The sequence below is a fragment of the Sarcophilus harrisii genome, chromosome 4 (assembly GCF_902635505.1).
Source record: "Sarcophilus harrisii chromosome 4, mSarHar1.11, whole genome shotgun sequence".
Lineage (NCBI taxonomy): Eukaryota > Metazoa > Chordata > Mammalia > Dasyuromorphia > Dasyuridae > Sarcophilus > Sarcophilus harrisii.
Window position 1 is genome coordinate 373,552,988 of NC_045429.1, and position 144,179 is coordinate 373,697,166.

General features: G+C 36.1%; 1 protein-coding gene across 2 annotated transcripts; it reads left to right on the forward strand.

The window, feature by feature from the left end:
• Positions 1-4,496: 4,496 nt before the first annotated feature.
• Positions 4,497-118,539, forward strand: MTR (5-methyltetrahydrofolate-homocysteine methyltransferase). Of its 2 annotated transcripts, none has more exons than XM_012547946.3 (34): positions 4,497-4,828; positions 4,930-5,077; positions 8,102-8,310; positions 9,552-9,641; positions 17,868-17,937; positions 19,329-19,421; positions 22,171-22,277; positions 27,551-27,610; positions 28,044-28,138; positions 32,128-32,228; positions 33,934-33,995; positions 35,324-35,391; positions 36,639-36,718; positions 41,891-42,003; positions 50,769-50,909; positions 55,945-56,130; positions 62,242-62,421; positions 66,410-66,526; positions 66,605-66,745; positions 70,492-70,581; positions 73,264-73,416; positions 75,673-75,780; positions 78,270-78,370; positions 83,258-83,325; positions 83,879-83,999; positions 90,891-90,972; positions 100,218-100,316; positions 101,762-101,837; positions 104,679-104,834; positions 107,220-107,416; positions 109,063-109,263; positions 113,079-113,271; positions 114,371-114,483; positions 115,749-118,537. In XM_012547946.3, the coding sequence occupies exons 2-34, from the start codon at positions 5,044-5,046 to the stop codon at positions 115,833-115,835; spliced, it is 3,792 nt and encodes a 1,263-aa protein (XP_012403400.1). In that variant the 5' UTR covers positions 4,497-4,828; positions 4,930-5,043; the 3' UTR covers positions 115,836-118,537. The 2 variants fall into 2 exon arrangements, with proteins under 2 accessions (XP_012403400.1, XP_023357824.1); XM_023502056.2 differs by having other exon boundaries at positions 4,602-4,828; positions 8,099-8,310; positions 115,749-118,539.
• Positions 118,540-144,179: the final 25,640 nt, after the last annotated feature.

Consider the following 144,179-nt stretch of genomic DNA (forward strand, 5'->3'; position numbering starts at 1 on the left):
TGACAACTTCCCTCTGGGCTATTCTTTCCAGTTAGCCTCTGGTCTGGGTTAAATGTTTTGACTGTGCAGTCTATGTATGTTTTGTGTTCTGTGTGGTCTGTTTGTTTTGTTAATTTAAGAGCTCTGTTAAGTTTAATAACAATGATAAAATTTGGGAATTGGTTATTTCAATATTGCAATAGTACTTAGTATAATTCTAAACTCCAGCTGGAGAAAACATTTGATTAGGAATTTTAGGATGATTCTAAATTTGGGAAATAATTTTACTATTGCCTTTGCATGCCAGATTTGTTCTGAGTATTCTTTTGGGCAGTTTTAAAATGCTGGGAAACAATTCTGTTGCCTATGCAGGCTAGATTTAGTTACCTTTAAGTATAAGATCTTAAAAGAACAATAGCTTGTTAAAGAAGTTCTTTTTACTTGCCTGGAAGGAGTCATGTGCCTCTAATTAGGTAAAGTATGTAGCAAAAAGGATCTGACTTTTCTGAAGGCTTCAACTCTGGAGCTTAGGAGAAGTCCATTGGGAATAATGGCCACATGGGGCCAGAGGGAGAGTAAGAAACTATGCTGTTTCATTATTGAAATATGATAGGAAAAGCAATTTTATATTGGAATTTAAAGCTGTATTATGGTTCAAAGTTTGTTCCCTATAACACTGTAAGTTACGCTTTTAGCTCTGCTGGACATGTAGGTTTATGGAATCTTCCCTCCCCACCCCCACTGCTTTCTGCTACTTTAAAGGTTTGGTGGGGTATAGATCTTTTGTCTTCAAAGGTAAAAATTAAACTCACCCCCCACTGCTCTCTGCTACTTCTATGGAGCATCTAGTTAGCCTAGAGTTCAGGTTAGTTCACCTCCCCTCCCTCCTGCCTCTTGGAGGTGGAGTGGGGGGAAGAGGGGCCACGTGGAATTCTTCCCTTCCCCCCTCCCTCTAACCTGTTCCAGACTTTTTTTTTAAAAATCAAGTTGTAGCCCCCTGATTTTGGCTAAAAGTAGCAAACTGATTTGTATAAATATAACATTATGGTAAATATATGTTTAGGATTTATCTGAAACTTTGGTTAATGGGATTTGTTATTGGAGGTAAAATTTCTTGAGTTTGTAGTTAATATCTCACTGCATTTTTTCCTCCTGTAACTGATTTTTATAATCAGAGCAATGGTCAATAAGAAACTGTTAATACAATTCAATTGCCATACCTTGCTGTTTTCAATCTGGTTATCTGCAATCATTATATCCTAAATACTTGAGCAAATAAGTATTTAATCTGGTCATCTATTTGTTACTAGATATTGTGTCTGGATATTCAAGTTTTTTTTAAGGTTTATTACTAATGAGAGGCCACATCTTGTAGCAGACCTTCTGGACCAGTCTTTCTATCTTGGACTACTCTTTGTTAGATTTTTGTTTCTAGATTTGGTCAAATTATAGATATATTGACTTGCTTTTGGGACCTACATAAAGGTTTGTCAGCACGCCCCCTCCCTGGACTGAGCATCTCCACCCATCTTTAGCAGGAAGCAGCTTTTGAGAAAACCATCCGCCCCTGATCCTGATTTAATTTGGACTGATATGGGGGAGTGGGAAAATGGTTGAATCATTAAAATTTTAACTGTATTACTATGTTTAAGACTTGGGATGGAAATTGTTAAACTTGTGTAACTATTGCTGTTATGTTTGAGGGATTTTTAGTCTGTTACATATATGTGGGATGGCTATTTGATAATTCCTTTCCATGAGAAAAAAAAAGTGGGAAATTGGGGAAATTGGTGTATTTTCTTAGGTATTTCTGCTCTCCCACCCCCATCTTACTAGTTCAGATTTAATTGGAAATCCTTTAAACAGTCCTTTTCATTTTTTTACTCCTTGCTTAAATTTACTGGACTATGATGTGCTGGTTATGATTTAACCTTGGAACCCCTTATTCTGTTGAATTGCCCTGGCAGACTCAGTTTTTGGGATTATTTTTTAGAAACGACCAGAAATCAGATACCTGTCCTGGAACTGGTAATCTCTCTGATCTGTTTCTCTACTCCTGAACCCCAGTTCCTTAATTAGTATTTCAGCGTACTTAAAAGGACTTTGCAGCAGTTTGATATCGGGTCTCTAAAAGTTCAGGGTTTGCCTGCTTTGGTCTAACTGCATAATCTGCTCAGAACTCTGATCCTTTCTGCAACCCTGTCTGTTCCTCTGATAGGGGACAGCTACTCCAAGCCTCACCTTTCTCCCCTGGAGTGGGTTGCCCCACTGAATGGGCAGCATGACTGTCTTGAGCCCTGCTACTCTGTAAGAGGAAGCTGAGTCATGCACAAATGACCACAGACCTAACTCACAGTGAACTGTTCATAGCTCCCCAACTGCAGAGGACCTAACATGACTGCAACAAGTAGCTTTGTGTATTGCTGATTAACTCTGGGGTTATCAGGGAGAGACTTGTCCTTGCCATAAGTCCTTGCATTGTTCTAGCTTTATTTTGATTTTTATTTGGTTTATTTACTTAAGATAGGATTGGTCAAAATTGTGGTGCTAAGACCTTCTAGAGGAAGGTAATTCAATGATTTAAATAGTCAGAAGAGAGAAAGAGTGTGTATAATGTTGTGCCATAGTTCTCTTTTAATGTCCTGACCCAGTTTCCCTAAATTGTTGTATTCAATTATTCTGCCTCAGGTTATAATCATTCCCTCTTAATGTTTGATGGGATAAAGGTCTTTATCCATTTTAGACATCATTAGAATATCAGGAGCCTCTCCAGTACCTCTCCTTATGTCATCCTAGGTGCCTCCCTCCATTAGGTCATCCCCATCCACGTACCTCCCCCATTATGTCATTGTTCTTGTTACCCTATAAAAGATTCTTATATCTGACATTCACTGCTGGATTCTTTGAGACGATAGTCTCACTCAGCTCTGGGACCCAACCATGGATCCATTTGGTCCCAGTAAATCTCTCCATTAGATAATTAAATTGTTCTCTAATCTCTATCCTGCCTCAGTTTCTCCGGCATTACAGTATTTGCCAACAAAACCTTAAATGATCATGAAGAGTTGGACATGAATAAACAAAAACAAAAAAATTTTGAGAATTGATTAAAGGATGTACTGGAGTGGGGAAAGTTGAGGCAGATTAATTAACAGTCTGTAGCAATAGTCCAGATTTTAGGTGATGAGGGTCAAGAGGGTAGCAGTGTCAAAGTTTAGAAGGGGGCATATAAGATAGATGTTTAAGAAGATAGAATTGACAAGACTTGTCAACAAATTGGATATGGGAGGTAGGGGCAGCTAGAATGAGGAGTCAAGGATGACACCCGATTTTGAACCTGACTGATGGGAAGGATGATGGTGCCCTGGATAGTAATAGAGAAACTAGAAAGAGGAAAGCATTTGGAAGGGAAAGATGAGTTCACTAATAGGCAGTTGGAAATGATAGCTTGACAATTAGAAGAAAGTAGATCAAGGCTAGGTAAGTAGATCTGAGAATCATCTATTTAAGAGATGATAATTCAATCAGTGAAAGTTCTGGAGAGTACCAGTAGCAATAATAGAAAGGAAGATGAGCTGCTTAGATCCCCCCAGTGAATCAACATGGAAGGAGAAGGGAAGAAGTTCCAGGACAGAATCCTTGGGGATACCCAACACTAGTGTTTGCAACCTGAATGAAGATCTAGCAAAGGAGACTCTAATGTATTATCTCCTCACATCTAAATCTTGAAATCTGTGGTTTCTTTCCTTTGGCTTAGAATATCTACCTACCTACCCCCAGCCCTGTTTCACATTCCACCTTTCATATCTTTTAATCCTCCTTAACATCCAGATTTGCCCAAGGTCTGTATCATTAATATTTTTCTCTGTCACTGTTAATCAACAGCACTAGCCCTGATTTATAGCCTTTCCCAATTTCAAACATTTGCTTTGAAAATTTAGCAACTGGCTCTCCTCCCTCAAAAACGTACCTAAGTTAAATATGTATTGTTAAATTTTAACATTAAATTAAATTAAGTAAAATTAAATTAAATGTAAAATTAAATTAAAATTTTAATTTAATGTAAATGTAAATTTAATGTAAATGTAATTTAATGTAAAATGTAATGTAAAATTTAATTTAATGTAAATTAAAATGAATTAATGTAAATTAAAATTAATTAATTAAAATTGATTAAATTTTAATAATTAAATTAAATTCAGAACAGGTTCTGAATTGGAGCCTTTCATCACTTCCAAAGTTCTAAATACTAATGACTGGCTCTTGGGAGCAAGGACGAGCGAGCTCCAGCACACCCCGCTTGAACAGGTGAACAAACAGAAAGATAAAAATAGTTTTTGTCTAATCTACAGCTGATTTGGAAAAAGGGCCCGGTCTATAAGGCGGACTCTAAACGAACTACATTTCCCAGAGATCCGAGGGGCTCCCGGCTCACTACTGATTGGTTCACAGTGAGCCAATCCGTGAGACGCTACGTCAGTCACCAATCACAGGGAAGTGGGGGCAGGCCCTTGCTCTTTCGGAGGTTGGCTTGCCTCAGGGATCCAATAGGACGGGTTGGGGGGCGTGTGTGTGATCTCCGAAGCTCCCGGGGATTTCGGTCCCGAGGATAAATCCCTAAGGTGCACGCAGACTCTGTGCCCTGGGCACTAACCTGCGCGCCCTCGGGGGTCACGCGGAGCCGCGGGCGTGGGAGGAGGAGCGGCAGCCGTTTTCTCCCTCCGGCACGTGGGACGGGAGGAGCCTGTGGCAAACGCAGCCTCGGGCCGGACCCCTCCTGCCTCTCCGCGGCCGCTTGCCCAGTTCCACCCGCTGCAGGACGTTGGCATCTTGGACAGCGCGGGGTCCGGTAAGGCTTGGGACGGGCGGGGTTTAAGGCCGAGGGTCTGGGAGCCTGGCTGCTTTGGTTTGAAAAGGGAGATTAAGCCCCTCTCGTGTCCTTTCTTCCAGAACCGTCTATGGTTTGCTGGCCCCGGCCTCTGCCTCAGTCTAGGAAAAGTCTTTGCTTCCCGTTCTCCCGCCTTTCTTCGAGTCTGTGGCCCGAGGCGCGGCGGAGCGTGCACCATGCCGCCCACTCTGGAAGAACCGCGGCCGCCGGGTAATTGAAAGGGAGCTGGGGCCCGCCTGTGTTTGTTTCTTCCCGGAGTCATAATTGCGTCACTAGGGTTTGGAACGTTCCCAGGCTGGCAGAGCGCCGCCTACAGGCAGCCTGGGAGGGCCACGGGTAGAAACTACCGATGATGATGATGATGATGATGATGATGATTTTTTTTGGGGGGGGGGTCGTGTTGTCTAGATCCTTCTTTTTTCTTTCTCACTTTCTTCCACAAATTCTGAAATATCTGAAAGCTGGTGGGAGAGAGAGTCTGTTTTAGGGAAAACTGAGATTTATTGATACGAGTACTTAGTGTGATTTATTCTAAGTTCAGAGGCAGAAGAAGGATCGTTTTAGAAAGGTTACCCGTTTGAGAGAGTCGGGGAGCCAGCCACTGAGTCTGTCGGTGGAGCCTGGGACACGTCTTGGGCATAGAGTTCAATTCGGCAGAACAGTATATGAACCTAGGCGATTCCTCAAACTCAGCATCCTCATCTGTAAAATGGGGATCATAGTATTTCTTCCAGAGTTATATTATTCCTTGCCTTGCACATTGTAGTTGCTTAATAAATTTTTGAATTGAATTGTTGTGAGGATAAAAATGAGGTAATATTGATCAAATGCTTTGCATACCTCATAATTACGTAAGTTCAGAAGAATTAGTGAGTTTGAAGCCTGTTTGAAACAGCAATAAGGCTTGTAACACCTTCCTTCCCCCCCCCCTTTTTTTTAAGTTTTTACTTTTTATCTTTTTGTTTTTTAATTAGTATTTTATTTTTTTCCTAATACAGGAAAAGAGTTTTCAACATTGACCTTTGCATGAAACACCCCATTTTAAACAACATTAAATTTAAATCTTTGTTATCCTAATGGGGTTGAGATCCCAAAATGTTAATTTCCTCCAGGGTTAGATTTCTACCTCACTTTCTCTAGTAGTCTTATGGATCCTTAGTTTGGAATAGGAATGTGTGAGTGGAGAATGAGATCCAGGGTGCTGAAGTCAACGGAATGATTTTTTTTTTTTTTTGCAGTTTGCATTAATTTTCTTTTTCTTTTCTTTTTTTTTTTTTATTATAACTTTTTGTTGATAGAACCCATGCCAGGGTAATTTTTTACAACATTATCACTTGCACTCACTTTTTTTTTTAATAGTAACTTTTTATTGACAGAATCCATGCCAGGGTAATTTATTTATTTATTTATTTATTTATTATTTTTTTTATTTTTTTGAATTTATTTATTTATTTTTTCTTAACTTTTTATTGACAGAATCCATGCCAGGGTAAATTTTTTTTTTTACATTATCCCTTGCACTCACTTCTGTTCTGATTTTTCCCTCCCACCCTCCACCCCCTCCCCTAGATGGCAAGCAGTCCTATATATGTTGAATATGTCCTAGTATATCCTAGATACAATGTATGTGTGTAGATCCAAACAGTTTTCTTGTTGCTCAGGGAGAATTGGATTCAGAAGGTAGAAATAACCCGGGAAGAAAAACAAAAATGCAAACAGTTTACATTCATTTCCCAGTGTTTTTTTCTTTGGGTGTAGCTGCTTCTGTCCATCATTGATCAATTGAAACTGAATTAGGTCTCTTTGTCAAAGAAATCAGGGTAATTTTTTTACAACATATTATCCCTTGCATTCATTTCAAAAAAATTCTTTTTTTCCTGTCCTACTCTTTGGTGACCCCATTTGGAGTTTTCTTGGCAAATATACTGGAGTGCTTTGCCATCTTTTTCTCCAGCTTATTTTATAGTGGAGGAAACTGAGGCAAACAGAATTAATTGACTTGCTCAGGTTTACACAGTAAGTGAACTGAGATCAAATTTGAATTCAGCTCTTCCTGACTTAAGGCCCTAACCACTCTTAACACCTCTGCTGCCCCATATAATTTATGTCATTACACAGAAAATAAGTTCAGGAATGAGACAGCTCAAAATTATGATAAGACAAATTCACAAAGGTAGTACATGGTTTGAGGTTTAAAATAAGTTGATTCTATTTTTAAAACATTTTAATTTTTTTTATTAATAAGCATTTATTTTTAATCACAACCCCATAAGAAAAAAGTAAAGCAACACCTTGTAACTGATCCCTAATCAACAAAATAAATTACCTATTTCCAAACCTATGAGTTGTATCCTGCTTTGATCTTCTGTAGCCTACTTATTTCTGCAAAGATCTAAGTCCTTAAGGCTTTCTTTAGGTTGTTGTCTTTAATAGTGTTATGTATATTTTTCTCTTATTGTTCTCTTACCTGCATATTTCTACTGTTTCAGTTCTTGGCCTTAATTTGACCTAGATTGAATGTAAATGGCAATTGTTGTTTTGACCTGAAATTTGAGTTTTCCCCTCCTAGATTGATTTCTATTTACTTTCTCACCCATTTGTTTACTTATTTGACTTGGTCAAAAAGGCCATTGTTTGCCTCTTTTCTTTCTCAATAAGCCTTAATTACTGAATGTGTGTTACTTCAGTCAAAGGGAGACCTGTTAAAAGAATTTAGCTTAAAAAGTTCAAGGTCTCTCACTGCATCCTGGGCCATCTCCAGGTCTGATCTATATCTGGTCACATGAATCCAGATCCAGATCCAGATCATGTATAACCTATATCAAAATTGCTTGCTGGTTTGGGGAGGGAAAGGGAAAAGTAAGAAGGGAGAAAAATATGGAACTCAAAATCCTACAAAAATGAATGTTGAGATTAGTGACAATCCACTGTGATGCACTTGGCTTTTTTCAACAATGAGGTCAAAGCAATTTCAATAAGAGTTGTAATAGAAAGAGCCATTGCATCCAGAGAGAGGACTATGGTGACTGAATGTGGATCACAGCATAGTACTTTGACTTTTTTTATTGTCATCTGTTTGCTTGTTTTTTTTTTTCTCATTGTTTTATCCTCTTTTTATCTGATTTTTCTTTTGCAGTATGATGAATATGGAAATATATTTAGAAGAATTATAAATGTTTAACCAAACAAAAAAAAATGTTTGGTTTTAATTATTCATATTTTTTTTTTAAGCAGGAAAAAGAATTCTGAAGAATGATATTGAAGCCATTTTGAAGGAGAAGATCATGGTATTGGATGGTGGTATGGGGACCATGATCCAGAGGTATACATTGTCTGAAGAGGACTTCAGAGGACAGGACTTGAAAAACCATGCCAAACCTTTGAAAGGCAACAATGATCTCTTAAGTATAACGCAGCCTGATATTATTTGCAAGATCCATAAGGTATTGTATAATACAATACAGCAAATATCTTTTAAATATTTATTCTCTTCAGAATGTTGCAAGAGAAAAAAAATGGGAGATAAAACTGTAATCCTTGCCTTTTGGAAACATTTAGTCTAATAAGCCATTAAGAACTTTTCACAGGTAGCCAGTATGTATAATATGATATATGCATTAGGGAGATAGAAATGTTATAAGATTACTAACTAGAGGATCAGGGGTGACTTTCTATAGGAAGATTCCGATGAATTGGGCTTTTAAGGATATTTAGGAATTAATAGAGAAAAGGAGAAGAGGGAGGGCATTCCAAGCAGAGGGAATAGTCTGAACCAGGACATGGAAATCTTTCTGGGTGAATTGTGTGTTCAGAGGGGCAGAGAATTGTCCATATTGACTGGAATGTAGATGGCTGGAGGAGAGTGATAAAAATACAAGTTTCATAAGTTGGGGGTGGCTCAAGATCCTGGAGGTTCTTTAGGACCTAGTAGATGAGTTTGAACTTTATTTGGGAAGCAGCAGAGAGCCATTAAAAGTTTTTGACCAGAGAACTAGCTGACTGATCAGATCTGTGTGTAGGGAAGATTATCTTGGTGTGAAAGATAAAGAGTGTGGAAGTGAGAAAAGTGAAACAAAACAGCCTGCTCTCAACTGATTGTCATGGGAAGAGAATCAAGGGATGGGTTTGATAAGATTTTGTGGAGGTAGAATTGATGGGTCATGGTTACTATAGTTTCAAGGTTCTTTGTGTTCATTCTATTATTGAATATCCTTATTATACAGAGCTGTATATCCTAAACCATGAGGGAATTACATTCATTCTTGTAATTGAAGTAATTGAAGGGGAGAAGAGGGTTACTTTTCCATGTTTTTATCACAGATCTGTGAAAAGATCCCTGCCCAAATGAAATCATGCCCAGTCATACTAGTCAAAACATTTTTTTGGGGAAAAGCCTTCTTTCATTGGCTCACTTTCTGTCCAGCCTCTTTTTGAGTATGTCTTGCTGTGTTTCTAATCCAGTTGTACCTTTATATCGTATAACAGCATTTTAAAATTTTAGTTGAGGTTCTCTACTTGTTTCTTGTTTTACCAGTTGAGTAATGAACTTTTTGAGCACAGGGACTATGTTAGTGTTTTATCGTTTGCACAGGGCCCTGGTATACAATAGTTACTCAGTAATAGTTGGTTAGAGATAGATTGATAAATGCTTGTTAACTTCCCCATTGTTGTTTCTTTTTTACAGGAGTACTTGATGGCTGGAGCAGATATTATTGAAACAAATACTTTTAGCAGCACTTGGGTTGCCCAGGCTGACTATGGCCTTGAACACTTGGTGAGAATTTTATGTTACTTTCTAGCTGAGCTGCTTACTAAGTTACGATGCTGTACTGATTGTATCTCTTCTCCTTTGGAGGATGGCAATTCATTTTCTTCTTTTTTTAAAAATGTGTATTGCTTCATAAATTTAAAAATTCTTTTGTTTTTATGTCACCTTAATTTTTATTTATTTATTTATTTTTTAAATTTTTATTTAATAGCCTTTTATTTACAGGATATATACATGGGTAACTTTACAGCATTAACAATTGCCAAACCTCTTGTTCCAATTTTTCATCTCTTATCCCCCCACCCCCTCCCCCAGATGACAGGATGACCAGTAGATGTTAAATACATTAAAATATAACTTAGATACACAATAAGTATACATGACCAAAACGTTATTTTGCTGTACAAAAAGAATCAGACTCTGAAATATTACAATTAGCTTGTGAAGGAAATCAAAAATGCAGGTGGGCATAAATATAGGGATTGGGAACAATGTAATGGTTTTTAGTCATCTCCCAGAGTTCTTTTTCTGGGCATAGCTAGTTCAGTTCATTACTGCTCCATTAGAAATGATTTGGTTGATCTCGTTGCTGAGGATGGCCTGGTCCATCAGAACTGGTCATCATATAGTTATTGTTGTTGAAGTATATAATGATCTCCTGGTCCTGCTCATTTCACTCAGCATCAGTTCGTGTAAGTCTCTCCAGGCCTTTCTGAAATCATCCTGTTGGTCATTTCTTACAGAACAGTAATATTCCATAATATTCATATACCACAATTTATTCAGCCATTCTCCAACTGATGGACATCCATTCAGTTTCCAGTTTTTAGCTACTACAAAAAGGGCTGCCACAAACATTCGTGCACATACAGGTCCTTTTCCCTTCTTTATAATCTCTTTGGGATATAATCCCAGTAGTAACACTGCTGGATCAAAGGGTATGCACAGTTTGATAACTTTTTGAGCATAGTTCCAAACTACTCTCCAAAATGGTTGGATTCGTTCACAACTCCACCAACAATGCATCAATGTCCCAGTTTTCCCGCATCCCCTCCAACAATCATCATTATTTTTTCCTGTCATCTTAGCCAATCTGACAGGTGTGTCATCTTAATTTTCAAAGTATCTTTTATATCACTTAAATTTCCAAATGTATCTGTTTGCTTCCAGAAAACCATCATTAAAGTTTTTCTTTTTTGAATGTATAGAAAGTTACCTTATTTCCTTCCTACCTTCTCTCTTCATTGAGAAAGAAAAAAATAAAAACACTATCACAAATATGCATAGTCAAGCAAAATAAATTCTTGTACTGGCCATGTCCCACTCTGAATCCATCATATTTTAAACTATGAAGTGAATTATATGTGTTTTTATCATGAGTCTTGTGGAATCAAGGTTGGTTACTAAGTTATTCTAAGTCTTAAAGTTACTAAATCTTTCCAAATTGTCTTTATCATATTATTATTGTATAAATTATTCTCTTGGTTCTGCTTATTTCATTATTCATCATACAAATTTTCTCAGGTTTCTTTGAAATATGATATTTCATTATTTCTTACAACACAGTATTATTTCATCTTGTACATCTTATCAGCAATTGTTCAACCATTCCCCAGTTTGATGGGCATTCCCTCACTTCCAGTTCTTGGCCACCATGAATAGAGCAGCTAGAAATGTTTTTGTGTATCTATATAGTTTTGCTTTGATTTATTCCCTCGTTTAACCTTCCTCTTTTGCATCTAGCTTCTTCTCTCCCCCCCCCCCTTTTCCTTCTTTCCCTGTTGAATGAAATAGATTTCTGTACCCAACTCTTTCTCTCTCTATTTTTTCTTGATAAGTTGAGATGAGAATGAGGTTTAAGTTTCTATCATTTCCCCCACCTCTTTCTTTCTATTTGTATCGACTTATATTTGTGTTCTTAATTATTCCTCTCCCTTTCCTCCCTATAGTGTACAGAATTCCTCTTCCATTTTCTCAAGATCATGAACTTAGCTAGTTTTATTCACTGAATGGGTGGTTGTCTCAGTCAAACTGAGATCTGTTAAAGACCTTAGCTTAAAAAAGCCAGTATTTCCCATTGCACCCAGGGCCATCTCCAGTTGTCCTGATCTTTATCTGGCCACTGAATCCTCAGGCTCTGGAAGAGAAAAGGAGACTAGTGACCTTGCCCAGCTTTCTGTCACTTAAATCCAATCCATGGTTATTTTCCAGAATGTAGAACAAACAAAACAGCAAAATCATCAAAACATAACAGAATCACTCTCAGAGATCTTCTTTTTAACTAGAATTCCTCTGTGATCCATGGTGATGAGTCTTCTCCTAGAAAATTGAAATGAAAACTCTCTTATAATTGTTCACTTGTATTTACCATTTTTGCATTTCTGTTGACTCTTGTGATTACACTGTAAAGTTTTGATGGGACTCTAGTCTTTTCATCAGAAATACTTGAAGTCCTCTATTTGTTTAAAAGTCCTTTTTCTCCCTGTAGTTTTTGGCTAAGTAATGACTCAAGGGTAGAAATTTGTCTCTTCCACATGTTATTACAAATGATAGTCCCAAAAGATTCATGTCCAAATGCCACCTTTCCCAGATATCTGCCAAAGGTCAGGCTCTTTTCCAGGAGGACTTCTCTTATTAGTCTTGCTTCTACTCTGACTATTTTAAAAAATTCTTTGTGCTTCTTGATTTCTAGTCGCTATTGTACTCTATTACATTATTTTGAAACATTAACTTGTTAATTATTGTCAAGTTGCTTAATTTTATTCAGTTTTGCTGGGTGTTGTTCTTGGTTGTAAGCCTGTATCCTTTGCCTTTTGGAATGTTGGAGTCCCAAGTTTTTTGTAGTCTCTTTTCCAGGTTAGTTATTTTTGCTTTGAGATCTTTTTTTTTTCCTTTTTTTTTTTTTTTTTTTTTGGTCTTTTGACTTTGTTTTAATATTTCTTCTGGTTCCTTTTATTTCGTCTATTTTACTTTCCAGGGAGTTTGTTTTTTGGTTTTATGCCTTTTGTACAAGCTGCAAATTTTTCCTTTCCTTTCTCCATAGCTCTCATTTCTTTTGCATTTTATCACTCCAGCTTTCTCATTTTATATACAGATGTTTTAAAACTCGTGCTTTATTTCTTCAAGGAATTCTAGTTGAACTTTTGCTCAAGATGTTTTTCTTTGAAATATTGGGTTTTAGAATTTAAACTTAAAAGTTTGAGCCTTTTATCTTGATATTGTCCCTGTTATGATAAAAAAATTTTTATTGTAAGAATCTTTTTTTTTTTGTGATGGTTTGATTATTTTTCCAGGTTGCTTCCTCACTTTTTGGACTTGATGGTAGGGCTGGGTTCTGTATAGTCCTTGGGGGGAATTTCTAGATTGTTCTTGCTCCTGCTTTCTTGGGGTATTGACGGTTGAATTATTTTAGACTTTCAGAGATACCTTGGTCTTTCATTTCTCCTAAAGTGGACTCATCCTAGAGCATAATCTTAATTTCTACTTTCCTGATCTGAGCTCTTCAGTCTTGATCCTGTACTTATATCTGAGAAATACATCTATGGGCTTGCTTTTTGAAATTCCAGTGAATAGCCTACTTCAGAGCTCTGTAGGTTGAGGTTGACAAAACTCCATGTTCTCCTTTAGTTAGAGATTTCCTAACCTGGTTATTCCCCTGTAGATTTCAGACTATATTGGGGGCTGGAACTGAGACCCTGTTCTGTTTCTGGGATCAGAATCACACAGCTGCTGCTTGTGAAATGCTTGGTCCACATTTTAGGATTCAAGACTGTGCTTCATCCTGGAAATATACCATGGGCCCAAATTGCCTTCTCAGTCAGCCTTGGAATTTTGACTGGGAATTGGATAGTAAGCAGCAGAGCTGTTAGTTGGGTATTTATTCCTGCACTCTATCCAAGGTGGATCCCTCATTGCTGCATTTGGTACTTCTTGTTCCCTGACTTGAGTGCTTGATGCAGCTGTTCCTGGTTAGACCCCATCTCTAGTGTCTGAAGACCTCCCCATCACTCCCTATGCCAACTGGCAAAATGATTCTCTATCATTTTTTCCCTTGGATTTCATGACCAGAATTCTGATATATTTCTTTTAGATCTCTTTGGAAGCATTGGACAGGTTAGGCAGAGTTTGGCTGTATTCTTTCCTGCTTCTCTTCCATCTTGTCGTGATTTCCTCAGTACCATCCCTTGTAACAGAACAAAAAAGTTTGAAAGAAGCTGGAAAAGCAGTCTAGCAAAAGTTAATCAACACATTGACTATATTTAGTGTTCCACATTCATTTTCTTTCACTTCAGAATAGTGGGGAGGTAGGTACCATTTTTCCTTCTCAATGGTTCAAACTTGACCATTATAATTCCAGTGTTCAATGGCATGAATTTTGTTTTTTTAAATTAACATCGTGATAGTCATTGTTTATATTGTTTTCCTAGTTTTGTTTGCTTCAATTTGCATCAGTTTAGATTCTTCCTATACTTTCATGTTCTTTATAGTCAATCATTTGTTACATAGTGCAGTTATATTCCATTCATATGATCATGTTTAGGCATTCCTCAATTGAAGGGCAGATACTTTGTTTCCAGTTCTATTTTTTACTTCAAAAAGTAATGTTATGCTTCCTTCCTTACCCCTTCCCCCCCCCCCCCCGCCCCCCCCCCCCCCAAACAGTAGTCCCATTTCCCGGTAACTCCATCTCCTCTTATTAGAATCCTCCTTTGTAACAAAGAAGCATCTTTAAGCAAAACAATTATGGGTGAATATCCTCTATTCCAAACCCATAGTTTCCTACCTTTCTGCTTGAGGAAGAAGGTGTGCTTTACCAGCACTTTGGAATCAGGACAGGTTATTACATATAGTTCTGATTTCTTTTTGGATTGTTTTCCTTGGATTCTTGTGGTCATGGGGTATATTTTTCTCTTGGTTCTAATTATTTTGCTCTGTACCCATTAATTTTCAGTAGGCTTCCTTTATGGGCAAGTGATAATGAAGTGAAAGGAATGCTTATTATGTGATAGGCACCATGTGTGCTGGAGTTTGGTGAACTATCTTTAGTATTTGGAGGCTAACATGATTTCTTTTAAGCAGCTTCTTGCTTCACTGCTTCCAGTTTTACTGAGGCACACCTCAGTGCTTTTTTCTCCTAGAAAATTTGTGTTGAATTGAAAGCAGAATCAGTAATACTTTGGCATTCCTTATTCAGCGTTTTAAAAGACGCCCATATATACTCCTTGTTTAGAGTTAGAAATCAAATGTATGTTAAAAGCTGATCTAACTGATTCTGTACTGAAAAATTCTGAAAAGGAAGCATTTTGCTTACATAATGATAATTAATGCTTAAGATGATGACAGTGAGATATTACAGAATTATAAAGTTCTTTCTGGATTGCCATGCTTAAATTATGTTCAGCATAATTTTATTAGTCCATTTTAAGGTGCTATGATTTTCAAAGAAATAGGATATTTGTTCTATAGAATCTTTTGTTTTAGGTCTTATTTATTATTTAGTTTAACCCCTATCTGAAAACTTGTTTCATAGTCTGAGTATCTCATGGACCAGATATATTTTAGGATCTCATGGCCAGAATATTTGAGAAGGAAACTTAGAGATTATATAGTCAGTTTCTCCTGTAGAGTCCCAGAGAAGTCAAATGACTTTATTAAAATCACACACTTAGTGAATGGCAGTACTGTGACTAGAATTCAGGTCACCAGATTCCAGTGCAGATCTATGTGTTTCCTCCTCATAGCCTAAATGGCAAATCTCTATTAGTCAGAATACTTCATTCTTTGACTGGGACAGAGTAAGAGAAAACTTCGAGCAATTAAGACTGGTGAAGTTTAATCAGTTAACTCACAGAATTATAAAAATTTTCAGAGTTGAAAGAGATCTAAACAACTATCATGTTCAATGCAGTATCTCCCAGAATTATTCTTATTATAGTATACTCAACATGTGATCATTCAGCCTTTGCTTAGACTTCCAATGAAAAAGAATCATTAAATCCCAAAGTAGCCCACTGCACTGTTGGATAATCTGCTTGTTGGAGTAATTTGTTTTTACATCAAGCCTAACTTTGCATTTCTGCAACTTTTATCCATTATATTTTTTGCCCTTTGTGGCAGATCAGATCAGATCTAATTTTTCTATATGATGTTTCAAATATCTGAGCATAAATATCATGTCTCCTCCTGAAATGTTTTTTCTTTTTTTTAAAAATTAGTAATTTTTTGGGAATGGTTCCAAATTGCTTTCCAGAATGGCTGTATCTATTGGCTCCACCAATTTAGAAGATCAAGGAAAGAAATAATACCATTTGCATTTATGAATAGATGAACAACTAATTACCAAATAATCACCAAGTTAAAACTGGAAAATTTTTGCATAAAAAAAGCTAAATGCAGTTATAATTAGGAGGGAAAAACAGTTAACTAGAGGAAATTTTTTTTTCTTTATTCATAGGTATTTTCTTCCTTGTTTTTCTGTTTTATTTATGACCTTTGCTTATATCTATATCTAAGCTTATATCTATATCTATATCTAAGTCATATATCTTTTTAGAGTTTTTTCTATTTTTGAGTCAGTCAAGGAAAAGTGACTTGTCTGGAGTTGGATTTCAATCTGAGGTTGGATTTGAACTCAGGTCCTCCTGACCCCAGGACTAATGCTCTAAGAGCCACCTAGCTTCTCCTAGAAGTTATCTTAGTAAGTTGTGGGAAAGTTGGCTTTTTGCCAATCTGCTTTTTAGTTTTGTCAAGTTATTATTTGCTGAGGCAGTTGGAATTAAGTGACTTGTCCAGGGTCACACAGCTAGGAAGTATTAAGTGTTTGAGGCCAGATTTGAACAAAGGGCTTACTGACTTCAGGACTGGTGCTCTATCTACTGTGCCACCTAGCTGCCTAATTTTTTTTTTTAAAGAACACATCCTTGTTGTCAGTAGTTGTAGTTTTTGAGTTTATTGAAAACTATAGAGCTACTTTTTTTTCTTCTATGTTTCGTACCTAGTATGTTTCACTGGTTGATTTTTTAAAATCAGTACCAATAGTGTTGAAGAATGACTGTTTTGTATTATAGTTTAAGAGACATTTTTACTGCAAGCTATCATACCCAGTTTTTAAATAAATTCTCATAGGTTATGAACTTCGAACCTTTCACCATTTCTCTGAATGTTCTCAAGCTTATTGATTTCCTTCTTAAACTGGGATTTCTAGAACTGGACATAAATGCTAAAGATATGATCTAACTCCAATATGGACTCTGTTGTCATCCAGTTATTTTTTCAGTCTTGTCTGCCTCTTTGTGATCTCATTTGGGTTTTCTTGGCAGAGATACTTCAGTGGTTTGCCATTTCCTTCTCCAGCTCATTTTACAGATGAGAAACTTGAGGCAAACAGGATTAAGTGACTTGCTTGTGGTCACATAGCTAGTAAGTAGTTGAGACCAGATTTGAACATAAGTGACTCCAGCCCTAACAATATTCATTGTGCCTCCAACTGTCCATAAAACATTTAGACATTTTAGTTATTACTTGTATAATTCCAGTCTGCTTTTCAGACTGGTTGCATCAATTCATAGTTCTGTCATTAATGTGGCAGTGTAATCATCTTTACACAGTTTTTCAAACATGGACTAGTCTCATCTTTTGTCATCTTCACCGGTCTTCTGGTTTCTAATTAAAATTGAAGAGCTGCTTTGATTTGTGTTTCTCTTATTAGTGATTTGAAATAGTCTTGTGTATAGTTATTAATGGTATATTATAATCACTTTTTTATCTTTCTCATGGTTTTTCCCCTTTTGTTTAAAACTTATAAAATTGGATTTTGAATAACTTTACATGCTATTAGAAAAATAAAATACTGTTAAGTGGGGGAATGAATAGTATGCATTTTTTACCAGTTCATTAGTCAAATATTTATTATCTTCTATGTGTTGAACACTGTTCTGACAAAACAAAAAAGAGGCAAGTCAGTCCTGTCTTCAAGGAGCTAACCACATGTAAACAACTATCAATAAAGCATGCTACATGTAGGATAAATAGGAAATAACAGAAGGGAGCCATTAGGAGTAAGTTGGAGAAGGTTTCTTATAGAATTGCTCCTTTAAGGGAGACAATTCTTTCTTACTTGGGATTAGAATTAATGTAGTATGTTTTTGTGATAATCCCTTTATTTGCCTCTTTGCTTCTCTATTGGGGAGAAATTCAGGGAAGAATAACCTTTGCCATTTTTTTTTTTTTAAGGCTTATCGGCTGAATAAATGTTCTGCAGAAGTGGCTAGAAAGGCAGCTGATGATGTAACTTCTCAGACAGGTAAGGGACTCTAGCTTATTACTTCCCTTCCGTTCTCTTCTCCCACTTTTGTCTTACTTCTCTGTACTAGGCTGTAAGCTGGTTCTCTCTCATTCATTTTAGCTCTCTGTGACACTTTGACCTGGCATCTGCAGTCCTATTACATGGTAACTCTGTAACGAGGACCTTGGCTTCCTTATATGTAAAGAATGATTTTGGTTTTTTTTCCCCCCCTCTTCGTTTCTGGAAAGGCATTATCAGACTGACAGAATGGCAGCTTCCCATTTAGATTATCATTAGAATGTTTTATTTGACATTTTCTGGTTTTCTCTGCCTCCTCCCCTTCTTCCCCCGCAGTGATTTGTTTGGCTGGATATAGATATGATTTGGATAGCCTTCATGTTATGTCACTTGATGTCCTTGAAGGCTCTGCTGCAGTGCATATAGACGAATGTAATCAAATACTGCAGTGCCCCCAAGCAAACCCCTGCCAGCCACAAATACATTTAGATACCAGCTTGAAGTAGGGATGGGGGCGATTGGAAAAGAATAGAGGAAAAAAATAGGTCATGTCGGCTAGAATCTTGAGATTTGTTAGATTGCTACCATAAGAGAGCTTTTAAAGGAGAAATGTTTATATGCATAGCATACTAATGAAAGCTGAGGCAATTTATGGGAACTGTTTCTGAATGATAATGCTAAAGTTCATGGTAATATAGCAGGTCTCCCAAACATACAGGTTCAGGATATTGATCCAACCGTAGGAGAGGGAAATAAGAGATTTTTTTTCTCCTTTGTATGCATGCATGCATTAACTTCAGAAAAGAATGGTAATACATATTTTTATTGTTGTTTTTTAGTTTTAGGGTTTTTATTTTTAATAAATGTTAAAAATTTGTGACTTTTTACCTAGCTATCTGTTAAAATCTTGTTGTTCAATGATTCCTGAATTTCTTAAGTTTCAAAGATGCCTGTTATTCAGAGATAATTATTGGATGTATTCACCATTAGTTTGTAAAACTCCCTAAGGGCAGGTACTATTTTTTGCCTCCTTTTGTATCCTTTGTGCTTAGTACAATGTATAATATTATCACATAGTAGATGCTTAGTGAGTATTGATTGTTCATTCAAGATGACTAGGGAAGGATTTCATCTGGCACATACCAAGTGCTTAGTAAATGGTGATTGATTCACTGAAAGTACTATTTATTGGGTTATAAAAATGCTTGTTCTATTTAAAGTCAACAAGGAGTCTTCAAGATTATATGATGACCAATGTGGTCTACAGCAGTGATGACATAGAGTTATTCTGATTAGAGTAAAGTTCTGCTAACTTATAACCAGGCAATTGCAATTCCACAGTTTGATTGAACAACTTGAAATTCATTTTTTTTCTTTGTCTGTTTTCAAAGGGATTAAGAGATTTGTAGCAGGGTCCATGGGTCCCACCAATAAGACCCTCTCTGTGTCCCCTTCTGTGGAAAGACCGGATTACAGAAACATCAGTGAGTACTTCTTAAAAAATTCTAGCTTGCTTTTTTTTTTTTTTTTTTTTTGGATTGTGCTGATATTATGGTTGTTCATCCTATGTGAAGGCTACAGAACCTTCCAAATGATTCCAGAATGAGATTATTTTCTTTTTGTGGTCTTTTTCTTGTCCCTGTCCAAATTGTGCTAGCCCCAAATGATAAGGTATTCATCTGTTTAATTCCAAAAATGCCTTTAGGCTTATTTCCAAAAGAGTAGCATATAATTTTTTTTGTGTGTTCTTTGCCACCTTCTCTCTATCCTGATTAGTTTTAGTTTTTTCTTTGTCTAAGGCCAGTCTTTGGGAGCATAATTGTATCTTGGCCTGTTCATTTGGCGCATTGTTTCTTTGAAATTCCATTCTACCTTTGCCCTGAAGAAATTGATATCTTTCTAGTTGTTGTTACTTACGGAAGATAGAAAAAGAGGAAGGATAGGAGTGAACCTGTTTTTGCTGGTTGGAATTAGCTGCTTGTATACTCATGTCTCTTAGGTATATAAATCTTTGTATTGCTTTATCTCATTAAAGCTTAAAACTTTTGAGGGCAGGGATTATGTCTTTTGTTATGTCAATCTAGGTTCCATATATAGCTGCTAACCCGAAGGAAAGTCACTTTCAAGGAAGCCCCATTGTCTCTCTCGCTCTCTTTTTTTTTTGGGGGGGGGAGGGGGGTCAGCTTTTTATAAAGGCAGGGAAAGTGACAGAACAAACAAAGGAAAAGAAATAATGCACAGATACTGATTTTTGAGTTGGCAAGGTCAAACTGTGGGTTTAAAGACTATATAACTGCTTTCCTAGTCCAACAACTTTATCCTGAACCTATATGTGGGGTGCCTTAGCTATAGTGATGTTTTATATAACCTAAGAAGATTTATTGTCAATATTGGAGAGAGTATTATTAAAAGTATTTATTCATAACCCAGTCTTCCCTCAGATTGAGTTTACATGCATAAAAATGATAAAATCTGTTTCAGATATCCTACTATTTAGAAAGATGCTTCCTTCGTCTTGAGGTTAAAAAAACTTTTTTTTTGACCCCAGCAAGAGACGTGGTTTCTTTGAATTATATCTTTGTCTTACCCATTCAGATTGATTTTGAGGTTGATTGAAAAGTTAACAGCTAACTGTTAACAGTTAACTGTTTTGGGTGAATTTATTTTTTATCCATTTGGCTAAGATTTTCAAGGCTTCCAGTAGAGAGAGATGACTGGAGCAAGTTACATGGTGAGGACAGATAGTTATTATAGTCTCCCTCAGCAATTTGCCAGTACACTTCAGCTTTATATTAGCCTTTCTCTTTTGGCAGTTCAATGATTTGTGTGTAGAGGCGTCAGCCTTTGGGAATCTTAAGTCAAACTTGAATCATTTCTCCAGGTGACCAAAGGCAATTTGGTAGGAAATTTGAACTGGTAAAAATTAGTAGGCTGGTTTGGTTGAGGAGCTATCCAAAGGTAGGTACTTATAAAAGATTGTTTGTTATTAGGTCGTCTTGGGAAAAGATGTAATTGCAACAGGATTGGTTTAGGAAAATATCATGTGCAGTTGCAAAAGCTAGTCTTGGTATCTTTGTTAGTTGTTTCAATTGTGCCCAAGTCTTTATGACCCTAATTGTGATTTTGCCGTTTCCTCCTCCAGTCCCTTTTACATGTGGGGAAACTGAGGCAAACCGGGTGAAGTGACTTGCCCAGGGTCACACAGGTAATAAGTGTCTTGAGGCCAGTTTTGAACTCATGAAGGTGAGTCTTCCTGATTCTAGGTCTGGTGCTCTTAATTATCATCCTACCTGGGACCTAGTTGATAGAATTTATTCATTAGTTTGTTTTAATAAATACTTATCTTGTCAGAATGAAGAGCAGAGGGAGAATCTTTTGTTATAGCATGTGGAGCAAAAGAAATGTTTGGACTCTTGATCAGTTTCACTTATTAACATCATTAATTTTCTTATGTTACAAAGTGCTTTCCTTACAATAATCCTGTTAGTTAAGAAGAAACTGAGGCAAGAGGAGTTAAATACCTTAAGTCACACAATCAGTGTTATATCCAAGATTCATATCTGCTGCATCAAACTCTTTCCAATTTTATAGGAAATTTCTAAGAAATCAGACCCAGGTATATGGTGACAGAACATTTTATATCTTATATTTTATAATCTTAGTACCTTATATAGGGACTTTCCCCTTTATAATTCTGATCATATGGGATCAAACTAGCATCTTTGTGATATTCCATCCTATAGGGGCCCTTCCTTATAATTCTGATCAAACTTAACATCCTTGTGATATTACTTTATGCTTCTCTGTGGTCTACAGAACTTTCATTGTACATCTTGACCACTGGCAGACTTTGTTGTACTTATGCTTTACCTATATGCTCAGATCTTAATTGATTTATTAAAAACTATTTTTTATATGAAGCATAAAATCTATTGTGTAGCCAGAAGAACAAGTTCCAAATTCTAGTCATCTTTCCTGTACATCTAAAGGTTATGCAGGGGACCCTGTATTTGCTTTTCTGTGTTTGCAAAAGTGGATAGCTAGTTTCTGTGCCATCTCATGCCTGTGACTTGCAAAGAGTAGTGATGCCCTTGATCTCTGCAATTTAAATATATGGTTCACCCATGCAGAAGTATTTTCTTGAGATTCACCAAATGTACAGTACTCTTCACCTGGGGGTGTTAAGTAAATATTTGTTAACTGATGTACTTTGTATGGTTTCTATTTTTTCAGCCTTTGATGAACTAGTTGAAGCTTACCAAGAGCAGGCCAGAGGACTTCTAGATGGTGGAGTTGACATCTTATTGGTAGAAACTATTTTTGATACTGCGAATGCTAAGGTGAGTTTAGGGACTAAAATTCAGTGGTAGAATTAGAGATCTTCTAAATTTAGTGAGAAGGCATTCATAGCCCTTATTGAATTAAGCACCATCCTTAAAATATTACTATCAAACAATGTAATAGATATCATTAGTGTAAAATAAATGTCCACAAAACAATTTCTCTTTATATTTTAAAATATAAGTATGGTAAAACATAGATTGAACTAGTGGAGGGTGACTACATTACCCAAAAGTCATAAATCTATCAACCCCTTCTTTCATTAAAGGGGTGAAATATCTGTCAATCCAAGTTTATCTCACTTTTTGTAAAAGATGTATTACTAAAATACTTCTTTGTGGAAAGCCTTTTTCTTCTGCTTTATAGCTTCCTATCTTCCCATTAACTTAGTTTATCCTTTTAGTTGCTTTATATTCATTTCTTTTGGCTTTAGGAGATTACTAACAATAAATATATTAGAATATCACAGTATTGAGGGAATGGTTTTGTAAAGTTGTTAAATACATGTAAAACATTCCTTGTTTGGTCAGCTTTGAAAGTTGATATTGATCATTTTTTTTTTTTTTTTTTACAATTCTCATACCTTTTCCAAAAGCTAATTATTTAAATGATTTATTATGAACAATATAGAACTTCATTACCATCAATTAAACTTGCTTTACAACTTTTACATTGAAATAAATGAAACTTACTCCATAAAACGCCAGAACAATTTTTCATTTGTTCTCTGTCTCTATCAGTATTCTCTGGTCCCTTCATTCTTACTCATTTTTTCTCTTCTGCATTAATGCTTGAGAAGGAATGTGGCATAATGGATAGAGAACTAACCTTGGGTTTGTGGGTTGAGTTCAAGTCTGCCTGTCATATATAGTAGCTGTATGCCCTTGGGCAAGAAAATGATTTCAGTTTCTTAGGGAGCTCTTTTAAGACTAAAAGATGCATTGATTAAAGAAATGCAAATTAAGACAATTCTGAGAACACTTCACACCTCTCATTTTGGCTAAGATGAACAGGAAAAAATAATGATAAATGTTGGAGATGTGGAAAGACTGGGACATTAATGCATTGTTGGTGGAGTTGTGAAATGATTCAACCATTCTAAAGAGTATGTTGGAGCTATGCCTAAAGGACCATCAAACTGTGCATATTCTTTGACCCAACAGTGTCTCTACTGGTACTGTGAGATCATAAAAAAGGGAAAAGAACCCATATGTGCAGAAATGTTTATGGTAGCCCTTTTTGTGATGGGTAAAAAATTGGAAAATGAATAGATGACCATCAATTGGGTAATGGCTGAATAGGTTATGGTATATGAATGTAATGGAATATGATTGTTTTATAAGAAATGATGAAAAGGCTGATTTTAGAATAGTCTGGAAAGATTTACATAAAGTGATGCCTCACTACATAGAGAGCCTCAAGAGAGCTCAATGGTGAGAGAACCAAGAAAACACTACACATTAATAGCAAGTTTATGTGATGATCAGCTATGATAGACTTTAACTCTTCTTAGTGATTTAATGATCCCAGGCAATTCCAGTTTTGGATGGAAATTTCCAACTTTGGATGGAAAATGCCATCTGCATTTAGAAAAAGAATCAATGGAGACTGTGGATTGAGGTATACTATATTTACTTTGTTTTTTTCCCCCCCTACTCATGGTATTCCTCTTATGTTCTGATTTTTCTCTCCTAACATGATTCATATGGAAGTGTTAAATGCAAATGTGTCTAACCTAAAAAATATACAACTAGAAGATATAAATAAGGTTCTAATTAATCTATGATAGAGAAATATTTTCATGGGGAGATTCCTCAGCTAGTGAAATCATAGGTTCAGTTAGAAAATAGTTATAGTTTTATCCATTGTTGAGCATATACCATGAAGATCTTATATTAAAAAAAAAACTTAACATTCACAAAAATATTGTTTGTAACTTCAGATAATATTGGACAAAAAATATTGGACAAAAATGTCCAATATTTGAGCAATGTTTAAACATTATGCTACATTAATTAATGGAACTATTAAGACTATTAATTAATTTAAAACTATTAACTATTAATTAGTTTAAAAAATTTATTGATGTAGTTTTTATACCTAATTTATTTTGCTTTGTACACCTGATTTGACCACCTCTTTCACTCCTCCCCCCAAATGGTAAGAAAAATAAATAAACAAACATTTTCTAAATTTATGTTCCAGATTCGAAGATAAATATGAAACAACTTCTAGAGAGTATGTTTGACTCTGTACAGTGTGCACTATGCATAGAGTTTGAATGTACTTTGCAGTATATATTGTACGTTGTGTTTCTAGTAACCCTACTTTTCTTTTGAAGTGGGGGAAGGTCATGGGATCATAGGTTTGTAACTTCTTTCCAGGCCAATCCCCATATTTTACCAAGAGGAGAAGTAATTTGTTCAAATTAACACATGTAATAATAGGGATAGGACTTGTATCCATGTTCTCTGATGCACAATCCAGTGTTCTTTTTCTATTTTCTGGGACCAGAAATAGTCCTTAAAATTAGAATGTAGCCTTGTTTAGCGGGCTTTTTTTTTCATTGCTGTGGTCATTTATTTTTTTCCCTTATTTTGCGTACTTCAGTTGCATCATCAATTCATAGAAGATTTCCCATGATTCTCTGAATTCTTTATTTCCATTTTTTTTCTTTAATTTCATAGTATTTCATTACATAAGCAGACAGGTAACTCAGTGGAGAAGCGCGCTAGGCCTGGAGTCAGGAAGACCTGACTTCAAATGTGGCCACTGACACTTCCCATCTGTGTGACTCTGGACAAATGCAACTGCTTTTATCCACTAGAGAAAGAAATGGCAAACCACTTCAGTATTTTTGCCAAGAAAGCAAATGGACAGTACATTTTGAATGACTGAATGATCACACTGACAAACTTATTACATTTCTCTCCCATAGAATGTTCAGTCATTCCCCAATAATGACCTCTTTTGTTTCTAGCTATTTTTTTTAAATTACCACAAAAAGGGTTGCTGTTAATGTTGAATTTATTTTTTGCTTGAGAAAATCTAGTGAAAAGAGTCTTTGATTAGGAGAAGGTAGATGACACTTGGGTTCTAATCTTGATCATTTAATTAAGTTAATTGTGAAATCTCGACCAAACATGTATGAGCCTTTCCTGTAAATATAAGATGCTTTCCCTATGCGCCTTGCTAGGGTTACTATAGGGATCAAATAATAGAAAGCCATGATGCTCTGTAGCTGTGATGACAGTTTATTTCATGTTGACATTTTGTATTGAGTTGTAGTGTAACATATGCTAGTCATAATACCTTTCCATGCAGACAAATTTCCCAAGTTTTGTGGAAATAGAATTTAAATTGTAGAATTTGAATAATGGAAAGGGATCTTAGAAGTTACCAGATTCAACTTCTCATACAATACAGGAATTCTTTCTGTATTACATTTTATAGTCTGTTACTGACTAGATTGACTTGACCTCTGCTTGAGGTCTACTAATTAAGAAGGACGCAGTCCTCCATAAGGCAGCTTGTGATTCTCTGGTTCTCACTTAAAAACCTTCTCTCAGAAGTGGATCTGTCCAGGTGTGACTAGACTGTGCATTCAGAGCAGACTGTAGCAGGGTTAGGGATTCTCCCCTCTCCCTTTCCCCTCTTCCCTCTCCCCATCCCTTGATCCAAATGCTCTACTTCTATTTATGCTTTCTAGGAACACAATTCATGTAGTATTATAAAAAGGAATATATGCTCTGGAGTTAGTGTTTAGCCTCAAACATTACTTTTAATTCTTGCCACTTGAGTCACTCTGGGTAAGCAACTTAATTCTCTTAGGCCTTGATTTTCTTATCTGGAAAATGATGGAAAACTAGATTATCTCTGGGATAGTCCCATCCAGCCCTAGATCTCTAGCTATATGTTTGTGTTGTATAGAAATATATTAAAAAACAGTCATTAGTTTTTTAGATACATTTGTATGTGTTTGTGAAGTGTCAGGGGTGGGGGAGAAGGGCTTTTTTAGATTTTAAAGAGGAAATGATCATTTTGGGAGGTGAAATTTCAGCCAGTATTTGTTTTGTTTTAATATCCACAGTGGTCATGCTTAACATATTCAAAGTAAATTCGTAATTTGTAGAAGTTATAATTTTAGTAATTATGTTGGCAATCACAGAGTAGTTATGGTTTTCTGTATCTCCCTGAGTATGAAGACTGATGGATGCTATACAAATTCCTATGCACCTAGTACCATGCTGGCTACTGAGGGGTGCCTGATATATATTGATTCCCCAAATTTTTGGTGCAGTATTGTCACCTTTCTCCTCTTGACCTTTTTTCCCCAGAAACAGACTATCCATTCTATTGTGGCATTAAGAGTCTTATACTCAATATAATTGAATTATTTCCATAGTACTATAGTGCCTTACAAATAGCATGTATATAATACATGTTTATTGAACTGTATGTTAGTACAGTTCAATAAACAATTTTTTTATGCATGCTATATTATATACTGAAGATAGTAGCGTGTAGCCCAGGGAAGAAAGGATTGTTTTCTCATGGACAGGAAAAGGGGATGACATCCTGATTTCCCAGATTTTCCTCAGTTTTACCTTGTTTTAGTAGGAAGTGGATAGACATGGAGCCCTATTCCCAAAATGTCCATTAACTTCTAATGGCTGCTCCATTTTCCATTTTAGAGCATCTCCAAAGTGGTTAACTTTATCATTATTTTTTTTTTAATTTAGTATTTTATTTTCCTTCAGTTACATGTAGAAACATTCTTTAGCATTAATTTAAAGATTTTTGAGTTTCATATTCCATTTTCTTCCTCATCTCTTATATTGGGAAAGCAAAGAATTGGTATAGGCTATATACATGTAGTTATACAAAACATAATCCATGTTACTTGTGTTGTGAAAGAAAACTGACCAAAAAACACTTAAAATTATGCCTCAATCTGTATTCAGACTTCATCACTTCTTTCTCTGAGGATAGATAGCATTTTTCTTCATAAGCAAAATTGTTCTGAGCATTCCATTCCTGAAAATAACGAGGTCATTCATAGCTGAATGAGATGATTAGCTTTAGATGTTATGGTTGTCTTCTATCCCTGTCCTCAGAGGGCTTGCAATCTGTTACACCTGGAAATAATATATATTTTTTAAAAGAGTTGAGGCTTTTTAGAATCAACAACTGCTTTCTTTGTTACTGACTAGATTGACTTAATCTTGAAGTGTATCTCAGAAATTTTGTTTTCTTCTTTGTTTTCTTGTAGGCAGCCTTGTTTGCACTCCAGAAACTCTTTGAAGAGGAATATGATCGGCGGCCTATCTTTGTAAGTTAGAAAGCCTTTTTACTTATTAGAAGATATGTTTTGTGTTCTTCTTTTGAGTTGAGGGCAGCTGTGGGGTGGAAGGACTTTATCTTATGGGACCTGTATTCAGTCTGGGTCCTTATCCCTCTAGTCTGACAAATGGTAAATCTTTCGCCCCTAAAGAAGTGAGGTTTCATGATGGAATCTGGGATGGATAAAGAGGAAAAAGTAGAGTCAGAGCCTTTCTTTGATGGTATAGTTTAAGATAGTCCTTAGCCGGAGAAGTAATTTTTTTGAGTTCTGGGGACCTTATCTTTTTATTGGAACAAATAAGATTATGTTCATAATATATTGTTTTGTTCTATCATGATAAAATGTTTTAAATTTGACCCTTTTTTATGTTCATAACATGTTGTATTCCTAGTTTTAAATTTGCCTGTTTTTAAAAATCCAGGTTTCAGGTACTATTGTGGATAAGAGTGGGCGAACTCTTTCTGGACAAACAGGAGAGGCATTTGTCATCAGCGTTTCCCATGCAGAACCACTATGGTGAGGGAATAATCTGTCTTTCATTCAGTATTCCTTGTTCAAACTCTCCCAGCAGCAGAATATAAGGTCCTTGGGGGTCAAGACTGTTATTCATTTTTGTCTTTATTCCTCAAACCTACTAAGGGTATATATGTATAGTATATAAATGTATACATGTAGTGTGTATGTCTTAAGTTTTTATTGGTGTCTTTTTTTTTTTTTTTTTTGCTTCATCATCATCATTTCCTCAGTATCTCTTCCTTTCCTTTTCCTATAGATTCATTCCAAGTAACAGATAGTATACATCCTTAATATTTATCAAATTGAAATGCATGTAAATCAGTTGCTTTTTGAAGATAGTATATGTAGGCCTAGGAAGAGCAGTTTTCACAGGTGACACTGTCACACTTTGCCTCCTACTGCAGGACCTTCTTGCCTCCCACCTGGACTTTTGCAGTAAACTACTGATGGGTCTGCCTACTTTAAATATTGTTCCCATTCAGCTGCCAAAATGATTCCCCTAAAGCACAGGTCCATCCATGACCTTCCTCTCCCCCTCAGTAATCTCCAGTGACTTCCTATTGATTCCAGGATCAAATATAAAATTTTCTTTTTGATGTTCAAAGCTCTTCATCTCCCAGGCTGCTTCTGCCTTTGCAGTCTGCATACATTTTATTCTTCTCCATGTACACTTTGATTTAGTGGCACAGATCTCCTAGCTCTTCCATAAATAAGACACTCCCATCCCTCTGCTCCAGGAATTCTCTGGCTGTTCCTCATGCTCAGAATGCCACTCCTCTTCTGGCATCCTTCAAATTCCAACTGAAATCCCATCTTTAAGAAGAAGCCTTTCCCAACCAATTTCTCTAAAAATTGCGGTGCCTTCCTTCTCTTAATTATTACTACATATCTGCTGTATAGCTTGTCTTTGCATTCTTGTTTATTGTCTCCTCTATTAGATTGTGAGAGCTGACTGATTTTTCCTTTTCTTTGTATCCTCTGTGCTTGGCTCAGTGGCAAGCATAAAGCAGGTCTTTAATAAATGTTGACTGGTTGACTGACATGGCCAACAAGAGGGGCTCACCTCCCTCAGATAACTCTCTCTCAGATAACTAAATGGCTCAGTAGATAGAAAAGTGCATTTGGAGTCAGGATGGCATGAGTTAGTGTGTAAGTAAGTAAAGATTCACTTGGCATGAGTTCATATTCTGTCTCGGATACTTAGTGTGTAAGTAAGTAAAGATTCACTTAACTGGAATCCTATTTGTCTTTAGCATTTACTTTCTTACTAGATTTCTGAAGAGTATCAAATGAAATTAACATGTAAATGTTAATGTAAATGAGTTATGCAAACCTTAGGTAAATGCTGCCTATTATTTTTCGTTTTACTTAAGTCATTCCTTGAGTCAATTCAGTCTTTCTTTTTAGATGGGATTCTCTCTCTACTAGGTTGGTTGACTGGTTAAGGGATATCATTTTTTTTTTTTTAAGGGACCATGGAAATTTGTGCTGAAGTTTTCTGATTGTCTCCCTTTCCAAAAGGCATTTTTCTGATAGACATTTTAGATCATGGATGGATCTGATTTCTTTGCCATGGATACTTTCACCCAGGCTCCAGATCACAACCCATCTGCCCTGTCGCATTCTGTAGGACTTTTGACCGTATCATTTTTCAGTCCTCAACTTTGCACATTCCTGCCTCACTTAAATCCAATTCACTTGCAAGTCATGACATCAGCTTCCTGATGTCTTGGTCTTTTTCTAGAATACAGGACAAACAACAAGGAATAACAATGAATGAATGGTTCACCCTCCTCCTCAGTTCCTTGGGGCCTTCTTTTGGTTCTATTGTAATATAGTGGGAGCGTGGGACTGTGTGTCAGTTATTCTTAGTTTATACTTCATTTCTGGTGTCCCTTTTCCAGTCACTTATCTCTGATGACATCATTGATGTTGCTTCACTTAAGCAATACTTGGCTGGTAATGTGTTGCATCCTGTTCAAAATTACTGTCCTTCTCTCCATTAAAAAAACCCCAAAACTTAACTTTATTGATAGATTTATTAAGCACTTTATACCAGGCAGTGACATAGCTAACTGCTAAGGATACAAGACATCCCCTCCCCTCAGAAAGCTTGTATTCTAAAGGGAGAAGGCAGCACAAGTCATAAGAGTCTGGATGAGAGGGAAGCAAAGTATGCTTTTCTGAATGTCTCTCCCTCCCTTTATTCCCCATCAAGTTAAGCTGACCCTTGGAAGGAAGGTTGGGAAAGAAAGAAAAAAACAATTCAACACACTACTCTTTGTCTTATAGATGAAAAAACTGAGGCTGAAAGATTAAGGGAATTCTCCTACAGCTAGTAAGCATCTGAGCTGAGATTCAAACCCAGATATTTCCGGATTCCAAGTTTATGACAACTTACTTACTGGACCACAGTGCTTTTTTAATGAAAGAATCACTTGAATTAAGATCTTCCTTTTGTACTTTGTTACTTCTTTATCATTATTACTGATGATGATGATTATTTAGCTTTGAAGAAAGAAGATAAAATGAGAAACCCAGTTTGTCCCTGATGAATTGACAATCTACCAGGAAGATAAACTATGCACATAAATAACTGGAATATAAGCTAAAATATGGTGAATGCTTTGGAGAGTTACAGAATGGGATGAGAAACTGGAGTGGGGAGAAAAGAAAAGATCTGATCATAGAAGGAAGTAAAGATATTGTTTTGTTTTGTTTAAACATATAGAGGTATGGGAAGAATCCATTCCAGATACACACACACACACACACACACACACACACAGACTAGGAGAGAGCAGGAACAGAGAGTAACCTAAATTGAATGAGAAGATGGAGTATATGAACAGAAATGAGGAATCTGAGATAAAGTTTATATTGTTTGGGTGAAACTGAAAGACATCTAAAAATGAGCCTTCCTTTGTTCCCAGGACAGCTGGGGAAATATGTAACTAAATACCAGCATCTAGATGCTACTTGAATCCCTGCGTTAGTCCTTTAATTCTTCCCCTGGAGTAGCCCATGGTACCACTTTGCCTCCTGTTTTGTTGATTCCCTCATTTTGGTCTTTAGTTTTATTTACTCCATATCTGTCTTTTATACCACTCACTAATCATCTTACCTATCCCAAGATACAGATATAACTTCTCTGCTCAGAAGACTTCAATGGTTTCCAATTTGCCATCATAATAATGTTCAATTCAGAGTCCTGACATTAAAGACCCTTCACAATATGGCATCCTCTACTTTCTGTGCTGTTACTGTATTCTTTCTGTACTTCAGAACCATCCAACCTTATGTCCCTCCACACACTACTTGTTCTAGCCAAACAGTACATGCTGTGCTCTTACTTTGCAGTCTTACTTTGCTCTTACTTTGCAGAACTTAGGCTGATACCTTTTTCTAAAATGTGCTTATATGCTTATGAATATCTGTTCAGTCATTAAAGCCCAACTCAAGTGTCAATCTTTCTAGTCAGTCAGTCAGGAAGCATTTGTAAAGTACTTACTACATCTAGTGGTAATATATGATCTTTTATGCTTTTAAGGAATTTACATTTTATTGGGTTTCTCTTGGGTCCTTTGTAAAAGGAGTTTTCTTAACTGGACATGTCAAACATGGGACTAATCAAAACAGATTAAAATGACATATTTGTATTTACGTTTTATCTCTTAGGAGATTATAAGCTCCTTGAGAGCAGAGGCTGTGCCTACATCTTGACTTCCCTAGGGCATGGTATATCTCTTCATCTGTGTAAGCATTTAATAAATGTTGAGAGTATTATTTAAGACTGGAAATGTAGTTTGGAGGCAGGTGGTGGAGGGCCTTGAATTCTAGGTAAGGGTTGTTGACTTGTTTTCCATGAGTGGTACAGGACCAGCAAAGATTTTTAGATAAGGGAGGAATCTGACAAGACTTACATTAAAGGTATATATGTTGTTCTGATGTGAAATGTACCTATAATCTCTTATTTTGTTTTCTACCAGCCTTGGATTAAACTGTGCTTTAGGAGCCCTGGAAATGAGACCTTTCATTGAAACAATTGGCAAGTGTACAACAGCATATGTCCTCTGTTATCCCAATGCAGGTGTGTGTGTGTTTTAATGGGTATTGTGCATACATGTGGTTTATTAAGAGACCAGGATGCAGAGGGGCCGATCTGATTTTGAGATTAGAAATATTGTTATTTGCAGGGTTTAATCTAGTTTGCCCTTCTAAGAGGCTCAAAACCATTGACTGTCTTTATGTTGAAGAAACAGAAAATTATCTGGAAGCTGGCGTGGGTTTGACTTCCAAAAACAAACTTCAATAGAGAAGTCACTCTTGTTTAACCTTCAGTGTGTTGTTGTCTCTCCTTTTTTTTCCTTTTATGAAAAAACAAAATGATGTTTATTTCTCGTTTTTTTGGAGTTCACCATAACTCGTTATGGTGTGTACCCAGCTCCCAAATCAAGAATTGGCCAATAGATAATCCTCTTGGGCACAAGTTTATTTTGTAGACTTGGGAAGGAAAGACTTGGCAACTCACACAATCCAACTCTCTCATTTTATAGGAAATTCTTCATGATGAACTTTTTTGTTTTTAAATGAAGTTTCTAAGGCCCACCAGGTCCTTACATCTTGTTAAAAAATTTGCAGTTTTAAATTTTATTTTTTACTGGAAATAAGAGAACTCAAAGTTTGCATAAGAGAATAATAAATGATACCTAGAATCAGGTAGTTGGAGGCCAAATTTGTGCTGGAGAGATTTAATTGAAATAAAGCTAATGAGTTTTTATTTATTTCCAATAGAGCAGATGCTCATTAGTTCAAAGCAGAGATAATGCTTTTTTTCCTCCTCTTAACCAGCTGTGGAACAATATAGCTGACATTTTGAAAGAATGATTTCCAGAGATGGGGAGAAAAGAATTCCTTTCTTTCTTTCTTTTTTTTGTGTCTACCTTTAACTTAAACTTTCATTTCTTTTCCCCTTTATCCCTTTGTCCTTTCTTCCCTTTTCTTCCTTTCTTCCTCCTTCTTTCCTTCCCTACCTTTCTTCCTCTTTTTTTTAGTAGCTTTTTTAATGCTAATGACATACTTTTATATGTATGGATTAAACGCCACTCCTCTACCCCTCTCAGTAATAACTACTGCAGTCAGGAAGACATTTAAAATTTTTTCTCATTTAGAATGGTAATGTGTACAGGCCTTATGTGTAGTTTTGGGAAAAAAAAATTGATGTGTTTTGTTTTTATATCACTTAATTTGCCAATATATCCTACCCCCAACATCTTTCAGACGGGCTTTTCCTATGTCATGGATTGATAAAGAGAAAAACAGTATGTGTAGCATTCCATACATAGTCTTCTCCAGCTCTTCAAAGAAAGGAAAGAGATGTTTTCTCATATCTTTTATTTAGAGTCAAACTTGGTCACTTTTATAGCATTTGTTTTAGTTATTTTATTTTTATTTCCATTGTAATAGTCTGTGTATATTGTTTTGTTGGTTTTACTTTATCAGTAAATATGATTTTTATGATCATATCCAATAGGATAAGAATAATCATCTCTTTATTCATCATAGTCATTGTTTTTTATTGCATAGTAACATTCATGTACCATATGCTTTGGTTAACTGTTACCCTGCAGTCAATGGGAATCTGATTTATTTCCAGTGCTTTTCTATTACAAAAAGTTGCTATAGATGTTTTGGTACAGATGGAACCTTTCTTTTGATCAAATACCTCCTTAGGGAATATATTTTAGCTTTATTGCTTATATAATTGATTATATAATTTGAAAATGTTTTTCTAGGTCTTCCCAATACCTTTGGCGAGTATGATGAAACACCTGAAATGACTGCAATGCATATAAAGGTCTGAATTTTTTTTTCAACTTTTAGTTCTTAGGGACCATTGACTGTTAAGTTGAAAAGGATCTTATGGGACATCTATCTAATCCAATTTTCTTATTTGCAGTTGAAGAAACTGAAGTCCAGAGAAGTTCCCTGGCCTGTTCATAGCTACTTAGTGGCAGATCTAGAGACAGAAACTTATTTTTTCTAAGTTTAGGGACTGTACTAGGGCCCTTTCAATGAAAGTATTTTCTTTTTCTATTTGAATTAATATTTATCAAGCAACTTCTGCACATGGGACTCTTGGTTTAGCACTGGAGGTAGACAAAAGAAAGCCATTACAAATGGAAGTATTAGTGTTGCATAGGGGTGCTAGTCACCCATGTCTCAGGCTGAGCTTCTTGAGGGCAGAGGTTGCTTTTTGCCTAGCTCTCAGCACTACGTCTGGGATGTAGAGGGTGCTTAATAAATGTGGATTGATTGATTGATTGATCTTTTTGATTCCAAGATCTGCTTTCTTATTGATGATCGGATACTTACATTAAAAAAATTTAATGGGAGCAAATGTGGTTATGGGGATGTACTGAGACGTTATGTGGTTTGCCAGGGGCTTGCTGCCAATATGTGACAGAGGTAGTGGAATTTGAGTGCAGGTCTCCTAGAATCAGAGGTGAGATTTCAATGCAAAATGCCATGCTGAGAATTTATTCATATTTGCTTGGGGAGAGGCGTTAATAAAAACAACAGCTTTGCTAAAAAACAAACAAATAGAAAACTTGGATTAGGAATGTTAATGAGTCAGACTAATGCTTAAACTCATTTCTTAAAGGACAAATCAGTTAAAGGGATAATTAAGAGAATGTATCTTTCCTTCACTATGGTCTTTTGCCTCTTAACTTCAGATGAAGAAGGCATCCCAGACAAGGATATTAGGGTAAAATATTTGCAATTCATTGTTTTGTAATAAATGCCTGGAATTTAAATGCGATTTCCTGGCGAACTTAGTAATAGTTTTTACCTAAGGAGTTGTTTATTCTGTCTAAGTGTACTCATTGTAGGTTAAAAAAATTATTGGGATATACTAATGGGATAATTTCTTGCTACAATTTTTTTTTTTGACGGGATATTGCAGCAGATTTCAAATAACCCTGGCTTTCCTACTCTTTCAAAAATCAGATGGGAAGGATAGATATTAGTATTTACTCCTATAGTTAAATACTTCAACAATTCTTTGAATCCTCTTTGTTATTCTGCCTAGAAATCCATAAGTGGAGTTCTTTTTTTTGAAACATTAAATTGTTGGAGGATTTCTGGAATTCAAACTCCACAATATTCTGTCTCTGTTTACAGAACTTTGCATTGGATGGTTTGGTCAATGTTGTAGGTGGTTGTTGTGGTACCACGCCGGATCATATCAGGTAAGGTGACATAGATCATATCAGGTAAGGTGACATACAGTACTGGGATTAATCTCACAAAGAGGAAAAAGTCATGTTTTATGGAGGAAGGACTGTAATTTCATGGAAGGAAAAGAGGGGCAAGATCTATACTACAAAAGATAACCAGATTTTTCAGAAACATTTTAATAGCTTGTATGCACATAGGTTTTATAGGTCCCTAAGTTCTTACCTCACAATAGTCCAGTGTAATTGATAGTGAAGATAGTTATTTTATACATAAAGAAATTGTCACTGAGATTAAGTGACTTGCCCAGGATTACATGGCCAGTAAAGGAATAGAGCTGTATCATGAATACAGGGCTTCTGATTCTCAAGTCCAATGTCTTTTACAGTACAATGGGCTGAATGGAACACTCTTATTTATCTAGCTTGTTTATTGGTTAGGCTGGTAGTCCCAAGTTAGCCAATTCAGCTAAATATACATCCTCATATAATAAATGCTCAAATTATTTTTCTTTTTCTTTTGGATCTAGGGTAAGATTATTAATAAATTGCATTTTTCAAACTCTTCAATTAATTTTTTTTTAGGTAGCACAGATTTGACTACAGACAAACGCATATACACATATTTCATATATATCCCATTATTTGGATTATTTCATTTTGTTTTCCATCTGTTCTTTATATGTGTATTAGTTTTGTACCATATATACCTGAGAATGCAGGGGTAAGACTTTGAGTAGGAAATGACTATTATTCCTGGAAAATTTAATGGAGTTATCCTAGCTAAGGTTAATTAATTCATAGCTTTATTGCAAGTTCATGCAATGTCAGGAGAAAAGCAAGGAACATCTCTAGCACATTGTATGAACCATCCATGTTGGACTTTTAGGGAGTTAAGATTCTCAGTATTAGGATTGCTGGGTTAAGTGATGTGCCTAGTCTGGTGATTTTTCTCAAACTAGGAATAGTCTGTTGTCAATTGGATGATCTCTTATGTGTGTTTAGATTGGAAATTCAGTTACATGTATAGTGGGTGTCCATCACATTGTGGCCATGTGGATAACAGTTATTTATAACTTTTAAAATATTTATGAATGATTTTATGCTTTACTGAGCAAATTAAAAGGTAAGATTACTGTTGAACATTTAGAATTGGGCATATTCTCAATTGCAGTTGAATTAAATAGATTAAATTTTATAACTAAAATTAAGTTTATTTTAAGTTGACAAGTCTAGTATTTTTGTTTTGTTTTTCAACTCAGGGAAATTGCAGAAGCTGTGAAAAATTGTAAACCTAGAGTTCCCCCTGCATCTATTTTTGATGGATATATGTTGCTGTCAGGTGAGTTCTTTTAAGTGACCTTTCTGATTTCATAAACCAGTGATTTGTTTATGTTCATGCCTGATGTCTTTGATGTTATAATGTATTCAATGGGATTGTTCATGAACCCCCCCCCCCCCAAAAAAAAAAAAATGACCCTTTTAAAACAGCAGTTTCTAGTTGGCAGTCACTCATTTACCTTTGGGTGGGACATGAAGATCACTTAAGATACATACGTATATGCTGGATTGAAAAATCTTGTCAGGTTTCACTCAGATGGCTGGATTTCCACACTACAAATTTTCCTTGAAAACTAGCTTTCAGCCCAAGTCTAGCACTTCACATTGACTAGGGCCAGGCGCTCAAGGCTTGCCTCCAACTTATGGTCCACACTTGAGTTATTTGGTTTCATAATGTATCAAGGCTCTTAAAACTTCCTCATCCTCTGGGGAAAGAACTAATAAGAAGTGATTGTAGGCAATACTGGGTTTGAGGTCAGAATCTGCATTTGAGGTCCAGCTCTACTCTCTGATTATGTAGCCTTAACCTCTCTCAATATCAATTGCTTTATCTTTAAGGTGGGAGTGTTGGATTAGATGCTTTCTCAAGTCCCTTCTGTGATTATGTCTAGCCCATTAAAGCTCCCCATGCGCTTTTATCAGCATAGCTCTGAGATGTTAGTAATAACACAAGTGTTATTTAATGAATCTAGAATTTGCTACTTGGATGCATTTGATAAAAAGGAAATTCTTCACTGGCAAGGGCTGCTTCATTGATTGGCATCTTTGTAGCCTCTAGTAGGATCTGGCACAAAGTGGAGTAAAGGTAGGGGACTGGACCTGGGATTTTAAGTCAGGAGCCCAGAGAAGGAGATTCCCCCTTCCTCTCTTGTAGTGTTCTTGTTGCATTTCTGGAAATCTCTGGAGCAGCCTTCCTTTCAGTAGGATAATTGCCATGAGAATAGCCAGGTGTTCAAAATTCTTTATTATCTCCTTTACAGTCTAGTTTCCTTGCCTGGGGCCTGGGCCAGCTTTCAGATCGGCCTTGGTCTCAGAGCAGGAGGACAAGCCAGCCACCACCAGGCTGATGAAGATGGAATGAATCTGTCTCTCCTTGGCTGTGAGAGCTTGAGCTCCCACGTCCAGTCTTCTGTCCTCTCTGGCTCTGACTCTGGCTGAGTTTGTCCCAGCTTTATATACTCTATTATAATTACATCATCATAGGTGTGAATCTTGTGGAACTATATTAAGTATATATGTGCTAAGTACATGTACTGAACTAGAGAACTATTAAGCATCCTGTTAAACTAGATAACCATTGTCTTATCAATTCCACTGAGTTAGCACCTTGTAAGAATCCTTGTTTCAAGTACAGAGTTCTGGCCCATCACATCCTCATAAGAAGAGATCCATTCTGGGTTGGATCTCCAGCAGCCACTATCAGGTGGCTCCCGGTATTTTTCAGCAGCTCTCCCGTGTATTTCAACACACTCTATCAAAGCAGGTTGGCCTCTTCCCTGGACCTTAGTGTCTTGGAGAATGGCCCAGAGCACTGAAAAGTCTTTCTGAGATTTGCTGAGTCATCTAACAGGTTGTATCAGAGGTGGCGCTTGAATTCAGGGTAAGCCCTGAGGCTAGCCCCCATTTGCTTACATAGGGATACAAAGGAAGAGCTTGATAAATGGGTAAATGATGGCTCCGGGAAACTCATATTAAGAAATGACAGATCATTATTCAAAAATCTCACTGATTTGTGAGCTATGTTAGTTTCTTCCTTTCCTTTGTCAGATGAGATTAAAAAAAAAACCAAAACAAAAGCTCTTAATAGAAGACAACCTGGGTAGTCTGCCTCTCAGACCTTTGCTTCTCCTCTTTCCCCTAATTCCAGGCTAGCTGCTACTTTGGGAGGCAGTTCCAGAGTGAGGGCTGAATCAGGGAAACCAGTCACATGGCTGCGAAATTGGAGACAGGTGGGGAGGAAGGGGTGGTTTGGCACCTTCTCACACGATTGTTCGAGAGAAGAGGAGGTGAATATCAATGACAGTTAATTTTAAGTTAAGACAGTTAAGACTTTTATGTCTGTCTTTCTCTCTAAGACAGTTGGGGTTAAGTGACTTGCTCAAGGTCACATGACTAGGAAGTATTGAGTGTCTGAAGCCAGATTTGAACTCAGGTCTTCCTGGCTTCAGGGCCGATGCTTTTATCTACTGTGCTGTCTAGCTGCCCCTAACACTTTTCAAGGATGAGTTTGGGGTGGGGAGAGAAATTTTAAAAAGATAATGACCAGATCAGATGAACTATTAAAACCTTTAAAGTGTAGTCCTGGGTCCAACAAATAGTTGACTTTTTAGAAGCTGTACTTGAGCAGAGTGTTATATATCTAGTGTGCTACTTTCAATGCAATTCAGCAGACATGTTGGGCACTGTGTTAAAATGCAGGAGATACAAAATGAAAAATAGTTCCTGCCCTCAAGGAGTTTACAGTCTAACAGATAAGACTCTACACAAAAAGAAGCTAGATGGAGGCTAGCATGAGAGCCATTGAGTACCAGAAGTTGATTTTGTCTACATGGAGATGAGATTCTAGCTGTTCATTTTATGGGTGGCTAGTCTAGTGGAAGCCAAAATAGAGCCATTGTTGGAAAATGAAGAATTGGTATTTAGCTGTCAATTAAATAAGGCAGAGGAACCATGTTTCTTTAAACCAGTCCTTTGTTCCTTCTTGTTCCCAAAAAGCTAAGAGGCCTAGTTTGGGGTGAATATTGTGATCTCTGGTGGCTGGTATTTCATTTGATGGATATAAGAATGAAATGCTGGTCTTAATTGGGGCCATGAATTAAATTGTCCTGTCTGCTGGTCATGGAATAGGGAGTAAACTGTTTATTTAGATCATTCCCTTTATATATATAACAGCTAGGTGGTGTGGTGGATAATAACGCAATGCCTGAAGTCAAGAAATCTCCTTTTTCTCTCCTTTTCCTGAGTTCAGATTCAGCCTCAGACACTTAATAGCATTGTAATTCTGGCCAAGTCATTTAACCCTGTTTGCCTTATCTCTATATTCTTTTTTTCTTAAGATATTCTTATCTTTAAAATGGACTGGAGAAGGAAATGGCAAATCAGAATCTTGATCAAGAAAACTCCAAGTGGGTCATAAAGAGTCAGATGTAAATGAAATGACTGACCAACAAAACAAACAATATTATTATTTAATTTAATTTAAAAAATTGGACCTGTGTGATTTCATTACTATGGGGAAATAAATCCCAGGTAAAGAACTTTCTCGGCAAGAGAAAAAAAAAAAGGCGAACTTTCTCTATTCTTATGTTTAGACTTCACTAAGTGAAGTTACTTGCTCAGGGTCACAAAGCTAGTATTGCTCAGAGGTGGAACTTGAAGCTAGTTCTGCTTGTCACCAAGGCCAGCTTTTCTTCCCCTATAGTACTATGACTGCTTATATGTAAAATTTACATAGTGCTCATCACGTGACAGACAATGTGCTAAGTGCTTTAAAATGATCTTAGTTGATCCTTACAACAACTCTGGGAGCTAAGTGCTGTTGTGCCCATTTTACAATTGAAGAAACTGAGGCAAGCAGAGGTTAGATGATGACTAGGAAGGTTCTGAGGCTGGATTTGAACTCGAGTCTACCTGGCTTCTGGCCAGCTGCTGTGCCACCATGATGTTTACAAACATCATGTTTTACAAAAATACGAGGAGGTTGCTGCAATTATTATGCTTATTTTATAAATGGGGAAGCTGAGGCAAAGGTTAAATGATTTCCTGAGGACCCATAGCACCATTTAAAGCTCAGATCATTGTGACTTTTGGGCTGCTCCCCAGGGAGCCTCCTCTCCAGCCCACATAGTGTGCTGTGATCTTCTCTATTCACCATTATTTTAAGAGTTGATATATAAAAAGAGAGTAGCCCTTTGGCTCCAATTTCAGCTTCATGTGTTATTTCTAATTGCTTTCAGAATGATTCTGAAGCAGATTAAAAAATGAAATCACAGTCTCTTCCATCTTTCTCTTTTGTAAATCATGAGCAAGAATCACAGTCTCTTCCATCTTTCTCTTTTGTAAATCATGAGCAAGATGGACTGTTTTTGTATCTAGTTCCATCACATCCATAATAGATAGAAGTACTGTGTATGAAATGCTTTTAGGAAGATCACTTAGGAATTCTTTACCATTTAAGTTTTGGCATCCTCCCTTGCCTTTCCTGCAAATTTTGAGATCAATCAGTTAGATTGATCTCAGGGACAACTAGGAGATTACTGGAGGAGGGGTAGAATCCAAGAGCATCAACACTAAAAGGGAAGGAAACTTATTAGTTGGAAGCAGGAAGAGATGCTCATTTCCCTCACCTGAAGTTGGGAAAGGAGGTATTATTACAATACTTTGTTAGAACTAAATGATTGATTTTTTAAAAGGAAGAACCAGAGATGGCCTCAGAGTAATTACCATTTGTAGCATGCATTTAACTAAGTGTTTTCCTGTTTTATCACCGAGTTGCTCTATGAGTTAGGTTGGGAAGATATTATTATCCCCATTTAATAGTTAAGAAGTTTGGTTAGGATAATAGCTCAATTTCTATCACATCTTTCTTGAGCCTCTCTTTTGAGTCTTTCGTGTATCTCATAATTCAGATAAGATTTGTAAAATGTCTTAGAGTAGGATTGTCTTCAGGAAATGCTTTTTACTCTGAGTGTTTAGATCTGTAGATCTAACAACCAGGGAAAGATGGTCCCATGGCTTCCTTTCCCTCATAATTGCTTTTCAGTTTAATTCAAAAAGCACTTATTTAGCACCTCCTATCTGCCAGGCTCTTTGCTAGGTTCTGACATAAAAAGATAAAATGAAAACATCCCAGCCCTCAGAAAACTTCCATTCTACTAATGTACAATAAGATGAACTTAAATAAGTTAATAATAATAAGAAAGGGATAGCAGCAGCAATGAGGCTATGTGTAGAAAGTTTCTGAGCCTTGGTATAATTAGGGATTCCCAAAAGGCAGAAGTGTGAGGAGAAGCATTCCAGGTATGGGGAATCATTTGTGCAAAGGCAGGTAACAAATTCTAGTTTGGTGGGCTGAGAAACAAAGGTATTTCTTTCTTGTGAATGTATTTGTTTTAAATCTATCACCTCTTGAATACATTTTCATAAATATTTCAAAATGCTTTTCCCCTTTTAGGACTAGAGCCTTTCAGGATTGGACCATACACCAACTTTGTTAACATTGGTGAACGCTGTAATGTTGCGGGATCGAAGAAGTTTGCTAAACTCATCATGGCAGGAAACTATGAAGTGAGCATCTTGATAAGATCACTGAAAAAATACTGTTTCTTTTGCTAGGCAGCATATAAATTAACCAGCTTCTATCTTTGATATTTTTAGTTATATTGCTGAATGAATGTGAGAAGATGATAAACTGGGCTCACTTTTCAACTTGAAGGGGAGGGTGGGTTATGGATTAAGCCTTGAGAAAAATTGAAATTGCCATTGCTCTTCACCAAAAACCCACATTCAAGAATTGGGGTGAAATACTATGAGGCAGATTCATCTTCCACTTATTTCCCTGATTTGGAAAGGGAAAGGTAAAAATAGAGAAATGCCTTCCATTCTGAATTTCTACCCTATTTCTTTAGGAATGTAGAAAAGAAAGATAGAAAGATGAATGATATTCATTATTTGGACACTTGCTTCATGTTTCATTGATTGTTTTTCAATTTTTGTTGAGAATGCTGTTAAGGTTAAAATTATGTCAAAAGAAAGCTTAACAATGTAATCTAAACTGGAGATTTGACATTGAGTTGGTTGCTCTCTTATTATCCTTTTTTTTCCCATTCTCTTTGTCCATCTACTGGTTTATCCTCTCATTATTTCAAGTCTATATTATTGTGATTTCCTCCTAATTGAACTTGTTTTCAGTCTCTCCAATTCCATAGTAATCTTGAAGTGCCACTTGTGTAATATCCCTGTTCCTGCTTTAAGACTTGAAGTGGTTTCCTGTTATCTCCCCAAGAAAGTCCAGACTTTCAATTTGCCACGTTCAAATTTCTGACTTTAAACTACCTTTCTGATTTTATCTTCCATTAGTCTTTAACACACTAATATCCTGTGCCAGACCCCTCATGTCACTACCTCATTTCCTGCTGTATCCATTTTGGCCTATTTTGGGTGTGTCCCTTGTCCAGTCCAGCATTTATTAATCACCTAATATGTGTGAAGTACTGTACTAAGTTCTGGGGATATAAAGAAAGCCAAAAGACAGTCTATGCTTTTATGGCAATCACTTTCATGTAGTGACAGCTTGCAAACAAACAAGATAGGATAAACTGGGGATAATCAACAGAGGAGAGGCACTTTAATTAGTGGAGACTGGGAAAAGCTTGTTAGAGATGGGATTTTAGTCAGGGCTTGAAGGAAGGCAGGATGGTCAGAAGATGGAGAAGAGGAAGGGGAGCATTCTAGATGTTGAGAGACGACCAGTGAAATGGCCTGGAGTCAGGGGATAGATTATCTTGTTCTAAGAACAGCAGGCAAGTCATTGTCTTTGGATCACAGAGTATGTGGGAAATTAAGATATCAGAAGACTGGAAAGGTCAGGGAGGAGGAAGAAGGTTCCAAAGGATTTAACATAATGACAAGATTTTATTTTTAATTCTGGAGTTGAAATAGGGGGCCATTGGAGTTCATTGACTAATAGACTATTGTAATTTCTCCTTATTGGTCTTCTTGCTTTCAGTTTCCCCAACATTCTGCATGATATACCATGGTGATCTTCTTAAAGGACCACTTGTATAATATCACTCTTCCTTGCTAAGACTTGAAGTGGTCCAACCTGTATTTTAGGAAAATCACTTTGATAGTTGAGTGGAGAATGGACTCTAATGGGGGGAAATTTGAGGCAAGATCAACTAGTAGGTTATTGCAGTGAGGTGGTGGTACTAGAGTGGACGCAATGTCAGGAGAGAAGGAAGCATATTTGAGAGATGTTACAAAGGTTGGATTGAAAGTAACTGGCAAGAGATTGGATATGGAAGATGAGAGGTGGCTAGGAGTCAGGGGTGACACTTAGGCTATAAGATAGGATAACCGGAAAGATGGCGGTACCCTTGATTAAAAATAGATAAGTTTGGAAAAGAACATTTTCAGTTGTAGGAAGCTTATTCCTCCCAAAGTAGTCTGTCTGTTTGTCTGTCTGTCTCTCTCTCTCTTTTAAAACAATTTTAGAATTGGAAAAGGATGTCCACTGGTCCAGTACATTCCTAAAAGTAGTTCACACCATAGCTTACTTGAGAAGTGGTCATCCAGGTCTCGTTTGAAATCTTTCACTAAGTGCAGGAATTACCTCCTGGAGTAGCACATTAAATTTTTGAATAACTAATTCTTTGTTTTAAAATTTTTCTTAAAGCTTTTTATTTACAACATATGCATGGGTAACTTTTCAAATTGATCCTTGCAAAGCCTTTCCCTCCTTCCTCCTTCCCCCCCATCCCCTTCCCTAGATAGCAGGTAGTTTAATACATGTTAAATTTGTTAAAATATATGTTAAATCCAATATATTCATACATATTTATACAGTTATCTTGCTGCACAAGAAAAATTGGACCAAGAAGGGAAAAAAAACCCAGAAAGAAAACAAAATGCAAGCAAACAACAACAGAAAGATGAGAATGCTATGTTGTGGTCCACACTCAATTCCCACAGTCTTCTCTCTGGATGTAGATGGCTCTTCTCTCACAAGAGCATTGGAAGTGGCCTGAATCATCTCATTCTTGAGAAGAACCATGTCCATCAGAATTGATCACTGTATAATCTTGCTGTTGCTATGTATAATGATCTCCTAGTTCTGCTTATTTCATTTAGCATCAATTCATGCAAGTCTCTCCAGGCTTCTCTGAAATCATCTTGCTGGTCATTTCACAACAATAATATAACATTCATATATCATAATTTTGAATAACTAATTCTTTAGAAGTTTTTTTGGACATCAAGTGTAAATTTACCTATTTATAATGGCTCTTTCTCTTTCTCTGAGACCAAACAGCACAAATCTAATCTCTTCTCTGTGATTCCTCTTCAGATATTTATATAAAGGTATTTATTCCCCCTTTTTTCTTTTTTCTCTAAGCTACATATTCCTAGTTCCTTCAGCTTCTCTTTAGTTCAGCTATTTAACCAGGTCCAAAGCTACCTTATTTATTTTAAAACTACCTTAATTATATTGCTGCCTGGGCCGTGTCTCTGTCTTTTCCACAGGAATAGTATAAAATATTTTCTATCAGATAAATCATGAGACTCTAGGCAGCTCATACATAACCACAAGGTTTTGCCAAAGGTTCTTTATGAACCTTTTTTGGCTCATTTTATTTCTAGATATTTATTGACCAGAATCTCTGTTCTAGAGATTCCCATGAATCAAAGTCAAACTTAATGGTTTATAATAGTGAACCATTTACAGAGCATTTATAATCATCTCATTTTATTCTCACTTCAACCCTGAAAGGTAGATGATATTATTCCCATTTTATAGATAAGGAAACTGACACAAATGGAATCTTAAGTGATTTGCCTAAAGTTACACAGCTTGTACAGTTATTTGATACAGGACTTGAACTCTCTGAATCCAGAGTCCGGCTTTAACCACTGGACCACCGAGTTGCCTTCCTCTGTAGGCCCTGATTAGTACAATTAAAGAATCCCCTGAAGTGGATTCTAATGTTTTGTCCATTGGGCTGGACCAGTTATCCTCATTTAACTTTGAATGGTATGAATTTGAATATATATGTCTACTTCAGAGGATCCATTATTTGCACTAATTTGGATCTAGCTGAAGTTTGCAGATTCCATTTTCTTTCTTTGGGACATTTGGGCTTTTTCATTTTGGGAAGGTATTTTCTATTCTCTACAATCTTTCAGATGGTGTCAGCAGTCAGAGCTATGCAAAGATGTAGCTCTCCTGGAATTCATCAGCTAATTGTTCTTTTTGGATCTCTTTAGTTGTCTTTTTAATAGGTTCCTATTTAGTTATTTTTGTTTTCTGTTCATTGCATAGATCTCTAGCTCCCTGACAGAGAAGACAGAAGCAAAATTAGAATTGAACAGGTGGTTTTTATTTTCATTATCAGATGTTATTATCCCATCCACTCTTATGAAATATAGAAATGGTGTATAGTAAGCCCTTTAGACAAAATGAGGCATGAGCACATCACTGGAGGCTTGTTTCCTTCAGTCTTGTTCTCACACTTCAACAAGTCTAAGTTCCCAGAAATAGACTACCACTACAAAAAGTCTTAGGGTAATCCTATAATTGAAAGAAATACACTTCCTCTTCTTACATTCTAGCTCTTGAGCCCTTACCCACTACACATTCTCAGGGGATAATTACGTAATAGTGTGTATGTTTGCATAATTATCTCTCATAATGTGGACTCTCTAGGGTACTAAGTAGAACTATTTTCCTAATAACAGAGAATAAGACACTATAAATGTTAGCTAGATGGTACATTGGGTAGAACACTTGGCTTGGTGTCAGGAAGACTTATCTTGTTCATGGGTTCAGATTTGGCTGTGTGATACTTTGTGATTCTGGGCAAGTGACTTAGCTCTTTTTGCCTCAGTTTCCTCATCTGTAAAATAAGCTGGAGAAGGAAATGGCAAACACTCTAGTATTTTTGTCAAAAAAACCAAAAACAAACCTCCCAAAGAGTTGCATGTGCCTCAACAATAAGAAGCATTATTACTGGCTAGCAAACATTTATAAAGTGCTTGAAGATTTGCCAAAGAGAATAGCATGAAGGAACAAGTGCTTAAATCTTTACCTTCCTGTAGTGCTGAAGGGCATCAGTGTTACTAGAGCTTTAAGCAAGTGAAGTTAAGTCAATTAAGAAAGGTCTGAAATTCTCACTGCATTCTGTCATCCTCATGGTGTTCTTGAAAACTGTTAATTTCCGCTTAGATTTATCTAAATTAAAAAAAATTTTTTTTTATAGCATTAAACATTTTCCCACAAACAAGGCATCACTGCATCTTGAAGAGAGTTCCAGAAGGTCCTCATATTTATACTAGCTATAATTTTCTTTCCAAATCTGTCCAGATCCTGTCTGAAAGTCATGTTTCTTTGTACACATATTTTAGCAAGTTATAGTAGAACAAAAATTCCTTTTCTATTCATATTCGCCATCAGAATGTTTATCAATACTAGCAGCAGCAATGTCTTAACTCTTTACATAAAAAATTTTTTTTGCTCCTTTTGTTCTTAACTGATACTTACATAAAGAGCATTAAGAAAACTTAGATGTAGAAATGGTGTTGTCTTTTCTTTGGTCTTTCAATTTCTATCAGTATATCCATAAACCCCCTGCCTTTTCTTAATAGTCTCAGGTTATTCTGAGCTCTAGCAGTGCTGTTATTACTTTTTATGGGACTGTTCAGCTTCATATCCTCCTTGTTATCTGCTTCTTTTCCCATCTGTTATGTGCACCTTTAAAAAAAAAAATTATTGGTTGGTGAATTATCTGTGTAGCCACAACTGGTCTTTTTTAGATAAAACATTTTTTTTTTTTAACTTCCACAGAATTATTTCCCTTTGGGTTGACCAGAATTTATTCTTGAGAGTTTCTTATCCCTGTCTTCCACTGAAGAATTTTATTTCATTTCTTTTTTTAAACAACAACAATTTTTTTTATCAATTGTCTACTATGTATAAAACATTCTACTAAGTTTTCAGTATTCAAATTTGAAATGAGCCATAGTTCTTTGTTTTCAAGAAACTTAATTTTTTTTCTTGATAGCATTTAATTTTTCCCAAGTACATGTAAAAATAGTTTTTCAGCATTCATTTTTGTAAGATGTGTTCAGATTTTTTTTCTCCTTCTCTTATCTCCTCCTTCCCCAAGACAGCAAGCAGTTTGATATAAGTTATACAATATGGAATCCTTTTAAATATATTTCCATGTTTTTCTTGTTATATGAGAAAAATTGACCAAAAGAGAAAAAAACCAAGAGAAAGAAAAACAAATCATAACAAAAAGGTGAAAATACTATGCTTTGATCCACATTCGGTCTCCAGTGTTCTCTCTCTAGATACAAATGGCATTTTCCACCCCAAGTCTGTTAGAATGTCCACTGGAGAATTTTAGTCCATGGTATTCTCCTATTCTTTACCTGAACTCTTTGAAATGTACATTACTAAAATGGAGGGTGCATGTCAGACGGGCTTTCTTCTCTTCCACAAACTCTAGGACAGAGAGATTATTTCCTTCTAAGATACCATTTCTACTTGATAAATAGTTTCTCTCTGCTAATGAGAATCAGAACCAAGATATAACTTCTTGTTTATTTCTTCACTTTATTGAAGGACAGGATTATTGTTAAGAAAAAAAGTTATTAGTAGCTCTGCTTTTGGCAGAGAGAGCTTCGGTAAATGCCTGGATAATTGAACAACTCCATCACTGCTTTATCAGGCGTCCGTGCCAAGCTCATGATCTGTTTTTCAAACTAATTTTTTTTCTTATCTGTAATTCCATGAACATGAGATCCCATTTAGTACTCAATGCTATTTTTTTTTTTTTTCTTGTATGTCTGTGTGGGATACAGCTGACTTTAACAAAGGTTGTCATTGGATTATAATTCTTTGAATCCATTTTCTTTATAATACTCAAGATTATTTTTGTGATATGTTATTTCTTCCTCACACATCCTTATTTCTTTTTTGCAAATTTCCATTTAATCTTCTTAGAGTTAGAAAAAATCTATTATAATTTCCATGCTATGAGAGCATGAATGTCTGATACTTCATAGAATCTCCTTTTTTCATACCTTGAAGACATATAGACAGAATATAGACAGAGACGTACACACACACACACACACACACACACACACACACACACACACAGTTACTGTATTCATCAGTCAACATGTATGTAGTGAGAACCTCCTATGTGACACTCACTTTCAAAAGCAGTATAGCCTAGTCCTTAGCTTCAAGGAGCTTGTGGTCCAATTATATAGAGAATTCAAATAGTTGGATATTGGTTAAAATATTTGAAATATTGAAATGTTGAAAATAGTTAAATTTCTTAAAGATATAGAAGTGTTCTTTTTAGTGCCATACAAGTTCAGGCAAGGAAAAGATTAATAAAAGGTGAGGATAGTAAATGGAAAAGACTTAATGAAGAAGGTGGTGTAAAGGGCTGAAACTATGAAAAGGTGTACTTGAATCAGACAACTGAGCACTTAAGGCTAATTACAAGATTAATAATACAATGACCCTGTTAGCATATGTTTTGGGTAAATGGCTCTTCTCACTGTTTGGTGCTTACTCAGTGTTTATATTAAGAGTGAGTGTGAGGATTAGAGGGTGGAGTGACAGAAGCCAAAGTCACTTGGTAGCAGGACCTAGGAGGAGAAAGGTGGAGATTCTGGACTCCAGAATCGAGGAGAGATGTTTGGCAAAATTCCTGGCAGTTTGCCTGCCTCTTTCCCTTCTCCCCGTAAAGACCAAGGACTTTTACTTATCCTGACTCTGGATCCTGAGGCCTCCAGAGAGCTAGCCGGTACTTTACAAGGTGGTATGTGAATTTGGCCTTAATGTACACAAGAATGATTTTGATAATTGAAGGGGATCTGCTTCTTAGATAAAGGGAACCCTATGAGCAAAGACACAGAAGGAAGAAAAATTTGATATATGTGAAGAATGGTGACGATAAACCTGAATTGGGTAGAAGTAGGATTTTGTGGGAATGATGAGAAATTTAGATGGTACCGTAAGTATGAGATCTAATTATTGTGAGCCCAAAAATTAAACAGAACAATTTGGTTCTGATGTCCCAGACGGATAATAAGGAGACATAGATTCTTGAGTGTAGGGTATGGCATAATGAAAGTTCTGTTTTAGAAAAATTAATCTGACTAAATAGATTGATGGGAAGACCCAGGATTTAGGGATACTTGGAGCATACTGCATTAAGTAGGAAACTGTACTTGTCTTGGGTCATCGTATTGCTAAGAAGAGTTAAAACATAGTTGATTATCACATGTTATTGCTGACACTGTTCAAGGTTTTCCTGGTTCTGCTCATTTCACTTTGCATCAGTTTGTATAAGTTTTTCCTGAAATCTGTCTGATTTATCATTTTTATCATACAATAGCATTTCATTAACATTCCTCAGTCACACCTTATTCAGCCATTCCCTAATTGATAAGTATACCCTCAAAAAAAGTTTTTTTTTTGATATTTCAATATTCTGCCACTACAAAAAGGAATGCTGTAAATGTTTTTACATTTGTAGGTCCTTTTTTTTTTTTAATTATCTCTTTGGTGTACATACTGAGTAGTGGTATTGCTAGGTCAAAAGATAGTTTTGTTTCCTTTTGGTCATAGTTCCTAATTGCTCTCCAGAATGGTTGGATTAGTTCACAACTCCACCAACAATGCATTAGTGTCCTAGTTTTTCCACATCATCTCCAGCATTTATTACTTTCCTTTTTTGTCATATTGGCCTATTTGATAGGTGTGAGGTGCTATTTTATAGTTGTTTTACTTTGCACTTCTCTTCAAAAGTGTTTTGGAACACTTCTTCATATGACTATAGATAGCTATGATTTCTTTATTTGAAAATTGTCTGCTCATGAAGGAAAGGAAGTAATATTTAATAAGTCCTTTTTGAGTTTAAGTAATAGGGGAAGATATGGAACTGTGTAAGTTAGCTTGGCCTTTTGGTCCAGTTTTTTCATATCACCCTAGATCGATTAGTATGGGGAATAGTTCATTGAATGATTTCATCAATTGGGGAATATAGTTCATTGAATGATTCATATTTCTAGTTTGGGAGACTAGAAGAATACTAATAACATGGAAGTTATATTGAATGCGAGAAAAAGACTAAGTGATTCAAAGATTCCTTTTGGACTTGTTAATTGTTAATACCATATATTGTAATTTTTTTTTTTTTTTTTTACTTTTTAACTCAAGTAGTCATGGTCAAGAAAGAAGTAAATGTGTTCTCTTCTGCTGCTTTTGGCTCAAGAGTCATAATGCATCTTCTTTGTTTTTACTATAGGAAGCTTTGAGTGTGGCTAAAACCCAAGTGGAGATGGGAGCTCAGATTCTGGATATTAACATGGATGACGGGATGTTGGATGGCCCCAGCGCGATGACCAGATTTTGTAACTTCATTGCTTCTGAACCTGATATTGCTAAGGTGATACTTAATTCAATCACGATGTTAAGGCATCTCAAGCAAGCTTTGTCACATATGAATTTGTCTTTTAAACTATATTGCCCTGGACCAAATACCTTCTTTGCATTTCTTGCCTAGAATCTCCTGAATGAGTGAATATATGGATGATGATGATGATAACAGCAACCAGTATTTAGGGGAGCATCTAGGTTCACAAAATGGACACATTTTCTCTTTTTACTTCCAAAGAAATTTTCATTTGTTTTATAGATCAGAAGATAGTCTTAGAGTGGCCAGGTGACTTATATAGGTCACACAGCTAACAAGTAGGATTCTAATCCTTCAATTTCTCTCCAAGCTTCTATAAATGGACATAAAAGGTGGATTCATTTTGCATCTCCTGTATCTATGAGTTCCCTCACCAGTTCAGCATGAAAATCTTTAGCCATTCAGTGTATAGCTATTTAATCTTCTGTCTCTTTCATCATAAATATAAAAGGACTTAGTTGTTCCTTTAAGGAGGAAGGAAGATCAGTGAAGCTAGTCAGATTGAAACAGAGTTAAAGATTAAAATTTCTCCCCGCACCACCTGTAATTTTCTGCTATTGCTAAAGCTGGATGAACTGATGAGGAAAAGGAGTTTCTCAGGGGTTTCCCCCTCTCCAGCTGATTGTTATTTTAAGAATTAATGACATTCATGTTTGCATAGAAATACTTTATAATCTTATTTTTTGGAAAATTATAGCATCCTTTTACTTTAAATTAGGATTCTTCACTAGGGAATATAATTGATCTATTAATCTCTGCTTTTTATATAAAGATGCATTACTTTATAAGAATTGTTGTGTAGTTTTGTTACTTTAATATTAGCACTGTATATTTTATAATTATGTTTCCATTTAAAACGATATTCTTTAAATCTTTATACAGAAATGTATTTACTTTAAATTGATAGATTATAATCATTTAGTTGACAAAATTTATCATCCTATCACACATTGTAAGAGAGAGAGAGAGAATAAGACAGAAGCCGAAATAGTGCTGTATAAACCATAAATTAAAGTGAATTTAAGCCCTTTCCCATTTGGTAAAGGATACTATAAAAGTGTTCTTGGATATGCTGTTCTGATTTAGGTTTTCATTTTTTTCCAAGTGCAATTTACTTTTTTTTTTTTTTTTTTGCTGAGGCGATTGTGATTAAGTGACTTGCCCAGGTTCACACAACTAGGAAGTATTAGGTATCTTAAGGCCATATTTGAACTCAGGTCCTCCTGACTTCAGGACTGGTACTCTATCCACTGCGCCATTTAGCTGCCCCCAGTGTATTTTACTTTCAGAAAGAAATCAATTCAAAGGAAAAAAAAGAATTAATGACAAATGACATAACCTTACAGATGGGAATGCAGATTTTTGATTAGGTTTTGTTAAATACAAAAAGAATTCCAAAGTATTTCCTAGGAGCAAGTTATAATGTATACTCCTCAGCAATAGCATCAGACTTTGTTTAACATTTGCAGAATGCTTTGTGCATGCTCTATAGACAGGTGGCTCAGTGGAAAATGCTGAATTTTGTATTAAAAAAACTTGAATTCTTATCTGGCCTCAGATACTTTTTAACTATACATCCCTGACCAAATCATTTAACCTTTATCTACCTCTATTTCCTCACTTATAAAATGGAGAAAATAATAGCAGCTGCCTCCCAGGGTTGTTTTGAGAATAAAATGAGAAATTACTTGTGAAGCACTTTGCAAACCTTAAAATGTTATGTAAAATACTAGCATTTATATTATTATCTTGCTTCCTCCAGGAGAATTCTATCACTAGAGTTTCTGCAATATTAGAAGTAAAAGTTTTGCAATTTTAAGGACAGAACCTTCCTGCCAAGGAGCTCTTCTTCCAAACTTGGCTCTGTGTTCATTTTAAAAATTCATGGCCAGGTGTGGTGATATGCCCCTATAGTTATTGCTATTGGAGAGGCTGAGATTGGTAAACTGATTTAGTTCAGGAGTTCTGGGCTGTAGTTGATTAAATGTCCAGCACCAATGGGTGAACTTCTGGGATTGGAGACCCACTATGCTGCCTAAGGGGTGTGTCCTCAAGCAAAAATAGGACTGGTCTGCTTTGGATTTGGGCCATAGTCTATTGTACTTGCAGTTCCGCTGGTTGAGTTTCAAAAAAATAAAACAATAACAATACATAAAACTAAAAAAATTCTTTTTTTTTTTTTTTTTTTTTTTTGGCCATCAGTTCAACTCTCCTTCCCACACCCTTTCCTCCTTTCCTCACTTCCTCTCTCCCTCCTTCCCTTTTCTTCCTCCTTCCCTCCCTTCCTTCTTTTCTTCCTTTCCTTCCTCCCTCCTTTCCTTTTTTCCTTCTTCCTTTTCTTCCCTCCCTCCCACCTTTCCCTCCCTTCTTTCCTCTGTTTCTTTCTTTCTCTCCTTCTCTCCCGCTCTACTTCTTTCCTTCCTTCCTTCTTTTTCCTCTCTTTCTCTTTTTCTTTCTTCTCAAATTCAGAATGAGAACAAAAAACAATTGCTGATTTAATTTACTCTTTGTTTCCTTTCCTTTGCTACCCTCTGGTGGTGGTGGTGACAAGCATAGAGATATGCTTCTCTGTATCATAGAGATTTAGGGCAGTCCAGCTATTCAGGAATTAAAACCAAGAGATCTGAATCTTCTTCCCTTGAGTAATGGTTTTTGCTGCATCATTTTAGTTGCATTTCTTTCCAGTTGCTTTCTTAATCTTAAAATTTGTCTCCTCTCTGAAGATCATTTAAGGATTTTTTTTTTTCTTGGCTTATTTATTTCACTTTATTTTCTGAGGCTAGGATATGAGTTGCTGAAGATAGAAAATTAAAGGGGAATGTAATATTTTCAGTTTGTTTGCTTCCATTCAGACCTAAAAGGAATTGGCCTTTTACCCAGATGCATTCACTTTTTTTTTGGGTGCCAAAGCTAGGATTATTTCAAGTCCGGAATGTGGGAGCTCAAATTTGAATACCTTGGCTAGGAGATTTCTTTTGAAGGGCATGAAGGTACACATTAATCCCGAGGCAGAACAGCATCTGATCTTGAGATGTCTAAATGCTATATTAAGGTGGTTACATTGGCATTTAGGCACTCGAATTGGGTAAGCTGATATCAAAGCCTAGAAAAGAAACTCATTGGTTCCTTTCTCAGTTATTAGCTTAACCCTTTTTCATGTTTGAGGATAATCTAAGTGCTCTCATGACAAGAATATCCCTCCAAATATTTCATACTGCTGTTTTATTTTTACTGTTATGTTGCCTGGGTAAAGTCAAGAGTGTATGTTGGAGACGTTGGAAAATTGGCTATAGCTTATTCCCTATTGGTGACCAATCCTTGCTCCCTTTAGTTTTTTAATCAAATTTTTGTTATTTTGCATCTTTGACATCATCAGAATTAGTCTTAATATTTCCTCCCCTTTCCCTATCCTAGAGAGTCATCTTATATAACAATTTTTAAATTGTTTAAATTAAATTTTTTAAAAAGAAAGAAATTGTAAGTGGATTGTGTTAGGTGGGGGAATCGGCAAAATAAATCTGTAAATCCTCTATAGAAAGGAGGAACTCAAAATAGGCGTGTTAGAAAAATTTTTTAGAGATAAATGAAGGATAATATAAACCTAAGTCTCTTAACTTTAAATATGAATGGATAAAATAATCCAATAAAATGAAAGAGTGAAAAATTGAATAATCTGTATCTGTAACTAAAAACAATATAACAGCAAAATAAAATAATACATGGAATAAAGATAAAATTTTAGAATATTTAATATGTATCAGGCAGTTATAAAAATTACAGTTGTGCTATTGGTTAGCAAAAACATTTGTAACATGATGATTTTTTAAAAAGGAAACTACATTATGTGAAAGGAGTCATAAACAAGAAATCAGTATCAAACTTCTATGTTCTAAATGTCATGGCATTTAAGTCCATCAAGAAAAAATCAATTAAACTAAAAGAAGACACAGTAATACAATAATAGAAAATTTTAATATCCTTTCCATTTTGGAAAAATCTAGTAAGAAGATTAATAAAAGGGAAATACAGTTTGAACAAATTACTGCAGAAACTAGAGCTAAAACACTTAGAGAATTTTAAAAATTAGACTGCTAAGTAATACACATGTATTTCTTTGCACTATACATGGAATTTTTATAAAAATTGGCCATGTATTAGGGTATAGAGGAATTGCAAATAAGTAAAATAAACAAAGAAGGAGAATTAGTAAATGTATTCTTCATAGCTCATAATGTAACATTCATTTTTATAAGATTTTGAATTCCAAATTATTCTACCTCTTGCCCCTCCCCTCCTCTTTGAAGATATTAGGTAATTTGATATAGTTTGTACATGTGCTGTCATGTAAAATATTTCCATATTAGTCACAATTGTAAAAGAAGAAACAGATCAATCAGAAAAAAAAAACAGGAGAGAGAATAAAGTGAAAGAGAATAAAGTAAGTGAAAAAGTATGCTTTGATCCACATTCAGAGTCCATCAATTCTTTATCTTGTTATGACTAGCATTTTCCATCATGAGTCCTTTGTACTTGTTTTGGTTCATTGTGTTGCTGAGAAGAGCTAAGTCAAACATAGTTAGCTGGTCATATAGTGTTGCTGATACTGTTTATAATGTTTTCTGGTTCATTCATTTCACTTTGTATCAATTTATATCAGTTTTTCCAGGTTCTTCTGAAATCTGCCTGTTTATCATTTTTAATTGCACAATAGCATTCCATTATATTTATGTACTTATTCAATCATTTCCCAGTTAATGGACATCCCCTCATTTTCTTATATTTTGCCAAACATTAAGGGCTGTTATAAATATTTGGACACATGTAAGTTCTGTGTGGGAAATGTTGATATTTAAAAAGATCTTTTAAAAAGTAGAAAAGAAGATAAACTGAATTTGCATTTTTTTGGGGGAAAAAATGTTGACAAATAAACCCAAATTAAACAGAAGAGGTAATTGAAAATCATAGAAAAAAATTAATAACTTGGCCTCTTTCCTTGTTCTAATTACAGGTACCATTATGTATTGACTCTTCTAATTTTGCTGTGATAGAGGCTGGCTTGAAATGCTGCCAGGGGAAGTGTATTGTCAACAGCATTAGTCTGAAGGAAGGCGAGGATGACTTTCTGGCGAAGGCAAAGAAGATCAAGATGTATGGGGCTGCTGTGGTGGTCATGGCATTTGATGAAGTGGGTCAAGTAAGTGATTTCTTTTTTTCCCCCTGATTTTTATGCACTTTTTCATTTTTTCCCTAATAACTGTGATGTCAGACACAATTTCTGAAACCTTTTTTTTAAAAAAACTATAAAAATAATTTTTTATTGTTGTCTCATGTTCTCACTTCACTCATATTTCTTAATGCATTTTTTCTTCTCTTTTCCTGGAAGTAAAAAAAAAAGGTGAAAAAACAGTGTTCAGCAAAACTACGTCAGTATATTTCCAAACTTTTTAAACACTGTATTTGCCATCCTGGAAAGCTTATGTGGAAATTTTCCAAGCTAATTGGTTGATTATAAAGAAAAAAGAAAAACATCCATTATTGATTCTTTTTTCCTGGTTTTTGATTGATGTACCCTTTTAAAAAAACATCAGTGGCTCATCATGCAGCCTAATGGCTATCCCCCTCTCTCTAGTCTGATATTCTATGTAGTATTTCATTCTCTACAACCTCACCTCAGTAAAGAACATGTAATTCTATATTTTTAATGTAAAAATTGATTTCTTCAAAACATTTTATTATGAATTTGACAAACATCAACAAATGAGAAATTTCCATATTATACAGAAGAATTGAAAGAGATGATGTCCACTAGATCATATATCTCTGTTAAGGAACAGTTTTGTTCTTAAAATTTGAATTAAATTTGACATGAAAATACCAATATGTCTCTATTCGTCTGTATTATTTTTTGTGATGCAATAATATTTTAACATAATTATATAATTTGTTCAGCCATTCTTGACATATAGGAGACAATGTGATTTTGAATTTTATTTTTTACTCCCAATATATGTGTCTTCAAATAAGTGCATGTATGTGTATATTTTTAAAAAATATATTTTAAAAATTCGATTTGCAAAGTTTTTGGGACTGCAGAGTTCATGGAAAACTGTCCAGTCTATTCCTCTTCGTCAGTCACTCCAAAACATTTAATATTTACATGCTTAGTTAAAGGAAATGAGAGCTAAGCTTCTTGATGGGAGTGGTCCTTATAGTGACTCAAGTTTGGCCAATTTTGTTGGAGAGGCCCAAGTTTTGACTTCATTGACCTTCTGTGAAGCTGTCAGAATCATGAGTGATATTTTCTTTTCTTAGATACCCTCTGTTCATTTGGCTGTATATGTGCCTCATATGGGAATGAATGTCTAAGAGCTTTCTGCATTTCTTTTATGTTTAACTGAAATTGGAGAAGGGTAGATCTTCAGAAAAGCAGACCAGTGTGGGTTAGTTGTTAGGAGTCAGTTAATAATTAGCATTTAACTAAAAAAGCTTTTCAGTTTATTTTTGAACATTTCTTTTAAAAAAGTCTGGTGAGTTAGATTCTACTGGTATATTTCAAAATCTTAGCTGAAAGTTTTCCATGCTCATTGTTAGTTTGAAAACAAAACAAAACAAAAACTACCTCCAGCAAAAACCAGTTTTTATTTATTGATAATAAAAACATCAGTTTCATCACCTAAGGTGCCTAAGGATCATTTCTGTCCCCCTAACCTCCAGTAGAATCCTCTCATGTAACCAAGAAGTACAGTTACAGCACAAAACAGTACAATATCCTGGCTACATCTGGCAGTACAGGAATCATCCTATTCTTGAAGTATCTACAGGAAACATTCTCTAGTTTCATTTTTGTCCTTTTATGTTTCTACCAATCTGACCACTAGTTTTCTTTCTTTCTTTAAATAACTTTTTATTGACAGAACAGGGTAATTTTTTACAACATTATGCCTTGCACTCACTTCTGTTTTGACTTTTCTCTTCCCTCCTTCCACCCCCTGCCCCAGATGACAAGCAGTCCTATATATGTTAAATAGGTCGCAGTACATTCTTGATACAATATATGTGTGCAGAGCCGAACAGTTCTCTTGTTGTACAGGAAGAATTGGATTCAGAAGATAAAAATAACCTGGGAACAAAAACAAAAATGCAAACAGTTTACAATCATTTCCCAGTGTTCTTTCTTTGGGTGTAGCTGCTTCTGTCCATCATTGATTAATTGAAATTGAGTTAGATCTTCTCTTTGTCAAAGAAATCCACTTCCATCAGAATACATCCTCATACAGTATCGTTGTTGAGGTATATAATGATCTCCTGGTTCAGCTCATTTCACTTAGCATCAGTTCATGTAAGTCTCTCCAAGCCTCTCTGTATTCATTCTGCTGGTCATTTCTTACAGAACAATAATATTCTATAACATTCATATACCACAATTTACCCAACCATTCTCCAATCGATGGGCATCCATTCATTTTCCAGCTTCTAGCCACTACAAACAGGGCTGCCACAAACATTTTGGCACACACAGGTCCCTTTCCCTTCTTTAGTATCTCCTTGGAGTATAAGCCCAGTAGAAACACTACTGGATCAAAGGGTATGCACAAAGGGTATGCACAGTTTGATAACTTTTTGGGCATAATTCCAGATTGCTCTCCAGAATGGATTCCTTCACAACTCCAACAATGCATCAGTGTCCCAGTTTTCCCTCATCCCCCTCCAACATTCATCATTATTTTTTCCTGTCATCTTAGCCAATCTGACAGGTGTATAGTGGTATCTCAGAGTTGTCTTAATTTGCATTTTTCTGATCAATAGTGATCTGGAACACTCTTTCATATGAGTGGAAATAGTTTCGATTTCATCATCTGAAAATTGTCTGTTCATATCCTTTGACCATTTATCAGTTGGAGAATGGCTTGATTTCTTATCAGTTAGAGTCAATTCTCTATATATTTAGTTTCAGTTTCATCATCTGAAAATTGTCTGTTCATATCCTTTGACCATTTATCAATTGGAGAATGGCTTGATTTCTTATCAGTTAGAGTCAATTCTCTATATATTTTGGAAATGAGGCCTTTATCAGAACCTTTAACTGTGAAGATGTTTTCCCAGTTTGTTGCTTCCCTTCTAATCTTGTTTGCATTAGTTTTTTTTAATTTGATGTAATCAAAATCTATTTTGTGATCAATAATGGTCTCTAGTTCATCTTTGGTCACAAATTTCTTCCTCCTTCACAAGTCTGAGAGATTAACTATCCTATGTTCCTCTAATTTATTTATAATCTCGTTTTTTATGTTTAAATCATGGATCCATTTTGATCTTATCTTGGTATATGGTGTTAAGTGTGGGTCCATACCTAATTTCTGCCATACTAATTTCCAGTTATCCTAGCAGTTTTTGTTAAATAATGAATTCTTATCCCAAAAGTTAGGATCTTTGGGTTTGTCAAACACTAGATTGCTATAGTTGACTATTTTCTGATCACTAGTTTTCAATCTATTTTGCTGGATCTTCATCCAGGTCATGCTTGCCAATCATTGGTGTCATACCCCCCAGGTTTCTATCTTGACTCTTCCTTTATACTGTTTCATTTGGCATCTCATCAGCTGCCAAAGATGTAATTATAATCTCTATGTTGCTGATTTCTCTTAAATTTCCTAATCCAGTTCTAACCTCCCTGCTGACCTCTAGTTCTTATCTCCAAGTGCCTTTTGGATATTTTGAAATAGTTATCCTCTAGACATCTTTAAACTTAAAACAAGTCCAAAATTGAATTTATTTCTTTTTCTCCCAAATCCTCTCTCCTTCCAAACTTATTTATTAAGGTCAAGGGTATCACTGTTCTCCCAGATCCCCAGGCTCAAAATCTGTTTTATTGAGTTCAAAACTAAACTCCTCACTATCCCTTACCTCCTATATCCAATCTGCCAGTTTATTGTCTACTAGGAAAGTATTATCTACCTTCCTAGCATCTCTCGTGTAAGCTTCCTTCTCCTAATATTATCACCCCCCTGGTGCAGGCCCATCTCTTCATGCTGTTGTGGTAGTCTCATGGTGTGTTTGCTTGCCACAAGTCTCTTCCTGTTGCAGTTTATGCTTCATTTGGGCACCAAAATAGTAAAATAATTTTTCTAATGCTCAAATCTGACCCTATCACAGACATACATCCCAATAAACTACTCTGATTCCTACTACCTCTAAGATTAAATACAAAATCTTTTGACATTCAAAGTCCTTTATAAGCTTTTTCCTCTCTCCCCTTTTTCATCTTTGTATATCTCTTCCCTCTCTCACATACTTTTCCATGCAGTAATGTTGGCTTCCTCACATAAGAATTGACATTCATTCCCAGTTCTAGACGTTTGCACTGACTGTTACCCATCCCTCCTCATCTCTTGTTCATCTTTCCTGGTTTCTCTCAGGCCCCAGTAAAAGTCCCATTTTCTTTCCTAGTCCTTCTTCATTTTTGTACCTTTGCTCTATTGATGATTTGTTATTTATCTTATATAGCTTTGTACACATTTGTATATTGTCTCTTCCATCAGATTATGAACTTCTTGAGGGCAGGACTGCCTTTGCCTTTTCTTTGTGCCCCCAGCAATGTCTGGCACATAGAAGGCACTGAAGAAATTTTTATTGATTGACTGAGCTTGATGATAAGTCATCATATCATCCTCGACTCTTTCTTAACGTCAGCACCCATTCCTGCTTAGGACTTCTTTGTTGTATGTTGTCTCTCTCACTCTTTCCTCTCCCCATAGTGATCTCCAGGGAAATGAAAATTTAGCCCTTCTGCACAAAATCTTGAGGGAACCTTCCCCTCCTCACCCTTCCTTGTTTGCTCTTAGTTAGATCAGCTGTGACTAAAGTGTTCCTCTTTGTGAACAAACATAGGAAAGCTTATACAGCCAAATGGATATTGTCCTCTTCAACATAGTCATTTCAGGAGACTATAAACAAACTCCATCAGTGGTTTTGCTCTTTGAATGAAGTAGGGATGAACTCTTCTTCTTTCCATCCTTGGAGGCAACAGCACCTTCTTATGTGGTGGCAAATCTTCCTCCTTTGAAGGTGGTTTTGATTTTTGGATCAAATCCTGTAACAAGGAATGGAAATGAAACATTGCCTACAAAACGTAAATTTGGTAAATGAGGTAGGTTAGGAAAATAGTATTTGAAGTTTTAAAAAGATGAGATGTTTTTATGAAGAGATACCCCTTTTATACCCCAAAGAGATTAAAGAAAGAAGAAAAGACAAATATAGTAATGTTTATAGCAGCTTTTTGTGTTGTAGCAAAGAACTAGAAAATAAGGATGAAATGAGTGAACAGAATAGTCTTGGGATGTGCTCAGATACACTTTATAAAAGTTATATGGATTGATGTAAACTAAGAGAAGATCTAGGAGAACAATTATACAATAATAGCATAATAGAGAAGAACTCTGAGAAACTTCAGAACTGTATTTCAAGCATTAATCAATTGTGATTCCAGAGGAATAATAATGAAATATTACCAACTTCTTGATAAGGGAGGTATAATGCTTTCAGGGATACCAAGGCACACATCTGCATCCAGGACCATTTCCAGTCTTCCTGATCTATATCTGGATATAGCTATACTAGTCCCAGATAGTGGGAGAAAGTAAGACAGGGGACCTGACACTGTCCTCTCTCACTCAGATCCAATCCACTTATATGGCATCACCTTAGTAACAACTAAGGCCCATGTTTCTGACCGTGGCAAATGTGACATTTTCTTGTGTTCTCTTTTTTCCATAAACGTGTTGGAACTAGTACAGAAATGTGTACTGCTCTTGAGAGAAAGAACTTTAAAAATCCTATCCTTCTTCAATTATACTGTTTTTGCATTTGCATTCAGAGCTTACATGCCATACAAGTTATTCTGAACCTAAACATCACAAAATGAGCTTTTTCATGTATATTAATTGAAACAAAAGGATAATGCAAGAAACTGCCGATCTGTGTATAGTCTGCTTATTCTAGAGATTTATTAAATTTAACATGAAAGTTACAAGTGTATGAAAACTCTTTGCCCTCATTGTTGTGTGTGTGTGTGTGTGTGTGTGTGTAGGGGGGGTGAGGGAGGGAGGGAGGGCGAGAGGGAGAGGTTTCAAAGTGGTCTTTAAATCCATCCTTCCTTCTTATTAATTTCTAATTAATTTAACATCTCTGCATACCTTCATTAAATTAGAACGCCTGTTTTGTAGTAGTATTTAACAATATATTACCTAATAAATTTTGTACTTTTCTTTTTTTCCTTTCCTTCCTTTCTTTTCCTGTTCCCTTGCCCTAGGCTACAGAAACCAGCAATAAAATTGAAATATGTACACGTGCCTACCATCTTCTTGTTAAAAAAGTGAGGTTTAACCCCAATGACATCATCTTTGACCCCAATATCCTTACTATTGGGACAGGAATGGAAGAGCATAATTTGTATGCTGTTAACTTTATCAATGCAACTAAAACTATCAAGGTAAGCTTTGAAGGTTACTCTTTCTTTTTTTATTCTTTGTTACAGGGAATGTCCTTCCAGGTAGGAGAGGTTTTATTTGGAAATAAAAAATTATTGATGTGCGTAAGGGAAGGAGGAAGCACACATCTGAATGTTGGTGTATTCTAGAAGTTTCTTTTAGTAGAGATGTCAGGCTACCTTCACCAAATAAGATTGGAATATAATAACAAAATAAATTTAAAAATACAATTAGATAATGTACATTTGTAGTTTTCTAAGCCAATATATGGCCTGCAGAGATCTCCTTCTGTTGAGTTTCACACTACCAGCTAATAGTACTCCAAATTAAATAATGAAGCTGCCCCATGGAGTTCTGACTTCTGGGGTTTTCTGATATTTCAATGGCTTACGCACTTAGCTGTCCCCTATTTTGGAAAGTATTGCTTCTCAGAGCTTTTGTTGTGGTGTGGAGTCAAAGGTTCATAAATCTGGAACTGAAAGAGGCCTTTTAATTCAAGCCCCCGACTTTGCTTCCATAGGAACAGAATGATTTACAGTGCTTATGTGATTCACCCAAGGTCAAGCATAATAAGAGATAGAGGCGTGATCAAACTTACATCTCGTGATTCCTAGTTCATCTCTTTTTTCACTGTATTGTTCTGTTGTCCTTGGGTTGGTCAGCTTGCTTTTATTTTTTTCCTTATTTGATGTTTATCTTTTATGTAAGGATAGAAATGGCAGATTAGCAGAGTTTAGGATATGTTAGCTCTGTAGGATATATCTTAAAGCTATTGTGTGGAAGAATCCTTAATTAATAAGCAATTGTTAAGTCTTTACCATGTACAGAATCTTGTTCAACATGGCCCCAAAATGGGACAAAGCTACGAATAATGAGTGGAAGTTGTAAGGAGGTTGCTTTTAGGTTCATATAAAGAAAAACTTGTTAATGGTTAGAAATATCCCAGACTAGAATACCTTCAGAAGTCGTGAGTTTCTCATTACCAAAAAAAAAAAAAAAAAAAAAAAAAAGGATGACATTTGCCAGATATGTTGTAGAAGGGAATCTTGTTCATATCTTGGTTGAATGAAATGTTTTCTGGGCTTCTTTCCAACTAAGTCATTCTGTGATAAGATGCCGAAGAAAATTATTAACCCATAACCAAGTGTTTGGCATCCTACTAGAGGCTATAAACATATGTACCTCCTTGGGATCAGCAGGGGTTTTCCTTCACTCTGCTGGAATTCTCACAGAAGTAGTTTTTAAGAAGCTGTAATGCCCTTCAAATATGCCATCACATTAGGATAATTAAACTGACACTAATTGAAGGAGGCAGCATTCCCAAAATGTGGTACAGCAAAAGCCTTTCTCAAGTAACATGGTCTTAATAGAGGCTTTTTGGCAAGAGCATCATAAGTCTGAACTGTGCCATACCTCATTTGGCAGAATATTTCAAGGAAATCTAAGGGGCTGGCTTTTTTTGTTTTTTTTCTTTGAAAACTTGAGAGGTAGAATTGAGTGTGTTCAGCAAGTGTGTCCATGTGGTTGAGTTTTGCAACCTTATTTCCATCCGCACATTTGTTGAGAGATGATTACACAGAGGAGTTGTGCTGCCATCCATAAGACATAACCTACAAAAAAAAGGACATTTTAAGTCAGAAACTCACTAAAAGGTTGCTCATCTTTTTGGTTTGAAACAGTACCTCCATTCCTACTCTTTACAGGTATAGTAGACTAAAAGTTCGTTTTTTTCCAGCCATTTTTGTCAAGCAAAGAACTCAAGCAAAGTTTGTGCTCTTACTTTTTATCAAATGTTGGACTTTTGAATTAATTTCCTTTTGCTTTTTGCTAAGTGATTGCTTGTTTGTTCCATTCAACATCTTTTCCATTGTTTTCATCAATACCCAATAGTGACTCTTTATAATGTAATTTGAGGACTAATAGATCTGTTTCATTAATCCTCTTGAAATTGTAGTTTTTATTTCTCTAAAAGTGAATTTTATTTTAGCTAGTGCTGTAATTCCTTAGTTGTTTGGTTGATAAGACATAAATCTGAAAATTATATAATAATATATTATTATCATAATATATAATATATCATTTTCATTGTATCATTTTAGAAGCTTTTAAAATTTATGTATCATGTAATGGTGCCTAGGTACTGTGATGAATGGGCTGTATGTCATTGAGTCTACAATTTGGTAAGAAAAGTTGTTTTGAAACATTTAAATTTTTTGGTATGGGAGTCATTGATTTCTTTGTTGTCCTAAGAAGTTCATGTGACCCAACCATGAACAATGAATTGTTCAGGTTTCTACAGTTTTTTAATTGTATTATTGAATTTGCTTTTGCAGGTACTCTGGTACCTTTATTGCCTTTATTTGAATGTAATTTCACTTTTCACCATTTACTCCTGAGTTTTCTTAATTTAATATAGAAGTGTTGATAATTTTTATGCATTTATTTTCTATTCTGTTAACTTTTCTTAAGCCAGAAATTACCTCAGGTTTTGTGTAATTGTTTCTTCTTTTTTAATCAAGAGGAATTTCTTTTTTGCTATTTTTTTTTTATAGCTATATTATATTAATGAGGATAAAGAATGAACTGGTAGAGAGATGTGGGCTTTCTGATAAACACAGGGAAGACTTACCTTTCCTTTTGTAACATTTCCTGTAAAGTCAAGGTTTACATCTGAAAAAAATCGTCTAGTTCATATCCTAACTTTGGGATCAAAATAGCATTAAAGATCACAAAGAGGAAAGCAGTACCTTTTTTAAGTAAACATTTTACTTAGGGAATGATATTTCCTTATTTTTTTTAATAATAGGAAACTACTAAGTATTATTTTTTCATGGGTTCTGTAATCCCCTTAGTAATTGTCACCTAAGTATAATAGGTCTAATTTTTCTTGATTATGCAGTAGTCTCTTCAGGGCTGATGAAAGAAAATAGCCTTTGAAAAAATGCAAAGTTGTTGATGACTGATGAGGAGGAGCATTTTTTGGTCGAAATGAAGTTGGATTTGACTTTTAATTTGCTGGTTTATTGCCCCATGTCAAGCTGTTGATGAGTCATCATTTTAGAATTTGTGAACTTTCTCTTTCTTTATGATTTTCTTTATGATCTTTCTTTATGATTTTGTAATTAATTTTCCAATTTGCTTGTGGTCTTTTAGTTATCTGTGTATGTGGTAATTGGAGTTAAATTACTTCCCCAGCGTCACACAAGCCAGAAAATGTTAAGTGTCTAAGGCCATATTTGAACTCTGGTCTTCTTGACTTCAGGGCTTTAAAGTCTTGTGCCATCTGGCTGCCCCTTTTAGTTGCTTTAAAAAAAATTGGAAGCTTTTTTTACTTAATATCGTGTTTATCATGATACCTGGGTATATCGTAATGGATGAGCTCTGTGCCATTGAGGCTACAGTTTGGTAAGAAAAGTTGCTTTGAAATTGAATGTTTTGGGGGGCAGCTAAGTGGCACAATGGAAAGAGCGCCAGCCCTGAGTTCAAATCTGGTCTCAGACACTTAACATGTCTTAGCTGTTGGCTAAGACCCTGGGCCTCCCTGTGGGGAGTCCCTGGGCAAGTCAGCAAAGAAAAAAAAAGAAAAAGAAACTGATGTTTTTTGATAGGGCTGTCGTGGCTTCTTTGTTGTCCTAAGAAACTCTAAATTATGAACTGTAATTTCCTTTTATGAGAAATAGCTTGGCAGGAAGAATAGAGATTTTAAAGCCAGGAAGACCTAGGTTGAAATCTCACCTCTGGCACCTATTATGTGACCCTGGGCAAGACTCGAAAGTGTTGAGTGATGACCACTCTCAGACCATAAAGTGCAGAGGAGACGTTTCCCTGCACAGTCGGACGATTGGGCAGCCGTCCTCACTGGGAACTTTACCGGTGAAGTCGCAGTTCAGTCCTTGTCTCTGACAGTTTTCTTCCCCACCCTTGTTAAGAACAGTGGATGCTGTTCTTGGTTACATTGACAAATACTATCAAATTTCATGTTTTTGGCAGGAAACATTACCTGGAGCCAAAATAAGTGGAGGCCTTTCCAACCTGTCCTTCTCCTTCAGAGGAATGGAAGCTATTCGAGAAGCCATGCATGGGGTTTTTCTTTACCATGCAATAAAGGTACGTGGTGAGGCCAGATGGTCCTGTGAGCACCAGCGTGGGCCCTGACTCTTCCTGACTTCTTTTCATTCTTCTCAGTTTGGAATGGACATGGGAATAGTGAATGCAGGAAACCTCCCGGTGTATGATGACATCCACAAAGAACTCCTCCAGCTTTGTGAAGATCTGATTTGGAATAAGGACCCAGATGCAACAGAGAAGCTGTTACGCTATGCCCAGGTAATTTCAGGTAGAAGAGAAGAGAAAAGTGTTTTGGAGAGCAGCAAATGTACTAGATGGCATGATTGATCGAGACCCAAGTTCATATGACCTCAGATAGTTACTAATTGCTTGATCCCAGGCAAATCATTTAGCATCTCTTCGTCCCAGTTTCCTCATCTATAAAATGGGAATAGTAATAGTAATAGTAGGTAGCTCCTAGAGCTGTTCTGATGATCAAATAAAAAGCATTTAGCTCAGTGCTAAATTGACTTGTTCAAAGTCACTAAGTAGTAAGTAGCCAAGTTGCAATTTGAAAGTAGGTCCTCTGATTTCATCTGATCTTAGCACTCTTTCTACTGTTAGGCATTTAAATTCAGAGACAGAGAGACAGACACAGAGATGGAGGAGTGAAAGAGAGAAAGAGAAAGAAGGAGGGGAGAGAGACTGGGTGTGGGGTGTGTGGGTGTGGGTGTAAAGAGGACAGTTTATTCCTTCCATGGAGAAATAGGGCCCCTATTTCACAAAAGCTTGCAGACTTTTAAACGGAGTCATACAAGGTTGAGGATGCTGGTAAAGGAGGTAAAGCAAGATGCTTATGTGAATTTTGTTATTATTTAATCACTTGTCAGTCTCTCCCCCACCTCCCTTACATTCAGTAATTTTCCCTCTGAGCATGGCAGATGGAAATGGGTTCCCGGAAAAAGAAATCAAGACAGGAATATAGAAGGGGAACAGGGTTCTTAATCTTTCAGTCTACATACTGAGAGAAATTGGATTTCTAGAGTTCTGCTTAGGGAACTCTGCATCAAGAGAAGCTCATAGGAGTTGAGATCATGTAGCCAATTGACTTTCCTCTGAGTTCTTTCTCCAATGGCTGTGGGCCAGAGTGCCCTAGTTCTGGTCATTGTGAGTTATAAGTAGCCATTTTTTGGCTTCTGTCAGTTTTCCAGATGATGACACCAACTTGGCAGAAACATTTTCCCCCTTCCTTCCCATACTTTCTCTGTTTACTACTTCTTTTCACAATGGTCCCAGACTTTCTTCTTGCTCTACTGATAAAAGCCATATGAAAGTTGTCATTAAACCTGTATGGTCTTGTTGGTTGCATCAATCCTTGATCAACCAACAAGAACATACAGGTTTAATGACAACTTTCATATGGCTTTTATCAGTAGAGCAAGAAGAAAGTCAATCCTTGATCAGACCTTTCTTTGATCACTGAGTAAACAGGTATCATCATTCTTTTGTCAGAGGCTAGAAGATGGTTTATAAGTTCCTTGACTTGACATTGGAACAAATTATTCTTAATTGATTATTGCTTGTCTCTTTTCTTACTTCACCTTGTTGCAGGAGATAGATAGCTCTTTCATTTCAGAAAGACAAACAAGGAGTACCTTATCATAAGACATTTTTAAATAATTCTTTGGGGATTCCAACATATTTTACATTTCAGTCACTCTGTAATCATTTATTAAGACTTGATATATGCCAGGCACTGTGCTTTAAGAAGTTTAAGATTTAATGGGATATTAGTCTCTTCACCACCTTTTAACAAACTCTGTAAGATAGGAGCTGACTGTTAGTCCCATTTTACTGATGGGGAAACTGAATTCAAGTTTGAGGTGAACTTCAAATCTAGTGTCTCCTTTAAATTTTTATTTATTTAATTTTTAATTTAGGCATAAAACAAGCATTTCCATAACTGTTATGCAAAAAAACCAAAATGAAATGGTAAATCTATTATGTACAACTTGCTATTTCTTTTAAAGTTAACATGTAAATTTCTGTTTTTGTTCTACCCACTCCACCGTATGCTATACTAAATCTTGGAGAATGAGATGTTGTTATAAGTGTTTAAAGTAATGTTCTCACTCTGAATTATTCAAGGCATGTGGTATTATTCTCCTCCTCATTCCTCATTTCAGTTTTGGGCTGTTGTTTACCAATTTTCTTTCCTGTGTATCTTGATAAATTGTCAGGAGATTTAGTCTCCAGAGGTACAGGCAGAGTTGAGGGGATCCTAATAGACAAGAGCTGCAATCCATCATAAGAAAAATGGCCTTCTTCTTTCTGATGTAACTGTGGTGATGTGTTCTGAGCCATCAAGATCACTGTTAGGGAGCTTCTCTACATTCACGGTGACTTCTATTAAATGTAATGGGACTTAATAATGCAAACGGACATATTTTAACAACCTCTGGGAGCCACTGGCTAAGTAGCATTTCTTTAGGAGGCACTAAGTGCAAAATGGAGCATGAAAAGTGGTAATGTACTAAAGCAAATGAAAGTCATTGGGGTTTTTTCCCTGCTCCCTTGAGGGAATTATCTCCTTTCAAAAATGAACTTATCTAAATACCAGCCCTCCTGCTCATGTCTCCTGCTTGTTTCATTGTTGTAAACACTGAGAAGAGTCCTATGCTCGATCCTCCAAGGTCCTGTAGATCCTTTCTTTAATTAGCATTAAACTAATTGCAAAAGATTTAAAGTGGTCCCAAGACAATGTCAGGACCCAGGCTGATGACAAAATTCTGTGGTAATCAAATATTCTGCTCTCCAGCATTAGAGGCAGAATTATATAGTGGATAGAGTGTTGGCTTTAGGGTTCAGAATCCATCAGTCAACAAGTATTTTATTAATTAACTGCTTGCTGTGTGCCAGCATTGGGAATAGGTGCATAAAGAATGAAATAATTCCTATTTACAAAGCCCTTAAGAGTCTAATGGGGGAGACAACAAGTACGTATATAAGCACAGAAAGCATGAATATAATACAAATGGATAAATATAAACATAAATCAGATAGTTAAAAATCAAGATAATTTGGGAGAGAAAGCACTCTCCAGTGCATTTACAATTCATTTTACAATTATGAAAAGAAGTTGAAGACAAAAAACTAATATATCCTATTTCCTATGAGAGTGAATTTAACTATTTGGAGAAGAAATATGAAGATCCTTGAGATCTTAAGTCTTAAAAACTTTAATATTTTTGACTAAATTGAATGATGCAAAACTTTTCTCAGAAGTGACCTATCTTTATTATGAGGGTTTAAAGTAGCTTTAACTGGTATTTCACACAGTAAATTAGGTCCTTTCGTTACTGATTTCATTAGTAATTTCAATTGAAACATTGCAGATTAAGGAATTTAATAAAGATAAGTATTTACTTTGGAAAAGGAGGTTTTTACAGTTGGCTTATTAAATAAAATTTAATAAACGGGCATATAGTTTGAGCCAATTGATGAAGTAGTGAGATTAACAGAATTTGAGGTAACAAGATTACATTTGGGAATAATTGAAGTAGATTGAATTATAAAAGTAAAGTAAATTGTATAATTGAAAAGACTGAGGGGTGATATTCAGGTAAGGTTGGTAGATCTGTCTCTTACCTTGAAATGTCAAATATCAACAAATATTGCATATCAAGTCCTGCGAGTCTTAATGTCAACAGATATCCAACCTTTCTATTTCATTTTCATCATGCACTCTCTTTCCCCACCAAGCACACAGTTCATCCTTTCATCACCTCATGACTGACAACCTCTCTACATTCAGTATCTACCCAGTTGAGATACTTTTGCTAAATTAATTTTCTTTAAAAAAAAAATATTCTTTTTTTTAAATTAGCATTTAAATATCAAGAAACAAAACAAAAAAAAAGAATAAAAAAGAGGACTATTTATATCTTTGGAGGATATATTGTTGACAGAAGGTTCAAGCCTCCAACCCTTTTGAATTCATGGTTACTTTTTGTCTTCATTTTCAGACTCAGGCCAAAGGAGGAAAGAAAACTATTCAGACAGATGAATGGCGGAATGGCCCTATCGAGGAAAGACTGGAGTATGCCCTAGTTAAGGTAAGCTAGGAAAACTAGAACATCACTAGGTTGGAAGGAAATAGAATGGGGTCCTATCTAGAATGTTCTAAAAGTCTGAGGGCAGTTTTCAACTTTTATAAGTGATGACCTTCAGACGTTGCATGGTTTGCTCATTTGTGTGATCATTGGCGTAAGAGTCTCTTGGTGTTCAAGAACAAAGTGCTAATACAAGGAATTCATTAGGAAATTAACAAATTTTTGTTGAACCCTTAATTTGTGAAAGGTGCTGTGATTGTATCTGGTACCAGTTTTTGCATTTGTATTTAATATTTCTCTAGTAGCAGTATTTTTAAAAAGCCAATATTGTGTGGTATTTTGTAGCCCTACACTTCCTACTGCCAGGAAGGTTTGAATCATAGGATCATAAAATTTTGAATTGGAAAAGACCCTAGAACTCACCATGGTTCTTACAGACCTTTTCATTCTTCCATTTGCTCCCTTTGCCTCCCTACTCTTTCACCTGAGATTCTTGCCTCTTACTTTACAGAAAAAAATTGAGGGTATGAAATCGCTTTTCTCCCCCTTCCTCATCTCTTATCATTCAGATCCCTTTGTAATTATCTCCTCCTTTTCCCCGTCTTACATGATGAAGTAGCTGTCTCTTTACTAAGACTAACCTTCTTGTACAGACATTCCCACTTGATCCTATCTCCTCTAACAGATTGTTCCCTCTGTCATCCCCACTCTGTTATCTACTTCCCTTCCTGTCTGCTCCTCGCATCCCTGTTGCCTACAAACATGCCTGTCTCTCCCACATCCCAGAAGAGCCCTTACTTTATCCTCCTATCTCCATATCCATCTCTTCTGCTCTTAGTAACTAAACTTCTTGGAAAAGCTTCCATTTTTTTTTCTCTTCTTACCTCCCTACAATCCAGCTTCCAATCTTAACATCTCACTGAAATTGTTCTCTTCAAAGATAATAATATCTTAGTTGCCAAATCCATTGACTTTTTTTTTCTCCTTAGCATTATCAAATACATGTAAAGATAGTCTTCAGCATTCATTTAAAAAACAAAGCACAAAACATTTATTTATTTGTTTGTTTATTTGCAAGGCCATTGGGTTTAAGAGACTTGTCCAGGGTCAGACAGCTAGCTAGTAACTGTTGTGTCTGAGATCCTACTTCAGTTGGTGATCCCATCCACTCCCATAGATTTATCACCATCTCTATTCAAATGACTCTCAAATTTGCCTGTCCTGCTGCTGACTTCTAGTCTTAGGTCTCCAACTTCCTTTTAGACGTTATCAGATTGGATGTCCAGTAACTTGCCTTAAACATGCCCCAAATGGGGTTCGTTATCTTTTCCTTTTAAGTTTTTCTCATGTCTGTCTTACTTTAGAGGACAGCACTATCCCTTCATCTCTAAGATTGCAACATAGGAGTCAGCTTTGTTCTTCATATCCTCCTCTTCACTCCTCTATGTCCAATCTGTGTCCGAGGCCTAAGATTTTTACCTCTGAAACAATTCTCAAATATGAGGTCTTCTCTGATAGCACCACTACTCTTGTGCGGGCCCTTATCACCTTGTTCCTGGGTTCTTCTGGTAGCCGCTTTTGGGTGCTTCTGCTCATTTCTCCCCACTTCAGTCCATCCTTCACCAAATCAAAGAGATTTTCCAAAAGAGCATGTCCAACTGTGTCACTCCCTTGCTCAACAAACTCTAGTGGCCCCCCATTGCCTCCAGACTAAAATATGAGATGCTCTGTTTGGCATTCAAAGTCCTTCATCACTTAGCCCTTTCCTGTCTTTCCATTCTTCTCACTCTTTTTCCCCTTGCCATGTAATCCTTGATCTCGGGACACCAGCGTCTTGGCTGTTTCAGGAACAAGACCCTTCATCTCTTGATTCCTGATATTTTCTTCTGGCTGTCCTTCCTCAACTCCATCTACTAACTTCCCTGGCAATTTAAGTCCCATCTAAAACCCCACCTTTCTCAGCAAACCTTCCCCAGCCCCTCTTAATTCTAGTTCTCTTAAGGAATTAACCTCCTATTTATCTTGCATATAGCTTATTTTGTATATCTTTGTTTGCTTGTTCTTTCCCCCTTAGGTGGTAAGCTCCTTAAAGGCAGGGACTGTCTTTTGTCTCTTTTTATCCTCAGGGTTTAATACATCACCTGGCTTGTAGTAGACCTGTAATAAATATTTATTGCTTGATCTTATCAGACTTCCATTTCCATAGGCAAGTAAATTTGTGTACACAGACTTGCCCAGGGTCACACCTGTAGTTAGTGGTAAAGACTACACTAGAAAGCTTCTTTCCTGTCTCTTGTCCATTATATCCCACTTTCCCTCTTATTCCCACACCTGACATCTTGTTTTGTCTGCTTTTTACTTGAGTAGCTTTGCGCCTGGTAGTCTGCTTTGCACCTTGCTCGTTGTCTGTCTCTGTCCTTAGTCCTTTAACATTCCTCTCAGTTTCCCCACCTGTGAGATTTGATGAGAAAGCTCCTTCACATCAGAGATATCAGAATTTCAAAGTCTATTAGTCTATTTACTAGAAGCCAAAGCAAGGTTGGTTTTGCTTAGAATTTGTATTTTGGTATTTACTCTTAGTCTTCAGAAAGCCTGTGAAAGAACTGAGTTTTCAAATATGATTGTTAAAACTCTGTTGAACTTTTATTTCCAATAGTCTGTTTCTTCATTATTTTTTTCTTTCAGGGCATTGAAAAATATATTGTAGAGGACACTGAGGAAGCAAGAATGAACAAGGAAAAATATCCCCGACCACTGAACATAATCGAAGGGCCTTTGATGAATGGCATGAAAGTAGTTGGGGATCTCTTTGGTGCTGGAAAGATGTTTCTTCCACAGGTTGGCAAAAGAACCAGGGAGTGGGGATTGGGACGGCAATGATAGAAATTCTTACAGTGATGTGAGTAACAGTTATTCTGGAAGCCCTTCAGGACATGAATCAAGTGTCTATTAAGAACCTGCTAGGTGTGCTGCTGTGATATACTTTGGAGATAAAAAGGCCAAATTGAAATAATTTCTGCCCCCAGGGAGGTTAATAGTGTTTCAGGAGATACATGTACAATAGAGTGGGAGTAGGAAAGAGAAGAAGAGGTGTGTCTATATATACATACACACACATCTAAATAGTCATATTTTTATAGATTGAGAATACATGTAAAATAAATACAAGGAAGTTTGGTGGATCGGGCATTGGTTTTTGGTCTAAACTTTGAAGGAAACAGAATTTTACAGGTAGAGATGAGGAAGAAGTGAATTCTAGGCACTAGGAATAAAGGCAGCATTTACTATTTCTCAGGATTTTAGTCAAATTGGGAACTCAGGGCATTCTCTTCTTCCATTCATTCCACCTCAACCCAGTAAGGAAGACTACCTGGAAAATCTATCTTTTGTAAGACTGGAGCTTAGAGATCACCTGAGAATACTCTTTCCTCTATATTCAAATCTTCCTTCCCCCTTTCCCCTCCCGAAAAGAAAGAAAACAAAGTCTCAAATCTCCTTTTAATGCCTCCTCTGGAGTATAGATGTTTAATTTGGTCTACTGATGCTGACATCCCAGGATGATTTAATTAAAACAAATAGGGTCTATGAGACCTAGAATGTATTAATTTTTATTTTTATTTTATTTTACTTTTTTATGGCTAGCAGTGACTCTTAAGCTTAATTTACATTTGCAGAGGTGTTACAAAATCATTCAGTATTTATTGAGCGCCTGTGTTTGCTAGCCACTGTGCTAAGTGCTGGGGGAGCATACCAAGAATTATAAGACATACTTTTGCCCAGATTTAATTGAGGAGACTAGGAACAAATGTACACACAAAATTAAAATATTGGTGAAAAGGATGTCACAAAATAGAGCCTGATCTATTGCCCAATAAATAAATTCATTTCAGCAAACATTTCTTAAGGGCCTCATCATTTTCATCTCCTGGCTTTCTTCAAGTATCAGCTAAAGCCTCATTTTCTACAACATTCTTCACATTCAAGGGGATACACAGTGTACAAAAGTCAGTCAGTACAAAATACAGGATAGAGAATAGGTGCTGAGCCTATGATTTCATAAGAATAGAGAACTTCTTGATATGGAACTGTCTTCTACAAAAGCTAATATTTTCTCTGTAACTTATAATTTGGAAAAACCTAGAGCAGAATTGTCCAGCACACAGCTCCCAATACTCCTGAAAGTGGTTTGAACCATACTGAAATGTATTCAGGGAATTTTGAACAAAAGTAAATTAAACTATAGTAAGATAGATAATATAAAATTTAAAACTAAGTCAATATGTAGTTGCTTATAGCAACTTATAGCAAGAATGCTTATGTATGGTTTAGTGTGCCTGCTCCTGCTCTTGTTTTTATTTGAGTAATAACTCAATTATATCATATGTGCTATTTATTATACATAATAATTCATATCATTTATATAATTATATATTTTGCATGTTTATATATAAATATATTATGTACAACAATTAGCTGAAGTCAGAGAAGGCTTTGTGTAGAACTGGTTAAAGGAAGACAAGGGAATTCTTATGAGAATGGAGGAGGAAGAACAATATTCAGAAGAAATGTCATTGGGAACTAGAATTGTCTGGGAAAGTTTGAGAAATATGACACTTGAACTGATAACCCTTGGAGGATGGTAGGATCTGGATAGAAGAAGAAAAGAGAATAGCATAAACAGTGTGAAGGGAGGAAAATATAAAACCACTTTTGGCTTTCACTTCTATATCCTCCCGTGTTTGATTTTATTGACTATTTCTAATTTGTTAATTGTCCTTGATCTCTCGTAATGTGAAAGCTTATTGTTTTGTCAAGTGATTGCTAAAATGGATAGAACATTGAGCCTGGAATTAGGAGGACATCGGGCATTACTAGTTGTACCCTTCAACAGATCCTTCAACTTCTTTCAATTTCAGTTTCTTCATCTTTAAAATAAGGATAATAATAATAGTAGTAGTAGTTCCTTTCCAGGGTTGTTTTGAGGATAAGATGTGATAATATTTGTAAAATGCTATACAAATGCTATTAGGTATTATATGCTCTGGAATTTCCACAAATGGATCGATGATTATCTGATTATTTTTGTCTTTCTAGGTAATAAAGTCAGCCCGTGTCATGAAGAAGGCAGTTGGCTATCTTATTCCTTTCATGGAAAAAGAAAGAGCGGAAAAAAGGGCTCTTACTGGAAATGTGGAAGAAGAGGCAAGTCATTGTATGCTTCATTTGACCCTTTGGAGGGTTGGGTTTTTGAATTGGGAACAGATAGTTTTGCTTTTGGATTTTGCTGAGGTCATATCTGGAATGTAAAGGAAATAGCAGACAATTCCTTGAATTAGTTGATAGTGCAGGGAATAGTGCATGGGTCTGAAGTCAGGAAGACATTTAACCTGTGTGATCATAGGCAACTCATTTAATCTCTGAATGCCTCATTTTTTTTTTTTCCCAACTATAAAATGGGAATAATACTAATACCTACCTCATTGGATTTTTGAGATTCAAATAAGCTAAGTCTTGTGTAGTGCTTAACACAATGTCTGACACTTAAAATGCCTTCTTAGCCCTTCCCCTCAGATATTTAACTAGCTATGTGAACCTGTACAAGTTAATTTACTTATCTCTACCTCTGCTTAATAACACTTTTAAAAAATATATATCTTTTAATATAATGTACTATGTAATGGTAATGTTATTACCATTTTATGTATATAATATATTATATACATAAAATGGTAATAACACTTATCTCCCAGTGTTGATGTGAGGATCAAACAAGATAACAATAATAAAATGCTTACCGTAGTTCTTGGCTCTTAGCTTAATAAATACTGATTTTCTTCTGATTTTCAAATATTAGAGTATCTTTAAGTGAGTACTCTTTTGAATTCTGTGTTATCCCTAGCTGTGGATTATTCTTCCAATGAAAATCCATAATTTTCAGATGAAAGCAATTGAATGAGTGATGAAAAGATCATTTATTAAGTGTTTCCTTTGTTTCAGGGATAATGATAAGTGTGGGGACACAAATGCAAAAACGGTCTCAAGGAGCATACGTTTGAATGGGGAAGATTGCAGAGGAGTGGTGATATTTGGGGTTGGTAGTGGACAACAGGAGAGTTGAGTGGAGAATGATGATCTTTACCTGGGCAGGAGTTGGGAAGTGGTGAGGAGACTAGGAAGATGTTCAGAGTACAACACAGGGAGCTTAGGGATGCTTAGGAATAGTAAGCTCTTCCCAGTTACATGCAAAGAAACCTGATGGCAACGCAGAGGCAGAGGGTAGAGAATGGCTTCATAGCCCAAAGATGGCTAAACATAATTTTCCTTACCAGTGTTTGACCCCTATTTGGTAGTGGTTTTTTTTGGGGGAAGAGTGATAGTGGGCAAATCATTTACTATTGTGTGACCAGTCTTTAGCTTTGTTGGAGTCCATCCTGCCTCCGCTTTGTTCTGTCCACATAAAGTCCTCTAGTTTGGTTAGCTTGGTAAACTCACTGTGAAGTACAAAATGTTCTGGTTCTTAGCACTTAGAACCCTAAATGTTATCATATAATTTTGTACAAAGTAGGCAGTTCCATTTGATCATGCCTGACAAAGATTGTTCTTTGGATGGCAGTAATTATTGCTCTAATAATGCTATCCTTTCCCTTCACACATTGGTTCCATATGTAGTAAGATTTTATCTTAGTGACTTATTGAGGTAGAGCAATTGGTAACATATCTGTTTTACAGATTAAAAAAAAGTTTGATTTTCATTTTTAACATTTCTGGATGCTAGGTAAGAGCTTTCCCTTGTAACAAAGAAAATCATTTAAATAGAACACAACAGTTGTATGCAATACTCTGTACCTGTTGTCTACTTCTTAAAGGAAAGGTGGGAGGTCATCTTTTCTGAGTGACTGCGATTGCTCATTAGAATTGCTCAGCATTTGGCTTCATCTTAGTGCTACTTTCATGCACACAATCTTAGTAATTTTCTATGTTACCCTCCTGATTCTGCTTACTTTGCTTCTGTACTAGTTCATTCAGGTCTTGAAATGTTTTTCTATTTGTATTTAGCTGCATTCCACATTCTCTCTTTCATGCTTCTTTGGTACCAGTGATGCTTCTATTGGAGGTGCAGGCTGAGCAGTGAATGCTACTACCACTTTGCGTAGTACTTTTTTTTAAAAAAAGTTTTTTGTTAAATACAGTTGTTATCTCATTAAATCTTGTTATTAGGATTTCTATTTTAGAGATGGGGAAATTAAGACAGCCAGAGGTTAAATGATTTGTACAGCGCCACACAGCCAGTATGAATTCAGATCTTTGTTACTCCAGTTATCCAGAGCGCTATTTAGCTATTACTCCATGAATCACTGCTTTGGCTGGGGTTTGCAGGTACAGTGGCTAGGTGTAGAATAAATTTCTGTCTGAACTCAGCTGGTTTTCATGATGATTGAACCATGATCATTACCTTATATTCTATTCAGGTATATTATTGGATTAAGGATTGGTTCTTTCTTTAGCTGTCAGTTTTGGATTATACAGTTCTGGATTTTGTGTTAGGTTATTTAGGTTTTTTATTCATAAATGAGTCTCTTTGGCTTACTGTTGTATTAAATACATTTCCATTCTAATGTTTGACTAAGAAACATGATCTGCTTCAAGCCCTTCACAATAAAATACCCACTTGCTTAATTTTATACCCACAGGACCCTTATCAAGGCACCATTGTGTTGGCGACTGTCAAGGGTGATGTGCATGACATAGGCAAGAACATTGTAGGTGTAGTCCTGGGCTGTAATAATTTCAGGTAAGAATTTCAAAGGTTCATATCTTGGACCTTTCTTCTCTTTAAACAGTCATTCACTGAATAAAGATATTTTAAGCACCTACAATGTGCCGAGTACTGTGCTAAGAATTGGGGATACAAAAAAAGACAAAGGATAGTCTTTTCATCAAGAAATTTAAATGGTTTAATTCAAGAGATTTTTTTTTTAATTAGTGTCTAAGGGAACATAGGGATGATCAGGAATTAAAGCATTTGCTTATTGTGATCAAATGGCAAGTAATATAGGTAGGTACTGTTCACTCCAATGACTATTGGTACCTTTAAAAAATTATGAATAAGTTCATAAAAATTATGAAAATAAATAAATGTTATTTTATTTATAGTTCTAAATTTTTTCTTCCGCTTTCTCCTCCCTCATGCATTGAAAAGGCAAGAAAAGTAAAGTCCATTATCAGTATGTATACTCATGCAAAACAAATTCCTATGAAAGTTATATTGAAAGAAAGAGGTGGCCCAGAATGGGGAGGGAGGGAAGAGAGGGAAAGGGGAGGTTAATGGGGGAGAGGTAGAAAGGAAATCTAATCCAATCCAGTCCCTGCTTGGATATGCCTTCTCAGTCTATCAGCTCTCTTCTTTGCAATTGTACTGAAGGCTTCTACAGTTGATTGCTTCTCACATCCTCTTCCTTTTCCCCACCAAATTTATAAGATTTTGCAGCTCAGGTCTTAGGAGGTTTTATTTAATTTCAGTCCTGTATTTATTAGTAACGAGGATTATATTTAGATGGGAAGATTATAATTGTCTTTATATAGTACTTTATAGTACCCCATACAATTAAGTGCTTTTAAAAATTTATGATGAAGCTAATTTTTTGGATTGACATATACAAAGTGAAGTTACCTTGTAGTAAATGTCAATGTCAAGAGGATTCATCCACTATACAATGGTTTCTGCAAGCTAATAGATGTCCTGTAATGACAATGCTTGTTAATCTGATTACAATGGATTCTTTATAATGAATAATCCACTATAATTAATTGTATTCTTGGGTTCATGTCAATTCAGGAATAAATCTCAGTTGAGTACTTTTACTTTCTTTATGCTGTAGTTATAGAAACAGAGTTGATTTTATAATTTTAAGTTCTTTTTTGACAAAATAACTAATTTGGTTACATGAAATTGAAACCTTTTTCATAAACAAAATGAACATTTTAAGAATATGAATGGTGGAGTGGGAAGAAGGCATCTCTAATGAAGGTTTGCTGTCTTAAGATATGTACAGACAACTGACAGAAATATATAAGACTAAAAGCTATTCATTCCCCAGTAGAGGAGTGGTCAGTAGGTCAATAAGCATTTGTTTAGTGTATGCTTTGTTCCGGGAACTATGCTAAGCATTGGGGTTTCATAGAAAGGAAAAAGACAGTTAGTTATTGAATAGAGGAAACATTTTTCAAAAGAATTGCAAGCTATTAACAACCATCTGAAAAAATATTTCAGATTTCTCTAAGAGAAATATAAATTAAAAACAACCTGAGTTTTCACCTTACACTCAAATAATTTTTTTCTTCAGCATGTTCCTTCACTACAATGAGAGAGCACCAGCTCAGGTTCACCACACAATCCTAAAATTAAGACCTATAATTTTTAATATTGTACTCTTCATACTGAATGTAAAATACAACAAAACCTTTGGGAAAATCAAGAGCATTTGTTATAATGAGTGCTTAGCAATATTAAATATATTCTTCATATTTCAGGGGTAAGATGTTGTATGTCCAAATCTCTTTTGAGAATGGTACTTCTCAATCCTTTATAGCTGTTGATTTCTTTTAGCATTCTTTTCTTACACCTATTTCCTATGAAAGTGGGACAGGAGTTTAGTTGTAATTAAGCTCACCAGATACTTATTTTTGAGATGCTATCTTGCTAGATTTGGTCATTGCTAATATTAGTCAGTAGATAGTTGAAAATATCGAGCTGGGAGTAGGTTTTTTTTTTTTTTTTTAATGTGAGGATATTTGGGAAAAAGTGATACTTTTCAGAATATTCTTCTCTCTTGAAAGTACAAAATATTAACAGTTGTAGTGTGTTACTAATTTAAGCCAGAGTTTTGGCTAATGCATTCTGCATGAAAAATTTCTCTATTTTCTATAAAAGTGAGATTTTTGTCTTCATTTCGGTCATGGAGAAAACTTTGTGATTACTAATCTAAACCATTAGATTTTCCATTTTAAAAGGCAAAAAGATGCCCTGTTTCTTAACTGAACTTGCCCAGTGGCTCATGGTTTATAACTTAATTATTTGGGCCACATGGCTGAGTCACACTGCATCCTGATAGCAGCACACCTAAGTTGCCAAAGCAATAAGTAGGAAAAGGCAGCCTTGTAACTGCTGAAAGTATAAAATTAAAGACAACTACAGCAAATATTGGACATCATAATGGGGATTTGGAGTTTAGTTTGGAGAAAAGTAGCCCACATCTACCAATCATCTTGGGAATGTATCCTACTTTATTTTTGTTCAGTGATAATTAAACATGTTTCATCTTAGTCTATGCCTTGAACAAATTTTATATGATGTTTTATACATGCGCACTCAAGAAATGTTTTACATTACCATCTCTCCCCCCCATGCTTATTATCTTTGCAATGTTGGGCAAAGATGCTTGACCTCCTTGGACTTCAGTTTCCTCATTTGTAAAATGAGGGATTCAATTAGAAGGCCTCTAAGTTTTCTTCTAGTTCTAGATCTGTAAACATGAACTTATTTTTCTTTAATTTTTTTTTTTATTTTTGAAAGCTTTTTGTTTTCAAAACATGCATGGATTATTTTTCAATGGTGACCCTTGCATAACCTTGTGTTTCAGATTTTCCCCTCCTTCCTCCCACCCCCTCCCCAGATGGTAACTAATCCAATATATGTTATACATGTTACATTCAATTTGTTTAAACATATTTATACAATACTCTTGTTGCACAAGAAAAATCAGATCAAAAAGGAAAATAAATGAGTAAGAAAACAAAATACAAGCGAACAGAAAAAGTAAGAATGTTATGTTGTGATCCACATTCAGTTCCCACAGTTACATAATACTAATGATGAACTTATTTTTTTTAAATTTTGTTATATTGTTTTTTTTTTTTTTTTTTTTTTAAATAACTTTTTATTGACAGAACCCATGCCAGGGTAGTTTTTTTTACAACATTATCCCTTGCGCTCACTTCTGTTCCAATTTTTCCCTCCCACCCTCCACTTCCTCCCCTAGATGGCAAACAGTCCTATATATGTTGAATATGTCATAGTATATCCTAGATACAATGTATGTGTGCAGAACCAAACAGTTTTCTTGTTGCACAGGGAGAATTGGATTCAGAAGGTGAATAAATAAAAAAAAAAAATAATAAAAAAAATAACCCGGGAAGAAAAACAAGAATGCAAACAGTTTATATTCATTTCCCAGTGTTATTTTTCTTTGGGTGTAGCTGCTTCTGTCCATCATTGATCAACTGAAGCTGAATTAGGTTTCTTTGTCAAAGAAATCCACTTCCATCAGATTGCATCTTCATACAGTATCGTTGTTGACGTATATAATGATCTGGTTCTGCTCATTTCACTTAGCATCAGTTTTTCCAAGCCTCTCTGTATTCATCCTGCTGGGATGAACTTATTTTTTAAAGATTTTTTAATATTTTATTTTGATCTTTCTTATTTGTTTTTATAATACCAAGTGAGAGATATTGAGTTCAGGGGAAGAAGAGACAGGAGAATATGAGGAAGATTGCATGAGTGGGGAAGAAGGGAAAATTGAAGGGAGATGTTAGGTAAAGATAAACCAGAAGAAATCAAGCTCCTGCTATCTCACATGTGGTGCTAGGCCATGATATACAATTATAAGCAATGGAACAATCCTGTGCTCAAGGAGGAAACGTGAGAAAGGGAATAGTAGTGGGGGAAGTATCTCTGTGCAGTGCCTTCTTTTGTAGTCATTTCTCTTAAATCTTTTCTCCCTATTCTCCACTTCTTCTTTTTCTTCTCTTTTCCTCCCTCTTCCATATTCTTTCTCCTTTCCATTTATTCCTTTGGAGGGATTTGGGGTTAAGTTGACTTGTCCAGAATCACACAGTTGGTAAGTTTCTGAGGCTGGATTTGAAATCAATTTACTCCTGACTCCAGGGCACCATCCATTGCAACATCTAGCTGCATCTCTTTTCTGTTTTCTGTCATCTGTCTTTCTGTGTCAGTCTTCAATGTTAAATTCAGATAGCCAAAGTTTTATTAATAGGACCAACAGAACTTATGTAGTGCCAGATGTAGTGCTTTCTTGTTAACCCATACTTAATCATTTGAATCTAAGTCTTTCACAACTACTAATGAGGTTTTATCCTAGATTTTATTTTTAATGGATTAAAAAAAATCATTTTAGCATTCTCAGTTGTGAAATTATATAAAACCAATTTATCAAAGAATTTAAAATTTGTCCCCTAGTTTTATAAATCTATTCAATAAACACATCATATAAAATTGGGCTGCAAAAAATGATACAGGATTTGTCATTAGAAATAAAAAGAACCAAAAAAAAAAAAAAGAAGAAGAAAGAAAGAAAAAAAGAATCAGTGAATCAGATATTAGTTTAGCTTAGAGATTCCATATTTTCTTATGCTGACGTCCAGGAAGAGCTTCTCACATTGATGTTTTCGTCATGATTGAGGACCTTTTGGTCTTGAGCTGTTTGATCATAAAGCTTATGAATGGAGCCTGTCTTTCCTCAGATTCTCTTGCAACCGGGGAATTTCCAGAGGAACACCTATTTATAATCCTTCAGTACTTAATGGGCCCAATTAAAATTGTTAGCCTCCCCTTTATCTCCAGCATTTTCTCATTTTCTCAATTTTTTTTTCTCCATAGGGTTATTGATTTAGGAGTCATGACTCCCTGTGATAAAATATTGAGAGCCGCTATTGACAACAAAGCAGGTAGGGTACAACTGTCGGTATTTTCATACCTATTTACTAAATGACTGTCCATCTGTCAGGGAATACTAATGTTCTTCCAGATGTGTGATCTATGGGGATTTACAAGTGAAACAATTTAAAAAACTCATTATCTGGTGGGACTATCCCAGGTGGTAGTGAATTTTATTGCATTTGGGATGTGGAATTTGGGAAAGCAGGTTAATATTCAATGGAACTTGTTTATAACTAAGGTTCTGGGAGAATCTAAACATTTCTAGATTAAATATCTATTTTTGTGGTGTATAATTTTGATGAAGTACTTTCATATCTATATAATTATGTGCCAGGGCTATATGCTATTGGGTACTTTCCCAAAACATTATATGCTGTAACAGTTTCAAATCTCGGTTTATGTTAGCAAACATGATCAAAAAGTGGTGAAAAAAATCAGCTTTTAGAAAAGCTTCCTAGATCAGCCATAGTAGTATGGCCTGGTGGATTTGACTAGAAAATGGTTTATAAAATGGTCCCTCCCTTCTATTTCATCCTTCTTTCCCTCCCCTTTTTAAAATAGATATAATTGGCCTGTCAGGACTCATCACTCCCTCTCTGGATGAAATGATTTTTGTTGCCAAGGAAATGGAGAGATTAGATATAAAGATTCCTTTGTTGATTGGAGGAGCAACCACTTCCAGGTATGTCAGATAAACAGAAGAATGACATTCATTAAAATGTTCTTAAGTGCCAGTGTTTGAAAGCACAAGGAAAAACTAGAGTCTTTTAGTGTGTATAGGTTTGCTAGTTGTGTATTTAAGGAATTACTAGCTTTGAAACTAGAACATTGAGAACTCCAGTGAATTTCTGGATTATATTATTTCTCTTTTCTTTTTCTCTATTTTCTCTATTCTTCTATTTTCTATTTCTCTATTTTCTTTTTCTTTTTTTTTTCTGGGACTCCTTGTTCTCAGTAAGTCTCTGAGCTGAGTCTTAGGATCTTTGTCTATATTAAAATTCAGTTCAATGTCTGTTAAGTCCCTAATTAGGACTGTAGATTTAGAACTGGAAGAGCTAGTCCAGGGAGTTGAACCCTTTTTGTGTCATGGTTCCCTTTGGGAATCTAGTGATACTTTCTCCAAATAATGTTATGTATTTTTTTTAAATTAATAATTGAAGGGCTTGCCCTTTATAGGATAGGAAAAACAGAGATGTATTTTTTTTCCACTAAATTCATGGTCCCTAGCTTAAGAGCCTTTGCTGTTTTCTAATGCTGTTGTTTGACAGATGGAGAGATTTTGTCCACAGTAAAACACAAGCAAAACCAGTATCTTTTGACTCCATGTCCAATTCTCATTGCCCATAGCATGACTATATTGTGCTGAATAATATAAATGTTTATAGAGATGATTATATCATGTTCCTTGCCTTCAAGGGGGTTATAATCTAATAGGTAAAATGTGACTCATACATAGATAATTTTGATGACATAGGAAGGCAGGTAGTAAGAGATGTACAGAAAGTACTGAGTGGTACAGGTATATGTAGAGAAGATTGGGGGGTGAGAAGAAGAATAGAGAGATTTTTGACTAAATCGGGAAAAAACGCATGTGAGGAGAGGTTTGAAGAATTAGTATGATTTTGATAAGCAGAGACAGGTAGAAAGGCATTCTAGGCAGTGGGGATGGCATGGACAAAGGTATGAAGGGTCCATGCATGGTGTGGGGGGGGGGCAAATAAGGAGGAGGAGCTAATGCCAGAAATTTGGTATCTACCCCTGCCTTTTAGGAGTTTTTAATATCATACCAAGTAATTTGTGTTTTGTTCTTTAAGATATGGCTCAAGGTTTTTGAGTGGGATTGGACTGGATCTTGTGCTTGAGGAGAATTACCTAGGTAGCTGTGCATAGGATAAATTGAAGAGGGCAGGTAGGGACTACAGACAGAGGACTATTGCAAAAGTCGATAAAATGGATTGTGAAGCCTGAACTAGGATTGTGATTGTAGCAATGGGAACAAAAAATCACGTGCTAGAGAGTGTTTTGAGAAAGAATAGACAGGTGGCAGTGAATTGGTTGTAAGGGACATTCACAGAAACGGGAAAGTCAGGAGGAGTGAAGGTAGGGATTGGGAAAGCCAATGATGGGTTTAGTTTTGGACAGTTTGAGTTACCCAGTGGGTGTCTAAGTGGAGATGCCCTGGCATTTGGAAATGGCAGCCTGGGACTCGGGATAAAGGGCAGGACCACAGATGAGAGAGCAGTCTGCTTTGCCATGTTGGTGGAATGGATGACATCACCAGCAGGAGCGTGCATATAAAGACAGAAGAAAAGAGGACCTGCTGGAGGGTGAGAGATGCCCATATTGAGGAGGTGAGAGGAGATAGAGACTAAACAGAGTAGTAGAGGTGCTAGGGTTAGGAAATGGGATTGCTCACAGGACTTGTAGGAGAGTCCAGAGAAGAGTGTCCAGATGCCACGAGAGCTGAGAGTGTCAAGAAAGAGTTGTGGACAGTGATTCATGATTTCAGCAAGTCCGAGAATCTTATTGATGTTTGGTAGAAGTGGTTTTGTGTGGATGATGCCTAACTCTTTATCTGTAGGTTTTTTCTTCATTTTGTAGTATACACAGATCTTTGCTGCAGCAAAAAAAGGCAGACAGAGCTAGAGTGAAATGACCTTTTTGCTCTTATCATACATTTTTGTATTTCATCAATAAAAAAGATAATAATAAAATCTGTTTCATGATGATTTAAAAAGCCACTTTTTCTTTTACAAAGATCACTGTATATTGAGACCATTATTATCTGATTACTGCATTGGAATTTTATTTTGAAATAGTTTTAAAATTTAAACACCAAACCCACAAACATTGTCTTATGCAAAGTAGAGCAAAAAGAAGAGGATTATATGGGGGTGGGGCGGTGGGGGAGGGAAGGGAATGTAAATCTATAATGTAAAGCTTTTTTTTTTTTTTAAATGGATGCTTTTAAAAAGGTGATTTCCTTAGGTTTTCTTTTGAGTATTAAAAAGATGTTTCAATGACCCTGTATTTCTTCCTTTTTGGATGTATTATTGCTATTACCTTACTGATTGCCAAATTCACTTTCCCCAGTGAAAAAAGGGGAAAGCACAATCTTTCCTTTCTTCTTTTCTTCCTTTCTTCCTTCCTTCCTTCCTTCAGAAAAAAGCAAAAAGGGGTTTATTACAATCTCATGAGAAAGGTCATCTGACAAGGTGTTTGTCAGTAAAAGGAGTGCAAAGTAAAAACTACAGAACATAACATTAAGCATCCTGAACACAGAAGCACTCCCCACCCCAGTCTTTTCTCCCCAAAACACAGTATTTGTAAAATATTAAGTGTAGACGAGCAAAATAAAGTTACACATTTGCCAGGTTCAAAAGCATATGTCTCCATAGACACAATTCCCATTACTGGGGAAGGGCATGAGCTTAGGAGTTCTTAACTAAAGTTGATGTCTGCATTAAGTTCAGTACCAGTATGTTAAATTCTGGGAGTGATGAACCACCAAGTTGGCTGAGAATTGACAAACTGGCCCAGGTCAGAAAAACCAGTAAATTAAAGCTTTTCTGTTATTTTGTGTTTATATTTGGCCCATGACTAATACACTTTCATCATGGGTGATATGGGGTGATCCTATTTCTTCTCCCCCTTATTCTCCAATTTGTCTCATTTTGCATCTTGGATCCATTATTTCTCTATTAGGAAGAAGTTAATATGTCTCATCTTTTGTCTTCTGAAGTCCTGATTGGTCATGCTTGGAATAGAGTTCTTAAGTGTTTCCAAGTTGTTTTTCTTTATGATTTATTTTATTTCTGCTCACTGACTATGCATCAGTTCATAGGAATTCTCCTGGATTTCCCTGAAACCATCCATGCTTATAGCTGTTTCAATTATATTCCATCACATTCATTTTGTCTAGCCATTCTCCAGTTCCTAGCTACCCCCTTAGCATCCAATTCTTTGCTATTATTACAAGTCATTATAAATATTTTTGTTTATATTGGACCTTTTCTTTGATCTTGTGGGTATGTTGATCTAGTTGTGATATAATCAGGTCAAAGATATGCACAGCTTAGTGAATTTGGGGACATAATCTTAAATTGCTTTCCAGAATGGCTTTCTAGGTCACAGCTCCACCAATAGTGCAGCAGTGCTAATTTATCATTTTTGTAAATGGATCATTTTCATGAGTAATAAGCTTACTATATACCTAAATAAATGAGTCATTCACTGCCATGCTTGAATGATTCAACAGTTTTTAATTACTATATTGCATTATAGCATGAGATCATTTTTTTTTTTTCCAAGAAGATTGCAGAATGGAAATTGAGGATGAGCAGTGGAATCACTCTTCAGGGATTTGACCATCCTATGATTGAGGAAGATTTTACTTAATCAGACAATGAACAATTGGCTTTGTAGCTCGAACTTTTATTGGCTTAATGAGATAGAACATAAGTTAGCTTTTTAGAGCGTTTTTGAATTGTAGTCAGAGCTGGAATCATTGTATTTAAATAACAATTGTAAAATGAAATACTATAAATATTTAAATGAATCGAGGTAATGGAATGTATCTCAAGGTGTGTTTAATGTAAGCCCTGTTCCACATCACATACATATGTGTATGGAGAGACAATTCAGAGCTCAAGGTCACATAAACAGCGTGAAATAAGTCTTTGCTTCTGCTCATGCCTCTCAGCATAGCACCAAATAAAGCAACCAAGTTCCAAGAGATGAATTTTTTTTTAAGCCCTCTGAACAGGAAACAAATGTTATTGTGTAATGAGGATTAAGGTGACATTGGTTATTTACAGCCTTTACCTATTGAAAGTTATGGAAGTATTAACCACATGATGATTCACTGATGGCAATGTTTCTTTCTGGGATGTGGGCCTGTCTGAAGCCTGTAGGATGGAATGGTTCTATGACCTTTCGGCGTTTCTTCTCATACCCTGCTTCTTGCATGTAAACCCTGACTTAGACATGGTCTTCTTCTGCAGGACAAGGAGAGACTGCTGCTGGGTGTCCTGGGGAAGCTTCCTTCCCATTCTCTCCCTTTGTTCTCTTTCCCTGCTTCAAGGGAGCCATGCTGTAGTCACCTTTGAAGAGAAAAGATGGCTTGTTCCTGAATCCCCTTACAATACAGATGATAACCCATTTTCTAGATCCACTCTAAGGTATTGAAATGATGCCTTAGACCTACAGCCTTTGGTCTTGAAAAGCTGATTCTGCAGTGCCCATCAGTCTTTTGGGGTTGAAGAAAGAATTAGTCCTACTTTTTAAGCATTTGTTGGATGAATGCCTAAACCCGGACACCTCATTATGCTCCTTGCAAAACTACTTAAGGTCTTGGTCATGGCCAGGGTCTTAGCTTTTATCCAGTATGTTTAAGCAGATAATGGACTCTGGAGATCGTGATTTCTCTGTAAGCATATATCTGAAGAAAATAACCAGCTGCTCTTACAGAAAGACTTGCAGTGCCCCGAAGCAGTACGATTGAATGAGAACTATAACCCTGAGATGTTCTAAATTAGGACATCTGTGAGGTTGCCAGGGTAACTAAGCTTATTGTGGTAGATTCTGGATAGATCTCAATAATAGAAGTAGAAAAAAAAGAAATGAGAGAATTAAGGGTTTGGGCCCTATGATGGCATTTAATGTATGAGGATATGCAGTGAGCTAAATGATGGGGATATTGTTCAATAGAGATAGATTGGGTTTTTGACTAGTATCAGGGCTTCTTTTTCCACTTGTGGCCCCTTTTTGCCTGAGAAATTTTTACATGACCCTTGATATATAGTTACATAAAATAGGTGTACAAATCAAAAATTTATTGATAATAAATCAAATATTACAATCCCCACATTTAGTTTCAAGATGTCATATGGGGTCACTAAATATACTTTCAGAAGTTGGGGACTAGATGAACTCAGAGTTCCCCTCCATATCCAATGTTCTAAGTTTTAGAGTCTATGTCAAGTAACCAGATTTGACACTTGATTCTGAGCCAGAGGCTGTTTGTTTAATGTCCTAGTTTTATGTTCTCTTCTATGTGTGGGTGAACACACTCCAGGGCTCAAGGTTTTTTGCCTCAGAATCATCTTATTAGGAGCAATGGATGGATGGATAGAGCACTGGGCCTAGAGCCAGGAAGGCTCATCTTCCTGAATTCAAATCTGGCCTCAGATTTCACAAAAGTTGCTGGGGAAACTGAAAAATAATATGTCAGAAAATAGGCATGGACCTACATCTCAGAGCTCATATCAAAGTTAGGTCAAAATGGGTATGGATATATGATTTGGGAATAAAGCGTGATACCATAAGCAAATTATGAGAGCAAAGGATAATTTACCTATAAGATCTTTGGAAAAGGGAGGAATTTATGACCATAGAACAACTAGAGAATAATATGAAATACAGAGCTGGAAAATTTTTTTTACAGCCAGTGTTTCTGATAAAGTTCTCATTTCTAAAATAATTAAAGAACTGTCAAATTTAACACAATTTTGAGATGATGAAATTAAAGCCATTCATCACCATGAAAAAATGCTCTAAATCTTATTGATTAAAAAAATGCAAATTAAAACAACTCTGAGGTACCACCTCACACCTCTCAGATTGGTTAAGATGGAAGGAAGAGACAATGGTGAATGTTGGAGGGAATGTGGGAAAACTGGGACACTAATGCAGTGTTGGTAGAGTTGTGAAATGATCCAACCATTCTGGAAAGTAAATTGGAACTATGCCCAAAGGGCCATAAAATTGTGCATATCCTTTAAGTTAACTGTGCCACTACTAGGCCTGTATCCCAAGGAGATCATAAAGGAGGGAAAAAGGTCCACATGTGCAAAAATGTATGTAGCAGCTCTTTTTATGGTGGCAAAAAATTGGAACAGGAGTAGATGTCCCTCAATTGGGGAATGGCTTAACAAGTTGTGGTATATGAAAATAATGGCATATCATTCTATAAAAAAGTGATGAACTATTTGATTTTAGAAAGACCTGGAAAGATTTACATGAACTGATACTAAGCGAAACAAGCAGAACCAGTAATACATTGTACATAATAACAGCAAAAATGATCTACGATGATCAAATTATGAAAGACTTGGTTCTTCTCAATGCTTCAGTGATCCAAGGCAATCCTAAAGACTTTAAATAAGAAATGCTAGCTGCATGCAGAAAAAGAACTACAGAGATTGAATGTAAATCACATGCTATGTTAACTTCTTTTTTTGTTGTTTTTTTTCTCTCATGATTTTTCCCTTTTATTCTAATTTTTCTCTCCCAACATGATTCATAAAGCAGTGTGTACTAAAAATAAAATTTTAAAAATAAACCTCATAGTAAATACTTAATAAATGTTTATTGATTATTAATTGATTTTCCCATTCCATGAAAATGGGGCAATCATTCTTAATTTGCTGTGTATGAAGTTCAATATTTCTATGCATGTTGGAAGTTTTCTCTAGAAAACCTTATAAGAGAACCTTTTATAAGTAATTGTAGTACATGAGTGATGATGTCTGAACTGTCATTCTGATGGATGTGGGTTCTCCCTTCTTTCCAGAACCCATACAGCAGTTAAAATAGCACCAAGATATAGTGCTCCTGTAATACATGTCCTGGATGCATCCAAAAGTGTGGTGGTGGTAAGTATGGATTTTAATTGTTTTAAAATTTCAAATATATCATAAGAGATTGATTTATATATGTGTATGGATAAAACCTTTTTCTTTGAGGAATTCTTTTCTTATTTTTAAAATTTTTTTGTGAATTAAAAAAAATATTGCCTATGTAAGGATAATTAAAAAGTGGGGGGGAGGGGTTGTTGTTTTTTAGTTTTTATTCCAAGTTTTAAAAAATTGTATTTTAATATCTTTATTTCCAAGCACTTAGATTGGCTAAGTGATTTCTTCAGAACAACCCCGTGGTTCAATATTTATTAACTCCCATTTTACAAATTTGGAAACTGAGATCCTAATAAGTTAAAATGACTTGTCTGTGGTCACACAGTGGTGTGTCTGAGGGAGAATTTTGGAACCCAGGGCTCCTAAGTCCCTGTCCCTTTCTGTATCTAGTGAGCCATCCCTTGTAACCAAAAAAGAGGAAAAAATTAGTTTAGCAAAATTAACCTAAACAGACTTTTAATCAGGTCTGATGATCTATCTTGGCTCTACATCCTTAAGAAGACACATTCTAATATCTTGTTAACTTATTCTTTAGAAATAAGAGCTTACTTTGTGTTCATCAGTCACTTATTGTCTGCTATGTTCAGGCCCCATGCTAATAAACATCTTGATACCAAAGAAAGTTGCTGCTCTGAAAGAGCTCACAGTGTAATTCACAAGACAGCAATGTACAACCAAGCTCTTGTTGCTTATGTTTAGTTTGATTAGTTGTGTCTGATTCTTTATGAATCATTTGTGGTTTTCTTGGCAAAGATACTGGCCTGGTTTGCCGTTTCCTTCTCCAACTCATTTTAACATAAGAAGACTGAGGCAGACACGCTTAAGTGTTTTGCTATAGCTAGTACATGTCTGAGACTCGATTTGAATTCAGATCCTCCTGACTTCAGACCTGGTACTTTATCTACTGTGCCATATATATGCCCTTGGATGAAACTATATAGAGTTTAAATTGGAAATTGCTTAGAGAAGGCACTAAAATTAAGAGGGAGGGGGAAAGTTTTCTGTGCAAGGAAATGTCTTATCTTGGACTTGTAGAAGGCAGGAGGTGGAGATGAAAAAGGAAGAGCATTGTAAGTATGGAAGACAGCCACTGGAAATGCCCAGAGGTGGGAGATAGCATATATGTCAATACTTGGAGGAACACTAGTAGTGTTCCTAGAGTGGTCTGATGAGGACCATAATAATAATGACAATAATAACCAGCATTTTTATAGCACTTTCAAGTTTTGTCAAGTACTTTGTGTGTATATATATATATATGTTATCTATTCCTATTAAAATTTAAATTGCCAGATGTGCTGAATAAGGTATTAGAAGACTGAGGGCAAAAATTAATCATTTATAGAGCACTTAGATTGGCTAAGTGATTTCTTCAGAACAACCCCGTGGTTCAATATTTATTAACTCCCATTTTACAAATTTGGAAACTGAGATCCTAATAAGTTAAAATGACTTGTCTGTGGTCACACAGTGGTGTGTCTGAGGGAGAATTTTGGAACCCAGGGCTCCTAACTCTCAGATCATCATTCTTTGTTCTATGCCAAGATTGTAACAGGTAGAAACGACATTTATCTTGAGATACCTGTGACTGCAGCCTCCACATAGATACTCTCAGTTGTCTACAAATGTAAAATATTCACTCATATGATTCTTGAGTCCAAGAATTTGCAGGAAATGCCTCACTTGGAGTAGATACATTCTTCACCAAGACAGAGGTGTTTAGAAGGTCTCAGAATATGGGCTCTGACTTGGGACAGATAAGAGTACACACTGTTCTATCCCCTTTCTGTCTTTGCCTATGCCTTGAGAGTTCCTTCTAAAATTGCCCTTTCATTCATTTTAACATCCATGGAGTTCCTGATACGTGCAACTGAAGGTGAGGCTTGGCCTTGTGGAATGGCTTAGCTTGCAGTCAGGATGGCCTCTGGACACAGACAACCCTGTGAGCATCCATAAATCACTTGTATCTTAGGACTTCAGCAAACTTTTTTAAGACTACAGGTGATAGATAAGTCGTCAGTATGAACTGGTAGAAGGAAATGTCACAACTACATAACAGAAATGTACTAGGTACCATGCCAATGGGTTTTTTTGTTTTGTAGATTGTGGATTAATTATAGGCATAAATCATTTATTATTTAAATTCCTAATTCTCTATTGCAATTTTTTTTAAATTAGTAATTTGACAAACATAGATCTTTCAGTGCCCAGAAAAGAAAACTGTAAGAGAGACTAAAAGATTTTTTAGGTTTTTTTTTTTCCCCTAAGAAAATGATCATCATCTTTCTTCCATGTGTTTTTTTAAGTATTTCATTCATAATCTCATCACTGCCATTACTCATTATCTTCTCTCCCTCTTCTCTCATATTGTGGAATGGAAAGGGGTTTATTCTGTACTTAATTTGTGCTTAGCACTTTGTTAAATGCCAGAGATACAAACAGAAAAGAAAAATGGTCCCTCATATTCTAACAAGGGGAGAGCTCATGTAAAGATTTTAGCCACAAGTCAGATGATAAAGCCCAAGTATTCTTTTTTTTTAAATAGCTTTTTATATACAAAACATATGCATGCGAAATTTTTCAATATTGACCTTTGTAAAAATTTCTATTTCAACTTTTCCTCTCCTTTTCTCCATTCCCTCCCCTAGATGGCAGGTAGTCCCATACATGTTAAGTATGTCAAAGTATATGTTAAATACCATAAATACACACACACACACACACACACACACACAGTTATCTTGCTGCACAAGAAAAATCGGATCTAGAAAGAAGGTAAAAAACCTGAAAAGGAAAACAAAAATGTAAGCAAACAATAACAGAAAAATGGAAATGCTATATTATGGTCCTCACACATTTCCTAATGTTCTCTCTCTGGGTATAGCTGATTCTCTTTAACAATTTAAACAATCTCTTGAACAATTGGAACTGGTTTGAATCATCTCATTGTTGAAGAGAACCACGTCCATCAGAATTGATCATCATGTAGTATTGTTGTTGAAGTGTACAATGATCTGGTTCTGCTCATTTCACTCAACATCAGTTCATGTTAAGTCTCTCCAGGCCTCTCTGGAATCGTCCTGTTGGTCATTTCTTACAGAACAATAATATTCCATAACATTCATATGCCACAATTTATTCAGCCATTCTCCAATTGATGGACATCCACTCAGTTTCCAGTTTCTTGCCACTACAAGAAGGGCTGCCACAAACATTTTTGCACACATGGGTCCCTTTCCCTCCTTAAGATCTCTTTGGAATAGAAGCCCAGTAGAAACACTGCTGGATCAAAGGGTATACACAGTTGGATAACTTTTTGAGCATAGTTCCAGATTTCTCTCCAGAATGGTTGGATTCATTCACAGTTCTACCAACAATGTATCAGTGTCCCAGTTGTCCCACATCCCCTCCAACATTTGGTATTATCTTTTCCTGTCATCTTAGCCAAGCTGACAGGTGTGTAGTGGTATCTCAGAGTTGTCTTAATTTGCATTTCTTTGATCAATAGTGATTTCGGGCACCTTTTCATATGACTAGCAATAGTTTCAGTTTCTTCATCTGGAAATTCTGTTCATATCCTTTGACCATTTATCAATCAGAGAATGAGCCCAAGTATTCTTAAGGTGACAGTGCCTGGGGGCGGGTGGTGGTGGTGGTGGTGGTGCAAGGGCCAGAGACATAGTGGCAGTCAGGGATCCACCATCTTAGCTGAAGGATTGTAGTTGCTGATTCTATGGCTCATCTAAGCAGTGTGAACAGCCACATCCCTAACCAGAGACCATTGGGAAGGATCCGGTGGTCCTAAGGAAAAGAGGCTTACTTCTTATGGGAATAGGGTACAGTGGAGATTGAACATTCAAGTGCTCCCCAATCAGTGGAGACTTTTCATCATTTTCCTTCTCTGATTTTTAATTTCTTTATCCAGTGACTCCATTCCTGCCATCTACAGACATACCAAATTTTTTTCTCATCATTAAAAAGAAAACTTCATTTGACCTTGTAATGTGCTCAATCTAGTATTCCATAATATCTCCTTTTCACAGCCACATTCCCAGAGAAAGCCATTTCTATTCTCCCCCACCTTCCTTCTTAATCCCTTGCCATCTGGCTTCTGATTGTGCCACTTTACTGAAACTTTTCTCTGGAGTTTACCAGTGATCTCTCAGTTGCTGAATCAGAGAGTCTCTTCTCATTCCTCATGTAGTCTTGAGCTCTACAGCATGTGACCATGCGGTCTTGACCATGCATTTTTTTCTGGATAATCTCTCCTCTCCTTGAGTTTTCGTGATGCTCTGTCCTGATACTTCTACCCTTTTAACAGCTTCTTTTGCTGAATCATCATCCCTATTCTGCACTCTGTGCTTCCCAGGGTTTTAGTCCAGAGCTTGTGCTCTCTCCAGATTTTCCTTAGTGACCTCATCTCTGATTTCAGCTTTCACTTCAATCAGATGCATACCCAGCTCTTCCCTCTCCTCTTAGCTCCAGACCCACGTTACCACCTGCATGATTGTTGTGTCTTCTGTGCATCTCGGGCTCAGCGTAGCCGAAATGTAACTTAACTACTCTTACTCCTAAATCCAACTGTTTTCATAATTTATCTGTTTCTGTTGAGGGCACCACCATCCTTCTAGACTCTCCAGTTCACAACCTTGGAATCATTCTTAACTCTTCACTTTACCTCTCCCCTTATACTCAGTCACTTGTCAAATGTGTTTTATAGTACATTTGGCACATATTGCCTATGATCTTACTCTGTCCATGGTATTAGGAACTGGAGAAATAAGGACAAAACAGTCTTTACTTTCAGAGAACTTAATCTTCTGCTAGTGCAATACAAGTATACACAATCATAACACAAGGAATATTGAAGAGAGAACCATAATAGTTGACAGGAAAAGGAAAGACTACGAAGAGAAAGTTATGCCATAAAGAAAGGCAGATTTATTTCCTTTCAATTTTAAGAATAAAACAAGCATTTCCATTACATAGCATAATAATAAAAGTTAAAACCTATTACATATACAATTTGTTGTTCTTTTAAAACATATAATAAAGCTATCAATTCTTTTTTTCTTTTTTGTTTCTTTTTTGGTGTTTCTCTCCTGTCCTCTTCTAACCTAGAAATGGCTACCATTAAACAAATTACATTTATGTAAAATTATTCTATACATATATCTATTAATTCTTTCTTTGGAGGCAGATAGCATCTTTCTTCATATGTCCTTTATGGTTAATTTGGGTATTTATAGTAAATAAAAAGACTTGCCTTAAAGATATTTTTAAAAAAAATTATTGTTATTGTATATAATACTCTCTTGATTCTCTTCATTTCCTTCGTTATTTCATGTAAGCTCGTCATTTCTTAATAGCCCAGTTGTATTTCATCACAAACATAAACCATAATGTGTTCAGCCTTTCTCCAATTGATGGTCATCTGCAATTTCTAGTTCTTTGCTGCCACAAGGGGAGCTGTTATAAACTTTTTGCATCTATTTTGCAGAATATTAGAGAAGAGAGAGTACCTAAGATGGAAAGAGTATAAAAGCTGCAGAGGTCACAGAAGATGTGGACTAAGAAAGACCCAGTGGATTTAAGGGAATACTGGTAAACTTAGTGAGCATAATTTCAATTGTGTTTTAGGGCAGGAAGCCAGATTGAGAAGTAAGTGGGTTGTTGAGAAGTGGAGGCAGTAAATGTAGATATTTCTTGCCAGGAGGTTTGCCAGTGAAAGGGAGGAAAGAAGTAGGTTAAAGCTTGAGGGAATGGCAGGGTCAAATGTGTTTTTTAAAGGAAGGTTGTAGGCAACAGAGAAAAGAGATTGAAGATACAGAAAACGAAGATGAGGTTGACTGATAATGAAAGTTCCTGAAGAAGGAAAAAGTGGTTAGAAATTAAGAATAGAGGTAGAATTTGCCCTGGTAAGAGATAAGTAGTAGGAGAGAACTGTTGAAGTAGTAGAAGGAATTTGAGATAAGGAATGGAGGAAGAAATAAGAGACCAGATGGTGAATGTCATTGGCTTCTATTTTCTCAGTAGAGTAGGAGGCAAGGACATCTGAAGGGGAGAGGGGGGCTGCTTGAGAGAAGGCAAGTTCTGGATCAATTGCTGAAAGGTGGAGGGAAAAGGGTGGAAGGAATAATATCTCATTTGATTCTCACAGCAACCCTATAAATTAGGTGCTTATATCCCCATTTTAAGGCTGCAGCAACCGAGGCAGAGAGGGATCAAGTGATTTGTTCAGGGTCACATTAACTTCAGTGTCTGAAGCAAAATTTAAGCTTAGTTCCTTGACACTGGATCCAGCATTTTGTTCAGTATGTCATACATGAATCAGTGAGATTCCAATTGAGAATTGGTTATGCAAATCTATAGTTAGTCTAACTATCACAGTGTTGTGACTTCTTTAGGAATATGAGTAGCAAAGGTAAGGGTGGTCCAGAATTGAGGACAAAAAGGGGATAGAAGAGTGGAAATAATGGCAAAGGGATCCAGAACAGAGGTCAGCAAGTAGTCATTTGTACTGAATTTCTTGCTAATAGCTGTGGACTTGAAGGCTGGATGAAGCCAAAGGAGATGGTATTAGGCTAATTTCTAATAAGTTCATAATTATGGGAGTGACATGATTATATGGAGGCTGTTCCAACAACCCTAGAGGTGGTTAAAGGAGAGGAAAATCAATAGTTGAAAAAGACATCAATTCTGACATCAATGTATGTCAGAATTTGAAAGTATGAAAGCAGGGGGGTTGGGAGTTGAGTTGATTGTAAACCCAAGTACTATATTTCTAGAGAAAGCAAAGAGACTTGGAGGCCAGGAGTACATGGCATTAAGGATCTGAGTAAGATGGTGGAGATCTGGGATTCCTTTTTAAAAAAATACTATTATTATTATTATAACTATTATTATTATAGCCTTTCATTTACAAAATATATGCATGGGTAATTTTTTAGCATTGACAATTGCAAAATCTTCTGTTCCAACTTTTTCCCCCCCTTCCCCAGATGGCAGGTAGACTAATACATGTTAAATATGTTAGAGTATATGTTAAATACAATATATATATCCATATCCATACATTTATTTTGCTGCACAAGAAGAATTGGACTTTGAAATAAGGTAAAATTAACCTGAGAAGGAAATCAAAAATGCAAGTGGACAAAAACAGAGGGATTGGAAATGCTATGTAGTGGTTCACATTCATTTTCCAGAGTTCTTTCACTGGGTGTAACTGTTTCTCTTCATTATTGAACAAATGGAATTGATTTGGTTCGTCTCATTGTTGAAGAGAGCCACCTCCATCAGAATTGATCATCATATAGTATTGTTGTTGAAATATATAATGATTTCTTGGTCCTGCTCATTTCACTCAGCATCAGTTCATGTAAGTCTCCCCAGGCCTTTCTGAAATCTTCCTGCTGGTCATTTCTTACAGAACAATAATATTCCATGACATTCATATAAACCACTTGTTCAGCCATTCTCCAATTGATGAGCATCCATTCAATTTCCAGTTTCTAGCCACTACAAAAAGGGCTGCCACAAACATTCTTGCACATACAGGTCCCTTTCCCTTCTTTTTGAACAGAGTTCCAAATTGCTCTCCAGAATGGCTGGATGTATTCACAATTCCACCAACAACGTATCAGTGTCCCAGTTTCCCCATATCCCCTCCAACATTTGGCATTTTGATACAAAAAACCTTTGTATCATGGACCCTTCTGGCAGTCTGGTGAAGTCTGTGAACCTCTTCTCAGAATTCTATTTTTAAATGTACAAAAAAATTAAAAAAAAAAAAAAAAAAAAAAAAAAGGACACTAGTGTCCTTACCTTATACCCTGTGGTATAATTAACCACTTTTTTTTTCTAAAGGAACCTAAACAGAAGTTATATAGTGGATCCTTTGGACTAATGACACATTACAAGAATATGACATTCCAGGGAATATGGCATTCCAGGGAATATTTACTTGTTTAATTTGGTGAAGTGAAAATGAACATTATCTTGGTGTGAAACCAAGATAGTTGCTTCTGTTTCATCTGCCTGTCTAAATAATAATAGGATATGGATGAACTCAGGGTATTTAAGCAAAAACAAAATAGCTGAGAGTCTTGCTGAGAATTACTGAACATTCACAGTACTTGTAGGGTCTGTAATGAATATCTAGGATATCCAACGTTGGTAGTTCAAAATTTATAATCTAATGCTATGTGTAAATGGTTTTAAAATATCTTTTATAAGTAAATATAGGCACTCAGTGATTTGTCTTTGTGGGGATGGTTTAAAAAATACCTTTTATAAGTAAACATAGGAGACTTAGTGGTGAGTGTTTTATTCCTAGGTTTTGGTGAAGGAAGGTTTTGAGAGTTTAAAATGAGGTCAGGAAGTTAGTGATTTGATTCGAAGGTGGGTTATGATCTTCCTTTCTGATACCTTTTAACAATGAGAATGTTATCACTTGTAAACACAATAGAATTATTGCATGAAAGATTCAGAAAAACATAATTTTCTTTTCATGGAGTCATAAAATAAAATTTAAGCTCTAGAAAGAACTTAGAAATCATCTAACCAGACATTAGTCTGAGATCCTTGAACTTTATTTTTTAAAATAATTCGGGTTTCTTTAGTAATGCTGTTTATTTTATTTTTTGCACTTAAAAACATTTTTCTGAGAAGAGGGCCATAGACTTTACCAGGGTACCAGAGCCGTGACACACAAAAGATTGAAGAACCTGATCTCACCCATTCCCGTTTTATAGATGAGGAATCTGCAAAACATTCTATTTCCTTAACTGCAAACTTGATGTGCATCGCTCTGATGTTTAAGTACATGATGTGAAAAAACTAACCATACATGCCTAGTCATATTTTTCATTTTACATTTTGTTTTGTGATTTTTTTTTTTAACTCTCTGCCAACTGACAATAATAATAGCCAAAAATTGGTTGTGGTATTTTTTTTTTTTTTTTTCCTGAAGATAGTTTTTATGAGCTTGTCATTTGAATGGTCTTTAGTCTCTGGGATAGTTAGTAGCAAAGTTTTCTCTAGCCTTTCCCCATACCCTGCCCTACCCTCCTGATACTGGCTAAAGGGAAGAAACCAATTTCAGCATTTTTTTGGTCTGACGTTCAGGCTGTAAGTTAGTGTCTTTCTTGGTCTTCCACATTGTCCCTGGATGGCTGTTAATTAAGCTTGATTTCTTTTTTTAGTGCTCGCAGCTATTGGATGAAAATCTAAAGGAAGACTTCTTTGAGGAAATCATTGAAGAGTATGAAGACATTAGGCAGGACCATTATGAATCTCTCAAGGTAAATTAGAAAATAAAACTAGTTTGGACAATGAAATAACCCTTTTGTTTGGGCTGCATGCCCAAACTGAATATGGAGAGCTGTCTTCAAAAGTCAGTATTCCATTTTGACCTATTATCTCTCTGCCTAATATGTGAAGATAAGCCCTATTATTTTACTTAACACTGGGAGTCAGGTTGGTAATATATTGCAGTATGTGGATTGGATTGCTGGACTGTGCTTTGTAATGGTTAATTTTACTTCTTGTTCTTTATGACATGTTTGGACAGACCAGGTAACATCTTGTCTAAAGATTTCCTCTGAGTTTAAAATAACTCTATGAGATTAGATTCTAGGTTCTGCTTACTAGTACTAATTTACTGCTTTTTGTAAACATCAACAAAAAATCAGTGGAAAGGAAAATAAGCAGAACATTTGACATGAAATCTAACTAAGCAAGACCATCCCCAAGAACATTTATTGATAAAACAGAAGGAGAAGAAAGATCTGGGAATTGGAATAGATCTTGTGCCAGGGTTTCCATTATGATCATTGGCAGAGTCAGATCTGGACAGAGTGAAACAATGCCAAGATTATGAACCTGAGATCTTGAAAGGAAGTGGTGACTTTTCAAAAGTAAAAGAGAAGTTTGGAAAAGGATGGTTTGGGGGGGAAAATATAAGTGATTTTTTGAGGGAGACACTGAATTTGAAATGACTCTGGGACATACAGTTTGAAATGTGTACTAGGCAAATGGTGATATGTGGCTGAATCAGAAAAATGGAGAATCTGGAACTGGATATTTTGACCTTTAGTCATCTATATAAAGGTGATAAAACCGAAGGGGGAAAAATCCAAGTAGATAAAGGTTTTATTCTTCAGATTATAATACTTGTTTCTTTGGGTAGCCCATTGAGCGAATCTATCAGCACACATATTTTGGATAGGCAATGCAATAAGGTGGCCTGACGCTTTGAACTGAAAAAAGAGTGGACTGTATCTTACTGGATTTCAGTGATTCCCAAGTTGTTGTCTGCTACAAAGACCCATCTTTTTGCGTCATTATTTCACTATTGATGTCATGTGGCTATTGATTATCAAACATACTGTCAGAAGAATAAAAACATACAGTGACGGAAGAAGGATCGTTAAAAAAATGGATGATGTCTGTATAAAGCATGCAGTATTATTTTTGGTGCTGATTTGTAGTGGTGTAGTTAGTTCTTACCTGGATCTATATGTCCAAATAATTGAAATCCACTGGAATTTATTAATTGTATGGTTATATGCCAAGTGCTGAAATAAATCTATTTAGGATAAGGGGGAGACCCTAAAAACCTTTATAAAATAAGATCTGAACCTAAGGATTTTTGTTATTTAAACCATCCCTTTGTTTGAAAAAGCTAACATAAACATCTTAACAGTATAGTCTTTGAAAAAATTTTAAACTTTTTTTTTTCTTTCAGGAAAGAAGATATTTAACTTTAGATCAAGCCCGGAAAAAAGGATTCCATATAGACTGGCTCTCAGAATCAGCTCCAGGTCTGTTTGGAACTGCTTAAGTACAGGGGCAGAGGATAGAGACAGGAGTGATAAAAAATTGTATGCATTTGAAAAATGCATTATTACCCAGAGTTAGAAAGTTCTCCAAAACATCCCTCTTTGCGCCCGTGGGGGCCTCACCTCACCTTGTTGAATCTGTTTTTCTGTAAAGTGGGGGAAATAATACTTAGAATTGACTCTTAGAATTGTTGGGCTTAGATAAAGGAGTGCCCTATGTAAATGCTCTGTGTTAATTCATATCCATGAGAGCTCCTGTCATGTTAATGCCATCCTTGCTGCCTAAAAAGGGACTAAATTCTAATATCACTTGGTGTCTTGTTTGACTTCTGCCAAGTTCATAGTGATTATCCTATGAAAAGTCCAGGCCAGGGAATCAGACAGGCAGGCAGGCTTGGTTCTGAAATTCCAGTTCTACTCTTATACTTACTAGGTTGCCTTGTAGGCCACTGGGCCTTAACCTTTCAGTTTGCTCAGGTGTAAAATGTAAAAATGACCCCTATGAATCCTAGATGAGATATGAGACTTAACTGAGGTGAAGGGTTTTTATAAAGGACTTTGAAATAGCCAACTTTCCATGTAAACATGACCCCCCTCCTCTCCCCCTCCCCCCAGGACTGTTGCTGTAAGTTAGTGTCATAGTACAAAGGATGATTTCCATCTGGTGAGATGTTTAAAAAATAAATTCATTTATTCAATGGGGAGCCGCTCATTTAAATGACAGATGGGAGACCTGCTGATGTTAAGACATTTTCTGCTCCTTTGTCCCTCTCTGGCAGTGATGGACATGCCAGGCTGCACCGTTCAGATCCTAGGGTAGGCCACCCCAGGCCACTTTGTGTTTCAGGGTGGAGAGCTTTCTCCCGCTTCTGGTATGTTTCATCCATGAGTTCTTGGTGTTTGTGAAGAGCCGATCCTCCAGACCTAGTGTGTGTCCCCTGTCAGCACGCCAAACAGCAGTTTTCTTTTACCCTTTGTAATATGGTCCTGCTGTTTCTCGGGTGCTGTTTGTGTAGCTGTATTGACTTACAGTCGATGGAGGAAAGCAGCGAGGACCACCTTTAATCTCCCATGTTTGACGGCCCCTTAAAGCCTGCTAATGGGCGTCCTGCTCAGAGGGCCCATTGAAGCCTTTCATTCAGAGCTCAGCAGTGGTTTTGGAGACTGATCTAGCCACGCCACTGAGTAGGGGTTTAGGGATTAATTTTGGCAAGGGGAGGAGGTTGAAGATAAGGAATTGGAGGAGATTCTGGGACTTTTCTTCCAAGGCCCCAAGTAGCAGAGCTTCAGACACATGATAAGCTGGAAGGATAAACTTATCTCGGTTATACACTGCCAGTTGGGCCGATAATTCCATTTGTCAATGAACCCTGCAGAGTTCAGTCATGTGACAGGGTTAGGCAGAAGCTGGAGAAGTGCTTTAGTCTGTTCCTGAGCACAGGGAGATAAGATTGCTCCTGAATCATCTTAGAGATAGCGGCACTATTTTTGAGTGATGGGAATTCTGTAGGATTTTTCATTACCTCTCCTCTCCCCTCCAGTATCCCCCTCAAAAAAAGGATGCATTAATATACTTAGGGCAGGAATAGGTACTGTGATTTTACTGGCATAGGGGGCTTTTTTTTTGGACAAAGAAACTCCTATGAGTACAGGGTAGAATCTTCTCTGTAACTCACAGGCTTAAAGAGTTGGCTAGGGTCCACACCACTACCCAGTATCACACGTGTGTTCTTGAACCCTAATCTTATTGATGTCCCAGCCACTGCTCTGTCCTTATGCAGTGAGGTACTTATATTATACATATGTAAATTCTGATCACCAAAATCCCTACCCAAATATCAAGGCATAGGATCTCTCAGTCTTCTTGATTTATCTGTTCTGATATTTCACAATTCTTGGTGCCAAAATGTTCTTCCTTCTATTTAATTCAACTCTTATCACCTGAAATTAAACTCTTTGTGTCCTGAGAGGGTGGGGGAGTTCAGAGATTTGATGTCAGGGACAGAAGGTAAAGAACTGGGGAAACAGTTCTGACCTCTTTTGCTTGCTGGCCAGCTAGAAGAGCCCATAAAGGTATTATTTTATAATCAAATGACAATAAAGTTGATACGTAGCAGGTTAGGGGAGGATGTAGTAACTATGTGTCAGTCCTCTCCAAAAATTAGGCTAGGTGTTCGAACCTTTCCTGAACCCACTTGTGACACCTCCTCTCTTCACCTCATGTCTCCATAGGGGAAGGTATCAGGCTCACCTCGGGGGGAAACTGAGAAACAGAGATTGAGCATCTTGGCTTAACCAAATGCAGAAACAAATTTCTTATCTTCTGACTTCTGCTCTAACTCCTGCCCATAACCTGTTCACCACACTAAGCATTATTTCTGTTACCTCCAGCTAGAGAAAATAGTATACTAGTACTCTTTCTCATGGCAACTCTTCTATCCCCTTAAATGATTTTTAAATTGTGCAAGTGAAGTCTAGCCTCCATTTTTATTTTTCAGGAGAGGAGTTGGCCCCTAAAAAGTAATTAAGTAAAGAAAGTCATTATAAATAAATAATAAAGTAATTAAGATGCAAGACAAAATTATTCTTTTCTCCAAGGCAGTCTGAAGCACCTACCACACCCCACTCCCCCCAAGGGGGGAAAAACACACACAAAACAAAACAACTCCTACGGGTGACAGGAATAAGACAGCGTGTGGGAGTCTCCTGAGCAACTTTAGACTTAGAAACCAGAGCCCTTGTGCATTCTTCTGTATGTGAAAGATGTTTAAATTCCAAGCCTTGAATATCCTTAATGGTAACCTGTACTTTTTGTTTCTCCAGTGAAGCCCAGGTTTATTGGGACTCAGGTATTTGAAGACTATGACTTGCAGAGGCTGGCCGACTATATTGACTGGAAACCTTTCTTCGATGTCTGGCAACTCAGGGGCCGATACCCCAATCGAGGCTTTCCCAAGATCTTTAATGACAAAACAGTGGGTCCGTTCAGTTATTCTTTCCTTCCAATATTTGCCTTTTTGTTTATATTCAAATAATAGGGTGGGTCACTTTGTGCCTGGTGTGGAGGCAGAGAGGAAAGTCAACAAGAAACTGGCATTGAGGATAGAAAAGTGAGGAGCTGAGAATGGATTTGGATTAAATTGCTACTGCTTGGAATTGGAAATAGAGGGGCTGTTCTGACTTGGAAGAATTAATGTTTTGGGGGAGAAAGTTGGGGTAGGAATGGGAGAAGGGTAGTGGATTTTTAAAAAATAGCATTTCATGAATTGTTCAGCCTTTGGGTCAGTGTAGATAGATAACTAGTGAACAGTTAAGACCGAATGGGAAACTGCTTAACCACAAGATACCAGGATTTCATTGGAATAGGTTAGAGTTTTCAATTGATTATATTACGAAGAAGATAAAGTAGACTTTTGCTTCCATAAAATAGCTTCTTCAGTTGCCTTTTAAAGTGTGTCCTCTTTTAAAGTGTCTGAAATGCTATCAGAGAAATCAGGTTATTTTTTTAAGTAGAAATGCCCTGCGATATTGGAGGGTGACCAGTCTTAAGCCATTGGGACTATTTAATAGCCATTGATCCAGTTAAGAGGCTAAAGAAGGGGGAAGAGAAAGGAGTGAGGGGCAAGGTGGAATGAAAAGAGGAAAGTTACATTTAATGACCCACTAGTAAAGAAACATTCATTAAGCACCTATTGTATACCAAGATCTGTGCTAAGCTCTAGGGATACAGAAGCTGGAGACAGGCAAACATGTAAACATGCAAATATGTAAAAACAAGCCATCTACAGCATAAATAGAAGAAAATTAAGAGAGGTTAGGAAAGGCTTCCTGTAGAAGATGAAATTTCAAATTGTGACTTAAATAAAGCCAGTAGGCAGAGTTGAGGAGAAAAGCATTCCAGGCATGAGAGAAAGCCAGAGAAAATGCCTGCTGTGGAAAGAGAGAATGTCTTGTTTGTGGAATGGCCAGAGGCCATTGTCCCTGGATTGAAGAGTTCATGGCTGGGAGTTGGGGGGGGGGGGTGAGAGAGGGTTAGAAGATTGTAAAGGCAAGGGTAACTAGGTTGCTCAGTGGTTAGAGCACTAGCCCTAACATTCAAATAATCGTGACCTCAGACAGTCATCACTGTGTGACCCTGTGCAAGTCACTTAATCCCATTTGACTCCAAAGAAATAAACAGATAAGAGGAGATTGTAATGGTAGGAGGAGGCTGGGTTATGTAGGACTTTCGTACTAAAAGGAGGATTTCATATTTGATCCTGGAGGCAGTAAGGACCCCTTGGAATTTATTGACTAGGAAGGTGACAATGGTCTACTTCAGTCTGTCAGGGAACCTGTGTTCATGTGCAGCAGTCAGAATGGCTGTGCTTGTAGGTAGTGTCAGTGTGTACTCAACACATGACATTGGCAGCAAGGCCTGGTCCTTGCTTGCTACTCTGCAAAGAGCTGGACACAGTGTTAACTTTCTGAAAGAAAAGAAATGCTGATGGCTCCAACCTGTGCGGCGCGCCATCAGTGTTGTCACTTTCAAATATGTGCATGTGTGGATATGTTTGGATAGTGGAGACTAGTCCAAGGGGAGCTGCCTTTACACTGTTAAATGAACCCTTTGGGCATTTTTCCTGAGCCTCTTATTACCTTTAACTCACCTTAGGTACACTGACGTCTCAGAGGAGTTACTAGGAGTTCAGTGTGAATAATGGAAAGAATGTTAAATTTGGCCTGAAGCTTGCTGTCTTGTCTCTCTGATGGAATGTTTTAGGGAGCTGTCTTTGGCATTCGGCCCTTTGAGGTGGTGAACTGGTGCAGTGAATAGAGCACTGGGCCTGGAATCCGGACCTGAATCTGGGAGACTTAAATCCAGCCTCAGACACTTAGGAACTGTGTAACTGGGGCAGGTCACTTAATCTCTTTTTGCCTGAGAAATGGCGGTATTAACAGCAGCGACATCCCAGGGTGGTTGTGAAGATCATCATAATGAGATGATATTTGTAGAACACCCAGCACAGTGCCTGGCACATAGTAGACATAGAAAGACTTAATTCTTCCTTCCTCCCCCTTCCTCTTACCTGCCATGAAAAATGTATAATTGAGGCTTTCAATATAATTTAGTGTTAGCTTGGGGAAATAGATTATGGGGTTAAGAGTGGGGGTACTGAATTATGAGACACTGAAAACCATTTTAGGTTATGTTCGCATAGTACCTGATGAAAGTGACCTAAGAGGTAACATTTGTTGTTGTTGGAGATTGAGGGATGAGGGTGGGCAGTAGAGAGAGGAGATACTGTTTTTTTGTTTGTTTTTTTTTTGCTACTATTATAAGGAACTTTAAGTGAATTTTTTTTGGTTTGTTTTATCTAATAGGGGAAGAAGCCAAAAAATTGTATGATGATGCCCAAAATATGTTGAAGGTACTGATTAGTGAAAAGAAACTACAAGCCAGGGGTTTGGTTGGATTCTGGCCAGCACAGAGTGTCCAGGATGATATTCATTTGTATGCAGAAGATGCTGTACCACAATCTGCAGAGCCAATAGCTACATTTTATGGCTTAAGACAACAGGTAAGAAAACCCATTATTTGTGGACTAAGAGATGACTTCCTCCTCACCTTTGACTAAGTTATTAAGCAAAATGTAATAATGCTCGCTCAAAGTCTGAAAAATTACACCAGTGCTAGATTGTACCTGGAAAACGATCAATAAAGAAATGGGAAATGAATGTGTTGGTCTGAGAGAGGCTGTTTGTATGATGAATAAAGCAGAAATATCTGGCTGACCAGTATACTCAAGGCTGACACCCAGACAGGAATAAGGCCTCTAATTGACAACTCTTAGGGATGTTTGCTCAAATGGACATCTGGCAGACCCTGGTTCACATTCATCTTTTCAGTCTTTTTTTATATATTCAATACCAGCAATTTACTCAAAAGATACATCTTCTGTGCACCATACTTTTATAAGTGAAATTGATTGTGGCCCCTCTCTTGTAGGGAACCACAGAATCTTCCTTAGCATCTACAAAGATCATTTTACCCTGACCCTCCTTTAAAATGTAGCTACTCCTGGGAGAGGTGGGTAGTAGGTTAATCCATCTGACTTAAGATAAAGCATCAAAGGCTTTGACCCTGCTTTTTCTGACTTCAACTCTGGCATTTTATGTATCATCTTATACTGCCTCACACTAATAACATTTCATATTACATAGTGCTTAAAAGTTTACAAAGGGCTTTATATAAGGAATTTCCCTAGATTCTTACAAAATCTCTGAGGTGGTGGAAGTGAGTATCATATTTTATGGATGAGGAAATTGAGACTTAAGTTTTTAAAATTGAAGAATATATATAGATAGATAGATATAGATATCTTTTTTTGTATCACCCAAATTACTCTTGTTTCCTCTTCTGAAGGGATTCCTCTCTTAGAAGAAAAAATGTTTTTTTTTTTTTTCCCTCCAAATAAATCATAAGGGAAAATTTTCTTTTTTCAAAATTGATTGGTGTATCGAAAAAAATATGACATTTCATGTATATTCCTTCCTCTCAGAACACTGCAGGGAAGTGAGTGGGTAAGAGATGCTTGTCTTTTATAATTTTGCAACATTGATACTTAATTATTTTGTAGTTGTGTTTTTCCCATTTACATTGTTAAACACTGTGTAAGTTTCACAGAATTAAGTGACTTGTAAGGAAAGGTAGAATATAGATTCAGGAGTTCTGACACCAAGTAAAACGCTCTTCTATGTATCCTTATCAATGATAGTCAGCTAAAGTGACCCAGTGGATATAGTGCCAGTGCAGGAGACAAGAATATTCATTTTCCTGAGTTCAAATCTGACTTTAGATACCTATTAGTTGTCTGACTCTAGGCAAGTCACTCAACTTTCTTTGTCTTATCTGTACAATGAGCTGGAGAAGAAAATTGCAAACTATTCCACTATCGTTGCTAAGAAAAACCCAAATGGGGTCATGAAGAGTCTGACAGGACTGAAAAATGACTGAATAACAATATCAATAATAGTCACCTTGAACTGAGATGAAAGTTGAGAAAATTGACTTGTATAATCATTGGTTTCTTGACTTCTTTTTTATTTTTGTAATTAAAATAGAAACAATATTAAACCTCATTTTAAAAATGAGTTGTTTTTTAAATCACCTAGATTAATCCATCACCATTTAATTGCATTTCTTTGCTTCTTTTTTGGTTTAAAGGCAGAAAAGGACTCTGCAAGCACAGACCCTTATTATTGCCTGTCTGACTTTATTGCTCCTTTGGAATCTGGAGTCCGTGACTACTTGGGCTTCTTTGCTGTGGCCTGCTTTGGAGTAGATGAACTGAGCAAGAGCTATGAGGAGCAATGTGACATCTACAGCAGCATCATGGTTAAAGCTCTGGGAGACCGGTTGGCAGAGGTAAAGAATGAGCTCTGCAAATCAGAACTTTTTTTTTTTTTTTTTTTTTTTTTTTGGCCAAACTCACTTTTAGAGCTGCATTGGGGGCTGTATTGGGGATGAAATGAGCTGCTTGTTACTAGGTAGAAAAAAAAAGTGGATAACATGGTGGCCCCACAAACCTGGAAGAACTAGCAGCTTTTACTTGACTTCAGTAGCATTGGAGCAGACTCCAGTGCAGCCTGTAAGTAGTTTTGAACATTGAAAATGTCACATACTAAAACTTCCTATTTTAATGGTGATTAAAAAATTTCCATTCATCTGAATCTGGTTCCTTTGAGAGTAAGATTCAGCTTTGGCAGAGGGACTTCTTATAGATTTCTTCCTTTCTCCTAAAACCTTGTTCTCTAATTCAGTATCTGATTCTCACTTTCACTCACTATACTTACTAGACTATAGTCTAGGGTGGAGGTGTCAAACGTGGGGCCTGTGAACACCCTGAAGCTAGAAAATATTAAAACTTAACTAGGTAATATTTAATAAAATAATTTAAAAATACAATAAAATAATGTTACTATGTAGTTTTCTAAATCAACCTGCAAGGATCCTTATGTACACTTTAGTGACCCCTGTTTTTATTTGACACCTCCAGTCTAAGGTCATAAAATTCTTCTGTGTAATTGGAACATAACAAGTCCTTGACAGTTATTTCTTTAATTCAACAAACATTCATTAATCACCTACTATGTACAAAACTGTGGGACAGCAGAGACAAAAACAATAAAATCCTTTCAAGGAGTGTATATTTTACTGAAGTAATAAAAGACAGTTGCATCAATACAAGATAATTTGAAGATAGAGAGAATGCAACTGTTAAAGAATTAGGAAAAGTTTTCTGTGGAAGTTGGAACCTAAACCTTGAAGGATGCTAGAGTCTCTAAAAGGTTGAGGTGAGGAAGGGGTGTGGTCAGAAGATGGGGCAGGCAGGGCTAGTCTGTAAATTCACACATGAAATGGGAGATAGAACACCCAGGTCTGGAAACGGCAAGCAGGACCGTTTGCCTGTAACTTTTAGAATGTGTGAAGAAAAGTAGGAGGAGGTAAATCCAGAAAGGTAAACTGGAGTCAGGACTATGAAAGGCTTTGAATGCTAGTTGGAGGAGATGGTATTAATGAACTACTGAAGACTCTTGAGCAGGAGAGTAACATGGTTAGGTATGTGGCTTAAGATGATTATTTCAGCAACTTTTTGGTAGAGAGTTACAAGCAAATGATTAATTAGGGGGATATCACCAGACTTGAAAAGTGACGAAGACTCAAACTAGGGAGATGGATATATAAGTATAAACAGATGTGAATGATAATTTAGGAGTAAAATCGGCAAGATTTGGTTACAAGAGGTAAGGGAGTTCAAGAATGACTTTTGGTTTTGACTAGGCGTACATAATAGAAAAAAATTAGAAAAAAAATTTTTTTTTTCCCCAAGGGAGGTAGGAGCATGTGGGAGGAAGAAAAAAATAAATTCTTGGCAACTGAAAAAAAAAATTATATAATTTTAAAAAAGGAGAGAGAGAAAATGAATCTCAAATTAAGCACCTGGGAGACTGGAAAAATGTCCACAGCAGAAATGGGGAAGTTTGGAGGAGGAGCAAGTTTAGGAGAAAGATAATGTATTCTGTTTTAGGCATGTTGCATTTGAGATGACTATGGAATATTCAGATGGAGCTGTCCCCAGGCAGGTGATTTTATGAGAATAGTACTAGAGAAAGTCATCTGGATTGTAATTGAACCATGAACATTAAACCAAGCTGGTAAAATCAAGCAGCAGACTATAGAGAGAAGAAAAGACCCAGGACAATTCCCACCTTGGCTGGTAATTCAGCAATTTCAATGTGAGTCTTGATTTCATTGATAGAGCCAGAAGTGACAATAGAGACCATCTATGTCAGTACCATTTTACAGATGGAGGAAATTGTGATCCTCAAGTAACATGTCCAAGATTAGCTAAAAAGTGACTGGCAAAAATGCAAATTCATTTAAGTCTTTTAACTCCATATATAATAATTGTTTCCAAAACACAACATATTATATTTTATAATTTTTTATTATATATATTTATATATATATAATAATGCCTTAGCATTATCCTTAATTCTATTTTAGGTCTTTTCTCCTTATATATGAAATTAAGGTTAGAGGTTGGTTTTATTGCTTTTTTTTTTTTTAAATAAAGATGTCAAGTGTTAATGTCATCTCTAGGAGTAAGATTGGAATACTTTCTAGTTGGACAAAACTCCTTGGGGAAAAGGACAGTTCCATTTTTTGATTTGGTATCTTACATGTAGCATTGACTAAATAAATGCTTGTGTTGTGTTTTTTTGTAAATATTTTATTGATGTCTTAAAATATATATATATCACTGTAGTTTGCCCCCAGGATCCTTCCTCCTCCTCTTCCAAAGAGCCATTCTAAATAACAAGTAGTATTTTTTTTAAACAAAAATGAAAAAAAAGTAAAAATTAATACAATGGACTAATGGATTAAAAAAGTTGAAAAATAGATGTGTGCACTTGTCTGCAAAGATGGGATGGAAGCATTGTTCTCATATCTCTTCTTTTTAGCTATACTTGCTCATAATTTTTCAGTGTTCACATCTGCTTTGTGTATGGTTGGTCTTTCCATTTACATTGCTGTAGTCATTATATATGTTGTTTTCTTAGTTCTGTTTACTTCACTCTGCCTCAGTTGATATAAATCTTTATATGGGTGCTCTATATTAATCACATCTTTTAATAGTACAATAATATTTCATTACATTCCTTTACCATAATTTGTTTATATTTCCCAATTAATGATCATCTGCTTTGTTTCTCATTCTTTGCTATCACAAAAAGTGTAGCTATCCATATTTTGGTGCATTTGGGGGTTCTTTTTTTATCAGTCTTGGGGTATATATCCAGTAATCAAATCTGTGGGTCAAAGGATATGGATCTTTTAAACCATTTTATTTGCTAATTTTTATTGTTTTCCAAAATAGTTTTATTAATCCACAGCTCTTCCATCAATGCACTGGTATACTTGTTGTCCCTAAATGAAGGTTTATTGAATTGAGCTTTTCTTCCAGTAGGCTTTTTTTTTTTTTCTTGCTAGTAGTGAAAGTTTCAGCGTTCCCTTGTATGTTATGTACCAGTAGTACATAGTGGTGTGTGAGTTGATATTGGAGTAGGGGAAAGAATGGAGACTTATTTATTGGGGTACACTGAAAAGCACTTTATTTGGAATTACAAGATTTGAGTGTTGAATCCCAGATCTTCTTTTTACTACCTATAGGATCTTAGGTAATTCACTTAAACTCTCATGGGCCTCAGGTTTCTTTAAAATTAAAGGGTTGAACTCCTTTGGGTGGAATCTCCAAGCTTTAAATCCTGTGATCTCGAGATGAGGTTTCAAATGCTGAGCTGATGTCTGATTTAGACAAAGAAGACTAGGTGATTAAGGAACAAATAAGAGACAAATCCAGACAGTTTCCTCTGTGCAGCCTCCTGGACCAAGGCCCTTTCCTTCTGCTGCCTTAGGATTTAGCAGGAGGCAGATGGGGAGAAGGATTAACACTAGCCAAAGTGATCCTTCGAGGCCACCTAATCTAATTCCTCCTCATCGTATAGATGAAGAAACTGAGCACAAGGAAAGTTGACCTACCCAAATTATTCAGGGTACTTATGTCTGAGTTGGGATTTGAATTAAAGCATCCTCTCTCAGAGCCCAACCCTCTTTTCTGTGACATTTCACTGCCTGTGCCACTGCTCTGGGTAAAGATGGCAATTTTTCTGTTCAAGGCTTTTGCAGAAGAACTTCATGAAAGGGTTCGCAAAGAATTGTGGGCTTACAGTGACAGTGAGCAGCTAGATGTTGCTGACCTGCGGAGAATCCGGTATGGGGGCATCCGCCCTGCTCCTGGCTATCCCAGCCAACCTGACCACACTGAGAAGCTCACAATGTGGAAACTCGGCCACATTGAAGAAACTACAGGTATTGGTTTGTACAAGATAGTAGTCCCTTGAGGCAGAAAGCACCTGAGCTAAGCCTAAGAAAAATACATTTATATAACTAGTGGCATTTAAGCCACGTATTTAGGTTTAATCTGTCATGTTAATATGTTGTGCTTATTACTTAATTTTATTATTTTGTTTTTCACCTGAGTCTGGTAGTTAGTTATACAAAGCATGCAAAAAGACTACCCAAGTGGAATATCAATTTAGTACTTGAAGAAATGTTAAGCTTTCATTAGGACTTTTAAAATCCACTTTGCTTTCCCTTTTCACCCCTAAATCACCTTTAGACATGATAATGTAAGTATAGATAACTCATCCTTGTTTGGGTCAGGATATTTCTGAACCTGTGTGAGGCTACTTGAAAGTAGCTATTATCTTGTGGATCATTAGATTCTTAAGTCAAGGTGGCATAATGGGTAGACAGCCCTCTCAGTCAGGGAGACCTGTATTCAAATTTGACTTTTGTCATATAACTGACTCTGATCCCTGAATGAGCCACTTAACTTCTTATTGCCCCAGCCTCCTCTATTAAGATTATAAAGTATAGGCTATTCCCCCAGTAGAAAGAGTTTGTTTTTTAAGAATTCCTAATGCAAAAAAAATCACTGGTCCAAAAAAGAAATTTTGGAGGCCCTAGAACCTACTAATCTATTCAGGAATTTCTTATGTGAGCATATATCCAGCTTTAGGGTACACAACTTACAGTTACTTTGGACAAAGATGATTTATATGAAGCTATATTTTTGTCCAGGTCTTGGGCAGGGATCCCCAGAAGGGATTCAGAATGATGGTGGGGTAGAAGGCCTTCATACCATCTCTTCTTCTCTCACCCAAATAAGAAGGTCTTTTGCCCTGAAACAATTGGCTGTTTTGGGCCATTCTGTTTCCTTTTGGCCATTTTTGAGACAGCCATCATTAGTAGTAGCTAGTTTGGGGTCTACAAAGTCATAGCCCTAGTTGGTTGTCATGGCCCTGCCCTTTTTCAGGAAGCAAGTCCAGCAGATAGACATGCTCACTCCACTTCATGGACCCAGAGCTATGACTTTAATTATTTGTTCTTTTTTTCATCTTCCCAGGAATCAGACTTACAGAATCATTAGCAATGGCGCCAGCTTCATCCGTTTCTGGTCTCTACTTTGCCAATCTGAAGTCCAAATATTTTTCTGTTGGTAAAATTTCCAAGGACCAGGTAATAATATTCATCATTGTAGATGTCTTTCTGTGAAACCTAAATGTTAAATTGCTATGCTCATCTGAATCTAACTGTAAATTGGACTAAGTTGGGAGAAGACAATAGAATTTTGTTCACTTAATGTCTGAATTTGATCTTTTCTCTCCCTTCCCCTGGCCTCCCCTCCTCCCCAGCATATTTTTTTTCTTCCAATAATGATTAATACATGGTATTTTCTGCCTGAAGAATGATCTTATTATAAACTAATTAAATTAAATTAAATGCCTATGAATGACTGTTAAAAAGAATCTGCTTAGAATTCAGGTAGAATGGATGCCAAGCCTGGCTGTATAAACCCTAGAAAAGCACATAACCTCTGAGTGCCTCCCTCCCCAAACAACTCACTAAGAATATAAATTGTAAAGCAGTTTGGACCATCCCATTAGGCAGCTTCTATGCTAACAAAATCTCTTTCCTTAATAGGAACTCTATCCTTAAGCCAATGAAATTAGATCCAGACCCCACCCTCCCACACCCCCCCACCCTCCCAAAAAAAAGGTTGATATAATATCATGTTTAGTAATTTTCAGTTGACTTCCCCTGATCCCTTTTGGGGTTTTCTCTTGGCAAAGATACTTGAGTGTTTTGCCATTTTCCCCAAGATTTGCCATTTTCAGCTTATTTTATAAAAGAGTAAACTGAAGCAAAAAAGGTTAAGTGACTTGCCCAGTGTCCCACAGTAGTAATAATGCCTGAGACCAAATTGAAATTTGGGATGACGAGTCTCTCTGACTTGAGAACTGGCACTCTGTCCATTGCCCTACTTAATTATTGATACCTACCTAGCCTAATAGATTGCTATAAAAATCATTCTGGATTTGGAGGCTGAGTATTTAGGTTTAGATTCCATGTATGTTACATGGCTGACATTAAGAATGTCATGACCTCAGGGAGCTTCATTTTCCTACCTGTAAAGTGAGAAGTGTGGAGAAAAATATGTGGTCTCTAAGGATCCTTTCAACTCTACACTCTGGAGCTACAACCCTAAGAATATAAATGGAAGCAGCATTGGGTTCTTTGCCACTACTTGGCTGTGTGACCTTGAACAAATTCCTTAAGGTCTCCACCCATTACCTCATGGGCAACATAAGAGTTATAGACAGGTGACATATAGTGATTGGATCTTCCTGATCAATATGTTGTTGCTGTTCTGCTAGGGTTAGAGACTTGGATTTACAAAGTCAGTGCTACAGTAACAGGTTGTTTCTCATCTTCATTTGCAGATTGAAGATTATGCTTTGAGGAAAAACATGTCTGTGGATGAAGTTGAGAGATGGCTGGGACCCATTTTGGGATATGATGCAGACTAACTCTCCTATCTTCTTTCTCCCACCTAAAGATAACTTCAGAAAATAGACTCCTGAGTGCCTTTAAAAACACCACAATTAGTTATTATCAAATGCATTGGCCTTCTTAAGGTTTGGGAAGACCGGGGGAAAACCCCATTTAATGGTGCAAGAGATGCAAAAGTCATCATGTATTTATTTATTTATGGGGCACTGAAAGTGAGCTGCTCCTTTTTTTTTTTTTTTTTTTTTTTTCTTTTTTTAAATAAGCAAAACTACAGAGATAACCAGCTGTAGTCATACATATCAGAGACTATGCAAGATGTTGCAAGATGTTAACTGATTGCTTTTATTTTGTATTTTTGTGAATGTTGGGCATGTGCTAAGAGTTAGTAAATAAAATAGAAAGTGAGGTATTTTTCGGTAGGTAGCTAAAGTACTTGGTTGGCTTCTCAAAAATTTTGTTTACCTCATACTTAGAATAGCATTTTTACAGATAATTTATCTGGACTTTTTTTTTTTTTTTTTTTAAACTCAAGAGTTCTAGTTTAGTTCAATCTTGAATTAGGAAGACTTGGGTTAGAATTCCACCTCCAAGATATACTGTGTAAGTGTTGTGGTTTACCTTTATCTTATAGAGTCTTAATTTCCTAAACAACGGGGATAATAATATCCACAGGACCTACCTCCCAAGATGATTGTGATACTCCATTGAAGAAGTATAGGCAATGTACCTTGCATAAGTTGGTAATTATTAATAGAAATGTGAACTTAAGCCCAAATGGCATTATGAGAAATGAGACATTAAGAACAGAGATAGTTTGCCTTTTTTTCTTTTTTTTTAATCTTTATCTCCTTGGTGTTAAATATTTGGTGAATTAGATTGAACCTGACAGTTAAATATCGCATGGAAGAAAGTGGGCTGCTCTCCCTCCACAAAACTTCATTTTTAAAGATAATTGAGTATATTTATGTCAGAATGAGCATTACAAGTACATGCCAGCAAGAATCTCACTTGAGTGGAGGCAGACCCATGGTAACTCAGGGTTAGAGAAAATAAAATCATCTCAGAGGCAATATCACTGGAAGTATTTTAATTTTATCTTGCCTATTTATCATTCTGTCTCCACTCTCCTAACTCCCCTCAAAGGTATCAAGATTTCTGTGCCAGGAAACGAATGCTAAGTAATATTGTCCCTTTTCAAAAATGTTTTAGGTCTGCGGCTAAATAGTGGGCTTTCTCTCCCAACTCCAGCCTCACGCTCTTAATGAAAACTTTGTTCAACCACCCTTACACACATTGAATTCTCCCTTATTAGAACTCTGATAATCACAATCTCTGTTGTACACATATGGTTCAATTTTTATTGTTAAAATATTTTATATGCATGTCAAACTTGCACAATTAAACTATTAGCTTCTTAAGGATAGGGACAATGTATTATTCTACAGTATATCCCTCATAGCATGTAAAACAGTACGTGGCAGATAGGAGATTCCATTTGAGAACCAGTAATCTAGGTTATGAGAGAAATATATTTCTGGTAGATAGAGAGCTGACTTAAGCTTCAGAAAATCTGCCTCTGAAAAAGATTAGTTGTGTTACCTCATTCATTGTTCACTGGCCCTAGCTCCTGGAAATTCTCATAATACTGTAAATTGCAGAACAGTAGCTAATCTGCATTAGGGGTAGTTTCTTCCCTGGACATTACCTGCAGTGATAAATGTGCAGGTCTGGACCAAAAAAAAGCTTTTTGAAAGAAGAGATAGGGAAAAGGGAAAGAGAACAAGTATTTGTTAAGTGTCTGTTCTCCAGGTACTATTCTTTACAGATGCTTTACAGATGTTCTTTGATGAGGTAAGATTCCCAGATCCTTCGGCTTGTAGATCACAAAACAGTGACTAGAGGAAAAGTAGCTTTTACTGTATCTTGCCAGCTTTGCCATCCATTTATTATGTAAGCCCAGAGATCACATTTTAAGAGTTGTTCTCTCAAAGCATTTAGGTCAATTGTTGTACTATGTATTGTGTGTGTGTGTGTGTGTGTGTGTGTGTGTGTGTGTGTGTGTGTGTGTGAAATGAGAAAAATATCCTTATGTGCTTTTAAAAAAAAAACGATTTTTTAAAAAAAGTGGATTCCTCATGCAGAGATGTTTAATGTGTATGTGTTATGTGTGTGTGTGTGTTCTGCTTCATATATCCTGCAAAGCATTTAATGAGCTCTCTAGCATTTATATATTTTTTAAAAATCTGACATGAGAGAAAAGAATTTTTAAATATGTTACATCTGAATGAAATTAACAGCAGTCTATTTTTACCATTAAATGTCTTTTATCATCTTTTCTGCCCTCTTGTAGATGGAATTAAATCTTTGAATCTATTGTCAAGAGAACTGTATGTCAATTGTCATCTTTTCTAGGGGGAAAAATCGTGTGTGCATATGAAAGGTTGAAATATAAAATAAAATTTGAAAATACCCATCTTGCTTCATTCTCATATGTCAAGCAGATGGTGTTAGGAAAGAACTTGGGAGAAATGCCTGCATCCTGCAGGCAGATGTTCTACATTTAAGATTCCTATCTATCTGTATCTTTACCTGAGGGGTGTCTGGCAGGCCTCCCTTTCCTCTCCTATTACTTAATCATTTTAAATAAAGCTGAAGGTGTTTTCTCCCTCCTGACTATCATAGAAATGTGCATTCCAGAGCATCCCCATTCAGCTATTAGCCATTTTATTCCTATCATGACTAGGTATATAGAGCAATGTGTAAAAAAGGTGGTTGACACATGATGTGTACAGGTAAGATCATGTTCTGATGGTTTTAAGACTATTTCTGCAAATTAAGCCAAGTTTATTCCCAAAGGATACAAGAATTATGGAGAAGCTTGATAAGAAATAGGTTTTTTATATGTGTGTATATGTGTGTGCGTATATATACATATATATATATACACATACACACAATATATTTCATATATATATATATATATTAAAGTAGTTTGGTTCGTTGGGAATAGATCGATGAAATTTAGGGAAATGTAACTTTAGAGCTACATTTTCAATAACCATTATTATTTAGAAGGACAATATGATTATTGCTATGGCCTGAAGAAGGATGGCATGTTATTTTTGTCTGACAAAAGTTTCTAAGAGCTACATATGGATTGTTTATGAGCCACATGCAACTCTAGAGTCACTGCAGGACAGTTTGCTCACTCTTGCTATCATGAAAGCATCAGGGAAGAAAGGAATTGTGTGCTGGCCTCTGGCCTGTAAAACATTGTGTGTGTTTGTATGTATGTATGTGTTGAAGGAAGAGTATCCCTCTTGAGGATAGATATCTTAGAATCCTAATACAAATATGAACCTTACAAGTCATCAGAACCAACCTTTTCCTGATAAAATCATGTCAAATATTCATTGACTCCTGGGTATATAATATATGCGCGCGTGTGTGTATGTGTGTGACAGACAAAGTATCCATTGAAGTCATAGTCTCAAAACTGGAAGGGACCATCATAGGACATCTAGTCAGACTAACAGATGAAATGGAATCTCTATCTCTGCTATCAAGTAACAGCCATTCTGCATCCACATTAAAGACTTCTAGTAAAAGAATTGATTGCTTCTGAAGACCACCCGTATCAGTCTTCCTTTCTCCTGTAGGCTAATTCTTTCCAGAACCTTATTTATTATAGCTTTTTATTTACAAGATATATGCATGGGTAATTTTTCAACATTGACTCCTGCAAAGTCTTCTGTTCCAACTTTTCCCCTCTTTTCCCTCACCCTCTCTCCTAGATGGCAGGTAGACCAATACATGTTAAATATGTTAAAAAGTATATGTTAGAGATGGGTGGAGCCAAGGTAGCAGAGTAGACACACACCTTCCTGAGTTCTCCTTTACCCTCAGACTACTTTTTATAGAACAGCCTTGGAATTAGTGCTTTACTGTCAAAATCTGCCATTATTGGGAGTACAGCAAATTACCAACAGAAGATAATCTCGAAATTTGCCGGAAAAGGTCTGTTTTTGCTTAGGGCAGGGATGGCTAGGCCAGGAGCAGCAGCAGGCAGTGAGAGCAGAGAAGGCAACTCACACTGAGCAGATCAGAGGGGGCAGGGTGTGGTCTTCACTGGCTGAAAATTTGTGGGGAGAACTTTACCACAGTGTCGGCTATTCTGCCCTGGCAGCAAGCCAGTAGATCAGCAGAGAAACTATAAACACAGGGGATGAAGACTATAATCCCCAAGGGTCTCGGGACCTGGCCACACCCACCCAATACCAAGAGGGACTCGAACAATCTCAGTGCAGATGCAGACCACTATGTAGTCACTGATGCCAGCACAGCCATTGTTGTCCCACTGCTACTTCCTGCAGTCTCTTGAGGAAGCTTGGTAACACACACTGTACCAAAAGCAGACTGCAATTTTTTTTTTCCTTCTCAAATTGAGTAAAAAGTTAAACCAAGTTCTTAACTATAGATAGCTTCTATACTGATAGAGAGCAGACTTCAAACCCTGAGGAGAGTAAAAACAGTGTCTTCAGATGAATCCCCAAAGGGGACTATGATCTGATCCCCACCACACAAAGCTCTCATAGAAGAAATTAAAAAGGTTTTTTACAAGAGAGCTAGAAAAAAATGGGGAAAGGAAAGGGAAGCTTGGCAAGAGGGTCTGGATAAGTCATCCCACTCATTAAAGATAGAGTGAATAAAGAAATTAACTCCCTGAAAAACAGAATTAGTGAATTGGAAAAAGAAAATAGCTCCTTAAAAAAATAAAATAGGCGAGATGGAAAAATATCCCATAGAACAAAATAACTCATTTAAAAACTGAATTGGACAACTACTAAAAGGAATAAGAAAAATAATTCATTAAAAATCAGAATTGAACAAATGGAAATGAATAACTCAAGGAGACACCAAGAATCAATCAAGCAAAACCAAAAAAATGAAAAAATAGAAAAAAATGTTAAATACCTACTTGGGCAAACAACAGACCTGGAAAATAGATCCAGGAGAGACAATCTGAGGATTATTGGACTCCCTGAAAATCATGGAAAAAAAAAAAAAAAGAGCCTAGACACTTTTTCAAGAAATCATCAGAGAACTTCCCAGATGTTATAGAAGCAGAGGGTAAAAATAGACATTGAAGGAATTCATCAATTACCCACTGAAAGAGACCCCAAAATCAAAACTCCAAGAAATATTGTGGCTAAATTTCAGAACTATCGGACCAAGGAAATTATGCTACAAGCAGCTAGAAGAAAACGATTCAAATATAGAGGAGCCACAATAAGGATTGCTTAGGATCTAGCAGCATCCATGTTAAAGGATCAAAGGGCCTGGAATCTGATATTCCAAAAGGCTAAGGAACTTCATATGCTTTTAGGATTCTTAGAAGGTGCTAAGTCGGTAGTCTTAATTTTATTATCGTGCTTAGCAGTTCTCTGGTTTACTAATGTGTTTAGTACTTGTTGGAGTTCTACAAGATTCACAAGTCAGAGAGGAGTGGAGAAAATTCACAAGTTAGAAACCCACAATACCATTCTTGGAGGAGGGGTCAACCTTTGAGTTCACACCTCTAAAAGATCATATAAAAGGACAACCCCACTGGGAGTACTGGGGGAGATTGAGAAGTCAGGATTCGGAAGAAGAGAGGCTGAAGCTGGAAGAGGCAAAGGGCTAGCAACAGGAGCTCTTGGAACCAAGGAGAGAGATAGGCCTCTAAGAAAGCTAACTGGGCTATTTTGGAAGAGACAATAAAGGACTGGACTTTAACTCCTGACTACATTAGAGTTGATTATTACTTTGAACTGAAACTAAGGCTGCCTCCAGAAGCCACCCAAGAAATCTGCTCCCAGAGAACTTTATATTTTAGAGAAGAGAACATCACAGTATGCAGCCAAGAATAACTTACTCAGATAAACATTTTCTTCTGGGGAAGAAGATGGACATTCAATGAAATAGGTGAATTCCATTTATTTCTGATGAAAAAAACAACTAAACAAAAAATTTTACCGCTAAATATGACTCGAGAGAAGCAAAAAAGGTATTAAGAAATCTTGGTAATTATATTTCTGTTATGGGTATACATAAAGAGTACATGAATAATTTGGTTTTACTGTTATAAAAAAGAATCTAGAGGTGGAAAGGAAATCGTACCAGAAAAAGGGAAAAGTGGGGGTACTACATCTCATGAAGAGGCAAAGGAAACCTAGTATATCTGAGGGAAAGAAGGGAGGGAGGTGAACATAGTGTGAATCTTACTCTCATAAGAATTGGCTCAAAGAGAAAATATTAGGCATATTCGATTTACAAAGAAACTTCTCCCACTTCATTGAAAAGTGGGAGGGAAAAAGTGAAAAGGGAAGGAGTAGGCTAAATAGAACAGAATACAGAAATTGTAAGGGAAAGATTTAAGAAAAGGGGAGGGACTCTTAAGAGGGGAGGGATCCTAAAGAAGGAGGATTTTGTGAGGCAAATGATGTTCACAAGTTTAATATAGGGGAGGGGAGTAAGGTGGCAAGGAAAGAAAAGCATAAGCAGGGGTTGACAAGATGACAGGAAATACAGAATTAGTAATTTTAACCATAAATGTGAATGGGGTAAACTCCCCCATAAAGTGGAGGTGGATATCAGGCTAGATTAAAAGTCAGAATCCTACAATATGTTGTTTAAAGGAAACACACTTGAAGCAGGGTGATACATAAAGAGTAAAGGTAAAAGGCTGGAGCAGAATCTATTATGCTTCAAGTGAAGTCAAAAAAGCAGGGGTAGCCATCCTGATCTCAAATCAAGCAAAAGCAAAAATTGATCTAATTAAAAGAGATAAGGAAGGGCACTATATCTTGCTAAATGGTAGCATAATGAAGAAATATCAATATTAAACATATGCACCAAGTGGTGTGGCATCTAAATTCTTAAAAGAGAAATTGAGAGCTGCAAGAATAGACAGCACAACTATAATAGTGGGAGATCTCAATATTGCACTCTCAGAATTAGATAAATCAAACCACAAAATAAGTAAATCAAAGAGGTAAATAGAATACTAGAAAAGTTAGGTATGATAGATCTTTGGAGAAAACTAAATGGAGACAGAAAGGAGTCCACTTTCTTCTCAGCAATTCATGGAACCTATACAAAAATTGACCATATATTAGGACATAAAAACCTTAAACTCAAATGCAGTAAGGCAGAAATAGTAAATGCATCCTTTTCAGACCACAATGCAATAAAAATTACATTGAATAAAAAGCCAGGGGAAAATAGACCAAAAAATAATTGGAAACTAAATAATCTCATCCTAAAGAATGATTGGGTGAACCAGGAAATCATAGACATAATGAATAATTTCACCCAAGGAAATGACAATATTGAGCCTTCTTACCACACTGTGTGGGATGCAGCCAAAGTGGTAACAAGGCGAAATTTTATGTCTCTAGAAGCCCACTTGCATAAAATAGAGAAAGAGAAGGTCAATGAATTGGGCATGCAATTAAAAATGCTAGAAAAGGAACAAATTAACCCCCCCACCCCAGTCAAACACTAAACTTGAAATTCTAAAAATAAAAGGAGAGATTAATAAAATTGAAAGTAAAAAAACTATTGAATTAATAAAACTAAGAGTTGGTTTTATGAAAAAACCAGCAAAATAGGTAAATCCTTAGTAAATTTGATAAGAAAAAGGAAAGAGGAAAATCAAATTGTTAGTCTTAAAAATGAAAAGGGAGAACTTGCCACTAATGAAGAGGAAATTAGAGCAATAATTAGGAGTTACTTTGCCCAACTTTATGCCAATAAATTTGATAAGAAATGAAATGGATGAATACCTTCAAAAATATAGCTTGCCCAGATTAACAGAGGAAGAAGTAAATTGGTTAAACAGTCTCATTTTAGAAAAAGAAAGAACAAGCTATTAGCTCCCTAAGAAAAAAATTTCTAGGACCAGATGTATTTACATGTGAATTCTATCAAACATTTAAAGAACAATTAACTCCAATGCTATATAAACTATTTGAAAAATAGGGATTGAAGGAGACCTATTAAATTCCTTTTATGACACAGACATGATACTGATACCTAAAACAGAGAAAGAAAATTATAGACCAATCTCCCTAATGAACATTGATGCAAAAATCTTAAATAAAATACTAGCAAAAAGACTACAAAAATCATCCCCAGGATAATACACCATGACCAAGTAGGATTTATACCAGGAATGCAGGGCTGGTTCAATATTAGGAAAACTATTAGTATAATTGACCATATCTATAACCAAATTAACAAAAACTATATGATCATCTCAATAGATGCAGAAAAAGCATTTGATAAAAGTCCCAACACCCATTCCTATTAAAAACATTAGAGAGTATAGGAATAAATGAACTTTTCCTTAAAATAGTAACATCTGTTTAAAACCATCAGTAAGCATCATATATAATGGTGATAAACTGGAACCATTCCCAATAAAATCAAGTGAAACAGGGTTGCCCACTATCACCATTACTATTCAATACTGGATTAGAAAAGATAGCTTCAGCAATAAGATGAAAAAAAGATTAAAGGAATTAGAGTAGGTAATGAGGAAACCAAATTATCACTCTTTGCAGATGATATGATGGTATACTTGGAGAACCCCAAAGAATCTACTAAAAAGCTATTAGAAATAATCCACAACTTTAGCAAAGTTGCAGGATACAAAATAAACCCACATAAATCATCAGCATTTTTATATATCACTAACAAAATCCAACAGTTAGAGATACAAAGAGAAATTCCATTTAAAGTAACTGCTGATAGTATAAAATATTTGGGAATCTATCTGCCAAGGGAAAGTCAGGAACTATATGAGCAAAACTACGAAACACTCTCCACATAAATAAAGTCAGATCTAAATAACTGGGAAAATATTAAGTGCTCTTGGATAGGCCAAGCAAATATAATAAAGATGACAATACTACCTAAACTAATCTATTTAGTACTACCAATCAGACTCCCAAGAAACTATTTTAATGACCTAGAAAAAGTAATAACAAAATTCATATGGAAGAACAAAAGGTAAAGAATTTCAAAGGAACTAATGAAAAAAATATCAAATGAAGGCGGCCTAGCTGTAGCAGATCTAAAACGATATTATAAAACAGTGGTCACCAAAACCATTTGGTAATGGCTAAGAAATAGACTAGTTGATCAGTGGAATAGGTTGGGTTCACAGGACAAAATAGTCAATAACTATAGCAATCTTGTGTTTGGACAAACCCAAAGAGTCCAACTTTTGGGATAAGAATTCACTATTTGATAAAAACTGTTGAGAAAATTGTAAATTAGTGTGGCAGAAACCAGGCATTGACCCAAACTTAACACTGTACACCAAGGTAAGATCAAAATGGGTTCATGATTTAGGCATAAAGAATGAAATTATAAATAAATTAGAAGAACATAAGATAGTTTATCTCTCAGACTTGTGGAGGAGGAAGAGATTTGTGACTAAAGAAGAACTAGAGATCATTATTGATCACAAAATAGAAATTTTTGATCATATCAACTTTAAAACCTTTTGTACAAACAAAACTAATGCAGACAAGATTAGAAGGGAAGCAATAAACTGGGAAAACATTTTTATATCTAAAGAATCTGAGAAAGGCCTCATGTCCAAAATATATAGAGAATTGACTATAAGGAATCAAGCCATTATCCAGTTGATAAATGGTCAAAGAATATGAACAGACAATTTTCAGATGATGAAATTGAAACTATTTCTACCCATATGAAAAGATGCTCCAAATCATTATTGATCAGAGAAATGCAAATTAGGACAACCTTGAGATACCACTACACACCTGTCAGATTAGCTAAGATGACAGGAAAAGATAATGACAAATGTTGGAGGGGATGTGGGAAAACTGGGACACTAATACATTGTTGGTGGCGTTGTGAATGGATCCAACCATTCTGGAGAGCAATTTGGAACTATAGTCAAAAAGTTATCAAACTGTGCATACCCTTTGATCCAGCTGTGTTACTACTGGGCTTATATCCTAAAGAGACATTAAAGAAGGAAAAGGGCACTATATGTGCAAAAATATTTGTGGCAGCCCTTTTCGTAGTGGTAGACACTGGAAATTGAGTGGATGCCCATCAGTTGGAGAATGGCTGAGTAAATTATGGTATATGAATATTATGGAATATTTTTTTTTCTGTAAGAAATGACCAGCAAGATGAATACAGAGAGTTTTGGAGAGATTTACATGAACTGATGCTGAGTGAAATGAGCAGGACCAGGAGATCATTATGCACTTCAACAACAATACTATATGAGGAACAAATCTGATGGAAGTGGCTATCTTTGGCAAAGAGAGGATCCAATTTATCAGTAATGAAGAGTATTAGCTACACTCAGAGAGAGAACACTGGGAAATGAGTGGGAACCACAATATAGCATTTGCATACTTTCTGTTGTTGTTTGCTTGCATTTTTGTTTTTCTTCCCAAGTTATTTTTAACTTTCTAAATCCGATTTTTCTTGTGCAACAAGATAACTGTATAAATATATACATATGTATTGTATTTAACATATACTTTAACATGTTTAACATGTATGAGACTGTCTGCCATCTAGGGAAGGGGGTGAAGAGAAGAAAGGGAAAAGTTGGAACAGAAGTTTTTGAAAGGGTCAATGTTGAAAAATTACTCATGCATATGTTTTGTCAATAAAAAGCTATAATAATAAAAAATAAAGTATATGTTAAATACAATATATGTATATATATTTATACAATTATCTTGCTGCACAAGAAAAATTGGCTCTACAAAGAAGGTAAAAAATCTGATAAGGAAAACAAAAATGCAAGCAAACAATAACAGAGAGAGTGTAAATGCTATGTTGTGGTACACGCTCATTTCCCAGTGTTCTCTCTCTGGGTGTAGCTGATTCTTTTCATTACTGAACAATTGTAACTGGTTTGAATCATGTCATTGTTGAAGAGAGCCATGTACACCAGAATTGATCATCATGTAGTATTGTTGTTGAAGTATATAATGATGATCTGATTCTGCTCATTTTACTCAGCATCAGTTCATGTAAGTCTCTCCAGGCCTCTTGAAATCATCCTGCTGGTCATTTCTTACAGAACAATAATATTCCATAACATTCACATACCATAATTTATTCAGCCATTCTTGGTGTCAGTAAGGCCTGTTTCCTATGCCAGACATGACTGGGCAAATCAATTAAACTTTGTATTAGTTTCCATCTATAAAATGGAGATCATAACATCTATTTCCCAGGTTTGTTGTGAGGATCAAATTAGATCATATGTGTAAAATGCTTTACAAACTATAAAGTGATATATAACTGCTAGATAGTATTAATCGTGCACATAGTTTTGTCTAGCTCTTTTCAGAGACCTGGGGATAAAACCCCTCACAAATGTACAGATTTGGAAAAAAAGGACAAAGGATGGAGAAGATGGAAAAAGACTGGAGTTATTTGTACTAGCCCAGAGGGAAGAAGAGGAATTAGTGCCATTAAACAAATTTTTCCTTCCCCCTCTTTTCCCCCCGCAAGGAGTCATGCACTCAATGAGCAGAATACTCTTTTTTTTATGTAACAATGAAATTGCAGTTTCACAAAGGCGAATACATTAGCAGCACTGCTGGAAAGTCATCAAAAATCACGGCTAAGTTACTATTCCTTGAATATGCTGCACTTGAATAATCCCACATGTGTGGGTGCTTTTTCTGACACCTCAAGGGAAGCCAGTAATAGTGGTAAAGCAGAGAAATTGTGACTGGTTGGCAGTTATTAAAAAGTTTTTATTTGGTATTGATCTGCATTTTTACCCACTCCACAGAACTGTACAGTCACTTAGAATGTTTGGGTGGTCTGTTATTTCTTAGTATTGAGAGTGAAGAGAGAAATTAAAAAGCCTCTAGATGAAAGTAAAAGAAAGCATAAATACTCACTTGAAGCTTATTATCAAAGAAACTTAGATCTTGGCAATGGGTTCCATCACTTCCTGGCATATGGAGAAGAAAAGGAAAGAATCAGATTTGATATTCTTGGGTTCAAAGATCACTGCAGATGGCCACTGCAGCTATGAAATAAATGATGCTCCTTGGAAGGAAAGCTGTAGCATATCTGGACAGCATACTAAATTCACCCTGCCAACAAAAGTCATACCATAAAAGCTATGCTCTTTCCACTACCAATGTATGGATGTGAGAGTTGGAATATAAGAAAAGCTGACCACTATAGAATTGATGCTTTTCTATCGAGGTGCTGGAGAATACTACAGAGATGCCCTTGCAAATTAGTCAATAATTCAAGCCAGTCACTGGAAGGTACTGAAGCTTAAAAACTTGGCCATAAGGAAAAAACAGAAATCAGTGGAAAAACCTTTTAATGTTGGGAAAGATGGAAGGCAAAAAGAAAAGGGAATGGCAGAGGATGAGATGGATAGATAATGTTTTAGAAAATGAACATAAATTTGGACAGTTGAATGACCTACAAGGTATGTATACAAGAATACAGGTAGACACTGAAATACAAAGTGCAAAGTTGATTTCAACAAACGTTACATGTCCATTAACTATATGGCTGTACTTAGGTTTTATACAAACTTGCTATTTTATACATGCTGCTCTATACCTCACTGTTATATCTTTGCAGTGTTTTCACCATGTTGACATGTCCCTTACAATCTCTTGACTCCCTTCCAGATTTGGCTCAAATTTCACCTTCATCAGGAGTGTTTGTAAGGTCCCATCTTGTCTTCTTGTTCCTCTAATTCCAACTAGTGTCTTCCTCTTTAAAATTTCCTTCTGACTAAATCGTAGGTCTTTTTGTGCCTCTTTATGTATATATTCGTCGTTAGAATGTAAGCACTTTGAGGACAGATCTTTTTCTGTCTTTATACCCCTAGCTCTCAGTACAGTGCATGACATAGTAAGCACTTAATAATGGTTGATTGATTGATTATACAAAACATTGAGGGAATATTGCAGCCTATATTCCAGCCAGAACAATGACAAATATCTTGCTCAGGCTTTGTGTAGGAGAAAAATAAGATTATTTTCAAATAATCATATGTCACCTAAACATTCCTCCCATATTTATTCTCCAGTTTTTAAAAGTTGACAGGTTTGAGACCACAGCTTTGAACTACTTTCAAAGAAGACCATCAGCATCATAAAAATACATTTAATTGTCACATGTGACTCAGGAACCCCATGTTCATACTTTAGTGGACAGTCAGAGGTCTATCAGGAAAAAAATGTCATCCAATGATTCCATAAATTTTAATTAAATGGCTTTGATAAACAATGATGATCAATCAGCCAAGTATTATCAAAATGTCATGAAGAAAGATCTCAGTATTAACCATCTAGCCTAATTAATGCCTGAATAAAAATCCTCTCTGTAACATACCAAATTGGTCATTTTGCATTTGCTTGAAGAAGTAATGCAGTTTACTTAATAGGTGCTCCATAATAATATTTGACGAATGAATGAATGCATGAAGTTGCGTGCTCAGGGGTATGATGTGATCATATTAAATTTCAGTCCTTGAGCTTGGTTTAGAGTTTGTAGGAAGTAAGTCATTCTTGGTGCAACTAGGTATCATAATGGATGGAGTGTTGGGCCTGGAACTGGGAAGACTCATCTTCCTGTATTCAAATTTGACTTCAGATACTTGCTAGCTGTAGGCAAGTCACAATGCTGTTTGCCTCAGTTTCCTCATCTCTAAAATGATTTGGAGAAGAAAATGGCAAACTACTCCAGTATCTGTCAAGAAAATCCCCCAAAGAGGTCACAACTGAATCACAAGAAACCCTTAGAGGCACGCACTGAGGTGGATTTCTTTAATCTTCCTTATCTCTCAAATACATTGGAACCCTTGATATGTTCTTGGAATAGCCTGCCTACCTAGGGTCTTCCATTAGAACTGACCCATAAAGCCTTTTACTCAATGAGCTTTCCCTGTATGTTTTTATTCATAACTTTCTCCAAATACTTATTCACACCTTATACATTTCCCTTTCACTTTGTAACTCAAAACCTTCTTGATTGAAAATAATATTAATAATTTAAAAGCATACATTAACCAGAAAATAGCTTCGATCTGCAGTTTTTTAATGTTTCTTAAGACTGCCTATCCTCTTACCATTAACTTTTCCATTGTGGTCTATTCAACAAATTAAGAGTTATGTGTTTATATATCAAAACAATGAATTAGAAAAATTGCTGTGTGATTTTCCAATTATAGATGTTTCTTCCATTTTCTATTACCATGGTTAACTAAGAATTATCTGAGAATTTTTAAGAAGAATGCTTATGCAGCAGCTTTAAAAAGTTCTTATTCATTATTAAGAATAATACATGGACTACTTGTTATCTCGGGAATGGAGTGGGGGGAAGGAGGGGAAAATCTGAAACAGAAGGTTTTGCAATGGTCAGTGTTGTAAAATAATTACCCATGCATGTTTTGTAAATAAAAAGATTTAATAAAAAAATATTCTAATACATATAGTAAAAATCCAAAGTTTTCAACTAACTTCTGGCTCTTTCCTAATTTTATTCATAGGATCATTGATCCAGTGCTAGAAGGGACCTCAGACACTAGTGTATTCCTCTCATTTTATAGATGAGGAAACCAAAGCCCAGAGATAAAAAAAAAAAGGTTTGCCCAATGTCCTACAAGTTGTAGGAACAGAATTAGAGTTGAACTTGGGTTCCAGGACTCCAAATTCACCAGTAAAGAACAATGTTCCTTCAGAGATGTTCTGTGAAATGCTTCCTTCGCAGCTTCCCCTCTTAATGTGGAAGATGTATATTTATTCTATTGGACATTATTAGTCAGTTCCTGTTGACATCTGTTACGTGTTCATGAGGAGATACTTTGGAAGATAGAGCAGAATAAGGGACACAAGCCTAGCACATATAAAGAGAACAAAAAACTCAATGATCATTCTAAAGGTGTCCTCCATCCAAGACACTGTGCTAGGTTTTTGAAACAGGCAAAAGCAAAACAGTCCTTGATCTCAAAGAGTTTTTACTCTACATAATACAATCTGCTAATTGTTTTATGCAGAGGAAGGTAGATGAAGTTGCAGAAAATGCCAGGTCTGAAGTTAGAAAAATTTGAGTTCAAATCCAGTCTCAGACACTAGCTGTGTGGCTCTGGGCAAAAAAAAAAAAAAAGAAAAAAAAATCACTATTTGCCTCAGTTTCATTATCTGTAAAATAAGCTGGAGAAGTAAAGGGCAAATGATTCTAGTATCTGCCAAGAAAACCCCAAATGGAGTCACGAAGAATTAGTTGTAACTGAAAAATGAAGGAACAACAACAAAATATACTATGTTCGACAGGGAATCAGGAGCCCTCTGGTCCTCACTTTAACACTAAACATCTGTGAGACTATTGTATATTCCCTTACCACTTACTTGGAAATTAGAGGATTTGTTTTGATAATTTTTAAAACACTTTTCAGGTATAAGATTTCATGACTCTAAACGGATATTGAAGACCAATGGACTGGTGCAGTTAGGGAAGGCTTTGTTGAGTGAGACTTGAGTTAGGTTTTGAAGGACATGTTAAATTTGGATTAGAGGAGCAGAGGAAGGATTTTGGACAAAGTGAAAAAATGTAATAGAGCCATTGATGCAAAAACGAATGTGACACGTTTGAATAATTACTTTTGACTCATGTTAAGAATTCACCCAGGAATTGTTAGAATCATTCCTATGCTGATCACTATCATGACCACCATTTTGGAACATGGTGAACCCCCCCCCCCCCCCCCCCCCCCCCCCCCCCCATCTTTTTTCCACTCATTCATCCAAGCAGTGTGTTTCCTGCCTGCACCAGCATTTCCCTCAACAAAACATTCCAACTCCAATCCCCACCCCTAATATCTCTCAAGCTCCGTAAATCCTTATAGGAGCACTGAATGACATTATTTACATTGTTCAGAACTGCTTCCCATAACATCTTTCTTGCCAAAGACTCCTTGATATTACTTGGAAATGGAGAAAGAGGGAAGAGGGAAAAAAAAGATAGTCCCCAATATATTCCTTTCTCTTACCCCATAGAATATTTTTGTAGTCACCTGGAAATAGAAAAGTTAATCAATTTATGATATTAAGCAAAGTGTTTTAAGAGATCTCTGACTTTTTATACTGCAAAGATGTTGATGCTCTTTATGTTTCCTAATAAGTTTTAAAAAACCCCAACAACCTAGAGAGCTGAAAATCACTTTGAAATAAAAATAGGAAAGAAGTTATAAATCTTTTCATTCTGAAAAAGAGAGAACCAAGATATAGAGAATGATTTTTTTAAACTTCATTTACCTGGATACATATCAGTGCTTTCCTTTCCTTAATCTGATTTTCTCTTGGTAAGAAAGATTAAGTAGTGTTTATTGTGTGAATATTTTCAGTGAGAGAAATAAAAATTAGCTTCTGTAATGAAATGTCCTAAGTACCAGTTAGATGTATTTAACCTGTCAATATAATAAGAGTGTTACATGTTTTGGGAGGATGAGCCTTGACAAGTGATGAGTCAAGACAGTAAAAAACAACTTGTTCTAATTTGTTGAAGACTGTTTTGGAAAAAAGAATTCTTGATCTAATTTGGAAAAAAGCAAACTTCCTTCTCAAAGAAAGCAGCAAGTAGCTTTAACCACCTTGTCTTATATAAATCCTTTCTTCCAAACAGCTTTATACACATCCTGTCATTATTATATTTCTTTTCACACATCTTTGAGCAATGCATCATCACACTCATTCTCCTATTATGGAAACTGAGGCAATAGGGGACAGCCTTGGCAGTGACAAAGCCTGGAGTAACATGTAAATCTGAAAAATCCCAGTACTATGCCCTAATCTCCAACTCTGAGTTTTTTTCCTTAATCAGATTATGATTCAATTAAGAGTCCACTGGTAATTTAAACCAAAGCTTTTTATCTGGGTTGTGACCCCATATAGGATTGCAACCCCATCTGGGATCATATAAATGAATGTGAGGATTGTGAAATTATGATTTATTATCAGGAAATGTTTGATTTGCATGCTTATTTTATATACCTGTGTATTTGGGGTTGCATAAAAATTCTTTGGAAGTAAAGGAGTCATGAGTGGAAAAAAATTTAAGAAGCCTTGACTTAAGCAGAAGGATAAAAGGTAGAGTATGATATAAGGACAAAAGATGAAATGCATAATTGTGATATGGGAATATAGGGAAGATTTGTGATTTTGTCTGTGACATAAATCTCTTGCTGAGAACTCCTTCCACATAGAGCAAAGCACAGTGACTAAGTTCTTGTCCATTGTTTCAGAGATGGAATTTTAATTTAGGACTGTCCTGACTCCAAGGCATACAGATTTTCTTCTGTACCATTTCACATTTCAGTAATTTCTCTCATAAACAAAGTAACTACTAATGTGAAAAAATCTACCTTTACAAACCAAACTGTGATTCAAGATCGGCTACCCTTACCTGATCCTCTTTCTCTCTGAAGAGAGGGAATCCTTCCCCATTGGCCTACTCCCTTTCTACGAAAAGTACAGAATAAATTGGACAAATGATAATATTTTTGGAAAATATGTACAATAACTATCACCATCAATTGAGTTGCCTGTTTTCAATCTGGATCCTCAGGGCAGTTGGCTGTCAATTATTCATTAGTGCTATCTCCATATAGGCTAGTATAGATTTTCACTGACATAGGTCTAGAGGTATATCCACAAACCAAATCTCTTATACTCCTACCATTTGCATTATCTTAGCAAACAGTTTAATTGGTTTAAATGAAAATAAAGTAAAAATTAAGACATGTATGTCTTAGAAATAGTAACTTTTTCAGTTTTAATCATATGATCTGGGAATCTTTCTTGATCTTGCTTCAAAATGAAAGAAATATAAAGTTTAAGTGCCGAATGCAAACTTTACTTACAAACCCTGGTTTTGAGTTAGTTACTCTACACAGCTGGGTAGTGTTAGGGAGTACACTACTGCCACATATTACTGGCTCTCCATATTGCTCCTATCAGTTCAGTAACATGGAACCAGCCTTGCCTTGCTGCTCACACTGGCTAGCTTTTCTGCTACTGGAATGAGTAGTTTCTATGCTTGATACAAAGAGAAACCCTTCCAAAAGTCAACATTGATGCAGACCTATTTTCTAGTCTCTATCTTGAAAGTCATGTACTCAGAGATGTTCTTGCAATGTAAAAAAACTTTGTGAAAAATAATGTCCGCTTCCCCAAACTTGTAGGAGACTTTCAATGTTGGGGGTAGGGAGGATAATAGAGGGAGGAAGAAAACAAGAAAATTTCCTAGATCTGGTCTATTTTGTATATTATGGGAAATTATTAATTTATCCCAGAAACAAAAGTATAGACATTATCAAAAACAAGGTATTGGAGAAAAAAAAATCCCCTTCTGTAATAACAAAACCCTAGAGAGTTTTAGCCTAAATTCAGTCCTGGGCCATCTTGGCTTATGAAAAGCTGAAGTCAAACTCTTCAAATCTCCACCCTAGAACCTCAGGGAGAAACACTTGAAGCTTGGGTTTGTCTTGCTTCTTCCAAAAGGGAGTAGAAAGGTAATCAATGTAAAATGTAAATCAGTTATAGCATATTTATTTATTTATTCTACACACACACACACACACACACACACACACACAAATGCTTAACATCAAAGACAGATAAATATTGAATGACAAAGATTTGAACAATCAGTAACAACTTATAACTGATTTTATTGGTGAATCTGGAAAGGCTGTGGAACCCCAGAATATAGCTCCTAACCAGTTCACCTTAACATGGTAAGCTTTTTTTTTTTTTTTTTTTGGCTGAGGTAATTGGGGTTAAGAGACTTGCCCAGCTAGGAAGGGTTAAGTGTCTGAGGTCAGATTTGAACTCAGTTCCTCCTGATTCCAGGGCTGGTACTCTATCCACTATGCCATCTATTGCCCCTGTGGTAAGCTTTTAATAAGTGTTTATTGACTTGAATGCCAAGATCATTGGCAAACAAATTCAAAATTCAAATTCAAATTATTCAGTTCAAAATACAGCACGAGGGTTTATTTTTTTAAACCTCAGCTTGCCCCAACAGAGCTAATGATGTGAACTAATGTCATGAACTAATGACGTACATAAACCTCAACTCCCAAAATGTTCTTTCATTAAAGGAACATCTGGCTGTTCTGGGAATTGTTTGATGCTGTTCTGTTATCAGTATAAATGGTGAACTAGTGTGGATAGTTTCTTGTACTCTCTATCAGAATGTCTATATACATATACTTTTGAAAGCTATAATTTTCCTCTTTTCAATAATTGTCTTTCATCAAGGATAATTTCCAGGATAGTTTCACTTCAGCCTAAAAAAGTCCTTGGAATATCAAACTATGGCCTTTAGTGCCATCCCACATGGGAAGCCCCTGAGGGACATGAGTTCAGAAGAGAAAGCCATTTCTTTTAAAGTCCTCCGAGTGGGAGGTTCATCCTGTTTTAGTGTTAGATGGGAGAAATAATTATTTCTCTCATATGTTAATAATTAATTATTGAATTACATTGAACTGAATGAAGTTCATTGTTAATGGATGAGATGATCCAAATCCCTGGGGTAGATGCCTTTCTGATCCTGGGTGGGGGACCTCACCCAACTAGAGAACTTTAGAAAGAATTTAATTAAAAGTGAATTCTGACCCATCATGTTCTGCTCTCCCAACTTTGAATAGGGGAATAATTCCTTTGTGTAGATTGCCTGAGGCTGGGGGTAGTCTGGGAGGAAATCCCCCAGCCCCTCATTAGAATAGATCCAGCTCTCTTGTCAATAATTTTTAACTAAATCATTAAACTAATTCTCCCAAGAGCATATATGTGTTGAGTTGGTTCCATGAGAGGTATCTGATCTTCCAGAGTGTCACTGACCCCTTTTATTAATTGTCTACTAATAAAATCATTAATTACTTTTGAATTTTTTTATACGTCATACTGAGTCAAGGTAAAAGCAACCTCTTCACCATCCCTCATTCCCTTGGCCATCGCTGGGGCATTGAACACATGTAATATTTATTAGGTTCTCTGTCTTATATAGGTGTGATTCATGGTGTCCCAAATGAAGGAACCACACAAGACTTGAAGTTATATCCCAGACTGGCAAGCCCTTCATTGTTGAACCATATATGTCACTGGTATTCATAACAAAGCCCATAAATTGTCTCTCCCATTGTAATGTGGGCTCTTTTAGGGCAGAAATTATTTTTGTCTTTCTTTGTATCTCCTTAGCATAATGTCTAGGATACAGTAAGTGCTTAGTAAATTTTTGTCCATTAACTGATTGTCTTTCCCTGACTCATGTTCCATGAAAGTGTACTCCAATCTAATAGTCACTATATTTTTCATACATTATAAGTTCCTAATAAATGTTTGTTGAATGAATTCATGAATGAATGGAGTAGAGACAAAGTAGTGATAGGAACACTGGATCTTGGTTCAAAACCTCTCTGTACACCCTGCAAGATCTTGACCCAAGTCATTTAGCCCATTTTGGCTTCATGTTCTTCACTGATAATATGCTAGACTAGATTAGAATTAGAGTGACCTCCATTTTTTTTTAATTTTGCACTTTTATCTAATAAAATTTTGATGTATTCCCAATATATGCACATTTATGTATTTTGGGGTAGAGCATTAGGCTTGGACTCAGGAAGACCTGCATTGAAATTTTGCTTCACACATTTACTAGCTGTTTGAGAAGGTAACATCCTCTGTTTGCCTCAGTTTCCTCATCTTTAAAATGGGGATAATAAAAGCACCTATCTCCTAGAGTTGTAAGGATCAAATGAGATACTAATGGTAAAGCACTTAGTACAGTACACAGTAAATGGTATATAAATATTAACTTTGTTATTATTGCATGTTGCTACTATAAAATGTTATGACATGTCTCAGATATTGTGGGACTTAGTTCCCGACCACTGTAATAAAGTATCACAGGGCAGTTAGATGGCACAGTGGATAGAGCACCAACTCTGAAGGCAAGAGAACCTGAGTTCAAATCTAGCCTCAGACACTTAATACTTCCTAGTTGTGTTACCCCGAGCAACACACTTAACTCCAATTGCCTCAGAAAAAAAAAAAAAAAAAAAAAAGGTATTATCACAATACCGTGACTCACATGAAATTTTTTGGTTTCCCAGTGCATATAAAAGTTATTTTTTACTTTTGTATTGTAGATAATTAACTGTATAGTAGTATGATGTCTAGAAAAACATGTATTTACTGTAATCAAAAAATGCTTTATTGATAAAAAACAAAATTGGTAACTACCATTTGAATCTTCAGAGAGTCATAATCTTTTTGTTGATTGAGGGTATTGCCTTGATGTTGATGGCTGCTGACTGATCAGGGTGGTCGTTGCTGAAGGGTTGGAGTGGCTGTGGCAATTTCTTAAAATAAAACAACAATGAAATTTGCCACATTGATTGACTCCTCCTTTCACTTATCCACTTAGGAACCATTGTAGCATTATACATTGTCCTAATTTCAACATTGTTGTGTCTCTGGGAATTGGAGGAGAGGAAGAAAGACAGGGAATAGCAATCAGAATACATATAACATTTATTAAGTTCTCTGTCTTATATAGGTATGGTTCATTGTGTCCCAAAACAATTGCAGTAGTAACAGCAAAGATCACTGGTCACAGATCACCATAACAGGTATGCTAATAATAAAAAAATTTGAAATACATTACAAGAATTACCAAAATTTGACAATGAGACATGAGAACAAATACTATTGGAAAGATGATCTGTATTTGCTTGATGCAGGATTGCCATAACCCTTCAATTTGTAAGAAAATATAACTACAAAATATTGTTTATTTTGTAAAGCTTTTAAAAATAGAAATTAAAAAGGATAAATATGAATTAACTTTAAAATATTTTAGTGGTACAAACACCTTTCTAATTCCATTGAAATATTACCTGTAATACTATTTTTTAGTGAAAACAGTGTGGTTGAATACATAGCATTATTTTTGAAAATTTTGATCTAGCATTTTGAGTTACAAGAATTCTAGAGCTTGGTTCTAAGTTTAGTTTATTCTTATACTTGTTTTTAATGATTGTCACAGCTGAAAAGATATCTCACAAAGATACTTTGATCCAAACGGGAGAAGTACATCGGTGGCTGAACTTACTAAATCATAAGGTTCTTTTTCCAATCTTATCCACCAATTATGCAAAAAAATTTGTTGAAATTTAGCTCATAAATTTCTGTCTTCCTTCTTTTTTCTTACAAACTAATCAGAAAGTGTTGCATTTTTATATTTTTAACAAATTGGTTCAAATCTCATTGATATTTTTCATTTGGAAGATTTTTAGGCATGTTAGAAAATTATACTTTCAAGTTTTTTAAATGGGCAGATAATGATATTTTAAAATAGGTGTTAACTTTTTTTAACAACAAACTTTTATTTTTAAATATTTTACTAATTATGATGCCTTTATGTTATCATTAGCTAATTTCTCAAGAGCTTTAAGGAAAGAGTGATAATAATGTCACTATATATATATACACATATACACATATATGCGTATATATATATATATATATATATGTCAAACAATCTTCTTGATCATTTTAAATTTTGGGACTAACAATTTTTTAAGATTGGAATATATATATATATATATATAAACAAAGGCTTTAGATTATGAGTTAGACTGTAGGATAATGAATTAGTGCCTAAGGCAAAGTATGTTCCAGGTTGGAAGAAAAACAGGATTCAGAGGACAGTGTTGTCATAGTGGAAGGCAGTGGCTTGTTCCCTCAAAGAGTATCTGTCACTTAACCCACATGGAGGAATAATTTGGAGTATTTTGGGAGGGGGTGATGAGCTGTATATACACAGCATATTTCTTTTGGGTGTGCATCTAGGGAACTTAATCTTTTTAAATTTTTTATTTTTAACTTTTTAAAAGTGGACATTTATTGAATACTCAGTTATAATGGAAATTGTTTTTATTCATCACACAAACTAAAGTTGACCAAACATTTTAAAATTAACAGCTAAACTTTTAAAATATTAAAAACAACAATAAAAAAAGGAGACACAAGATTTGAATTTTCTTTTTGGTGATTTTAAGGTGTCTCCAAATGCTCACCTACAGATAGGACCCAATGGGTGGTGAGTGGAAGACTCTTGTTATGGGGAAGATAATCTCCCAACCCCAGTACATTTTCTCCATTTTTCAGTATCCTGGGACAAAGGTCTATTCAGTGTTAACACTGAATTATAAGTGATAATCAGCCCGAAAAGTATTTATTAAAACATCTACTGTGTGCTAAACATTGTAATAGGGACTGGGAATACAAGTCAAGGCAAACAATGAGCATTTATTAAACACTTACCTAGCACTGAACTAAACTTTAGAGATACAAGAAAGAAAAAATTGGTTCTCTAGAAGCTCTCTAAAAGCTCACAGTCTACTGGGGGAGCAAACACTGACAGAATAAATTGGAGATAATCTCAGAGGGAAGGAATTAGTATTAAGAGGGATTGGGAAAAGCTTCTTGCAGAAGATGGGATTTTAGCAGAGACTTGAGGGAAGCCAGGAAATAGAGCTGAGGAGGAGGAGTATTCCAGGTATTAGGGTCAGCCAGTGAAAAGCCACAGTCAAAAGAGGGAGTATCTAATTGGGGAACAGGAAGGATAGTTTCATTAGATCACAGAATATGTGGGGGGAAGTAATGTGGAAGAAAACTTGAAGGATAGGAAGGGACCAGGTTTTAGAAGTATTTGAAAACTAAACAAAGTCAGAGGATTTTATATTCGATCTTGGAGGTAATTGGGAGGGAGTCACTGAATAGGAGAGCAATATGATGAGACTTCTGCTATAGGAAGATCATTTAGACACCTGGACCAAAGCGGGGAGAGGCCTGTGGCAGGGAGACCATCATATTGCAATAGAATATTACAGGGAATAAAGCTGCATCCTGGTGATGGAAATGTTAGAGGGTACAAATACAAAGGATGAAATTTTCCTCACTTGAAAGGAGCTTACATTTGAATAATAATAAAATAGAGAATGGTCCCAGAAACAATAAAACAAGACCTGGGATTCAGGCTACCTCTTTTAGGCTTTGGGCAACCAGACCAGCTCAAAGTAATGAAGGAAGGCTCTGGAGTTCAGGCAGATGTTTTTAGAAGTAGACAAATTCCAAACATTCTGGAGAACAATCTGGAACTATGCCCAAAAGGTTATAAAACTGCACACACTTTGACTCAGCCATTGCAACAAAAGGAAAAGTATCCCTATGTACACTGCCTTTTTAAGGTGCAAAAATTTGGAAATTTAGAGGATGTCATTTCTCATCAGATATGGGATGGTTAAACAAATTATATATATATATATATGATGGGAATATTATTGTGCTGTAAGAAATTCCAAGTGGGATCATTTCAGAAACAGCTGGGAAAACATATATGAGTTCAACAGTTGTTGCAAAGTGAAGTGAACAGAATTCAGTGATGTAAACAGGAGAACATTGTACTCAGTAATAGCAATATTGTAATGATAATCAACTATGAATCTTAGCTAAGATGATCAGTATAATGGTCCATATTCCAAAAGACATAATGAAAAGGTGTTATCTCTCTCAAGAGAGATAACTGATAAACACTGAATACATATTAAAAATATATTTCTCTTCCCTCTCTCCTTCCCTCCCTCCCTCCCTCCCTTTTCCTTCCTTCCTTCCTTCCTTCCTTCCTTCCTTCCTTCCTTCCTTCCTTCCTTCCTTCCTTCTTTCCTTCCCTCCTTCTTACTGTCCCTTCCTTCTTCTCTCCATTCTCCCCTCCCTCTCTCTTGCCTTCCCAGTGGATGGGGGAAAGGCTGGAAGGAAGGAAACATCTTGGTACTGAAACTTTGAAAATAAATGTTAAAATAAGCTAAAAAAATTTGGTACCAATTGCCTCAGCAAAAATAAATAAATAAATTGGTGGAAAAAAGTAGACACAACAGAGTGGGAGACATTGAAGTTGATCAACTGACTTTTCCCAGGTGAAAAGTGCTGCAGCTGGTGTGGGATAGATTGAATGAACCAAGTTATTATTTAGAATCTTTTGAATTTTGGGATCTATCTTTCTTCAAAAGACTTCAAGACCATATTTAAATCCCAGAGACTTTATAGATTAAAAAAGAAAACATGGGAATCCTCCAAAAACAGTGTATCTTTGAATTGTTTTGCATCAAGAATATGCCCTTCAATTAAGGGGCTTGCTTTGGAAAAGAAGCCTGGTGTCTAAGTCCCCTGCAGCCAGCAGCTACAAAGAACTACACAAGAAGGGGAATAAATATATTTTCCAAACAGATTTCTTGTATCTCTGTTTTTTTGATTTACATTGATCAGAGAAATATGATGGAGGGGTTCAGGAGTATGTTTCCTCATCATAGTTTTAAGGAGAACCCTTGATAAACCTGAAGAGTAGAAGTGGGGAAAAAACTAAAGTGAGTTTCTGATTATAGTTAACTGAGAGTTAAATAGAGACTGAGGAGAAAGTAGAGAAGAGAGGGACTTCAATAATCTTAGCACTGGCATCTGTTCCCTTTTGATGCAACTTAGCTAAAGAAAAGTTATTCATAAGCATTGATTGAAAGAACAGCCTGAAAGAGAAGCTACCAGCACTCTAGTCATTTCTCTTTAATATTTGTGTTAGTGACTTAGATGAAGACCTAAATAAAATGCTAATCAAATTTGTGGATGGAACTAGGCTGAGAGAGATGGCTGAAATGTTGTATAACAGAATCAGGATCCAAAAAAGATCTCAGGAGACCAGAACAATGGCTCATATCTAATAGGCAGAAATTTAATAGGGATAAATATAAAGTCCTGCTTTTGGATTCCAAAAACCAAGTGTATAAATACAGGATAGCAGAGGCATTTCCAAAATTTTTTGTTTTTTTTTTTTTTAATCTGCAACAGTAATTCAGGGCACAGTGATAGACAGGACAGTTTGAACTTAGGTAGATATAGTAGTTCATCTTCTTCTCTCCCATAGCCTATGAGCTGCTTTCCCATTCCCTTCCAAGGTTTGCCTTTCTCCCCTAGGCTTGCCTTTTTTTTTCCTAGCCCCAGTGGGAATACAGACTGAAAAAGAATTCAGGAAAAAGACCCAAGGATATGATCGCTGTTCTACTTTAGAAAGGAAAGACTCTCTCATTCCACTATACCAGATATCAGAACCTTATTCTCACAACCTTATTCTAGTTGTATTTCTGTAATGTGGTGAAATATGAATGGAAACAATTCATATAAAAACAGCCTGAGGTCATTAGTGAATAATGTCTGCCTCAATTTTCATTCCTGTCTCTTGACTACCTAGCCTAGGTCTTCTTATCCAGATATGGATAAATATGGTCATTTTTTATTTACCAGAATATTGATTAGACAGAACATCATCTTCCTCAAACATAGCAAGTTACATATAACTGTCCTTACAACAGAGACTATTCCTTGGAGAACCAAAGTCAAGAACCTTCTAGTGTTCTTGTTAAAACCAAGAATATTACTTGTCACAGTAAATGGGAAGGAAAGAGTAGTATCAAATGATGTCATGGGTCGTGAAGTCTTCAGCATAAACCTGCCAGTTCAAGGGCTGATGCTCTGCGGGGCTGAGTCATTTAAAACTATCTGGTGTAGAGGGGGAAGTAGGATGCTAATTTGAGGGAATCTGTGCCAGATTAGTTAAGATCAAGTGATCTAAAAAGGCAGAGTAATTATTGTGTTCTATCCAGCACAAACTCAGAGTACCGTGTTCAGTTTTGATATTTATATTTATCTATATATTAAGTATGTTAAGCATTTAGAATGTGGGTGAGGCAAAAAGCTATGTTCTTGGAGAATCAATAGGAAAAAAAATATCATTTTTTTTGCTTTGTTTTGGGTTTTTTTGGAAGAAAGATTGACAGGAGTCACATCTGCCTACTGCTCAACAAAGAGAGAAGGAGTGGGAAGAACTGTACCCAAATGTTTCCCTAACAAAGCTGAAGGGATAAATCATATCTTTGAAATTTTACAGGAAAAAAATTATGTGGGTGCCTGGCAAAGGGGTGATGGGTATGCTTTTAGAGCCTGTGACTTTTGTGTATCTACCTAACAGTTCATTTTAAAAATACTTTTCCCAACTGAAGATCTCAAAGCACTGGAAAGTTAATTTCATTTGCTCTTTTGCAATGTGGATTAATAGATGGAGATTTAGCCTCAAAACCAGGAAGACTGGGATTCAAATGCTTCCTCTGACCTATATTGGCTGAGTGACTACGGACAAGTCCCTTAACCCCTTAGTACTCCAGGCAACTCACTAAGATTACAATCTTATATAAAGTTGTAGGAAATGAAATGATGCTGATCTGTATTCTTAGAGGAAATTTCCTTATCCAGGAGTTCCTGTAACAATGAAATTATAGATCTCATCTCTATTTCTATGTTGCCTTGCAAGCAACTTCCAGAACAGGTTTGTCTATTAAATAGAAAAAAACACTAGTCCATATTCTTTTTAAATAGTTTTATTTAAGCATGTTGAAGGTATTGTTGATATATATGGGTAAAACTCCTCAGTTTTCATCCTTAAGGAATTAATGTTCTACTGAGGGAAGGGGAATATGATAGTACTAGTAGCTAGCATTTACATAATGTTTTGAGGTTTGCAAAATGCCTTTCAAATATTATTTTGTTTTATCCTCACAACAGCCCTGGGAGGTAGGTGTTATTATTATCCCTATTTTACAGATAAGGAAACTGAGGCAAACAGATATTAAGTGACTTTCCCATGATCACATAGCTAGTAAATGTCTAAGATCAAATTTGAACTCAAATTGTCCTGACGTAGGTCTAGCTCTCTACTTGCTGCTCCTTAGATACAAGATAACAAGCATTTAGTAAATGTCTAGCACCATACTAAGTACTTTACAAATATTATCTCATTTGATTCTCATAGAATATAATATATAGATGTATAAATATGATATAAAATAGTCTCTGATGGGGGCAAGTAAAGACTTAGAAAAAGCACTCTACAAAAATAATTTCAATAGAGAGACGACACTCTCCATTTTTCCACCAGTAGCTCTATTTGGTTTGAGAAACATGATTTTTCATGCTGATTAAGCCAATTTTCTGAAATCTCATCATGCTACTTAATTCAACTTTGGGTATTCAATATCTTCCCAAATTCCTCAGTGTCCTCTCCCCTCTGATTCCTTCCTTCCTTCTTTCCTTCCTTCCTTCCTTCCTTCTGTTGGAATCCTAATGTCAACTTAACTTGAAACAAGGTGAAAACTCAAGGGTGAT

What these genes read in the sequence shown, in the direction of transcription:
- MTR (XM_023502056.2), top strand. Translation starts at nt 5,044, where the DNA reads ATGCCGCCCACTCTGGAAGAACCGCGGCCGCCGG. An exon ending in TTATTTGCAAGATCCATAAG is followed by an intron (nt 8,311 to 9,551) that starts GTATTGTATAAT and finishes TCTTTTTTACAG; the next exon opens with GAGTACTTGATGGCTGGAGC. An exon ending in CTGGGCTGTAATAATTTCAG is followed by an intron (nt 78,371 to 83,257) that starts GTAAGAATTTCA and finishes TTTTCTCCATAG; the next exon opens with GGTTATTGATTTAGGAGTCA.